The sequence below is a fragment of the Mytilus galloprovincialis genome, chromosome 10 (genome assembly GCF_965363235.1).
Source record: "Mytilus galloprovincialis chromosome 10, xbMytGall1.hap1.1, whole genome shotgun sequence".
Taxonomy (NCBI): domain Eukaryota; kingdom Metazoa; phylum Mollusca; class Bivalvia; order Mytilida; family Mytilidae; genus Mytilus; species Mytilus galloprovincialis.
In genome coordinates, this window is record NC_134847.1 from 20,093,755 (window position 1) to 20,237,933 (window position 144,179).

At 31.5% G+C, this 144,179-nt stretch overlaps 8 protein-coding genes and 1 long non-coding RNA gene across 9 annotated transcripts in view; 6 read left to right on the plus strand and 3 right to left on the minus strand.

Moving 5' to 3' along the window:
* Positions 1–1,031: 1,031 nt before the first annotated feature.
* On the minus strand, positions 1,032–19,773 carry LOC143047119 (cleavage stimulation factor subunit 2-like). Its single transcript, XM_076220073.1, has 11 exons — positions 19,652–19,773; positions 13,938–14,016; positions 12,067–12,271; positions 8,866–8,973; positions 8,045–8,164; positions 6,981–7,055; positions 6,056–6,119; positions 4,964–5,173; positions 3,275–3,432; positions 2,021–2,092; positions 1,032–1,207 (listed from the first exon to the last, which is right to left on the minus strand). Exons 1-11 carry the CDS (start codon positions 19,734–19,736, stop codon positions 1,097–1,099), a joined length of 1,287 nt encoding a protein of 428 aa, XP_076076188.1. The 5' UTR covers positions 19,737–19,773; the 3' UTR covers positions 1,032–1,096.
* A 2,302-nt stretch (positions 19,774–22,075) lies between these two features.
* LOC143047120 (putative mitochondrial pyruvate carrier 1) lies at positions 22,076–31,302 on the plus strand. The gene is made up of 4 exons (XM_076220074.1): positions 22,076–22,206; positions 22,862–22,942; positions 25,045–25,177; positions 30,962–31,302. Exons 2-4 carry the CDS (start codon positions 22,918–22,920, stop codon positions 31,167–31,169), a joined length of 366 nt encoding a protein of 121 aa, XP_076076189.1. The 5' UTR covers positions 22,076–22,206; positions 22,862–22,917; the 3' UTR covers positions 31,170–31,302.
* Positions 31,303–39,182: 7,880 nt separating this feature from the next.
* LOC143047121 (uncharacterized protein C6orf118-like) lies at positions 39,183–48,160 on the plus strand. The gene is made up of 8 exons (XM_076220075.1): positions 39,183–39,254; positions 40,470–41,223; positions 41,659–41,784; positions 42,794–42,981; positions 45,024–45,079; positions 46,010–46,200; positions 46,558–46,673; positions 47,529–48,160. Exons 2-8 carry the CDS (start codon positions 40,486–40,488, stop codon positions 47,632–47,634), a joined length of 1,521 nt encoding a protein of 506 aa, XP_076076190.1. The 5' UTR covers positions 39,183–39,254; positions 40,470–40,485; the 3' UTR covers positions 47,635–48,160.
* A 5,326-nt stretch (positions 48,161–53,486) lies between these two features.
* On the plus strand, positions 53,487–61,136 carry LOC143047122 (protein DGCR6-like). Its single transcript, XM_076220076.1, has 5 exons — positions 53,487–53,504; positions 55,244–55,398; positions 56,256–56,416; positions 57,900–58,006; positions 59,725–61,136. Exons 2-5 carry the CDS (start codon positions 55,304–55,306, stop codon positions 59,932–59,934), a joined length of 573 nt encoding a protein of 190 aa, XP_076076191.1. The 5' UTR covers positions 53,487–53,504; positions 55,244–55,303; the 3' UTR covers positions 59,935–61,136.
* An 8,819-nt stretch (positions 61,137–69,955) lies between these two features.
* LOC143048890 (glutathionyl-hydroquinone reductase YqjG-like) lies at positions 69,956–75,937 on the plus strand. Its single transcript, XM_076222759.1, is given in 7 exon segments — positions 69,956–69,959; positions 71,503–71,681; positions 72,219–72,291; positions 72,968–73,166; positions 73,602–73,695; positions 74,093–74,209; positions 75,932–75,937. Coding segments are annotated over 7 exon segments (672 nt in total).
* Positions 75,938–82,928: 6,991 nt separating this feature from the next.
* On the minus strand, positions 82,929–91,555 carry LOC143047123 (glutathionyl-hydroquinone reductase YqjG-like). Its single transcript, XM_076220077.1, has 8 exons — positions 91,398–91,555; positions 89,841–90,019; positions 88,887–88,959; positions 86,576–86,774; positions 86,151–86,244; positions 84,174–84,290; positions 83,455–83,571; positions 82,929–83,240 (listed from the first exon to the last, which is right to left on the minus strand). Exons 1-8 carry the CDS (start codon positions 91,480–91,482, stop codon positions 83,151–83,153), a joined length of 954 nt encoding a protein of 317 aa, XP_076076192.1. The 5' UTR covers positions 91,483–91,555; the 3' UTR covers positions 82,929–83,150.
* Positions 91,556–97,267: 5,712 nt separating this feature from the next.
* LOC143047124 (T-box transcription factor TBX18-like) lies at positions 97,268–110,982 on the plus strand. Its single transcript, XM_076220078.1, has 8 exons — positions 97,268–97,521; positions 98,972–99,074; positions 101,157–101,273; positions 104,352–104,508; positions 105,111–105,251; positions 106,827–106,891; positions 108,645–108,745; positions 110,510–110,982. The coding sequence occupies exons 1-8, from the start codon at positions 97,359–97,361 to the stop codon at positions 110,851–110,853; spliced, it is 1,191 nt and encodes a 396-aa protein (XP_076076193.1). The 5' UTR covers positions 97,268–97,358; the 3' UTR covers positions 110,854–110,982.
* Positions 110,983–125,022: 14,040 nt separating this feature from the next.
* Positions 125,023–130,807, minus strand: LOC143047128 (baculoviral IAP repeat-containing protein 2-like). The gene is made up of 7 exons (XM_076220080.1): positions 130,715–130,807; positions 128,985–129,825; positions 127,938–128,113; positions 127,428–127,494; positions 127,054–127,206; positions 126,259–126,387; positions 125,023–125,837 (listed from the first exon to the last, which is right to left on the minus strand). Exons 2-7 carry the CDS (start codon positions 129,802–129,804, stop codon positions 125,638–125,640), a joined length of 1,545 nt encoding a protein of 514 aa, XP_076076195.1. The 5' UTR covers positions 129,805–129,825; positions 130,715–130,807; the 3' UTR covers positions 125,023–125,637.
* Positions 130,808–132,922: 2,115 nt separating this feature from the next.
* The window catches only part of LOC143047129 (uncharacterized), a 13,065-nt gene continuing 1,808 nt past the window's right edge, over positions 132,923–144,179 (plus strand). Inside the window, exons 1-2 of the long non-coding RNA XR_012969418.1 lie at positions 132,923–133,304; positions 143,421–144,179. The exon at positions 143,421–144,179 is cut by the window's right edge and continues 1,808 nt beyond it. This is a non-coding gene — a long non-coding RNA (uncharacterized LOC143047129). The remainder of the gene's footprint in view (positions 133,305–143,420) is intronic.

A 144,179-nucleotide genomic window follows, 5' to 3' on the forward strand; every position in this document is an offset into this window, starting at 1 on the left:
TTAGTTTGATTTTAACAAAAATTGAATTCTTGGGGTTCTTTGATATGCTGAATCTAAACATGTACTTTTATTTTATGGGCCCAGTTTTCAAGTTGGTCCAAATCAGGGTCCAAAATTAAACTTTGTTTGATTCAACAAAAATTGAATATATGGGGTTCTTCAATATGCTAAATCTAACCAAGTATTTAGATTTTTAATATTTGGGCGCGGTTGTCAAATTGGTCCACATTAAGGTCTAAAGGGTCCAAAATTGAACATTATTTGATTTCATCAGAAATTGAATTCTTGGGGTTCTTTGATATGCTGAATCTAACCATGTACATTGTATTTAGATTTTGGATTTTGGAACAAAATAGGTAAATGTCCAATGTAAAATTTTTCAAGTTTAAGTTCTTAGACCACATTCAGTCTGTGTCAGAAACCTATGTCGTGTCAACTATTTAATCACAATCCAAATTCAGAGCTGTATCAAGCTTGAATGTTGTGTCCATACTTGCCCCAACTTTTTAGGGTTCAACCTCTGCATAAAGCTGTGCCCTGCAGAGCAACTGGTTCCATTTAAAAAGGGAAATAACTCCAGAATAATGAATTTTTAACTGGTACAGGACCACAGAATGCTTGTATAATTTTTTATGCTCCATTTATGGACATTATGTTTTCTAGTCTGTGTGGCCCTCTGTTCATCCTTCCGTCCGCCTGTCCCGCTAAAGTGTTTGGTCGAGGTAGTTTTTGATGAAGTTGAACATTTGTGTTGAAGTCCAATCAACTTGAAACTTAGTACACATGTTCCCTATGATATGATCTTTCTAATTTTAATACCAAATTAGAGATTTTCCACCATTTTCAGGGTCACTGAATATAGAAAATGACAGTGCTGATGGGGCATCTGTGTACTGGGACACATTCTTGTTTTATTGTAATTTTCAATACTTTCATATCATGGTATAGAAAATGACTTTGAAATAATTTTAACAACCATATTCAGTGATTTTAATCAGAAAACACATACGTACATGAAAAAATAAAATAAATTGTCTATTCAGTGATTTTAATGAGAAAACACATATGTACATGAAAAAATAAAATAAATTGTCTATTAACTTTTCGAGATCTGTTCCTTTAATATCCGTATACTCTGTTGTTGGTCTGAGGGTAACATGGCAATTTGTTGGTCTGTAAGTTGTAACACTTGCATTATTAAGGCAGCCTACAAAAGAATTTCAGAATATAGTTTGAACTTTTCTACTTGTCTACAGAATGATATAAATGTTCACATTAAAATAAAACTCCATAAAGGAATAAACAAAATTAAATGCATGTGAAATAACACAAAAATACATGCATAAATTGTAGAACATAAAATTATACTATACAATTATAGCCTTTGTATGAGGTCGATACAAGGATATATTGACTGAGGACGAAGTCCGAGTTCAAAGTATGTCCAAGGTCCATATATCTTGTATTGACCTCATACATAGGCTATAACTGTTATATTATTAATTTTCAACTATATTTGTATCAAAATTGTCATTTCAGTGATTTTGTTGGAATTATATAGCTTTCATATGGTTTCCTAGACGATATTAACAACATATTTGTTGTAATTTTATTTACTTTTTTGTTTTTGTTTTATGTATTTGAGATTATTTTTTTTTAAATAATAGATCATATATCTATATTTTTTTATGAAACTTTTAACAATATCAAGAAATTCATTTCATGATGTCATAAAGTATATAGGTTTTTAAATATTCTAAAAATAACCGTGCAATGGTTTTTGCCGTGCAATATGCTTTTTGCTATCCACCATTTTCTATCTACCTTCAAAAATATATTTTAACATGTGACTATCCCTTAACGAATCAAATTAGTTAAAATTAAAATTAATAATATAAGGTAATACAAAGGAAAAATTATTGTTTCAATATCTTAATACTTGATACATGAATAATTGTCTACAAATTAAGTCACAAGAATTATTTCACAATATGTATTCTACATGAAGAAATAAACGAACCTTTTCTTGGTCTTGTGCTGATATCTGTCCACCAGAACCAAAGTTTGAAGGTAATTGTAATCCACCAGAACCCTGATAACACAATAAAATATTGTCAGAGGTTTTAAACAATGAAATCAATTTTTATGATTTTTTTTTTATTTAAGGTAGCATTGGAATATTTATGCAACATTCACTTTTTTTCAGCATTACAGATAAATGTATATATACATTCTAACAAAAAAAGAAAATGTCATATATTTGTACTTAATTGATGTGTATCACATTTCCATGTTTAGTAAACTGTGAAATCTGGATCAAAAACACTGAACCAGTTCACTTTAATTGTTACCCTTTTTACTTCTTTTAGGATTCAATGCTTTTGAAATTTAATTAGTTTCTTGAGAATGTTTGTTTTAAATTAATTTTTATGCCCCACCTACGATAGTAGAGGGGCATTATGTTTTCTGGTCTGTGCCTCCGTCCGTCCGTCCGTCCGTCCGTCTGTGCCTCCGTTTGTCCGTCCGGTTAAAGTTTTTGGTCGAGGTAGTTTTTGATGAAGCTGAAGTCCAATCAACTTGAAACTTAATACACATGGTTCCCCATGATATGATCTTTCTAATTTTAATGCCAAATTATAGTTTTGACCCCAATTTCATGGTCCACTGAACATAGAAAATGATAGTGCAAAGTTCAGGTTAAAGTTTTTGGTCAAGGTAGTTTTTGATGAAGTTTAAGTTACATCAACTTGAAACTTAGTACACATGTTCCCTATGATATGATCTTTCTAATTTTAATTCCAAATTAAAGTTTTGACCCCAATTTCACGGTCCACTGAACATAGAAAATGATAGTGGGAGTGGGGCATCCGTGTACTATGAACACATTCTTGTTCTTCATTTGATCACCTTGGAGTTAAAAATTCTTGACCAACCAAAACCCAATAGTAAAGTTGAATTATAAATTATTGTTTATGATGGTGCATTTCTTCAGTTTTCCTCTTATTCCTGTTTTGGAGAGATTTTGTAAACTTAGATCTTAGCAAACTTTAGCATCTACAATTTGTCCACATGATGCGAAATGAGTCAAATGTTGTTAAGACTCCAAATTACACATGTAAAGTTTGGAAACAATGAGAAAAGGTTCTATGAAGTCTTGCAAATTATTTGCCTCTTAAATTTCACTTTCTGACAGCGGCTTACTGACTTAATATCCCCTTTTTAAAGCAGGGTAGCAGGGTATATAAAAAAAAATTCCCTCTTAAATATTACTTACAAGCAGACTACTTAAAGCACCTGCTGAAGCCAGTGACGGAGCAGCTGGACGTTGTGGCATCATTCCTCTGGGAGGTTGTGGCATCATTCTAGGGTCCCTCATGTCTGCTCCAGGACCTTCTGGTCTCAAAGGTCTAGGCATATTTCCCATCGGACCTCCTACAATAGTGATATTAGTACTGCATTAAAAATTTCACAAATTACTTCTTTAAAGGGAGTATAGTTCAAGTGATCAGGAGAAAAACAACAACTGATAAAACACAAAAAAAGATAATCAAAAATCATTCCGTTACACTACTAGCAATGACCTCGGAGAATTAAACAATTGGAAAAACAGGACAAATAGCTAATGTTTGAAGCCCCCTTGTCTGTTACATTTCTTCTCTAAGAAGTCTGCTTTTGTAAGAATACTGATTTCTTTAAACTAGCATCTCTAAACCAGTGAGTCAAATGTTTATTTGAATTATTCATTAAATACTTAGATTTTTTTCCTACTGTCACACTATATCATAATATGCAAGTGACATCCTGTTTGCGACTGTCCCAAGTGCCTGTAATTCTGTTGTTGTCGGTTGTTGAATAACATTCACATTCTTGTTTTATGTTTGTTGTTGGCTGTTAGTTTTCTCATTTGAATTGTTACATTTTGTTAATACCTAGTTAGAGCTATTATCTATGCAGTATGGGTATTGCTCATCATTGAAAACTGAACTGTGGCCTATAGTTGCTAATATCTAAATCTTCTATTCTCTGGAGGACAGTTGCATCATTGGCAGTCTCCTTATTATGGCCCCGCAAAGAATTGTGGTGCCATATAGTTTTACCCTTGTCTGTCATTCTGTAATTCTGTAATTCCGTCATTCCACAAACCATTATACAGAGTTTTTTCTAAACGTGTTAAGATATTGGGGTGATTTTTAGTATGTGAGTTAACCTTGATGAGTTACAGATCAAGTTATAGTTTCGTTCTGTTCCGCTAATTTTTACCGGAATTACGGGCTTTGGACTTTGATAAATTGTTGAAAAGCACAGTTATACAGACTTTTCTTCTAAACGCTTTCAGATATTGGGATGATTTTTGGCATGTGAGTTAACCAAGATAAGTTACAGATCAAGTTTAAGTTTTGTTCTGCTCGGCTAATTTTTGCCAAAATTATGAGCTATGGACTTTGATAAATTGTTGAAAAGCACAGTTATACAGACTTTTTTTCTAAATGCTTTCAGATATTGGGCTGATTTTTGGTATGTGAGCTAACCATGATGAGTTACAGATCAAGTTTAAGTTTTGGTCTCCTAATTTTTGCAAAAATTAAGGGTTTACAACTTTGAAAATTGTTGAAAATCACAGTTATACAGACTTTTTTTCTATACCAAAACAGATTTTGAGCTGATTTTTGATATGTGAGACTACCATCATGTTTGTGTCCACATGTGTTTTTGAAATTGCAGATTTTTTAACTTTTTGAGACCGGGCCATTCGTGTCGCTTTGACACATCTAGTTTTTCATATAAGTTATCAACTTTAATGTGCCCACTGTTTGACATATTCATAGACACACTCAAAACTATATTTATTTTGAGTTTAGTGATGATCAATTTTTCTATAATTTTTCACCAAAGAAGCAAACTGCATGTATTCTCTCAAAAGACATAACTGTGTTCATGGACCTACTGTATATTTTATATTTACCCATCATTGCTCTCATAGGTCCACCTAAATCGGGAGTTGGTTGAAGCCCAGGGATACCTGGCATACCGGGCATGCCTGGTAGCCCTGGTAGTCCTGGTAGACCTGGTATACCCATTCTTGATCCTAATCCTCCCATGGTTGGCTGCATCGGTTGGGACATACTCATAGCTGCAGCCATACTTTGAGGAATAGAAGTCTGTGGTCTGATTCCTATAACAAAATAAGTTTCTGCATTAACAAATCACATACATAATTATGCAAATAGTCAATCAAATTTTCACAAGAAAGCAATATACATTGATCATACTATTTTTCACAAATTGTAGGGATAATCTATAGCTAGCTCAGACATACTATTAGTACGGTCATTATTTTTCACTAGTTCATCCCTATAAAGCTAACCAATTTATGTTCTTTCATCAAGAATTGTTAATTAAACTTGGCAGAAATATTGCACTAAAAATAGTTTTTCATATCCTATTAAAAAGTTCTTTTTAATACAGAATGAAGTTTGTCAATTATTTTTTTTTAAATACATACTTGCCAACTGACCAATTTGTTTCATTATTCCTATTATAAGGGTATATACACCTTATCGCTAATCCCGGCTGACCCGGCCGCTTGAACTTTTGACGCACATAACAATCACTTTTCCATTGTGGCGTCAGATATTTTGCTTTATGACGTCAAAATTTAACGGGAACCTGTGTGATTTCCAGTAATGGGGGACAAATAGCGATAAGGTGTATTATTCATACCTGCCAACTGACCCATTTGTTTCATTATTCCTATTATATAAAGGTATATTATTCATACCTGCCAACTGACCAATTTGTTTCATTATTCCTATTATATAAAGGTATAGTATTCATACCTGCCAACTGACCAATTTGTTTCATAATTTTTTCTATATAAAGGTATATTATTCATACCCTGCCAACTGACCAATTTGTTTCATTATTCCTATTACATGTATTATTTAAGGGTATATTATTCCTACCTGCTGACTAACCAATTTGTTTCATTATTCATACTTGCCAACTGACCAATGTGTTTCATTATTCCTATTATATAAGGGTATATTATACATACCTGCCAACTGACCCATTTGGTTCATCATTCCTGCTACTCCAGCTGCTGTACTCATAGTTCCTGGCTAAAATGTAAAACAACAAAACTCAGTGGGTTTTACATAACAACTATCCAAAGTTATTGGTAAGTAAATAAATTGCATCAAATTCAACTTCTAACAAACACGGCACCCTTCATCTCTTTAGATGATGTCAAACAAAAATACACAAGTAAAAAACCCCTAATAACTATTTTTAGAAAGTAGTTTCTAATTGATTGAATGATTGATTGGTGTTTGAAGCCACTTTCAGCACCACAGTGTTAATAATTGGCAGTCAATTTTTATTGGTACCGGTAGATGAATCTTGAGTGCCCGGAGAGACCCACCTATCTTCATTTGGAAAACTAACAATCATAGTCAATTTATGTTGGAGTCAAACACACATATAAAATTTAAACCCACAACCTTAATGTTGACAGGTAAGTAACACAGTAGTTTGACTGTTTAGACCACTCTACCAACAAGGCTACTAATAGTTTCTAATGCCAAACAGAGTAAAAGGGAGAGTAAAAACAATAAAATTGATCATTAACACTTACTGTAGCATCTCTATATTTCTAACAAAATGAGCTTTTGTCATCATTCATTTTATTTTTAAATTAAAATAGCTTCAATAAGTGAAGTTGTTTTGGTGTTACTCTAAGAGGTAAAAAAAATGTATACATGTACAATTTTAAATTGAAAATTCTGTCTAAATCTTTTTAATTTGTAAAATGATATGTAAATAAAATGATGTTACATGGTATATTTAACCCATAATAACTCATCATGTGACAACTTCTGACTTACCTGAGTGGCCGATGCTGTTGCAATGTGACAACCTTACCGCTGCCTTACCTGAGTGGCGGATGCTGTTGCCATGTAACAACCTTACCTCTGACTTACCTGAGTGGCCGATGCTGTTGAAGCAGCTGCTGATGATGCTGGTGGAATCTGAGTTTGATCTCTGTGTAACATTGCCTATAATATAATCACTGATAATCAGTTTGACTTACATTCTGTAGCATACTTTATTTAAATGAATCAAAAGACCAGATAATGAAAAATATTGAATGGAATACTGAATTATTTCACATGTACTGCTTATCTTTGAAGATATCACGATAACAATAACTGCTAGTTAAGGTACATTGTAGCTAGGGTGTCTCCCTCCATTTTGGATTTTGAAATAGCAGATAACAATCTGTTCAGATCTTTAACTAAATGTGCCACATTTCAAAGAAGTATGTAATTTATTTGCAAGACTTTACATGTTAATACAGAAAATGATGTTTTTTTTCATATTTACAGCTGTATTTTACAAATAACAGATTATTTTTGTTTTACCCATTTTTTCAACTTTGTCACATGAGGGGAGATAACTCAGATTAAGTCACATTTAAAGTAGAATGTGTTGTGAATTTACCTATTTCATATTAATGTAGCAAGAAATGAGTCAAGTGACCCTATTTTTTCTTTTTCTTTTTTCAGAAACCATTTTATTAGAGTTATCTTCTCATATTTTATCTTAAAATTCTATGATGTATTTTTCCGGATATTATCTTCTGATCATAAACAAGCTTCTGTCCAAGTTTGGTACAATTCCACGATTCTTTTTATCACACAAAATTGGGTTTTCTATACATAATCTATACAAAATCTGACATTTTTACACAACCTGTTGTGTGAAAAAATCACAGTGACTCATTCTTTTATTGTATTAATAAACCAATTTTTCAAGACGTTTCAGCCATTGACCTTCTTCAGTTCTTTATTTTTCCTCTCAACTACATGGCTGCATTCTTATATCTCAATCTTACAAAAGCATGATATAAACTACATTTTGACAAATTATTAATAAATTCTATGAATTTTGACATGTTAAATTTAGAACCTTCAAATATGTTTTTTCATAATGGTCAAAAATTTTCCTATCCATTTCTATGAAAAGAATAAAGTAATTTAATTACCATGGCTACTTGTGGATCTACAATTTTCATGACTATTTGGGCCTGTAACAAAGCATAAGCTAGCTGAGGATTCTGAAGTAACATATTTCTGGCTTCTGTTGGATTATTCTGGATACACATCTATAAACAAAGAAATATAATACTTATCTATATAAAACATACAATTTTAATACTGTAAATTCAGAAATTATTGCGAGGTTTTTATTATTGCGATATATGCGACAGAAAAGTAAACGCAATAATTCAAACTTGCATTTTGAAATCTTTTATATGAATTAAACAGGATTTCTCTCAAAATTGTAAAAATTAGAATTGCATTTAAATATAAAATGACAAATCGCAATAATAAATGCACGCAATAATTTCTGAATTTACAGTATTTAATGAGTATTCAACATGGATACACATCTATAAACATACAATTCTATTATTTAATGAGCAATCATTCAACATGGAATGAAGTATTAAACCTTTTGAACATGTTTTCAATTAGTTACAGTCCATCAAAATGTATTAATTTCTACTTGCGGTTTGATATATATAGGTATACAGGCAGACACTTTTAATATAACTTGTTCTTACCATGCAGTCAGATTTATATAATGTTAATTTTCCTTCTCCTGCATTATCTCTATTTTTTTAATGAGCTTTTGCTCTGGATTAGCCAATACTGTGATTGTTGCTAAGCTATTTCTAGCAAAAGGATCTCTTAGACTCTAACAGTAACATGTATGTAAAAAAATAATCTGCAATGTTCAAACATTTTTAAAAGAAAAGAAATTGTGAGTTCCAAAAATGACATAAAATACTGTATATCCTACTTTCATCTGTTTCATAAGTTCAAACATCTGTTCTGGAGGTAGACTAGCAACAGCCTTTGATATGGCCTCAGGGGCTTTCTCCGCTTCAACTGGTTCACCATAAGGACTCTGAAAAAATTTTCATTTTGATTTTGTAAAACATTTATACATGTTAATTACTAAAATAGTTTGAGTCAATAAACCACGACAGGGAACTGTGTCAAATCATTTAATGAAAAAATTAATACAAATATCTTTTTCAACTGACCTATTTAAAATCACAAACTTTAACAAATTGTTAAATCCACTTATAACAGAAACAGTATGCTGAGGTCTTGGCCCAACAACCTCCTCAACACAATAAGAGTGTACATGCTGTAATGTTTTGCCTGCTTTACTTACCATTAATTTTATGTTGAAAGTCTTAAAGATAAAGGTTTAACTACAAGTATGACATAAACCTTTAACATTTTTAACAATCTATGACAATGAGGTCAAGGTAAGATAAATCGTCAGACAGACATATATATACACTTTACAATTTTTTTATACACCAAATACAGCTGACATATTGAAAAACAGACCAAAACATGAAAACTTAACATCGAACAATGTACCAAGAAACTGAGGTCAAGGTCACATCATACCTACCAGAAATGGACACCTTACAAATATTCTATACACCAAATACATGTATAGCAGACAAATGTTATTAGTATTAGAAAAACAGACAAAAACACAAAAACTATAACACTGACTAATGAACCATAAAAATGAGCCCAAGGCCGGATGAAACCTGACAGATTGACATGTACCCATTAAAATCATTCATTACACCTCATATAGTATTAGAGAAACAGACCTAATCATGTTACTTTAGTTTTGACCACTGATCCATGAAATGAGGTCAGGTAAAGTGAACCCTGTCTGACGGACATGAAGACCTTGAAGATTCCCATATATATCTTTTTATCCTATTACTCATAATAAGTGAGAAATTCACATGACAATAAAACTGTAGTTTCCGATCAAGCTGTTGTTGAACCATGAAAATGAGATCAAGTACGTTGAACCATGAAAATGAGGTCAAGTATGTTAAACCATGAAAACGAGGTCAAGTACAATGAACATATGAAAGACAAACACTTTGAAACATAAGGTATCTGCATACAAGTTATGATCAGGATTTAAGCTAGGATTTTGAGGGCTTAAGTCACTTTTGACGCTATTAAATTTAACCTGTTTTTGTGTAACAGCAAGGAACCAAGGATGTATATTACTAGCTTCATCTTTGACTTTGTCAGATTTTGAAGGCCTTAATAGGCATGATTGGCAGTTATTGTATAATTTGACTGTATTGGCTCTTATTATGAAAGATTCTGACTTGGAAGTATGATGGGACCGGGAAATTTAGTTCACAATTTCTCTTCAGTTAGTTCCAGGGGATCAACAAAAGTTGGATTCCATCTTTTTTAAACAAGATATCACAGCAGAAATTAACTTGTTAGATTATCTCATTGCATAATCATAATCCTTATAAAATATCTAAATCGATATTTGGATATCATTTCTATTAAGTTGGAATTGTATAAAATCCTTTTTGAAACGATTATAATGAATGTAAGGAGTAGTATACAAATCACTATCAAGAATAGTCAATAGATCATCTACTTTTTGTTTTAAAATGAAATGAAAACGGGATTGGAAGTGACACGTGCATAATATATATATTCAAAACGAGTCCAGATTCATCAGGAAATTATCATTTTTCGATTTAAATTCCTTTAGTCAGTCAGGGGTACTACTTATACAAGTTATTTTTATTTACTTGAAGAAGTAAAAAAGATATACACATATAAGTAAATAAATAATGTTTAAATAATCTTCCCTTAATTTTCTCAAAAATTTACTTGTATAAGTAAATTTTCTTACAATCCCACTAAAGTCACCAAGTTTTGAGATGTAAGTTCATGTCTTGAATGATTTTTCCCAGGTTTGCTCATTTTTTTTTATTAGAGTTCAATGTTTCATCTCATTAATTCAACAAAGAAACTGATTGCACAAAAATTACTCCTTAGGGGCATGTACATGAGCAGTGTTCTAAAGATAACAGACAAATGGGATTTTCATTGTCTATGAAATTACACTTAAATGATTGATAAAGACATTTGCAAAGGGCAGATAATTGAAAATTCCATTAGAGCAAAGAAATCATAAAAATTCAATAAAAGAAGATAGGATGACTTTTTTTACTTCTACAAGTGTATAAGTATCCTACAGATTTACTTATATAAGTATATTAATATTACTTCTTCAAGTAATTAAAAATAACTTGTAAAAGTAGTACCCCTGACTGTTAGTAAGGTATATATATATTTGTCTCTCTCGTTTAATTGATACTTAATAATTTCGTATTTTACGTTTTTGGTGTCTATAAATAGTTATAGGAATACTTTCATGCATGCGTAGCACACAGTACAGGAAGCACCTGTTTGACTCGTGAAAACATTTCTGAACGTTTTGAATAAAGTTCTATATTTTAAATGGAAATTGTCGAAAGTTTTTGATGAAAATATATATCAAATATGACGTAAATGCTTTCGAATGACTAATCTACGACAAACAAACTTGAAAATGTGATCCCTTGAGAAATATTGAAATTCAAATGCTAACTGTCTGGGGGAAAACAATTTTGATTAAATGACAAAACTATACTCCTGGATGATGAAATGCAGACTGACTGAATTTTCTGGGGAAAATAATTATGATGGTCAATAATAAGGTTCACTAATAATTAACAGATTAGTGACCCATCGGATGGCCATAAGCAAATTTGTTGTAATCACAACTTGTAACACCTGTTCAGGCTGTTGCAAATGTTTATAAATACCTGGGGGTCATAAACTTGTTAAAAATATAAAGACAGGTAAATTTATAGTATTTGAAAATATTTTTAAACTTTCAAAATTTTTAAGTGACGAAATTGATTTGAAATACTTTTGGCAATGTGAAAACCGTTTCATAAATTACGAAAGTGACAAGCGCTAGCAAAATCACTGGTTATGATTAATTAAGGTTTCTAACCTTCTAAAATATAAAGCTTGATACAAAGCTGGATAAAAATATATACCACTTTTGTTGCAGTCTAGACAAAAAAATTTGACAGCAAAACATTGACCAACAAATGCCATTTTCTTCTCAATGTTAAGACATCATACAAACCTCCATGACAGGTCCACCTATAGCATGTTGCATCCCTTTCATCTCATCTCTGTTTTGTTCCCCTGCAGCTACCCCCACCCTCAGTGGACGTCCATTAAAATCATAGTTGTTCAGATTTCTCATGGAACTTTGAGCTGTCTCAATGTCTTGATATTCACAGAACCCATATCCTTTAGGCTTGCCAGTCTCTCTATCATACACCAACCTGAAGTAAAAATTTACATTTCTTATATGAAAAAAATAATCTATACTATTAAACGAGAAGACCTCATTTTTGGTGTCGCTTCTCTCCTTTCCACAATAAATTAATCAACACGCCTCTGTGTCCTATAGGTACAGTGCATAGTCGCATTTGTCATCCATTCATATATTTATTCAGATTGAGTTATTTTGGGAGAAAAACGAGAAAAAAGGCATCCGGATATTGTCCCGTCATTGGACAAAATTTTAAGTCAGATTAGACTTCCGGTTTGCGTTTTTCTGTATACTTTGAACATAAATGTATATACAAAGAATAAAGTGTATTTTCAGAATTCTATCTGCTATCATTTTCAAGTTTACTATGCACGGCGGTTACAGAGTTTATTAAATAGAGAGGGTCTGTATACTATATCAATGACCACCATGGATCTTAGTAAACTTAAAATTGAAAGTAAATACACTATATTTATATAGTAATGAATGTTCATAATATACAGATAAGCGCTAAAAATATTCATGTGAACTTTTGATACCTTTTCTGAAATTCTTCAGTCATTAAATCTTTTACAAAATTCATTGATTACAAAAAAAAGAAGATGTGGTATGATTGCCATGTTCAGACAACTCTCCACAAGACACCAATATGACACAGAAATTAACAACTACAGGTCACCGTACGACCTTCAAAAACGAGCAAAGCCCATACCGCATACTCAGCTTCAAAAGGCCCCTAACTGACAATGTAAAACAATTCAAACCAGAAAACTAGCGGCCTTATTTATGTACAAAAAGTGAACGAAAAACAAATATGTAACACATAAACAAACGACAACCACTGAATTACAGGCTCCTTACTTAAATGTTCATAACATACTAAATGAAAAATATGTTCATATTGAAATTGATAGAAAACCAAAAATTGGGAATTTTGGAAATAAAGGAGGAGGGATAAAAAAAAAAGAAGCATTTTCCTGTCCCAAATAACCTATATATATATGACTTGTGATACTTTTGCTGAAATTCTCCAGTCATTCAATATTTTACAAAATTCTTCCAACAACACTTTACATACTTTAAACTACGCTCTGAATGCCCGCGATTTCACGGGTGTGTTCTAGTGTGATTTATTTCACATACAAATATGATGAATATATATTTATCATGTTGATAAGGATTTGCAAGAAAAAGGCATCAATCAGCACCAAAACTTTTTCTAATGAGAACAACAAACTTTATTCAATCTGACAATAGGAAGACATAGACAACCGTACTGTTGACAAATAAAACTAATTTGGGGGATCAATTATTATGAAGTCTAACAGTGAACAAGAAATATACTATATTTGAATTTGTTACAAATAAAAAAAAATTGTTTGCAAGTTGCTATAATTTCACCAAGATTTGAAAACACAAAAAAAAAACACATTTTACTTCGATCATCACTTTTAAATTGAGTACAAAGATTACTCATCAAAAATTTACTGAATGGTGCACTTTATATAATGAAGAAATAATTGCAGGATTAATGTATTCTAATAATAATTTACTGTACAGAATCAAAATTGCTTTAAAACTAAAAAACTTGCTAGGTTAGTATAAAGTTTGTGTTTACCTCACCAATGTAGATAATTTGATATTCTCAATTTTATAATTATTTATCATATTCTTACCTAAAACTAACAACAGGTCCAGCTTGAGCAAATATTTCTTTCAACTTTTCTTCTGTAGCTTCATACGGAATGTTCCCGACTGAAATTATGAACAATAATGTTGAGTTAAATCTAAATTTTTGAAGCTAAAATACATACATGTATAATTTAAAACTTCCTGTTTTGTAAAACTGAAAAAAAAAGGTAATTTATTAAACTGACAGACATGCACGAATAGTCACATCCACTTATGTGTACCTTTTACTTTGCTAAACATTTTTGTGTTTCACAGTTTCTCTTGATCATGATCTACCAAAGTTTCTCAAAAAAAATTAAATAAAAATTGGTGAAAATTAGGGCAATCATTCCTTCAATAGATCGAGCCTAAAATAAGATATTGTTTGTTTTCCCAATCCCGACCGACCCTGCAAAAATGGTGCTACTCATAAAACTTTATTGTCAAAACTAAGTCAAATATTATTTTATTCATTTCTGATTTTCAGGCTTGCTGGATCGTCCGATAATGTTCAAGCTTTTTGAAAAAATAAAATTATTTCCCTACCTACCTACCCACACCTGGATCGGGATTGGGGAAACAAACAATATATTAATCTAGGCCTCAATTAATAATTTCAGTCATGTTGTCTTACTTGTATGGATTACTTTGCAGACATATCTATCGGCTTTTTGCATAGTAAGGGTAAAGTGCTATAAGGCTTAAAATATATTATTCCATATTGATTGTGTTCCGCCATTTTCCATTCTGTTTTGCCATATTTCGTTTCGTTCTATTTCAATTTTCAATTCCGTTTCTTACTTTATCAGTACCAGTGTATCTAACATTAACAGTTGGTTGTCTATTTTGTTGGATATTTGGAAAGAAAATATTTAAATGACTTTCCAATTTTTCAAGTATTACAAAAAACAGATCTATTAGACCTTTTTTGAGCTGTTAACAGAGGTGGCATTCACTGAGTGTTTTTTGCATGGGGGCTGCTAGTCCAAAGTATAATGACCTCTTGCTATTTTTTACCCTGTGAGTTGTAGACCTAGGAAGGTGTCACAGAAAAAAATAAAATACTTAAATAGCCTAGCAAGAAGTCATATAAGTTAGTAGTCCAAATAATTATGACGTCTTGGAAGGCTATTTTAAATTTTTGCTTTGACATCTATGTCAGGCTTTATTGGACTAATACGGGGTCGAAGTCCACTATTACTGTAGAAAAATCAATAAAAAAAAAATTGGGACAATTTTCATTGCACTAATGAATGAATGCTCAAAATCGTAAATTTTTTTGTTACTATTTTTGAATCCCGCATTTGCGTAGAAATCTACTTCCTTTTTCCAGTCCTGTTGTCTTGTGACTTTGCATAAAATATATAGTAATCAGTCTAGTAAAATATAGGAAGGAACACAATACCAATTTCATTTTTAATGATTCTTTGATATGAAAAAATGTTACCCAATGATAGCGTTTCTTTGTTTACATAGAATATGACGTCATAACTTGAATAACGTCACAACTAAAATCCCTAACAACAGAATCAAATTTGAAACGTTAAAGTTTTCCGGTTTTTTTTTAACATATACATTTGTATATTTTGAAGTTAAAATACATGGTTGAATTAAAAAAAAAAAAAGGTATACAGACTTTGTCACCTTTCACTGGTAATGCCTGCCTCATATTGAATAAGGTGCCTATAAGTATCATCGTGTGATGGGTTTTCGTACTAATAAAAAATTTCACTGCTTACGATTTTCACTGTTGAGTTTTTATTGACTTGTGTACTCAGTCAGGCATATTTTTGGCATTGGATTAAAATGGCTAATCTGGTCAGTTTTATTAAATTTGTTGTCTTTTAAAGCGACTTTGAATATGTTTTAAATTTGTCAAGTTGTAGTGTTGTTGTTGTTTCAAATATTGAAACTGAAAAAACCCGCCACAATATACACGTGTGCAATCGAAACCGTTCGCGCCCAATCAAGTTCGCACCCATTCACGTTCGCATCCTATGCATTCGTCCCCAAAAGTCCGTTCGCACCCTACACATTCTGGCCCAAATTTTATTTATACTATCATTTACTATTAAATACAAATCGTACATAATGTCATTGTATTTTCATATCTTTTTTTTGCAAAAAAAATAATAATGATCGAGTCAAAGTTTTATTGGTTTTGTGTTTAATAATTTGTAAATGAGTTTTGGAAAGTGTATTGCAATAAATATTTGACCATCATATTGTCATATTGTCATACTTGTCAAAACACACATGAGATCAAAGGAGACAAGCTGTGAAAAACAATTATATTTTATGATTTTTTTAATTTAAAATCTTCAAACATTTAGTCATACCAAGCTAAATATATGCAGTTATTTACATCAAAGCAAGTTAAAAGACTTAAAACAACAATCATAATTTTTAAACACTAAAAAATAACACCAAATTAGGTAGTCCAAATAATTATGACGTCTTGAAAGGCTATGATAATTTTTTTCTTTGACGCCTTACTTCGACATCATAATGCTGAAGCCGCCATTTTCAGTTGGACTTTGAGGGCATATTTTGCTCTGAACTTTGAGACCCAATTTAGCCATCAAATTTTCATTGAAAGTAAAAAAAAATGCATATTTAAAAAATTCTACCCTTTTATGTGTTTGTTTGTGCAAAATATTTCCAATTAATCCCTACAGAAATAATAATATCAGTAACAATTCCATCCAAGGCAGGAACATGTCGACTGCATTTTTTAAAACGTTTATCTGATTTCTTTTTAGGAGATTATAAAATAATTTTTACACCAAACTCGGTAAAATTTTACAGACCCGAATTTCCAGAACCTTTGTTTTACATTATCCGGAAATTCAGGTCGGTCAAAATGTACCGTGTTTGGTTCAAAAATATATTTTATATGGGGACGAAGTCCCCAAATACGGTAGAAAAATCAATAAAAAAAAATCGGGAAAATTTTCCCGAATTTTTCAATCTACAGCTGAACTCAAAAACATTAACTTTTTTTTCAGATCTACTTCCTGTTCCGGTCTTGTTGCTTCCTATTCCGGTCTTGTTGGCATGAGACTTTGAATAAATGTATATTTATCAACATATCAACAAATATATTTTTAATAATTATTTGATATGAAAAAAACGTTAAATAATACTTAAATAACGTCACAATTAAATCCCTAACAACAGAACCAATATCGGAAACGTTACGGTATTTCCGTTTATCAACATGTTTGATTAAAAAAAAAAATAATACAGACTTCGTCCCCATTCACAGGTAATGCCTGCCTCATATTACTCCTAAAATGAAGCATCTTGAGGAGAAATCAGTTAAACGTTTAAATAAAGCAGTAAATTCCTTCTCAAAGTCCAACTGAAAATATGAGTTTGGCGTTATGACGTCGAAGTAAGGCGTCAAAGAAAAAAATTATCATAGCCTTTCAAGACGTCATAATTATTTGGACTACAAATTAGGCTGTGTATAAATACCAATAGCAGTAATCATACATAATTAACATTTAATATGGGGACGAAGTCCCCAATTACGGTAGAAAAATCAATGAAAAAAAAAAAAATCTGGAAAATTTCCCGAATTTTTCATTCTACTAATGAACTCAAAATCGTTGACTTTTTTTTCAGATCTGTTCAGGTTTTCCCCGCATTTGCGCAGAAAACTGTCTTGTTTGCATGAGACTTTGAGAAAAAAAAATTATATTCATCAGTCTAGTAAAATATAAGATTGGAACTCAATACAGTTTCATTCTTAATAATTGTTTGATTTGAAAAAAAATGTTACCTGATGGAAGCGTTTCTTTTGTTTACATTGAATATGACGTCATAACTTAAAGAACGTCACAGCTAAATCCCTAACAACAGAACCAAAATCGGGAACGTTACGGTATTTCCGTATCCTTTATTAACATGTTTGAAGTAAAAAAAATCATATATATATACAGACTTCGTCCCCATTCACAGGTTATGCCTGCCTCATATTAGTTTTAAAATCATCAAATTAAAAAAAAAAAATTGATAATTCCTCTAATTTTATTCAAGAAAATAAAATTATTAGGTGAATATACATATAAAAAATATCTAATAATTCAATGAAATTCTAATACTAAATTGGGCGCGAACCTGTAGGGTGCGAACAGACTTCGGGGGTGGACATGCGAGGTGCGAACGTGTAGGATGCAAAAGTATATTGGGTGTGAACAGACCTGATGAAATATGGATGATACCAAAACATATGACTAGACATATATTGATAACTTCATACATGTGATTCTTCCGGCGGGAGTCAAAATCTCCCGCTTTTCAGACCCTCTTCCGTCCCTCCCGTTAAAATTTGAAATCTTCCGCTTTTGAAAATGTCAACCTCGTAAAATTTTCAATACACATTTTTTGTTTACAAAATCGATAGGGACAGAGAAAAAGTCCGAGAAACTCGAAATTGATATGGGAAAAGTCCGAGAAAAACGGAAATTTCCTGTTGTGTCAAAACATAACATGAGGTCATAAAATAGGTAAAATCAGCCTAAGGTGTTTAGGATTAAACTGTTTATACAGCAATAAATTAAAGATAATAGGCAATTACCTGGTGACAACTAGCTAGTTTAAGACACAAGCCTGGTTGATTAAAAGTGAAATACTGACAAAGGATTAAATTGACTAATTGTACAAATTGTATAAACAACGATGCAATTCACTATGTGATGCTGTTGAAAACATGGAACATTTACTGAACCTCAAAGACAAATGAAATCTACTCAAATATGATATTTATGGCTAGTTCTCTATCCAAGCAAATGGAATACCTATATAAGTATAGTTGTCTTGGAAATTTTAGAATTTGACAAAATGCAAACTGTTTTTTATCACCAAATCCCAGCAGCAAATAAAAGAAGACCAAGTATCTAGCCCAATTCAACTCTGTCTTGAGATTTGATTTCAAATGGTGCAGATCCAGTACCAAGGGTCAAGACCATGCTTACTACACTTCATGCAAAGCTGACTATGATGGCCCCAATGACTTGACCACACTTATGGAGACAGCTACCAACCAGCAAGCCTACATATCTATCAATTTAACACCTTCTGTTACAAGCCAGTAGTGGTACCAAAGTTGACAATTTAGCTTTATCAGAGATACTTTTTGCCATTTATGTATGATGGCTGATCACTTTATTTTGAATTATACATAATGAATAAATTTTTGAAAACCCCTTATCTTCTATTTTTATCAAGTATCAGGTGTTGAAAGGTATGGAATTATTGTTCCTTTAACCAAAAAAAAAGGGAAGATATGCAGTTTAAACACACAAAAAAATCATTGCGTACGTCGATAAAAGGTCGATAATAAATCTCCAGTTTTGAGACCTAAACTCCAGCTGAAAATTTCCAAATCTCCAGTTGTGGCTTGACAACTCTGTCACATGTATGTAACTTGTATAAATGTATTTCACTATTTGGAAGGGGGCCAACATCTTCAAATTTATTATATTTTTCACTGGAAAAGGCACAGGCATTTGTTTTTGTCAACGGGGGATTAACTCCACACTCTGCGAAAAATTATACAAGTGTGAAAAAAACCATTGACATAAACAAGTCCTGTGCCGTGGGAAAAGGGGAGACAATCGAACATAATCGATAGATCGTCTATCTCGTTGGTGATCAGCTGCTTACATGGATATAATCTAAAAAGAATGACTTCACAAATTTAATGTTTTACCAAATACAGATCTATTAGATCTTTCTTGAGCAGTTAAAGGAGATGGCAGTATTAACCCATTATTTTGTTGCATGGGGGCCGCCATTTTCAAATTTATTCTTTAAATCGAGGTTTTTAATCATGTCTTTGAAAGATAGAAAATACATATCTGATCAATTAGTTTCTTCTTTATAAATGAATATAATGAGAGTTTTATATTGCAAAACCTTGAGTTTAATTTCATATACACAAATATATTTGATTTTTTGTTTCAGAGACTTTAAATCATTACTGCGTTTTTTTATACACAAAGATGGCTAAGGATTCAAGCGTTTAATTGTCTCAGGGTGAACAAATGTTGTGTAAATTTTGACCTCCAGTGCTCTCTTTAAAAATTGCATAAGATGGCAAGCTTATCATGGTCAAAATATTTCATGAGGTGAAAAAAAGTTCCATACCATAATAATTATGTAAAATGAAAAAAATAATAAAGTCACTTTGAGTCAAATGTTTGAGCCGAAGCGTTCTCAGACTACCTAAAGTGCTAATTATTACAACAACATTCAAGTTTCATCAAATCTGCCAAACATAGGAAATTATTCCACTCTGTTTGCAAAAAAACAGAAAAAGTCAGACTCACTGATCACAATGTTTAAAGATCTGAATACAACTTGATATCACTCTTTAGACTTTAAGAATAAAATATAGCCTTATTGATAAATAAGAAAAATCACTGACTTGTGACCAAAAATTCAAAAGCTGTTTAATACACCTTATCGCTATTCCCGGCTGACCCTGCCGCTTGAACTTTTTGACGCATACAACAATCACTTATTCATTGTGGCGTCAGCTATTTTGTTTTATGACGTCATAATTTTACGGGAACCTGTGTGATATGCAGTAATGGCGGACAAATAGCGATAAGGTGTATTAATATGAGGCAGGCATTACCTGTAAATGGGGACGAAGTCTGTATGAATTATTTTTTTGTAACTTAAACTGTTAAATATTTGCTAAAAAAAGAAAAGAAAATACCGTAACGTTTTCGATTTTGGTTCTGTTGTAAGGGATTTTAGTTGTGACGTTATTTAAGTTATGACATCATATGCAATGTAAACAAAGAAACGCTATCATCAATTTTCCTGATTTTTTTTTTTTTTTTTTATTGATTTTTCTACTGTTATTGGGGACTTCGTCCCCATATTAATCTTTAGACTGAGTTGATAAAGAAGAAAAATTCCTTACTCTGTGACCATAAACTTAAATGCTGTGCTGAATAGGGAGTAAAAAGTAACATGAGTAATGAAAGGTTTAATATTACTAAAGCAATGGGCTCAGACAATACATTTTATCTACCGAGGAGTACTCTAAAGAACTGGTACCTGAACCTTTTGGTGTAAAAGTCACTTCTTTCAACTATGGTATCTAATATATTTATGAGGGAACCGTATCAGAGCAATAGTTGCTCTTGACTCAATAAGACCAAAAAAATCATTTTTAAGATATTCCAGTTTTAGTACCTACAGGCGCATGTGAAAACAAAACAGTTTACAACCAAGAATACTAAATCCATGTACATTGTACAGTAATCAAGCATGAATCATACACATGTACAACCAAGAATAAGCCACTCACATGTACAATTAAGCATCAACAATACACGGGTACAACAAGCAAGAAACAAAATTCTCATCAGGATTTGTTGATGAATAATTTGTGTCAAAAATAGCAGGTCTAGTGCTCTCACTAAGATTATTTCAAGTGCATGTGTAAGGAGTAATACATTGTACCAGTAAAATAAAAACTGCAATATTAAACTTACACTATTTCTTATTTTCTATTTTCATATTGTTCTGTGAAATCTACACCGTTACAGTACAGTAAGTATTTATTAATCTATTTAATTAGAATATGAAAGTTATTGTGTATGGAACAGTTGTGTATGTTATTAAAGGTCATCATACAGCCTTTAACAATGAGCAAAACCCATTTTGTATATAGTATTAAAGCTGCCAAAAGCAGTGATTATGGCTTGATTTTACAACATGTGAAACAACTCAAATGAGAAAAACCAACAGCCTGATTAATGTGGAATCACATAGAGAAAACAATGACAACCATTGAGTTTCAGGAGACCAGGAACTGGCACAAAATAGGTTTACCGGTAGATTTTTCCTCTTTTTTTTTTTTTCTTTTTTTTTTTAATTTATCGAATTTCAATTATTTACTCAGTTTTACTGTCAAATATTCACTTTCTGATCTAGGTAAGTTGATCTTAATAAATAAAAATCAAGCTTTTAGAGTGGTCTTGAATTTCTGCTTTATGAAAAGTGATATAATGTTTGTAATGGTTCAATTGAAATTTCAGTTTTAAGCAATGAAACCTAATTATATAAATAAAATTGACTTCTGATATTATTTTTGTGGTTATGTCACTTATGTGTTTGGATTGATCTGTGGTAACTATTGTAAACTTTAACAATGGGCTGTGTTTTATTGTTAACACTATGTATCCTGATTATAGTACTAGTTATAGATATATGTGTCTTATTTCTTTCAGCATTTCTGGGGTCCTGGTAAGTTAATAATTAATGAATAATACAATTTTGTATTTAATACTATTTATAATATTGATACATGTTTACAACAGCAATTATTCAATAATCTTAACAATAATACTGCTTGATGCATTTCATGTTCATTGCTCTTTAGTGAGCTCACATTTCATTCTACTTGCTGTACCTGCTTGCAGACATGTGTCAGAACTGGAGATTACATGGAGTTTTGACCTCATAAGTGAAGAAATTTGACATTTAATATCCATGCCGATGGGTTTGATGTTCATTATGATAGTAAAACTAAATATTTCATATTTTTGTAAAATATAAAACTTCTGCATTTGTCAAATAGTATGTTGCATTGTTTAACTTGTTTGCCACAAACCCTCCCCTAACCTGGGGCAGTGGTGTTACAGTACAACACAAGAACAAACTATAAAAATAGGTTGAAAAGGGTTTAACTCATCAGATCGATTCAAAGCTCATTTAAACCATATATAAACATAAAAGACACAAAGTACCAATATGTGAGACTAAAAGTTAGTTCAAAGCCAATACAACTAATTAAATAAATGTGCCTAGGACTAAAATATCAATCAGTACACATCCAACATCCAAGAATATACACATGTCTATGTTAGTGTTAAATTTGTTATTTTTCTTCTATTAACAGTTGCAAATTGGGGACTTCCATTGGCAGCATTAGCAGACTTAAAGAAAGATCCAGAGATGATCAGTGGTAAAATGACTGCAGGTTTGTATAGTTGTTTATTACAACCAAAATAAAAATAGACTAGCCCAACTGATAACCAATCTATCAGTCTGTAGGACTAGGCTACATTAAAAGGAGGGTAGTATACCTTACTTAATAATGACTTCACAGTCAGGCTAGCAAGTAAACTAATTTAAGATCTTTAGCTACACACTCAATGAAATTGGCTGTAAATATTCAGGTTGCAATTCTATTATGGAATTAAGTTATTGCCTTTTAAGAATTATTTTATGAACTTACAGCATTGTCGAATATAAACTTGAAAAGTGAGAAACTGGTAAAGGAAAAAATGAAAAATAAGCAATTTAAGTTCCACTCAGTCTTTTCATTTAATTATTTTAATAGTGTGATTGTGTCATTTGTGTTTTTGGATGGTTAAATTTTGAAGAGTTCATAGATATGGATTTTATTTCTCTAATTTTACTGAAATATCAATGTTGCAATCATATAAAAATCAAACATACTGTTTTTGCTAACAAGAACTTTTCAATTTTGAAAGGATTATGAATCTTCACAAGCCACAACTATTAAAGGTCAAAGACCACATAAATGCTACACAACAAAATGCTCCTGAATAGAATAGTGAGAAAAGTCAGTTAGGTCAACTTTGCAGAGACTTCTCTAACGTTTCTCTAAAAATTAGAATAATTTTAAATTGTGGTGTATAATTTTTTTTACAGTGTCATTTTGGATTATTTTCTTTTTTAAAATGTATTCAAACAGTGTTTGAAGAGATTACTCAGATGTTTGAAAATAAAGTTAAAACTTGTTATGAGCTTGTAAACTAAGAAGAATTGTGTTTGCTTCATATTGTAATGACAACACATGATAATATTTTAACTATGTTAAATCGGGCAGAATCAATTTGCGCCAATTGCAGTTTTGAAAAGGTATTAATTGCGCCACTGTCTTTTATTTTGATGGTATTAATTGCGCCAATAAATGAAATGAAATTGCGCCAGATTTACCTGTAAATATTTTTTACCTATATCATACATGTACATGTTTTACCAATATCATACATGTATTATAATTAACCTTTCCACTGAACACTTATCAAATTTAAGAAAACTCACCAAAAAATAAATTGTTTAGTAAAAGAATATTTTTTCACGAGTCAAGATGTCTGATATGGGGTAACCATTCAAAAAGTCTGATAGAGGAAAACCGGTCATCATTGTTGAAGAACACAAATTCCGTCAGGCATTTGTAAAGAACTAATGAGTAGAGAAGTAAGCAGAAAGGAATATGTGTCTATTCTCAACTACAAATACCAGCCTTTAATTCAATGATGAACAGAGACATTTTATATGGTTTTAACTGTATATATACGGGTGAACGTTTTAATTCAGCATACATTTCGTTATCAAAATGACTTTAACTCCGCCAGTCGGTAAACTGCCGGACCCAAGCCCAAAAATAGGAGGATGGAGGTCAATCATTTAGTTGTTATATATTAATAAAAATAAACAAAATTGGCGCAATTAGATGATTATTTCATTGGCGCAAATGATACCTATAGTTTTGAAAATTATGTGGCGCAAAAGAAGTATTGGCGCAATTAAGTTGTGGCGCAAATGAGTTACTTTTTGGCGCAAAAAGATATCGCCCGTTAAATCGACTATTTATCGTCCATCATTGGACAAACATGAACACACAAAAACAGAATGAGATTCTTCTCATTCGATTTTGTGAATGTTGTCACTTGAGGAGAAATGTTTAGTTTTAGGTTTGAGCTAATAATATAAATATCCTACATGTCTACAATCTATGCTAGTGTGACAGATCTAACATACTGTGGATTCATTAATTTTCCTGAATTGCGGAAATCTTGCATTTTCGTAGATATTTGATTTTGTGCTTCTGCAAAAGTCTGGATACAACTTTATAGAAATTTGCATGTCGTTGAACATTTAGATTTGTGGTTCACCTGTACCCAAGAAACCCAAGAAAATTGGTATCCAACGAATTATAATGAATCCACAGTAATTAGAATAAAGAATAACTATATGTTATGTTTAAAGATATCAGAATATAAGTGATGATTGTAATACATGAACTTATATACCTATTTTATTTTGCAGCACTTGCAATTTATTCATCATTATTCATGAGATTTGCTATCAGAGTACAGCCTCGTAATATGTTATTGTTTGCCTGTCATATAACCAACTTTTCTGCTCAAATGATGCAAGGTGGAAGAGTTATTCATTATAAGTAAGTTTAAGTGTCCATTTACATTGTGGTATTATGGTGTTTATCTGGGTATTTAAGGAAAAGCGACACTTCACTTTCATGTCATTTTCATTTGTGTTTCCATCCTTTTTGGAATAATGAAAGTTTCAGATATGTGTGTAAAAAGATTTGTTGTTGTTAGATAGAATTTTTGACAACTGCTAAGGATAGCATCTGGGCCATTTAAAAAACAATGAGGTTTTTTACTTTTTGTGGTATATTTTTATATTAGTTAAGTTTAGAATTATAACACAGGTGTTATAAAATGCAGGATAGTCATGGCCAGCTTGCTGCCAAGTTTCATGAAGATATCTTAAACCACTTCAGAGAAATGTTTTAAAAACATGCCATTTTTGTCAGGAGTGTGACGCTTTTAGCGTGACATTTAAAAAATTAGAAATTTTCAAAGTAGTATTGAAAAAAGTGGATCGTTTTTATGCTATACTGAAATATTTCTGGTAGTTACTACATTATTAGTCTTAATATTTTTGTAATTTTGTCCAAAATTTTTTTAAAATAAGTAAACACTGACCTTTATTGTGAAGGTATGTACAAAAAATAAAGTCTTTAAAAAAATGACACTTTTAAAATTAAAGCTTCCTTGTAACCATGTTTTAAAGTCCAATAATGTCAGTATGTGAAATAAGTTTGTATTGGTATATTAGCACTATAATTAAGGGTTGGTGCTCTAAATCACATATTTTATTGTTTTAATGGACACCAAAGAGAGGCACCCAAAAATGTCAGGAGTGTGACAACTGTCTTTAAACATCTACCAAAGAATACATAGGACTTAAATATTTTCTTCTTCTTTATTTTTCAGAAGTGGCTATTCCAAAGAGAAGAAAAAAATTTATTACAACTGTGATATGTTTATATCATAGATGTGGGAGTGCATTATATATGTCAGGAGTGTGACGCTTTTTTTAAGGCATTTTCTGTCAATTAATAATTTCACAAGGACAAGTTCCACAAGTTTTTTTGTGTTAGAAATGTTAAAACCAAGTTATATTCCTATCATTTACCTCTTAAATGTTTTATTTATCATGATTGTTTTGGCACAATAAGTTTTAATTAGTCATTTTTCTATTTTTTGTGCACAGTAATGCAAATTTATCAAAGGAAATAAGTGTGTACAACTATAATATCATATAGGAAAGTGAGGAAATGAATTTTTGAGCTGTTTTTGTTCGATTCTAAGTCCTTATTCAACCCAACTTCTTTTTTATCTTTCTTCCTTTTTTCTACTGTTTCTCTGCCACTGCCTTTGTTTTTCTTTATATTGTTTATCAAATTTGGAATTCAAAGTTCTTCTTTCTTTAAGCCTTTTTTTGTTAGCTTGGTTTTATAGGTTTTTATTTTGTTAAAGATGGTCCAACTTCCTTTGATCATCTTTTAATTTCAGATTCAGCCAGTATTTGCGGGTTCTCTCTTTCCAAGTCTCTTTCTTTGATTGATTTCTTCTAGAGAATTTTGCCCTGCTTATTTCAGCAAATCTAGTAGATGTTTTAAGGAATGGAAGTTTTACCAAAAGTTTCTTCATTTTACTAGCTGTCTTTCAATTTTCTGTCCTAAAAATAAAGCTAATTTTCATATTTTTCTTAAATTGTTAAATTCATGTCAGGAGTGTGACGAATTACATCTGAATGGTTAATCCTTGAAACATCTTTAAATATACCATTTTAAATCAAAATAATTGTTCTATTTTGTACAAAATTCATTTCCTCACTTTCCTATATGATATTATAGTTGTACACACTTATTTCCTTTGATAAATTTGCATTACTGTGCACAAAAAATAGAAAAATTACTTATTAAAACTCATTGTGCCAAAACAATCATGATAAATAACACATTTAAAAGATAAATGATAGGAATATAACCTGGTTTCAACATTTCTAACACAAAGAAACTTGTGGAACTTGTCCTTGTGAAATTATGAATTGACAGAAAATGTCATAAAAAAAGCGTCACACTCCTGACATATATAATGCACTCCCACATCTATGATATAAACATATCACAGTTGTAATATTTTTTTTTCTTCTCTTTGGAATAGCCACTTCTGAAAAATAAAGAAGAAGAAAACATTTAAGTCCAATGTATTCTTTGGTAGATGTTTAAAGACAGTTGTCACACTCCTGACATTTTTGGGTGCCTCTCTTTGTATTTTTTTTAAATGGCCCTAAAAAGAAAGTCCTGTTCTATGGCAAAAGATATCAGTAATTGAAATCAATGATATAGCAATGTGTTAAGTGAATTTTTGTGAAAGTTTAAAGTATTTTTCAATCTTTGTAACATATGTCAGGAGTGTGACAAAATACTGAAAATAGAAGGCTTTTTCTACATACAATTACATAAAAACGGTACAATGAAATGACATTTTTTTTTTTGCAAATGATCACAAAAACTCAGGGCTTTCAAAGTTTACTATTTTAACTGAAATATACTAAGATCCTTTTTATTGGCAAAAACTTCAATCACTAGTTATTATTATTTTTTTCAAATTAAGCTATTCAATTTGATTGTTATTATATGATTTAGCAGAAAAGATGGAAATTTTGGTTATAACATTTTTCTTTTTCTATTGACTTTCATTTGGAAAAGGTTTGAGCAATGTTTTCTTAACTGTTTATTACCAAACTTGTTTATAAGTAGTATTATTTCTGTTCAAATTTTTTGAGATGTATGTTATTAAAATTTAAGATTATTCAATGTGTCTGTTTCATTCTGCCTGAAACTTTGGAAATATAAAATTTTAAGTATCGGTAATAGGGTAAGACAAAAAGAAATACAAAATATTGAGTTTGAAATTGGACCCCCCATGTCACACTTTTGCTTCATTGTTTTTAAAATGGCCCATCTCTGGCTGTACTTTGCTAAGTCAATAAATTCAATTTCATTATCTATATGCCATCATTTGTGATGCAGAAACTAGTTTTTATTGTCGAGCCTGCAACTTTTGTTGCAGAAAGCTCGACATAGGGATAGTGATCCGGCGGCGGCTACGGCCGCGGCGGCGGCGGCGGTGTTAGCTAACTTCTTAAAAGCTTTATATTTTAGAAGGTGGAAGACCTGGATGCTTGATACTTTGTATATAGATGCCTCATGTTACGAAGTTTCCGTCAGTAACATGTCCAATGTCCTTGACCTCATTTTCATGGTTCAGTGACTACTTGAAAAAAAAGTTCAATTTTTTTGTAATGTTGAATTCTCTCTTATTATAAGTAATAGGATAACTATATTTGATATATGCGTAACTTGCAATGTCCTCATGTCTGTCAGACAGTTTTCACTTGACCTCGACCTCATTTCATGGATCAATGAACAAGGTTAAGTTTTGGTGGTCAAGTCCATATCTCAGATACTATAAGCAATTGGGCTAGTATATTCAGTGTATGGAAGGACTGTAAGGTGTACATGTCCAACTGGCAGGTGTCATCTGACCTTGACCTCATTTTCATGGTTCAGTGGTTATAGTTAAATTTTTGTGTTTTGGTCTGTTTTTCTCATACTATATGCAATAGGTCTACTATATTTGTTGTATGGAATGATTGTAAGGTGTACATGTCTAGCGGGCAGATTTCATGTGACCTTGACCTCATTTTCATGGTTCAGTGGTCAAAGGTAAATTTTTGTGTTTTGGTCTGTTTTTCTCATACTATATGCAATAGGTCTACTATATTTGTTGTATGGAACGATTGTAAGTTGTACATGTCTTGCGGGCAAATGTCATGTGACCTTGACCTTATTTTCATGGTTCAGTGGTCAAAGTTAAGTTTTTGTCGAGCCTGCAACTTTTGTTGCAGAAAGCTCGACATAGGGATAGTGATCCGGCGGCGTCGGCGGTGTTAGCTCACTTCTTAAAATCTATATATTTTAGAAGGTGGAAGACCTGGATGCTTCATATTTTTTATATAGATGCCTCATGTTACGAAGTTTCCGTCAGTCACATGTCCAATGTCCTTGACCTCATTTTCATGGTTCAGTGACCACTTGAAAAAAAAGTTCAGAATTTTTGTAACGTTGAATTCTCTCTTATTATAAGTAATAGGATAACTATATTTGGTATGTGCGTACCTTGCAAGGTCCTCATGCCAGTCAGACAGTTTTCACTTGACCTCGACCTCATTTCATAGATCAGTGAACAAGGTTAAGTTTTGGTGGTCAAGTCTATATCTCTGATACTATAAGCAATAGGGCTAGTATATTCGTAGTATGGAAGGACTGTAAGGTGTACATGTCCAACTGGCAGGTGTCATCTGACGTTGACCTCATTTTCATGGTTCAGTGGTTATAGTTAAGTTTTTGTGTTTTGGTCTGTTTTTCTCATACTTTATGCAATAGGTCTACTATATTTGTTGTATAGAATGATTGTAAGGTGTACATGTCTAGCGGGCAGATGTCATCTGACCTTGACCTCATTTTCATGGTTCAGTGGTCAAAGTTAAGTTTTTAAGTTTTGATCTTTTTATCTAATATTATATGCCAAAGGTCAACTATATTTGGTGTATGGAAATATATTATGATCTATATGTCAGTCCCGCAGGTTTTATTTGACCATGACCTCAATTGCACAGTTCATTGGACAGTGTTAAGTTTTTGTGTTTTGGTCTATTTTTCTTAAACTATAAGTAATAGGTCAACTATATTTGTTGTATAGAAGCATTGTTAGCTGTACATGTCTGCCTGGCATGGTTCATCTGACCTTGACCTCATTTTCATGGTTAATTGGTCTTTGTTTAACTATCTTGTTTAATGGTAAGTTTATGTGACAGTTGTAATAATGCTTTATACTTAGGACTATCAACATAATATCAATGATTAGTAAAGAAGGCGAGACATTTCAGTGTGTTCACTCTTGTTTGAAATGTTTAAAGGACCAACAGAAATCTGAGCTCCCAAAAATAAAAACTGCCAAAAAATGTTCATCTTAGAATTTGATTGGTCAATGTTATAGGGGCACTAGCTGTCAAATTCATATTCACCGATTTGGCTTATATCTCATATTTGATTTATAACAATTTAAAACTTTTAATCCAAATTATTAAAAGTCTGAAACAATTAATTAACTGTTATAATGGGGAATGGGCTTGATAAAATGTAACTTTGTTACATGTGTATTTAAGTCTCCAGAAGTAAATTTTGTAAAAAAAAAAAAAAAATCTTTTGAATTTTACTTATAAATGGACTTTATTTTTCTGATATCAAGAAGTACATTTTGTATTAATATATTTCCAGTTTTTCTGTATGTGACGTATATATACTCATTTTTCTTCCAGTTCAGGCGAGACTGGGTACATGGAACCCGTATATATTTTTACAATATTTGCCATATATAAATATAGTAAAATAGACACATTAAATCACAAAAATGATCCACAAGGCAAGATTTACTAACACACCAAATTGTGCCAACAAAGTTACTAGTAGACGTCCCTCTTTGCCTGAATATTTTTTACCCTCTTATGTGTTTTGAGCAAAAATTAAAGAAGATAGATAGAAACTAAAATCACTAAATGATCTGCAATGAAAGACAAACAAAACAGAGATTTATGTCATTTACTCTTTTCTCATCTATCTACAATGTTGGAAAAAGTCCTTTGTTAAATATGCATAGATACCAATGTGAGCGGCACAGATTCTTTAGAGCCTCTAGTTATAATATGTCCATAACCACCTATTTTTTAATTTTGTGGTTTTAAAATTGCTAAATCAAAATCTTCAGGACTTAATTATTATAAGAACATTTTAATTATTCTTCAGTTATTTTACCCCAGTATCAGAGAGGAAGAAACATCATATTGAAGTTGTTGAAGAAGAAATTCACCATCATCCTGAAAGATACCCAGAGATTCATCCAATACCGTTAGATCACCTCACACAAAGTCAGGCGGAAAAAGAAGTGCAGGAATTTGACAAGAAATATTCCCTTCCTAAAGAACCAGTACCACATATAAAGCCTACATTATAAACCTTTTGACAGAAGTTTATAAAATTTGAACAGATTTTGCTTGTTGATAAACTTGATTTTAATTTTTAGGCTGATTGAAAAAAAAGGCATGATCTCTAAATACGCAGATACAATATGTTTAAAAATTGTTGTATGGTTTTAATGAAAACAAGTGAAAGTTCAAATTGATAACCAGAGAATTTTTAATTACAATGTAATATGATATATTGTTATGAAAATGTTATTGTTGTTTCAAATATATAGAGCTTTCTTGAAACTCACTTCTAAAAGTCAGAGTCTGATTTTAATATAACTTTGGAATACAATTTTTTTTTCTTGTTTAAAAGTGTACTGGTTTGAATATTTGTTTAGTTCAGTGCATAACTAGCTTCAAATTTTAGTTTAAGGTTAAAATACATGAATCTGGAAATGAGTTTCTGAAAAGGACTATAATAGTGAAATATTAAATATCTTTACATTGTAATAACCGATATTTTAAATTGTATGGCATAATGTTATATTTTTACCTGTGATATACAAACTTAAAGATTCATTTTCATAGAAAATGAAATTCCAAAACATAGTATTATAATATTCTAAAAATAAATTGGAATCTCATTTAACCTTAACTTGCCATGAACACATTAGAAGAGAAAGGTTAAGTCATATTCAGTGTCCTCTCCAGTATTTTCATATAGGTTTGAAACAGAGTTACTGGTATGTTCTTAAATTATAACACCTAATTAATCAATTGCTCAAAGGTAGCAGGGTGATTCAGGGTATTGATTTTGATAAAAATTCTAAAATTGATATTATACCATCAACAATTGGTATCACTTAAATATAAAGATAGAATTTTGGGCCATAAAAAAAATAGGTATGTTTGCCCTAACCTACCTACCCAAAATATAGCTGCCTACTCAAAATCTTTTATTGTCCTGATGAGAAAAAGTTTTTTTTTAATCAGAAAGGTATGGAGACTAAAAAACATTCGACGGTTTAATTTCTCTTTGTCGAAAAAGATAAGAAAATGCCTATATTTGAAAATTATATGTACTATCACTGGTATAGCATCTGCAAAAATACTGCAGTCGAACTACCTAAAAATACTGCAGTGGTATAACCTAAAAATAAAAATGTTCTAAATTAACTAAAGACCTATACATGCATTATACTATTATCTATATAGTTTTCCTGATAGGAAACACTATAACTTCCAAGCTGCTGATTTTTTTTTTTTTTAAATGTTAATCTATACAATGTAGCTTACACCCGAAAATAAGTAAGGAATGCCTAGTTATTTCACTTGGGTTCACACATCTGACATGTGGTAATTTGTCCTAGTATAACAATGCAAGTGCAAGCCGGTTTAATTGTTACTAATAATAGATCTAGGGGATTTCAGATAAAAAAAAAATCTATGTTTAGACAATTTAAATCTATAAGGTGACAACAGGTTTTAATCTGTGTGCTAAGGGGAGATAATCAATCCAAAAGTCTACATAGGTGGTGAACAAAATGATTGTTAAATACTGTCGGGTTTGAGGTAACAACAGGTTTTACTTTGTGTATTAGGGGGAGATAATCAATCTGAAAGACTTCATGGACAGTGAATGATAAAGATTGTTTTATGCTGTCAGGTTGGAGGTAAACTTTGTTATAGATTTTCTTTCTTTTGTTGTGTATTTTGTTCCAAGGGTATTTGTATTTTGTGTTAACTACATGTTTCTATCTACCAAACATTCAACGAGCAGTTACATTTTTGTTGATGTTTAGCAAATACTTTCAATCAAAATGCTGTCTTCAGTACCTTCGTAACTAGAAATAATATATTGAAATAGCTAAATTCAATCTATTTAAAAGTGAATTTTCGACATTAACAACAATAAAGTCAAATTATTTAACCAGGGTGATTCCTGTACATGGTTTTGTTAAATAGTATGTGTGAAAATCAAAATGCAACAAAATACACTTTTAATTGTTTCTTTTAGGATAGAAAGTGTCATGACAATAGATTATATTATTATAATTTGCTCATTGTTTTGATAAACTCCTAAAGGAGTTACCTGATTAATTAGTTTACACTTAATTGATTAATTCATTGCAATTTATCAAATACTGTTTTAAAGGATATATATACAAAGTTTAGTTAAGCCTAATTTGAATTCATAAAATGGTTCCAATATTTTGTGACACTTCAGCATACTGTCATAATAGATTTTACCCTCAGTACATGATATTTTTCCTTATGATTTCAAATTTCTATAAATTATACACCATTTATGGGCATAATGCCGTACATTGACCTATAATGGTTTACTTTTATAAATTGTTATTTGGATGGAGAGTTGTCTCATTGGCACTCGCACCACATCTTCCTGTATCTATTATGGTTTTTTTTTGGTCTGTCCATCTGTTGATTCATTTGGTCTGTCCCGCTAAAGTTTTTGGTTTAGGTAGTTTTTTTATGAAGTTGAAGTCCAATCAACTTGAAACTTAATACACATGTTCTCTATGATAGGATTTTTCTAATTTTGATGCCAAATTAGAGTTTTTAACCTATTTTCACAGAACATTGAACATAGAAAATGATAGTGCAGATTGGGCATCCGTGTCCTAAGGACACAGTTTTGTTTTTAATGTTGTTACATGTATTAATATATTTAATTATCATAGCACATTATATATAAATAGCAATAGTGATTTTTCTCTTTAGAACTGAAAAAAAATAATTCCTCTCCAAAAAAAAAGTGCTGGTAGGAATATTATCTTGTATCTTATCAGTTTGTTATTTGTCTGAATTTGTGCTTAAAAGGTTTTATTTATTGATGCAAGGTAAAATGAATTCTTAGAAAAAAAATCAAAGGTCATTCTACTGTGTAGAGTGTATGACATATGATCAGGGTGAATTTATTGTTGCTTTGTTTCACTTTTTTTATTGAGTGCTCAAATTTGGAGTTTTGTGTTATTGTGTAGCCATAATTTTATATATAGAATACATTGTTATATTTTCTGTATTATATGCAGATTGCATTATGTGATGGCATGAACAAGAAGTGAACTTTGTTACATTATAATTGTTTGTGCTGTCAAGTAATTTTGACAAAATTAAAGAACAATTGACAAAAGTGGATTTTACTTTCTTCCATAGACTTTTCCAACACAGCTGGGTTTTTTTAATATTTTCTCTGAAACTGCTAAAAAGATTGTCTGCTCCATCAGTTTGATTTCCAATATAAAGATTTTTGTTCAGGTTGATCAACCAACATGGCTGCCATGTGTGAAAATAAAACACATTGATCAAACAACAATTTTAGCTGATAACTCTAAAACCATAGCAATTATAGAAAGAAAACTGACATGGTGAAAATAGTCAGAACAACAAGTTCTAACTACCCAGAAAATCTGTGAACCAATTTTGGAGTTATTGTCCCTGAAACGGTGATTTCTATCTTTCTGAGGTATTTCCTTGCTATTGCTATATAAAAAAGATGTTGTATGATTGCCAATGAGATAACTGTCCACAAGAGACCAAAATGACACAGACATTTAAAACAACTATAGGTCACCGTACGACCTTCAAGAATGAGCAAAGCCCATACTGCATAGTCAGCTATTAAAGGCCCCTATAAGACAATGTAAAACAATTCAAAAGAAACTAACGGCCTTATTTATATTAAAAAATGAACGAAAAACAAATATGTAACACATAAAGAAACAACAACCACTGAATTACAGGCTCCTGACTTGGGACAGGCACATACTTAAATAATGTGTTGTGGTTAAACATGTTAGCAGGATCCCAACCCTCCCCTAACCTAGGACAGTGGTATATGCCTGTACATTCCAAAATTGGTTTCCATTCTCTCACTTTAGCTCTCCTCAGCCAAATGTTATGAAACCTGTACACAATGGTACAAATGGAAAATTGTTGAATTTTTGGTTTTCATTCTCTATATAAACTTCAGTTTGCCTAAACTAAATGTAATGCATTGCAACAAAACACAGATCAAGTTTGAATTTTTCTCTTTCTAAAGTTATGCCATTTACAATTTTTCTCTCTCTATTCTTTAACTTTTAAGTTTGCCTCAAACAAATGTTATTAATCTAATACCACAAAACTCAGATCAAGTTTGAATTTAGGTGGTGTCACAAGTTATGTCCCTTTGAAATGGAATTGATGAATTTTTTGTTAACCTTCTCTGACTTGAGTTTGCTTCAACAAAATGTTATGAATTTTATACAATGTTTATAACATCAAAACTCAGATCCAGTACTGATTTGGAAAATCACTTTTATGGTTCTCGAGAAAATATTTTAACATCATTAAAATTTGTCAAATTGGTTTCATGGATATTTATTTTTATCCTTACAGTGTATATTTTATGTTTTGGTTTGGGTTTTTTTTGGTTGAGGTAAATTTCTGCAGATATTTTCAGGTTTGTTTGAGACATGTGGTCAGAAGGGATCCATCAGTAGTTTCATGTTGGAAACTATCAGACCAATCTATTTGATGTTTGAGGGTTTTAGCTGTCCCCCTAATCGATTGGTGGTTTCTTTCTGAGATCCTTTATCATATTTTCAGCTTTCCTCTTCAGACTTCTTCCATATACAGTTCAGACCACCATCTGGTGTATTCTTGAACTGAGAACTCTACCAGGAATACAGCTGGACATTGAGCAGTATTGTTTTGGAATCTGTTAAAGTATGTCCGAACTGGTTTCCTGTTCATTGCCCTGGCATCTGTGCCGTGCCTGTGTGACCTTTTATCATATCTTGTATTATTTCACAATTTTATACTTTGAGGATAAGCGAATCAGGTTAGTGTTTTATTGCATAGTATTTATTCATTTTTTGAGGAAGGTTAACTTTTTGGAAGTAATTACTGTCACGGCCTGGCTGGGGAACTTGGCAGGCAAATGCTCACATTAAATCTGTGCCAATACAGTGTTAAATGTCATCCTTTACACCATAACTCATGGTGGTACTCCTAATGAAAAGAGGTTAAGTAATATACTTAAGCATGCATTTTATATGTGCTTGTATGTGTTGGTGATAATTTTTGTTAAGTTGGTCGTCTTCTTCTTCTTCCGAATACGGGAGTAGACTCCTAGGTAGGAGTGTAAAACTTCCCGGAACTTGTGTGCTATGTACATATGGACTTAATTTAAAAATAATATGACAAAGAAAAATCGTTATCAATAACATATATACATTATGTACAGTGGCTTTAAAGTTTAATAAGTTGCTGTGGATCCTTCAAGTGTTAGAGTGGATATGCCACTTTTGAAGGATTCCAGGGTGTCAGACATACCTATTGCTTCAGGTAGTGAGTTCCAGTCCGAAATAGTGCGAGGATAAAATGAAAATTTATAGAAATCTTTATTTGTGGATATTTGCCTAAATTTATGTTTCCCCCTAGTGCGTCTATCAGAAATTGTTAAGTTGTCCTTAGGAACTTCTACTAACCCCCAATTTATTTTATACAGCATAGTTAATCTAGCCTTTTTCCTTCTTAATTCTAAATTTTCCCATTCCAATGATTTTATTAAATTTGAAACTGCTCCAGGTGATCTGTCTTTATAATCATTGAAGACAAACCTGGCTGCCTTACGCTGTACCTGCTCAACCTGAGTGATGTGTTGTTTTTTGTACGGATCCCAGACAGGGGAAGAGTATTCGACGACCGGACGGACAAGTGATGTGTACGTAAGGTTTAACCTTACGTGTGCAGTTTTTTAAGTTCCTACGAAGAAAACCTAAGGTTTTATTTGCCTTACAAGTAATATTGTTAATATGCGTTCCCCAATCAAGATCATGGCTTATAGTTACGCCTAAATATTTACTGTCTTTTACTGCTTCTAAAATATGATTATGTAATATATAATCAAAAGTGGAAGGTTTACTTTTTTTAGAAATATGAATTACATAACACTTCTCAGGATTAAAATTCATTTGCCAATCCTCTTCCCATTTTACTAAACTAGACAAATCTTTTTGAAGTAATTGTGCATCAGAACTATTATTTACATTTCTATATAATAAACAGTCATCTGCAAAAAGTCTTGCATTGCAAGTTACATGTTCGGGTAGGTCATTTATAAAGAGTAAAAATAATGTTGGGCCTAAAACTGTTCCCTGAGGGACACCAGAATCAACTGCTAATTTTGAAGATTTTACACCGTTTAGTAGTACTTGCTGTTGCCTGTCAGCTAAAAAGTCATTTATCCAATTTAAATTTTGATTTCTAATACCATAAAATTCTAATTTCTGGGCTAATCTTTTATGGGGGACTTTATCGAAAGCTTTGGAAAAATCTAAAAGTATGACATCTATTTGGTTACCATATCCCAATGATTTAGCAAGATCTTGTATGCTGATGATAAGTTGGGTCTCACAAGACCTTTTGCTTCTAAACCCATGCTGACTATCATTTAATATGTTATTAGTTGTAAGGTGTTTCCTTATGTTGCTTGTTAAAATATGTTCTAAAATTTTGCAACATATTGCAGTTAATGAAACTGGTCTATAATTAATAGCGTTATGCTTGTCACCTTTTTTAAATATAGGTACAACATTAGCCTGCTTCCAATCATTTGGGATTTTACCAGTATCAATAGATTTTTGGAAAAAGAATGTCAAAAATGGAGACAATTCTTCTGCAAAATTATGTAAAAAATATGCTGGCAGATTATCAGGGCCAGTGGCTTTATGTGGATTTAAGTTTTTAAGTAACTTTAATAAGCCATTATTACTAATAAATATGTCTGGCATAGTGGGGTGGGGACTTGTACCTTTATTTGGCATAGAGGATGTATCTTCGGTAGTAAAAGCCTTTTTAAATTGTTCGTTTAGGATGTTAGCTTGTGTATTCGGCTCACTATACAATAAGCCATCCTTTCCTCTTAATGGTGACACTCCAGATGTTTCTGTTTTTTTGCTTTTAATAAATTGCCAGAAAGATTTAGGTTTTTCTTCTAACTGGGGGCTAATTATTTCTTGCATATATGTGCTCTGGGCTCTTCTTATTTCTCTTTGAGCAGTATAACTTTTAACTTTTTATATTTATCTTTATGTTCTTGTTTACCAGTTTTTTTAGCTTTGTTGTAAGCTTTACGTTGTTTTTTACATAAATGGTCTATATCCCTATTTGCCCAAGGGTTGGTGTACTTAGATTTAGTGATTTTGCTTGGTACATTATCATCTATTATTTTATTACTACCTTCTTTGAATTTATTCCATAATTGGTCAATATTTAAATTTTCATTAGTCTGAGATATAAGTTCAGATATAAAATGAGATGTTACGTCTTTTATCTTTTTAATATCTACCTTTTTCCATAAATAAATTTTATGTTGTGATTGTTTAGATCTTTGGGGCTTGCAGATTGCATCCACTAAAACAATATCATGGTCAGATATACCTGGTATAGATTTTATTTTTGTTATTAATGCAGGTTGGTTTGTGCAGAAAAGGTCAAGTATATTATCTTTCCTAGTTGGAAAATCAACCATTTGTTCAATGCCTAAGTTGTTCAGCATATCTATAAATGCTTCATTCAGCTCCTTAGAATACATTGAGCCAGATATATTTTGCTCAGGCCATTTTATGTCTGGAAGGTTAAAGTCACCACCAAGCCAGAAGGTGGAATTTTTAAATTTTAACTTAAGTTCATTAATTTCAATGATCATTTGTTTGAGATAGTCTATATCATTTTTATTTGGTGGTCTATATGCAGAAATAATAACTAAGGATTTAGTATCAGTTATATTAATTTGGGCAGCAATAAGTTCTACATTTTTGCTTTTATATACTTCTTGGCAAATAATACCTTTTTTAATGGCGATTAATACACCTCCACCTTCTTTTCCGACCCTGTCGTTTCGGAATACATCTTCGTGGTTTAAAGAAGAGAAAATAAGAAAGGACTGACGTGACAAAAATTAAAAAAAGGACTGACAAACGAGGAACACTAAGTGTCTGTTACTGGGTCATTACACCAGGTGAGCAAAAAAATACAACAGCGATTATGTCCCCTGATTTTAGCTCTTCAATGTCGTCATAACAACTTCAAACAAGATGGCTGACTTTACGTGACTTGCCATCGTAATATTTTTAAATGATACCTTCTTTGTTATTTTATAGTATCAGCGGATGACTATTTTACTTTTTGGGGGAAGGCTTGGATGCTTTTATGCAGATAGAATATTTAGTTCGCTCGAAAGCCACCGAAGATAACATGATCTGATCAAAATAAAATGAGTCGATGAACTTTGAAACACTCTCAAAAAGCAACATCCAAAAAATCTACTGCATAGCAAAATTTCCAACGCTATAATTGGTAACAAATCAAAACAACATCTCGTAAATAACCAAATGAAAAGCAGATAAACAAGAAAAACAAACCATATATAAAAAAAAGGAAAATCCCAAGTATACAAAACAATACCAATTTAGGCAATTCAGATTGAAAACAAGACCTAGAAAATTCCAAGCCAAGGTCCAGCTGAGATAACTGTAGTAGAAAAATAGTATTTCAACATGGAGTTTAACAATATGAGAAAGTTTCATGGGTCATTCTGCCAAACCTGTTTATATGAGGATTGAATTTCGTGTTTCATTTACACAATTTAAAAAAAAAATGAAAACAAGACATTCAGTATATATCATGATAACATTTGCCCTGATTCGTGTTCTCCTTGGTACCTGTTTGCCCAGAGTCCATTTGCCCTAATTTTTTTTTTTGCATTGTTGTTTAATTGCAGAAAGTTCAATATTTGAACAGAGTTCGATAAAAAAAAGATCGCCAAATATTTGTATTGCTGCAACCAAATAATTAATTTCCTTTGATCTACATAGTAGAATACAAGAATGACAATGTATTTATGACTATATTTTTTAACAATTTTGATTAGTCTAGTCAGTCAATTTATCCAGTATAATAATAAATGAACGTCTGAATCCTTTCCATGTTTTAAAATTTGTACATGATTGTTTTTTTACTCAATCCAGGCTTACTAGTTTATCAACATTTATATTATTATTGAACTTTAATAACGGTAATCTCTTAACTGTACTATTAATATTTTTTGATAAAAGTAAGCAGAGTGAATCTAGGGCGAACAGACCTGATACCCATGAATAATCACTATTTTGATCAGCATCTAAGCAATATGAATTTGAAAAAGAATGTAACTAAACTAGGTAATACGATAAATATGATAAAAATCATTTCTTTATTATATCTTTTTAATATGGTAATTGCATTCAGCACTTGTGGAACTTTAAAAAATTTTAATCATTTGTACTTTTATTTTGCAGAAAGTATTTTAAAAAGATGGCAGCATATAAATTTACATCCCACAGACAACTCAGAGGTTTGCTAAATGATGCAGAGGTTAAACAGAAAAACGATATTGCACAATTTGCTGGGGGACATTTGAATGAATCTCTATTATATAAGCCTCCTTCTGAGTGGGCTAGTGCAAAATGGACAGCTGGCAAAGATACCACAAGTTCTAGTCCAAGGTCAGCTGTTTCTAAAGAAACAAATAACACTGAGGGAAAGAAGATGAAGAATGTTTTAAATGTTCTTTATGACTTTAGTGTTGGTACCTCAGGAAGTCTTCCAATACCTAGCAAAAAGTCCTCACCAAACAAAAAAGAGTACACAAAAGAATATCATGACTCTAGACCTGTTTCTACTAGAAAGGATATAAGTCCTGTATCTCGTAAATCTATTTATAGTGAGTTAAATGATGGTGTGCTAGTGGAAGAGCTTAAAGCAGAAGAAATGATGTTACCCCACCCTTTTATGGCTCCACTAACAAAGAAAAGTCCTCCTCCTGCAGACTATGATGTGATGGAAGAGTTAACAGAAAGACTTGATAATGATGGATATCTGACATTTAGACATACATTTTTACCTACACACCACACAGGTGTAACAAAGAAAGATCAATTTCAGAAAATGAAGCAGTTTGAAAGTGGTGTGCTGAGGAAACAAGATTCATCTGAGCAAAATGTGTTAACTGGAGTGAAAGCAGTGGAGCATCTAGAAAAAAAGTTGAAACTGGTATATATTCTTTATATACTTATATAAGTGTTTATAATATGCATTATAATAATAGAAAAGTCTTGTTTTTTCAACATGAATAATATACATTGTAAAACAACAAGTTGCTATAGCTATATATATAATTATATTACATTTCACAAGGTTAGAAATGCTTCTCTAAGATTTATTTTATTATAATTGTATAAATAAACCAATTGTTCAGACGTTTAAATTGACATTTTTTACTTCCCTGGTAAGCTGAATGATATCTAGGTTTTAACTTTTAAATGGCTTATATTGCAATTGTGTATTACTTATATAGGAATAGGAATTATGACGTCTCCTTTTAAAGTTTTATTCTAAAAATAATATATCAGGAAATTTTACATGTATTTAACTCACAAGAATTTTTACATGTATTTAACTCACAAGAATTTTTACTTATATTTTCAGGAATTAGACAATTTAAATATATTTGATACAGGACCTAATTTTCATAAATTACAAGTGTATAGTAATATATATGAAGATCTCTTGCTAGAATCAGCTACCTTTGCTTATGTTCTGAGATGTATTAAGGTAAGTAAACATAATTTCTGTTCTTACATGTAAATATATCATCATGTAGGAAGTAAAACATCAAGGAGTCAGTATGTACCACAGATCCTGTGGATTTATTTATTTTCATGGGTACCAATTTTCGTGAAAAAGAGAAATCTTGATAGTTTGTGGACATTTATTTTCAAGATTTTGCAAATGTATGCATACAAGCCTTTGGAAAATTTGTTTTTCATTGAACATTTTAATAAGTGGTTCACCTGTACCCACGAAATCCACCAAAAATGGTATCCAAAGAATAACTATGAATCCACAGTAATACTAACTTGAAAGGAAAAAGACATAATATGTTAACTTAAATGTTACATGTACATGTAGCTCTATTATTAAAAAACTTGCATCACAAGACACATACAGGAACCGCAAAAATATTGGGTTGAAATGTTTTTAATTCATGTAGTTTAGACATATAATCAAACAATGTAGTTAATTATCTTGCTGATTCTACCATATTGTAGTCTGTGCTGGCAATTCAAATGAAAATCAACCCAAATCTAAATGAAAAACACAAAACAATATGATTTCAGACAACATTTCCTTTGAACTTGCTATAATGTTTGTTAGAAAGAAATCCATTCCAAGAATGATTATCAATGATATATTTACGGGTCACTATTAAATATTATCAAAAATAAAGATAAGTCATGTCTGTCAGAGTTAATGTTAACCGTACGTATGATATATTTAAAACAATCAGGTGAAAATCAAAGAGTTGTCAATATTTTTAAAATTCATGCAGGACCATTGTGATTTATTAAACAATCACAAAAAAAAACAAATTTGTTTAACAGCTGAAATCTTTTTTTCCATGCTGGACCATTATGATTTACTGAAGGACGCCTCCGGGTGCGGGAGTTTCCCGCTACATTGAAGACTCAATGGTGGCCTTCGGCTGTTGTCTTCTCTATGTTCAGGTTGTTCGCTTTGACATATTCCCCATTTCCTTTCTCAATTTTATTATGTATTTCAGACGGAATATGACAACTATATTTCTAGACTGTTGGATAAACAAACACCACAAAATAGTAGGATGCTTCGGGATCAAGTCCAGCAGATGACCAGTAGAGGAACATCAAGACCTAAAGATTTAAGTGATGCCAAACAAAAAGTTGTGACTTTAGAGGAAAAAGCAACATTATGCTTGGAAGAAAATGAACGGTAAGAAGTTTTTTCAAGGATAATGAGATAGAGCAATAGACTACAGTTGTGATTTGACAATTCTAGAAAAAAAGTAAAATAACAACAACAAAAACAAACTCACAAGGAAAGTCCTTAATCTAATGGCAAAATTAGAATATCAAACAAATGGAAAACAACTGTCATATACCTGCCTTGGTACAGGCATTTCCAAATATAAAAAATAGTGGATTTATCCTGGTTGTAATCCTGGTTGTATGGCTATCAAAACCTCTCACTTGTATAAAAAAGTTATTTTTTATGAATTTTAACAAGACATAATGAAGTTAAAAAAACCTGAAGTTGTATCTTAACTAAGAGTATGTGTGTCTTAGTATTTGTGATAATGTCGATTCAATTCCAGGATATATGTTAAATCATTCTTTTAATATAAAAGCATTAACCTGACATTCATAAATATGTTGTATTGCATTGCCTAAATTTTGTAGATGTACCTAGTAAAAACATTTGTCATGTTTTTTAATTGTAATTTGATTATAATTGACAAAAAAATGGCGTTGGGCTATAAAAACGATAACAGTTTTGAACGATGGCCGAAGACAATTTAACGATGGCGCGGGTCATTTGATGATGGCCCAAGACATTTGAACGATGGCGGGGCGCAATTGTTAAACAGGCCATGGAGATCCCTGATCCTTTTGAGAAACACTATCATGATTTATGTAATAATTAGGGATGGCAACAAGTACTCAAGTACTGGGGTAATACTACTTAAAAATTATTAACAACCTAAATACGCTTATCCTGAGACTTCTATTTGTTACTTGTATAAAGTACTCTATTCCTTCCATGGGGAACTTTTCAGGTGCACTACTTGTAACAAAAAATAGAAAGTCAAACAGTCTTTCATCTGAAGTTGTTGACCAGATCATATTTCTAAACAGTAACAAAATAAAAGTGCCTTGCGGTGAACTCTACTTATTAGAGACATTTTTTATGGTGTACACGGATCAACACGTTCAAAGATTAATAACTCATCACAAGGCTTAAACTTACCTTTGTTTATTAATCAAGACTTCTATGTAAACATTATTGGTATGAGATGTACATTTAAATAAATTGTAATTACTCTTTATTTGAAACTTAATTATTTTTTAATTTACAATTAAAAGAGAGGCTACAGATTAGAGAGTGACATTCAAACCCATAAGTTAAAAATAAACTGACAACGCCATAGTTAAAATAAGAGGGAAAAATTCAAAATGATAGTGAAAAAAAAAACTTAAGACTGAGCAACTAGAACAAGCACAAGTTATTTGAAGTCCAATATTGTTGTTGACAAATTAATGGACAAGTTTTAATATGTAAAATACCACCTCAACAGGAACAGATGATACATAATGTCTACTTCTTCAGACTTTATATGCAAATATTTACGGTTTATTGGCATTTTTCTAATTTGGTTCATGAATGGGTACAAAGACAATTTAATTGCTATTATGATAGGTTATTTGTAGAAATGGCGGTCAGTAATTAATTGTTTAATTGACACAAAAAATAAAGGACTGATACACGTAACAAAGGATCAAGTTATTTTGTAGTACGTTTGTCTTTCGTTAATATGTTTATGAAAGGTAATTACAAAAACATTGCATCTGACCTAAAATCTAAACTTTTCAATAGTGAATAGACGTTTAAGATTTATCCGAGTACTGGAGTACTTGCTAGTATCATGACCGAGTATCAGAGTATTAAATTTCAGATTTTTTAGCATTCCTTGTAATAATAAATCCAAAATGAAGATAAATCAAAGGAGTACATCACACTGTTAAGTTTCTACAATTGAGATGTGGTTATCCATCAGATTTTAGTTTCTACATTTCTGATATGGTGCTGTGGCAGCTTTAAATTTCAACGTTTCAGATACGATTCTATAGCGCCTTCAATTTTTTCTACATTTCAGATGTCGTTCTATGGCAGATTTAAGTTTCTACATGTTCAATGTGGTTCTTTGGTAGTTGTTTGACTGCACTTTCATCTTAATTAAATATTATGTTTTACAGACTAAGAAAGAAGCTAAATGAAGAAAAGATATGGTTAGAAAATGTTTCAGAACCAGGTAAGTGGTTTGTTTATTGTTGATGCAATTTTATAAAAAAAAATACTAGTGCTTTGTTATTGTTAATACTTGTTTTATAACCTAAACTTTGATTGACTGGTTCATGACTTCTATCAGGGGCAGATCTAACCATTTTTTAAAGGGGGGTTCAAACCCACCTCTAGATCTGCTACTGCCACTGTCTATTTCTTTTACTTTTATGAGTTTAAATCAAAACATCCTAAACATAGGACTATTAAGTGGTGGTATTGTTTTTTTTTGCTGTGTCTATATGGAAACTAAAAAACGGGAAAGTGTAAGGGACACATTGGTACTAAAAATCAGAATTTGTGTGTACTATCTTAAAAAAAAACATAAATAGGCATATTTTAATAAATTAAACATTTTTTTTTCTGTCAGCTGTTTTCACAAAGTTGTGATATATCATTTTTGAACTGACACAATGTTAAGCAATAGTTAATATCCCAATGACTGTGTTTAGTAGCTGAAGCAATAACCTTTTATAGAGGTCAATTTGAAATGGTTTTATTTTAATTGAAATAAGCAATAAAAAAAACTTTCTAACTAATTAAAGTATGAAATGGTCAAACTGAAATGATTAATTGTTCTATTTTTGCTAAGAACAATTGGTGTACAAGTACAGTACATTTTGTTTGTGGATATGAACAAAAAGTGATGTGAATATAAAAAGAAGATGTGGTATAATTGCCAATGAGACAACTCTCCACAAGAGACCAAATGACCGAAATTAACAACTATAGTATAGGTCACCATACAGCCTTTAACAATGAGCAAGCTTACTTTAATAAGATATCATTTCTCATACAAACGAAAACTAAAAATGATCATTTGACTTTTTTTAACGAAGATACATGTATGGATGATATTTATAGATTTACTCATTACTGTACATTAATGATAATTTTTCAGAACCTCGGCCAGCTATTTCCAGTGTATATAAGGAAGAACCACCTCCAGAATTATGTGATGAAATAGAGCATGTTAAATCTCAGATCTTAGAAAAACTGGATGATTTACAGGATTTACGAACAAAACTAAGAGCTGATTATGTTCCGTTAACTGTGTGCTCTCACCTAGAACAGTGCATCAAAGAAACTGAGGTAAAAAAGTTCAGCTTTCCTTTGAAGGCTTATGGTTGTGAAATTTAACTTGATATAATAAAAAAAATACATGAATTGAGGATGACATATAATCTTTCTTGTGTCAAAATGTGACAAGTCAAAGTCTGGTAAGATCTAAATTTTTAACAACAGATTTGTATCTGCATTCAACTATCTAATTTCATTGTACACAATCCAAAACAAAATTGCAAATAAAGCTTAATTTAATTTTTATTCCTAACTGTTTAAAGAAGCAGTGAATTTTATGGAGTGAAAAAAAAAAAAATTGATGGGGGGGGGGGGGGGAGGGATTTTTTCTTAAATATGATTATTTCCATGTTTAATATTTTTTTCTAGATTGAAGTTCAAAAGTTGTTAAAACAGAATGAGTATTTAGAAAAGACAATAGGAGATATGGAAAGTGAACTAAAAGATGCTATACAAGATGCTGACACTAGTGAGAGAGATGCTAGGTATGTTATCTCACCTTTATCTAGCAGACAAGAGTAAATTGTCTCCCCTTTATTTAGAACACAAGAGTAAATTATCTGCCCTTTAGTTTGAAATCTGAGAGCTAAATGTATGTTTACCCTTCCTTATAATGCTTGGACAATAAACAGAGTGCTGATACTTGTGATGAGGATGCTAGTCAGATCCAAAATACATTAAGGAAACAAATATGCTAGTAATCTCCCCTTTATTCAGATGCTAATATTAACGAAAGAGCTGTAAGATAAATATTGTTTTAGTTCCAACCAATGTATTTAAAACCAGACCAAATTTGCTCTATGATGCTTACATTGAATATTTGATTTCACACTTTTTGGGTCAGATGCAGATGACCTTATAAATTTCAGTTAAAACATAATTCTTAGGTATAGATGATATTTGCAATTAACATTTTTTTGAAATACATGTTAACTGAGCAAGAATACCTTAGAATGTTTCTATTTGAGGGAAATTTTGTCAACTTAACTCTAAAAAGTTATTACATTTTGAAATGGAAAAAATCTGAAAAAATAGAAGAATTAAAGGAATGTAAAAAAAGTTTCTAAGGTTTGAATAGTAAGTCTAAAAGATTCTTTTCTAAAATTGTCATGTTATAATTGGGGAAATAGACAAAAAGTTGAAGACTTTGAATATAATGTAATTGAATGAGCCAACTATATGGTATGGGTTTTTCTCATTGTTGAAGGCTGAATCTATTATTGTATTTATCCACTTATTGAACTCTGATGGATAGTTTTGCACATCTCATTTTTTTATGCTTTGAAAATACTGTGTTTAACTCTTGATCATCACTTTAATTTTTATTGACTTTATCATAGGCGTATTTGGAGGAAAGTAAATTCAAGACGAGGTTTGCCAGGATCAACTGGGGAAGAAGATGACGATGATGATGATGAAAGTAAATGGAACTGGTATATCTCATAAACATTGTTGGCAGTGAAACCAGTCTGTGATAAAAACTGTGATAATCTCTAATCTCTGGATAATCTCTAATCTATGGAGTGATAGACAAAATGTATGTGATAAAACTGAGATAATTTCTAATCTATGGAATGAAAGACAAAATGTATGTTAGAATGTGAAAGAGAGTGTGGAAAAATAAGTATCTATAGAACAGAATTTGTGTATTGAATGCTAGGTGTTTTACCAATACTGTTTTGCATGAAGAAAGTTCTATCTATTGATTTTTCAGAATCAACCAGAAAGGTGATCAGTCTGTGATATACATAGTATGAAAAGGTGCTACAAAAGTGTGTTTACATAATCATGAAAGTACACAAATTAATTAAAGTATGTTGCATCCTCTGCAAATTTATTTTTAAGGGATTTTTTCTTCTCATATCAATAATAAAAAACTTGGAATCATGAGAAATTATTATTAAAGATTAAAGAATTAAATTTTGAAATGATAAAATGATTTTGAACCAAAAATTATTCAGTTTTTTTGCTTGGAATATTGCAGCAACAGAAAATTTCTTATCTTACCAAAAAAACACTTAATGTAAACCTAAATTTTACCAAGACCAACTTGCCTTTAGAATATAAGATAATTAATAAATTAATTCTATGTATGTAGGAATGCTAGTTGTAGCTTTGTTTATTTAACAATGTGTGTGGTGTTTCTGTGCTAGAGAGAGAGAGAGAGAGAGAGAGAGAGAAAGTGTGTTTTTTTTATTGTGCAGAATAGCTTGTATGATGCAAGAAAAACAGTGAACTAATATGTGTTTGTTGCTAAAATATGAAATAAAAAGTTGTTTTACTGTATATTTTATTTGTCATTTAATGTTATTCGTTTTAAATATATGGTATTGTAATGAGGAATGATGAATAGTTGTTCAATGTCCAGCAAGAAATCTTGAAACCATATATAGGACAAGCCTTCAACAATGAGAAAAATCTATATAATAAAGTTGGCTCGATCTGGTAAATGATCTGAATATATGGTACAGTGATAAAAGTAAAGTTAGCCCACACGTTTTGCTAAACAAACTAACTGATTCTGTATAAACTTTATGAGAAATTATATACTGTAAACTGAATAAAGATAGGCAATACTATCAGGTTTAAACAAAAGGGAAATACAAGTAAAAACATTTACATAGAAAGGTGTTCGGGAAGAGCAGACAAATATGTCATTTATCCATTTCATAAATGAGGTCTATAAATCCTAATTTACTGAAAGATTGTCTTTGTAAAAAGTGTCTCTGTTATGTAACGGCTGCTTCTCTGCTAGGCATGCAGCATTGAGGATTAAGAGAAAAGCCTGATTGCCTCTGAGTCAGAATAATGGGGTTTGGTATTGGGATATTTTTTTCGGTCAGATTGTTACCTTTTATGAATAAGTAATGTTCAAAATCTGCATCAGATTGTCAGTCTAGTAGAAAGTAGGATTTATATAATATTTTCAGTTTCTTGTCCAAAAATGCATATTATACTTGCCATCTGACATTAAATATCAATCCATATTTACATCATGCTGTTAAGCCACAGTAATATACTGGCCATCATACCCAGTAGTATTGAATCTAAAGAAGCTACTTAGTTGGTACTGCGTTAAGGGGTTGACACTCCAGAACCTTAATCTTTTCACAAGGAAGTTAATTTTAATAGAGCTTATTGATGCTTTATACTTTGTATACAGATGCCTTATGTTATGAAGTTTCTACCTGTCATGTTCATTGTCCTTGGTTTAGTGACTACTGAATATATTTTTGTTTGTTTGTAATGTTAACTTCTCTCTTGTTATTAGTAAAAGGATAACTACATTTGGTATGATCAAAGATCTTTATGCCTGTCAGACAGTTTACACTTCACCTCAACATCCTTTTATGGATCAGTAGACAAGGTTAAGTTTTCATTTTCAAGTACATACGCATCTGAGATAATATAAGCAATAGCTCTACTAATTTTAGTGTAAGCAATAATTGTAAGGTGTACATGTCCATCTAGCAGATGTCATCTGACCTTGACCTCATTTTCATGGTACAGTGAGTCAGAATGTTAATTTCTTTTGTAAGGGCTTGGTGTATTGGTCTTATGAAAGGGCAGTTTTCTTTTTTCTCTTGTTTAGTTTTTTTTTTTTTTATTCTGAAGTTACTGCTGTCTTAAAATTAACAAGTTGACAGCCATTCTTGTTACTGATTATGTGCTGCTTTCATATAAACACTGTAGCACTGCTCAGTTACTAGATAGGGCTGTACCTTTTCATCAGTTAAACAGCATCATGTTATATATAGATATGTGCAGTGTTTTCGACTTTTATGAATGTTTCTTCATTCTGAGAAATCAATTTTTGCCTTCCAGTCTTTTTGAATGTATGCTCAGTATTATAAATAACTTTCTTTGTCTTAATTCTTCTTTGAGCATGCTGTCAAGTAGTTATTCGTTCTCATCATATGGGTTATATATCAGTCTTGAAATGTTGGTGTTTTGTTTTACAGTTATCTCATGGTCAACTTTTAATGGTGAAATTGGGTCTCAGTTTATCTATTTATAACAAGGAGAATACAAATTGGGTCATTAAGACATTCCATTGACATACATCAAGGTATACTCAAGCCTCTTTAAAACAGCCTTTGTGGTCATGTAGTGGTGTGTCCTCCTCTTTGAAAAGTAAAATCACAAAATACTGAAAACCGTGGGAAATTCAAAAAGGAAAGTCCCTAATTATCAAATGGCAATATCAAAAGCTCAAATACATCAAAGAATGTATAACAACTGTCATAATATTGACTTGGTATAGGATTTTTTTTTATGTAGAATACGGTGGATGGAATCTGATTTATAGCTATATAAGCCTCTCACTTGTATGACAGTCGCATCAAATTCCATTATATTTACAACGATGTGTGAACAGAACAATCAGACAATAGGTGAAATGTCAAAAATATGTGTACAGCAGTCAACATTGTGTTACAATCTCTGTGAATAAACTCATCAAAGATACCAGGACTAAATTTTATAGGCACTGGCTACGGTTACATGGAAATGTAACAATAATAAAAATATTATTGTTACATTGGAGAGTAAATGCCGGAATGCATGGTTGGGTAAGGACCTGTTTAATTACGAATGTAACAATAATTATTGAGGCTACGGTTACATTGCGTTATTGTTACATGAAAAACAGCAATGTATGATGGGACTAGTAATATGTACTGAATAATAAAAGTTGAAGACATTTATTTTATATTTACAATGCATACATTTATTACATACAATTTATTTACTGTAATGTTTTATTTACAATGACAATTTCTACAAATCCAGTAAGTGGTTTTTAAAGTCCGACACATTTTTGATGAACGAAATTACGTCCTCCACGGATACGTGTACATACAGAAGTTCTTAGTATTTAAGTTACAGTTAGCAAACTTTGTTTTTGATGTATCAATTTGCGTCAAGTTGTATAGCTGTATGAAATTTATGTCTTGATATTGTTTCAGTTTTGTTTAAAACGCATCCCAAGTTTTCATTTTTTCACCCTAAACAAAATTGGTTCAAAGTTAAATACTTTAAAAAAAGTGAAACCATTGAACTATATTTTTCGCCTTTCACACTCCTAATCTTGAGATGTATCTTTAAGAACATCAAAACCATTAATACGTAAAACTATTCAAGTTATACACCATTTGTTGAATAATGATATTTATTATTTATCAGTATTACAAGTATTGTTTAGTACGTATGAAAGAATTAAGCAATTATACAACTATAAAAGGTTTAAGTTTAATAAATCTAGCATAAATTGCTGTTTCCATGTAACAATAACGTAATGTAACCGTAGCCTCAGTAATTATTGTTACATTCGTAATTAATCGGTTCCTCGCCCAACTTTGCATTCCGGCAATTAGTCTCCAATGTAACAATAATAGTTTTATTATTGTTACATTTCCATGTAACCGTAGCCAGTGCCAATTTTATATATACGCCAGACGCGCGTTTCGTCTTCAAAAGACTCATCAGTGACGCTCGAATCCAAAAAAGTTAAAAATGCCAAATAAAGTACGAAGTTGAAGAGCATTGAGATTAACGGTGTTTAAACAGTAAAGGCCAGCATTCCCAGCCTTTCAAACTGGTATATGCTAATTGAGTCTTCTATGCTAAGCTCGTTGTTAAAAGAAATTAACCTCAAAGACTGGTCGGCTTATGACCAGAATAGGTAGGATGAACTGCAGACCCTGTGATCTAGCATGTTAGAGCAAACATTGATATAAAGATTTAATTGAAAGTAAGTAAGTCTGATAGTGTCCTGTGAACATCATGCATGTTTTTTGACGAATTTATAATTAAAAAAAATCCGAATTCAAAGAACTAAGAAAATCGCCTAATATCATATAAATACTCTCCTTTGGTTCAAAATGATTAATTTAGTTGATTTTCGACACGTATAGTGTTTTTTTTCAAATTGATACTGGTGGAAATGTTAACTAGCAGGGCCTAATCTAGGATTTTGGAGAGGGAAAGTGACTTCTCCTTCCACGCGAGAGTAGGAAGTTAAAAGTGGTCAATTGCAATTTCTTTGAGAAGTGTGAATCAATTACCGTTTCGGTTACAAAGTGTTTTCGTGCTTATCACTAGGTAATGAACGAATAACCTGTATTTTTACATACATTGTTATACATAATGCATTTATTGAAAATCTTAATAAAAAGGTTTAGATTAGTATATGTATGACAGATGCACCCCTTAGTGAAGACTGCAAACGAGTAAGCAGATGTACTATTAATATGCTTTGATTTAAAACTGTTAAACTTAAAGGCTTCCTGCAAAAATGACACAATTTAATCTGACCAGTGCCAAATGTGCAAGACATATGTTCTCCATAATTTGTTCCGTTGCATAAGTTAACGAATTGATTTAAGCAACAAAAAAAAATGTTGTTTTAACAGTCTGTTCACGATTTATATGCCAACATGTCTTTTAGTGGCTTATATGTTCTATCAGATTCATTAATAAGATCCAAGTCTTCGGGAAAGATATACTAAAATTATCAAACAAATTATGTTGTCTAGAATTATGTTTGCTGTAATAACTTGGGAGAAAGAAGCATTGTCATATCAAGTTACAGTATATCGTCTAATTGTAAAAGAATTTAATTACATTTTCAGATACAATTAGCACAATAATCGTGTACTTATTTTTTTCAGGCAGAATAATAAAATGGAAATGTCCTCCAGGACTTTCCATACTAGTAAAGAAAGTCCCTGTGTCCCCTTTTGTTGTTGCCTAGCTTCTCTTTGGATGGAAGACATGGAAAACTGACTTTAGACAAAATTTTGACCTTATTTTCATCATTGTTCCTCCAATGCTTTCGTCCCGAAATATGCAGAAATATTTAGAAAAACATAGACTGTCAAAATCAGTGGTCAAAATAAAAACTTGAAAATATATCTTACTTTGTTCAGAGGGTAAATGAGAGCAGAACGATACCCTTCGAAAAAAAAATTGTCAACCTAAGGCTTCGGACAATGTTTTCTTTTGTTGGTAACCGTTTGAATGATCATGCACTTTCACCCTCTCAGATATGCGTATTTTATATATTGACACAGAGAAAGATCAGATAAGTTCTAAAAAGTTAACATGGTAATATTCAGGTATTTGGAAAAATATTAGTCCTATATCATATGACCTCGGGGCAATATTTACATAAATATGTCCCAGGTTATAAATGTAAAATTGTATGAAAATTTGGGTTTGCGTTAGTTTTTCAACAATTACCGTTTTCCGGATTTTATTCATTTCCATAACGGGTATGTGTTAAAGGGGAGATAACATGTGCATCAACAAAAAATGTAATCTATTTCATATTTTTAATTGTGGTCTTTTTATCAATAGTATTCCTTTGTCATGTGTAGGTCATTGAAAGGAATTTAACCATACATAAAAGGGACAGATAAATAAAACCTTTCAAAAAAAGAGTTCATAAGAAGAAAATATTCCTTGTAGAACAACCCCCCCTCTTTTTGGGTGCTCTCGAATTAAGCTTTCAAATCTTATTAGAATTAAAACCTTGCTCTCTAACCGATCTATTCATGTACTTGACCGGCAACTGGAAAATACACATGAATGCACAGGAGTTTGAATTCCTAGCAATACCACTAACAGGGTAAAAATATTGATATGCAAAACTCGACTATCCCAGTAAGTAGCGCATCTCTCATATATGCCAAACTCAACTTGAAGCTCTACTTTGTCTAGTTTGGCATATTCTTACCCCGTTATTGCTAGGATTTCAAACTCCTATGATGCATGTTGAATATACATGATATAGTTTCTTTCTTTTATGGCTGAGACTCGAAAAGAACGAAAGAAAGAACCCCCAATGAGACCTCCTTAATTCATGCATCATGTGGTTTTTACCTTGTGGAACTTAAATTAGAATACATTTTATACTGTATATATACCTTAAAATTAAACAAGGTACTCAACTCTCTATTTTGAGAAATTAATCAGGTTGTATACTTCAAATTCAATTATATCTTACTTAACATCTTATTCAAACCTGGTATATCATATATCAACCGACGAATGTAGGACAGAAAGTCACAGGACAAAAAGTCACCGACAAAAAGTCACAGGACAAGAAGTCGCAATTCATTTTTTCTGATTATTTTCTTTGAATAAAAAACACTTATTTCTACAAACATATATTTGTATTTTTCTTGAACTATTGTATATAAACCAACTTTGTAAGCAAAATTTATCTAAAAAGTATCAAAGATGATCAAATAATTGTTAAAAAAAACTAAATGTCAAAGTGGCATGGCACTTAAATTGCTTCCTGGTGCCAAGAAATCTTTCTTTTGCAGGATTAAAATTAAACAAATCTTCATTTTTCAAGTATAATGACACATTCCCTAAACTTTAACATGAATATATGTATTAAAAAGTAAATATTTCAAGATATTTCTCTTATAATATATTCAAACAATTGTCAACAGAACATTTGTGACTTTGTCCTGTGACTTTCTGTCCTACATTTGTCGGTTGATATATGATATACCAGGTTTGAATAAGATGTTAAGTAAGATATAATTGAATTTGAAGTATACAACATCCTGTCCGTTAACCTCAACCGATAGGCCAAAATTGTCATTTCACTACACGAGAAGACTAAATAATTCACAAATGACCTACTTTGAAGGCCTGCTATGAATGATTTCCACAGCAGATATAAATTAAGCGTGTTATACACAACTTTTTAGATAATTTAATGTACATGTATATGACACAATGTATGAAATAAATAACAGTTTCATTGAGACAAAATATGAGATAAACAACCACATAATTGAAATATTAACAGAAGTTCATAACCTAGTCAAAATACATTTATTAACATGATCAAATAACAAAGAAGATGACTTTAGAAAACTGACATGACTGAAAGAGAAAGGAAAGCAAATAGGTTTTCAACAAATTTTACAATGTTGATGAAATACATTATAATCAAACTACAAAGTATCTTTTTTCTTTTGTTTTACACACATATATTAATGTCATGATATGATTGTTCACTCTTATGTTGTAGATGTTACATGTAGATTCACATGCAGATTTTTCAAATCGTGAAACTAGCTAGAAAGATAGTATGGCAGAAAATGAAAGAGCAAGAAGAGAGTTACAACAAAAACAGCATTATTTTTTACAAAGTGAATTACAATCATTGTCACGAGATCTGCCAGGGTAAAAATAACTTTTAGATACTGTAAATTCAGAAGTTATTGCGAGGTTTTTATTATTGCAAAAAAAGCGACAAAGTTGTAAACGCAATGATTTAACCTCGCATTTTAAAATATTTTATATGAATTAAACAGGGTTTTTCTTAAAATCGTAAAAATTAAAATCGCATTCAAGTCATCACTGACAAAATCGCAATAATAAATGCACACATTAATTTGTGTATTTACAGTAATATTAATAATAGATTGAATTTGTTTTGAAAACAAGAGGAAGTGTCTCGGCTATATATAGTATTGCATCAAAGAATGATTGTCCTTTGGCTTAGATGAGAAGAAGCTGGGAAAATATCTGGAGTTTTTAAACATGAAACAATACGATATTCATGTTGCTGTTAAGATACCACATTTTTAAAGACTACATCCTGCAAACAAATGTACCTCTGAATTTAAAGAGGAAGATTTAGGTGAATTATGCCAAATAAAAATATGTGTGGTTCCAGTTAACCTACCTATCCTACTTTTAAAGTCCTAATAATAGCCTACCCTAAAGTTTTTTTGTCATTTAACATTAAGCACTGTTCAAGTCCCAATGTTGCTCCCATAGACACAATGTTAAAAAAAAAACATGAAATAAAAATAATTCCCTGCATACCTACCTATCTTAACTTTTTTTTTTATATAACTGGAACCACACATACTCACTGTTTTATTTGGCCTTATGATTATTTTGAAATTAGGATATCAAGCCCAAGCTTTGGCTAATTTACAAACACTTATAAATGTTAAATATGTCATAAATAAATACATTTGAAAGCATACTTCAAAATATGTCTGTGTCTAATTTTTCTTTATCTTTTATAGAAAATTTCAGCAGAGACTTCCATATGATTTGCTATCAAGTTTAGCTAATGCTTTACTTGATGGTACTGTCTTTGAAATTGTGCGTAGTCTACAAGAAGTACAACATTTAGAGGAGAAACATTTGTCTTCTCAGAGAATGAAACTGATAAATGATCACAAAGGTAAGTTTAACAATGAACCAGAAATTGTTATGATATAAGTGTTAATGTTAATTAATGTAAATTCAGAAATTATTGCAATTTTTTTATTTTTGCGAAAAATGCAACATGGTTATAATCACAATAATTCAAACTTGCATTTTGAAAATTTATATGATTTTTTTCAATTTCGCAAAAATTAAATCGCATTTTAGTCTTAAATGACAAAATGGCAATAATTTTTGAATTTACAGTATGAGTTTTAGCAAATATAGGTTAACCAGAAATGTTCATGAACCTAATGTAAATGTCCTTATAAATAATGGCAATGACAATTTAAACTAGTCAATCAGAATTGATCATAGATACAGATAGAACTATTAAACTAGAAACAAGTTAAGTTGTATGTGCAGTTGTGGTACAATGTATTATTGATTTTGTCACCTGACATTTTTTTGTCAAAAATTAATTAGGACATATAAGATCATCAGTCAGGGGCATTACTTAAACATGTATTTTTTTTAGTTACTTATATAGGTACCGGTATATTTTTTTTAGTTACTTATATAGGTAATTTTTGTTTTAGAAAATTATAAAATTACTCAATAGAGTTATTTTAAATTTCAATAGAAGTGTGGACTAAATGTAGTTTTCATGAATTTTTACAGCATTGTATATCATAAAATGAAGAATTTATTAGATCTAGGAGGAGTATAGAGATGAAGGGTTACTTTAAAATAAGTTATTTTATACATCTTTGAAAGAATTAGTAATAAGACTTATTTAAGGAACATATGTAATTGTTTTGGGTTACAAATTATAAATAACACCAAGTCTTAATTAATTCACAAGTTTCTATCTATTTATATCTGTCTACCTTCAAGATTTTTGAAGAAAATGATATTTTAATAGTCACAAGAGACCAATCTTTGACCCAAAAGCGTTGATATGAAAGATAAGTGCGTCAGAAAGGCAATTAGTGTTTCAGAAAGATTAGATTTTATATTTCATGGGAAAAATAACGAGATGACCGTGAAAATTTGCTAAAGCTATTAAACCCTGTATAGTTGGACACCTATAAAAATAATATTTATAAAAGTTACTTATATAAGTAATATTTAAAATAGCCTCGTTTTCAACATTACATGTATAGGTAACTTTAAATGTTACTTGTTTAAGTAATGCTCCTGACTGATCATGGAACTAAAGTATTTAAGAGAGAAAATACAGGGCCTGAGTTTTGCTTACAATTATAAACGAAAAACAATTATGACATGCAGCAACCAATAAATGCTGGATTACAGGTTCCTGGGACATGTTGAGGAAATCCGTGGAATTAAACATTTTTGTGAGCATCAAACCTTCCCTAAGTTTAGTTTTACCTGAACAAATGTTCCCATTTATTTCTAATACAGCTTTATGATACAATGATCTGAAATAAATTGTCATTTGACACTTGCAGCAAAAACAGCTGATTAACAAAATTTATTTATTTTACCTTATATAGCACAAAGACATGAATTACAGAAACGTCACAAAGAACTTCTTCAAGCTTGCCAGACCAAACCCCACAATCTTCCTATAGTAGAGGTCCAGATTGAAAGAGAAAAAGAGGTATATAAATATTCTATAAAACTATGATTCATTATTAATTTTGAGAAATGTACAGTCTTTTAAGGGCATACGATATAGTTACAGGGAAGGTTATGACGTTGCTAACGTAAATTGTTATTTTCGCGACGTCAAACTGACTTATCGGGAAAAGATTCAGTTTTCGACTGATTTTTATCACTCAAACTTATTTAACTTGAAAACAAATTCAGGGACCCCTCTTTTTTAAAATGCCATTTGGTTTGATTACGTAAAAAGATTATGTGTGCCAATTTTCATGAAAACGTAAATAGTGCATTTTTTTTAGATTTGATGAATATACATAAAAAAATTATGGGTTTTTCCTACATTCGTGATAAATATGAGTTATTTGAAAAAATAAATTGCACAAATTTAAAGGACTTTTATATTAAACAGAATTTACAAATAAGTTATCAAAAACAGCTGGTGTTATCTTTTAAAACAAAAAAGCTATTTATTTCTGTCGAAAGGAAAAATACGTCCACTAAACCGAATTTTGAGCCAATATCTAAAATTTCGACCTCATTTTACTAAAAGAAAAAATAGCACATGAAGGTATATTTTTTATTACATACTTGATTTAATCAGGTAAAAATTGCCTTTATATGCAAATTTTCAGCAAAATTCCAGTATGGGATCAAAACTGTATTGTATGCCCTTCTAAAGTTCTGTACTGCATGGTCAGCACATAGTCATAACCATTTAAAATAATGTCATCATTTACAAATTGTTGACACATAGTTCTCAATGAGCAACATTTCCTAAATAACTTCAAATAATAGACAGGAAGTCAAGTTAGAAAATATGTTATACTGTAAATTCAGAATTTATTACAAGGTTTTTATTATTGCAAAAATTGTGACATGGTTATAATCACAATAATTTAAACTCACATTTTGATTTTGTTTATATTAATTAAACTTGAATTTTCTTAATATCACACTAATTTAAATCACATTTTAGTCTAAAATCACAAAATTGCAATGATAAATGCACACAATAATTTCTGAATTTACAGTACTTAATGTTAGACTCTTTGGATTCTACTAACCGTCTATTGATCTAGAGGGGTTCAGTAGCAGACCATATAACTTATAATGTAGCAGATAGTTTACATGGACATCTGTTTGATTCTCTGCCACCATCACTATCACACAATATTTTACAGGATACTTTAATAGGATTTGAGATGTAGGAGTGTCATGAATGAATGATCAGTTTAGATAAATTCAAAGGGCACTCATTAGATATAGATAGGAAGATGTGGTATGCGTGCCAATGAGACAACTCTCCATCCAAGTTACAATTTATAAAAGTAAACCATCATTATAGGTCAAGGTACGGCCTTCAACACGGAGCCTTGTCTCACACCAAACACCAAGCTATAAAGGGCCCCAAAAATTACAAGTGTAAAACCATTTAAACAGAAAACAAACAGTCTAATCTATATAAAAACAAGAAACGAGAAACATTTATGAACCACATAAACAGACAACAACCAACATTAATTCTTTGTTAAATGTAAACAAGTAACATTTCTACACTATTGTAGACCATGTAAACAAGTAACATTTCTACACTATTGTAGACCATGTAAACAAGTAACATTTCTACACTATTGTAGACCATGTAAACAAGTAACATTTCTACACTATTGTACTAAGACCATGTAAACAAGTAACATTTCTACACTATTGTAGACCATGGAAAAAAGATTGGAGGATGAAGTCAAGAAAAGAGACATGAAAATTATTATGGACCTGGACCAAAAAGTAATGGACCAACAAGTAATGCTAGAGAGGGCTGGGGTACCTGGCTTCTTTGTTACGAACAATAGACAAGACATCCGCTTACAAATGTACTTACTTGAGTTTATGAATAGACTAAGATTTTTAGATTTGCCAAGTTGATGTTAAGATTATGTAGTTTTGTTATTTACTAATTTATTTTTACTACATTGTATTTAGTATTTAACTAGAATCTCAATGGAATTTAAAACTCATTTACAGAATAGGTCACATGACATAATTGCCAATACTTATTATTGTCCTTAACTTTAATACTTTAGTACAACTGGACTAGTCAGAATTAAATTTGACCACAAGTAATATTTATAATTTGTGTTATTTCTAGGTGTAGTCCTACATTCCTGCCAATCAACAGGCTGCTCCGATAAACATGGTTTCTCACCCATATTTCTTAAAATAATTGATATATTTCCGTATTGTCGCAGTTATAAATATATAAATTGTTTCTTTATGATCATGATTTTGGTTACATTTTTTTAACAATAATTCTTCCAAATTTTACAAATCCTTGATCTATACAAGTCAATGAAATATAAATATTTTGTCTTCTATTTCATCAACTTTAACTCACCTTGCTCAGAAATCTAAGGTGAATTACTTGCTTCACATGTAGCAATCATTTTTGTTGTCAGTATCAGTCAATTTTTTAAAACATTCTCTGAAACTAATAGGTCAATATCTTTGTCATTTTGATTCTGGTGGAGAGTTGTATCATTGGCAATCATACCACATCTTCTTATTTTTAAAATTAAAAATAATCCTGAAAATGAGTCAAATTATGGTAATGATGAACTGGTATGGCCACAGCAACTATAGATAGAGTTAGTGTTTTCATTAAGGCTTTTTATGACTCCTGGATTCCTGAAAATATGTCTGCACTCATCCTATGCCCAAAGATTCATCAAGATTGTAAATTGTTTTATCAATTGAGCATACATTTTATAGCAAAACAGACTTGTTGTTTTCATTTAGGTTAGTTTATGACTCCTGGACTCATGAAAATATGTCTGCACTCATCCTATGCCCAAAGATTCATCAAGATTGTAAATTGTTTTATCAATTGAGCATACATATCATCATTTGATAGCAAAATATTAAAAATAATCTATGTTGGTTTCATTTACTTGTACTATTTTTAAAAGGTTCACATGTAGTTTCAATTCTTTTTACTTTATTATTGTTCCATTTGCAATTATTTCTATTTCTTTTCATCATGTATCCATTTTCATTTATTTAAATGTTCAGCAAGCCTCAAAAATTTATACACTTTGACATTTTGAGTGGAAAAATATTGTGTTTTCACTTTATACAGTTGTGATTAATGTATGCATTAATAAACTAAAATTCAGTATATGACAAGGCATTTACGTTTTTGTTTGTAATTTTATTTAAAAATGTCATTTTGTGATTATTTATGGAATGTAATACAAGATTTGATGAAATTTCAGAATAATAAAAATAATTGTATTATTTATTGAATCTTACCTAAACAAATGAAAATGAAAGGATTTGATATGGATGAAACATTATCATTAATTTTTATACTTTTTGGGGGGATATAATGCTATCATGTTGTCTGCATCATTGTCAGAAGATGCATGGTTTCCAGATAACAACTTCAATATAAGTAAATAGAAACCAACAAAAATGTTTATAACCACAAAAGGAAGATTAGGATTAATTTTGAGGGTTATGGTCCCAAAGGTTTATGAATAAGAGGCCATCAAAGGGCCCAAATAAGTATTGTTGTAGTTTCCAGTCAATAACTTGTGTTTAAGTATATAAATCTCTCAAATTAAACCACAAGTTTCTTTACTACAAAGAGATGGTTATGATGGTTAAGGGTCAAATTATTTCGCTATTAGGGGCATCTGGTTTAGGTAATATATATATATATATATTTATACGAGTCTAAATTGAAAACTACGTTCAAACCTATGATTGCATTGGATAAAAACCGCAATTTTTATACGTGTGCATGTCAAACAAATTTCGTTGTAGAAGGGTCTAAAAACAGCACAAACAACATTTTCCAAAAAAGTGAAAAAGTATATTTAAACAATATATATATATATGATTCATTGTTATTTGTGGGATACCAATTTTCTTGGGTGCAGGTGGTTTAAATGTTTAACATAGTACACATTTTCTATAAGCTTGGTGGCAGAATTGTGTAAAACCACGAACTCAAATATCCATGAAAATACCAATTGCAACAAAATGGTGTTAAAAGAAAGTCCAAGTGTGACAGAATTGTACAGAACTACATACCATCTGTAATAAAATGTTACTAAAATGTCATGTTTATGAAAAACGATTAGAAAGTAATACCACATGACTTGTTACAAAACAATACAAAATTAAAAACCTTTAGTGTCAATATGATACAGATGAAATATCTTATGTTGCAAAATTATATGTGCAAGAACAATACCACATGTGAAAAAAATGGTATAGCAACAAGGACCACTCCACAGTGAGTGTTGAGACATCATTGCACTCTTCTTTTAAAGTCTTCACTCTAATAGTTGTAAGTAATAATGAACTTGAGCCATATATATGTCAATAGATCTCTATGAAATTTAAACACAAGGTTTGGAACCACAAAAAAAAGATTGCGATGGATGTTAGGGGTTATGATTCCCACAGTTTAGGAACAAGGGGCCCAAAAGGGGTCAAAATAAGTAATTTTCTAAGTTTCCAGACAATAACTTGTGTGTAAGTGTATGACAGGGGTTATGTTCTTCTCATATATAATACTAAACCCTTAACAGGAGGGATTGTACCTGGTATTCATATGATGAAGACATAATCTTTCAATCAGTTTAATTGAGATTTGGAGCTGGCATGTCAGTAACTGCTAGTAGTCTGTTGTTATTCATGTATTATTGTCATTTTGTTTCATATTCTGACATCAGACTCAGACTTCTCTTAAACTGAGTTTTACTGTGGGTATTGTTGTGCATTTGTTTTTCATCATTGGCTAGAGGTATGGCCCAAACTGTTTAGGAATGAGAGGCCAAAAATTTGTCCACATGAGGTCCAAAGGAACAGGCACTCGTCTCAAAAAAAAGTTTTCCTATATATCTTTATATAAAGGTATATAGGATTTTGTTTTCTGAGAAGAGTGCGTGTGTTCAATGGGTCAAAAATTAAACTTTGTTTGATTTCATCAAAAATTGGATTATTGGGTTTCTTTGATATGCTGAATATAAAAATGTATTTAGATTTTTGATTATGGGCCCAGTTTTCAAGTTGGTCCAAGTTGGGGTTCAAAATTTAACTTCGTTTGATTTCAACAAAAAAATGAATGTATGTAATACTTTGATATGCAGAATCTAACCTGTTACCATGTATTTAGATTTTTAATTTTTGAACCCTGTTATCAAATTGGTCCACATTGAGGTCAAAAGTGTCCAAAATTAAACTTGGTTTGATTTCATCAAAAATTGAATTTTTGTGATTCTTTGATACGCTGGGTCAGTATTTAGATTTTGGATATTTGACCATAATAGAAAGAAAAAAAATGGTGATTTGACCACATTCATTCTGTGTCAGAAACCTATTATGTGTCAAATATTTAATCATAATCCAAGTTCAGAGCTGTATCAAGCTTGGATGTTGTGTCAATACTGGCCCCAATTATTCAGAGTTCGACCTCTGCGGTAGTATCAAGGTGCGCCCTGCAGAGCATTTTATTCAGAAATAATAGAACAAAGAAACAAATAGGAAATACTTAAGAATTGAATGCTTCTTTTTGTAAATTTATTGGGGTGTAAAAGCGTTGACCGAAGTACATTTTGTATGAAGCGCTTCATTCTAAAAATGTACGCAGGGTCAACGCTTTTAAAACCCTATAAAGTTACAAAAAGAAGCATTCAATACTTATAATTATTTTTTTTAGCTAGGATCATGAAAACACGATTTTTATCCAGTTTTATTTAATTCACCTGTGCACTTTATTGTGGGACCTCGTGTCATCATGAATGATAAATTGTATTGTCTAATGCAATTGCTTACAGAATAACATGTGATGTGCAGTTAGCCAATCAGAATAACGTATTATAATGAAACATTCTAATGTAATTATAAGGTATGGAGAGTTGCAGATTTGTATAGAAAATAAGTTGCAATAATAATAGAGAAACAAACAGATACAATGTTTCAAACAGTTTATTTTATGTGACTGTCATACCAATGAGAGGTTTAGCTAGCCATAAACAAGGTTTAACCCACATGTTTCTACATTGGGAAATGCCTGTACCAAGTCCGGAATATTGTGGTTGTTTTCCATTCATTTGATGGGTTTGAACTTTTGATTTTGCCATTTGATAAGGGATTTTCCGATTTAAATTTTCTTTGGAGTTTGGCATTTTTGTTATTTTACAGACATACTTTTGACAGAAGAGCAAACTTTTAAATATTCAGGTCAAAGCTGCTAAATAGATTGTTAATATGAAATTAATTTATAAGTTGCAATTTGGTGTTTCTGGGTGATAATATTTGAGGTTGTTTATAAGACATCTACTAACGGTAGATGTTATGACAGGACAAAGACTGCTGATATTGCTGTGATGTTGATAAGTCAAAGATTAGGTCAGAGTTAAAAAAAATATATAGACAGCTATAAATGGTAAGAACATTTTTAAATCTTGGTTTCTGGATAAAACAATAGTTCCGTAGGTGAAAATAGACGTTTTTCGCGATAGAATATCCGTCGCACTGGCCACATGTATCATAGTAGATCACATTAACGCGTTAAATTCAACACAATAACGTTGCTACGAGTAACGATACATTATTTAAACGCGTTAAAACATCTCTTAACGCGTTAAAACATCAATTAACGCGTTAAAACATCAATTAACGCGTTAAAATATGATTTAACGCGTTAAAATATCATTTAACGCGTTAAAACAGCGTTTCACGCGATAAAACATCGTTGGTTGGAGTTATGAAATAATGTTGCTAACGAATACTATGATCTGGTCGCATTTTTTGGAGTAGCGTGTTGTCCTGGCCTTGCGGTCATAAATCTTTCGAGTCATTTTTTTGTACTCGTACTCGAAAATCAACATATTAAAATGCTAGATTTCATGTTTCGAACACGATTTTTGTGCTCCTAGTTCTGAGCAAAGTTTTATGACTTCAACCCCAGGACATTTCAGACAGGGAGGATAATGAAGATATTACATTTCGTCTATCTCTCACGATTTAACCATTCTCCTTAACAAACCAGATTTCAAAATAGGAAACACGGTTTGTTAACTGAAAACCATACAAGTTCTAATGTCCTATTTGTAACAGGTCACTTGAACAATATACTATCAAAAACAAGTGCTGCAAGTGAAAACATACCACCAAAATCACAAGAAGATCACATTAATGAAGACGATAACATTTAAGCACACTCGGGAATAAATTACAGCCTTCACTGTGTAGTCTTGTCTCACACTGAACAGCAAGGTACAAAGGGCCGTAAAAAAGACTAGTGTAAAATCATTCAAACAGGAAAGCCAACGGTCTAATCTATAAAAACAAATAAACACTTATGAAGCACATCAAAAAACGACAACTAAGGTAACAGGTACCTGACTTAGGACAAGTGCAAACAAATGCAGTGGGTTTAAACATTTTTAAAATAGGCACTAGCACATATACAACTTGAAACAATAGTGTAATATCACAACGCAGAAAGACACACTTTAAAATGTCGAATGAAATGGTTTTACTCAATCAAATGACATATTAAAAAAAAATAATGAAGATACACTGAACGAATAAATGTGATCTATGACTCAATGTAAATACAAAATAAAACAAAGGGGTTAGAGTCAAACAATATCAGAAAGAAAATCATAACCTTTAACAAAATTTAGGACTGATAACAGACGGACAGAGAGGCAGTGTCTTTCAGCTTTACAGGTAGGGCATTGATAATAGCGCCCATTTTAGGGGGGGGGGATAAATAATATGTTCTCCGTACACGCCATATTACAAAAAAACGCAGTATTTAGAGGTAAAAATGTCGAAAATGAATGATTGCGCGGCGAAAAAAAACCCGACTTAGTAAGTAGTAAAAATAAAGAATTACATCCTCCTTCCCCAATGGATATCAAATGGTCATCCTCTTTCTTTTGGCACATATTCATTTCCTTATTGGGTATGGTTTACTTGATGCTCGATGCACGCTCTTAAGGGCATCTTGTTTTTTTACATGTTCACACACGATTGCTAGCTGATAAATTTATAATAGATACCAGGATTGAAATTTTGTATTTGCGCTTAACGAACGACATACATAAGACTCATCACTGGTGCTCGAATGACAAAAATAAATATAAAAAGCCTCGGTTATCTGACTGATAGCCGTGTAACAATATCCGATTGTAATGTTTAACTGAGGCATGGTCGATAGATATAGTAAAGATATGTCATGTTTTCACCATCTACAGAAAAACCTTCACATGTAGAGACTCATGTAAGTATACGTCAAACTAGCAGTTTATGGTAAACCATAATGTTAGACACAGACATCACATAATGCAAAAAGACCAAGTAAAATATCTGAAAAACCTGACATATAAACAAAATTTATTCAAGACAAAGCGTAAAGACAGGTTGACAAATGTAAATCTAAATAGCCTTTTAATTAACATGATCAGTCAATATATATACATATGAAAAGTAAGCTTTAATTAAATCAAACGTTGCTTTAAATACGTAACAGTAGCTTTTAACGCTGTAAAATTGCAGTTTACGCGTTAAAGTTACATTTAACGCGTTAAAGTTGCGTTAAAAGTGCATTTAACGCGTTTAATTAAGTTTATCATATAAGGATAAACTGTTTTAATAAAAGTTTAACTCCATTTTCCGGAATCAATCCTAATTGATTCTTAATTTAATCACATCAATAATACGTCATTTCGTGACGTCATTCATGCGTTATCATTCAAGTGCAAAACTGCCAACATAGCTAACGAAAATTCCTACCTCCCTCCCCATCCACCACCAAAAAATAAAGATAAGGAAAATTCTGCTGCTGTGTTTTGTATTGTTTCAGGTTTTGTTGTGAAAGATGCAGCTATGCAGAGGAGCTGTGCTAAGGATATACTTGCCACTGGACTATAATCAGCTCAGCTTGAAAAGACAGTGCCTTATTATCCGTGGATGAGAAACCAGTTTATCCGCATAGAATACTTGTTTGATGGACTTATTTACAAGATTATAAACATTTGATATTTAACTATTTCTACAAGACATTAACTTTTAATTCAGTATTTTATCATTTAAAATTTATTGTTAGTCGTTACAGTATAGCTGGCGGGATATGGCAAGATGAAAATGGAACATGTCCCCACATTGTACGTTAGCTTTTATTTGGGGTTATTTTCTTCTGTGTTCCCACAGAGATTAGATTAGGTCTTCTTTGAATGTACCAAAGAGACCGGTTCCTGAATTGGTCCCAGTTTGGAACTTAAGGTGTTCTCTTTGAATTTAATAATTAATAAGCTGAAATGGAAACCAAAGAGTTCTTGGGGGGGAATATTTTCTTCGTATCGGGGTTCATTTTTCATACGATCTCCCTATTTAGCATTTAACGTAGAGGATTGTAGCTTTCATTGCCTACCAGTGAAGCACAGGCTTGCCAAAAATAATGGTTCGGCGGTTTGTACGTTCATCTTGCCTTATCTTGTCTGCGCAAAAAAATTAATACTGTAGCCATATCATTCCACATTCTTTGTTGATTATTATATTTATCTTTGAAAACAAAAGGAGCCGGTTTTACATTTCACACATACTACTATGGTAAAGAAAGGGTTTGATTGCACATGAGACATAATTAAGAAGAAAACAAAAAATTGGTTGATCGCCCATGAGACATGTATATATATATAATATGAAGCAGTTCGGATCTTTGATTAAGTTGCATTTAACGCTTTACAGTTGCATTTAACGCGTTAAAATTGCATTTAACGCGTTAAAGTTGCTTTTAACGCGTTAAAGTTGCATTTAACGCGTTTCAGTGGCATTTAACGCGTTACAGTTACATTTAACGCGTTGAAGTTACATTCAACGCGTTAAAGTTGTATTTAACGCGTTAAAGTTGTATTTTACGCGTTAAAAGTGCATTTAACACGTTAAAGAAGCATCTACGTAATGTGCTGCTCATCTCAACATTACCGCGTTAATTGACAAAGATATGACACATCCGGCCATTTCATTTATTAGGTTTCGAGTAAAATCTGACGTCTTAAAACTTAGTTAAGGCGAAAGAAGAAATTTTTTCTGTCATTTTTTGTAGTGAATTGCTTAACGCGTTAAAAATTGTTTTAACACGTTTAAACTACATTTATCGCGTTAAATGTGGTTTTATCGCGTCAAATGTTAACGCGTTACTTTATCGGGTTTTTGACATGATCGGCCTTTCATAAAGGTCCACCGGCAGAGTAAAAAAATAGTAGAAAGGTAAATTTACATTTCAGAAGCTAGAAGACCTATATGCTGTATACCTGGAATGCAGATACCTTATGTTACGAAGTTTCCGTCTGTCATATGTCCATTGTCCTTGACCTCATTTTAATGGTCCATTGACTGCTTGACTGAAAAAAACTATTTTATCTTAAGTGAAAAATGATCTTATTATGAGTAATAGGATAACTATATTTAATATATTACTATCTTGTAGGGTCTACATGTTCATCGTACAGAATCCACTCGTGACCTCTACCTCATTTCATGCATCAGTTATCAAAGTTAAAGTTACGGGGTCCGTGTCTCAGATACTTTGAGCAGTTGGTAACCTATATTTGGTGTATATATTCAACTGAAAGGTTTCATCTGACCTTAACCTCCATTTCATGGTTCATTGGACAATGTTAATATTTTGTGTTTTGGTCTGATTCCCAGTTATTATCAGCTATAGGATCGCCATATTTGGTGTATTGAATAATAACACGAAGGAATTTTTTTCTGAGACAAGTGTCTGTGTTCATCTGACCGTGATTTCATTTTCATCGATCTTTGATACGTGATACTTGTAATAAAACCTTCACCATTTTAAAGACTTTCAACATAATTTGATCATAAATCAAGCAGGCGAGACATTTCAGCGTGTACACTCTTGTTTTCAGGAACATTTCCATAAGATATGTGCATTTTGATGGATTGGTTCAGGGAAAGTGTAACATTATAAAGTCCCCGGAGAAAGCATTTACATATGTTACAATTTTTGTTTCTTTGCTACTATGTTTTATATTTTATGCCCCACCTAGGAGCATTATGTTTTCTGTCTGCGCGTCCGTTCGTTAGCTCGGCCGTCCGTTCGTCTGTCCCGCTTCAGATTGAAGTTTTTTGTCAAAGTAGTTTTTGATGATTCAGAAGATGAAGTCTAATCAACTTGAAACGTCGTACACATGTTCCCTATGATATGATATGATATGATCTTTCGTATTTTAAGGCCAACTTAGAGTTTGGATCCCAAGTTCATGGTCCATTGCACATAGTAAATGATAGTGCGAGAGGGCCTGCATCCGTGTACTATAATGTACATATTGTTGTTGATAAATATAATTAAATTCTTGTTAAGTGTATCGGACCATTTATCAATGTGAGATGCGGGGGACGTGGTCTTGGCATGGATTTTCTACCTATACTTATTTGTTTGTTTGTTTTTGTTATTTTTCAGAGTACATAGTGGTTTTAATAATTATTGAATACACAAGTTACATAGATATGCCAGTCTTATTTTGATAATTTTTTTTATCAGAAATTAGATTAAAAATGATGGAAGAAAAGAAAATAAACTTAGTAGACCTATTACTAGAAAAACAATCGATTTCACAGTGGCGGATGCAGGAATTTTCGAAAGGGGGGGTGCTAGCCCAGGGCAAAGGGGGGGGGGGTGCAGGGGGGGTGCAAACATATGTCCCGATTCAAATGCATTGATCGGCCAAAATAAAGGGGGGGTGCGGACCCCCGGAACCCCCCCTCTGGATCCGCCACTGATTTCAATTCATTTAAAGGTATATTTATATAAATATGCTTTTTCATGTTGTTTAAACTGAGCATAATTATATCACATCTATTCATTTATAGTATGTATCTAAAATAATTGACTGAGATGGGTCCATAAATAATAAGTATACAAAGAAGCTTTTTTTAGAGTATGTAAGGTATACAAAAAAGAGAAAAACATAAGCTCTAGTAATGAGCTTTTCACCGACATAATCTCTCATACAGAATACTTAATACATAATAGATGTTATTTCAAAGGAAAACAATCAATTTGTCTCCCTTGGTATAATATAACACACGTTTATGTTCTAAATAATGACTTAAAATGACCATACAGAATTTTAAAGATCTTTAAGGTTCATGTGGACCCTATGGCTAAAATGGACGTATTTTCACCTCAAAATTTTCTCTGAGTACAGGCAAACCTGTGCATCTGGAAAAGTTTTTAAGGCATAGCATGCCCTAGATAAATAGAATTCAAATGCATTGTATGATTTAGAAAATTTATTAATTAACTGGATTTTGCTGTACACTTTTTTTTCGTCTCTGCAGAAGATGATAAAATTAACAAACAGTTGAGTTTACCTTGAAATGGTCCACTCAGGTACACAGTTTAAAAAAAACAATTATTGTCAGGTATCTATTGTCCATCTAATGTCCATGTCAATTAAAAATGCTCACTTTAACTTTTACCTGAGGGGAAGTTCTCAAACCTGTTTCCCAACTTAGTTTATTTTGGCACCTCCTGGAGGAATAAAAAAAGTGCACAGCAAAATCCTGGTAAGTTTTTATTTTTCTAAAAGATAAAACATACTTAAAATTCATTCATCTAGGGCATGCTATGCCTGAATTGTTTTACAGATGCGCAGGTTTGTCTGTACTCAGAGTAAATTTTGAGGTGAAAATACGGCCATTTTAGCAATAGGGTCCACATGAACCTTAAATAGATCTCTAGAGAAAAAAGAACTTTAATTGCTACATTTTGCAAATAATTGCAGCAAAAGAAAACGCGAGTTGGAAATCATCAATTAATGATACTGGAGAATATGTTAGAAAGCAGTCAAAATTTAGGAACTTTATTACAGATAAAATAAAATAAATTCATATATTTTTAAATAGCTTTATACTAGTTTCCTTTTTTTTATCACGTATAGCCAGTTTTGTTTTTATAACTTGGCGTCCAACGTCCGTCGACAACCTTGGCCACCATCATCATTGGGCTATCTAGATTAACATGTGTGTCCGGTGACCCTGCCAATGAATCAAGATGGTCGCCATGGCTAAAAATAGAACATAGTGGTAAAATGTAGATTTTGGCTTATATCTCTGACACCAAAGCATTTCTAGCAAATCTTTCATAGTGTAAAATTGTTTATCAGGTCGAGATCTATCTGCCCTGAAATTTTCCGATGAATCGGATAACCCGTTTTGGGGTTGCTGACCCTGCATTTGTAATTATAAGGACATTTTGCCGTTTTTGATTATTTTATTATCTTGAATATTATTATAGATAGAGATAAACTGTAAACAGCAATAATGTTAAAAATATTTTCCACGGTAACTACTGGGCCAAGTTCAACATCTAACCTTATCCTTAACTCTCTCGTTTACAGTAATCTATATATAAATCCTGGCAATCCTTGTCATTTTCAGCTGATGGATCTTCCGGATTTCCAGCCGAGGCTAATCGTTACCACCTCTACGTATCATTGGCATGTCCATGGGCACATCGTACGCTCATTGTACGGAAACTAAAAGGATAAGATGATATCATTTCATGTACAGTTGTTGATTGGCTACTTACAGAAAAAGGATGGAGTTTTACTGATCAGGTACTACCGTATAGATTGTCGTAAAATTACCAAGCTGTTACTGTGCTGAATGTGTGCATATTTGTACGGTGTCTTCTATATAAATCAAGACATTAAATTAATCTCCTTGAACTCGTTTTATCAACAAATTGTGCGTGATCTCCATTATATTTTGAATAAAACAAAACAAATAGATTCTATAGTCAGCAATATAATATATCCCAAGAATTAATGCAGGTTGTCCTACGTGGGCATTGTTTGTGGCTCTTGGTTTCAAACAAATATGTTGTTTAACATAATCTAATGCTTTTAGTGTTTACATTCAGCCGTGTAATGTCAAACAAAAAGTATGTGTGTTAAATGTCACATGCTGAAAAAAAACAGGGTAGGAAGGTATGCATTTTTTTTTTATTATATTATTTTACATTGAATCTATGGAAGCAACATTGTGACTTTAACAATGCTTGATAAAAAATTACCAAAAACATCTTAGGGTAGGTAGTGGTACAGTAAACATACATACTTTTTTTTGGGCCTAATTTATGTTTTCTTTTTCAGAAACCTCATTGTACCAAAGACACCATAAATAACCAGACTTATCTTCGAGAAGTGTATGAAATTGTAGATCCTAGTAAGTTGTGCACTCTCGTCTTATTGTTCAATTAGCACAGTTTAATAGCAATTATGAACCCATTACCCTTTAATTTGTTTTTACTTTCTCGTGACTGCTAGAAATTTACCATCATGGCCGAGTGTACAGCATGGAGGCTTCAAATTGAGATCTAAATGCCTGAAGGTATGATTTGTTGGTAATGGCTTATATAGTTTAGTGTTCCCTGCTGGATGTGTTGCGGTGGACACAGGAATATCGGGCGCATGTCCGTCCGGTCTTGTTAGTGTTCTCGCGTATACAATTCTTGACAGATTTTTATCGAATTTATTTCAAAGGTTTATATCAACACTGTCTCGGACAAATCCGAAAAGCAGTTGCAATCACCAATTTTCAAAAGAGTTATTTTACTTGGAAATATTGTAAGTGCTACCAAATCTTTATTTCTCTTAAGGTATTTATAAAAAGTTTTTTTTAATTATTGCTCTTGGACGGCTAGATATGAGCAAGGACGGAGACATTGGAATTCTGTTCTTTTATTGTATTACAAATATCAGCGAAAGGTTTGGACATTTTGGATTTTGAAAATTTCTTTATAATTACCACAATGAGACCACGATAAGCTTGAAAATGAGATATATTTTATTATTATTTTTTATTTTTATAAAAAATGACATATTTATTGTGATAATGACAGATTATGATGCAGTTGTATCCGTACCAGTTTTATGGGATAAGGTCCAAGGAGTAATTGTAAATAATGAATCGAGTGAAATAATCAGAATGCTCAATTCAGAATTCAATAAATTTTGTTCAACAGAACAGCAGAAATCGTTAGATTTATATCCTGCAGAACTTCGCTCCAAAACTGATGAACTCAACAACTGGATTTATCCGTAAGGTTTTATAAACTATATACAAAATAGAAAACACACTGTTTTTTAATAATCAAGAGGTTTGGAATTGATATTCAATTCAGTTTTGAAAAAATGTTAATTGATATAACTTTATATATATAGCATTACAGATTTGGTACACTGGCCATACAAAATATTATATGATAAAAATTCAGACATAGGAGTTGTATTAACAGACCTAACATTAGGGATGCAAAAGATCTAGAGACGAAAAATACCAGAGTACAGTGTTTGTGTCGATGTTCACGTCTCCATATCACAGACTTACACTTGTAATTTTGGAGTTAAAATGTTTTTTTTTATGGTAACAGGTCTTTTGATTGGTAATAGGTTGCCTAACGTCCAGTGGTAAATATTTCATGCATTTTTAGGACGATACACTTTAAAGTAATTTTATTCTTTCTTACTTTTCAGGGAAATTAATAATGGTGTTTACAAATCAGGTTTTGCGACCAAACAGGATGCATACAACACATCTGTAACGGCTTTATTCAAAGCTCTTGATCGAGTAGGTATATGTTGTATATGTAGTAATTGGCAATCATTTCTCCTTATTTTTCATTGAAGTTACAGCTCTTCTATTAAAACATGCAAATAAAAATATAGCCGAGATGAACTAATGAAGATGCGGATAAAAGTCATTGAGACAGCAAGCAAAAACACAAATATCAATCGATCAATACGCAATTACGCATGCAGTCTGTGACAATGTTCACAAAAATATGGGCATCTTTAATTTGTAAAAGATATTTTTGATTTTTAGAAATTTCAAATTCTAAGCAGCTCTTTTTTAGTTGTATTACATATATTTCTGAAATGTCATTTAAAGATTTATTGGAAATCTTGCTTTATTTAGTTTAAATTTTGATAGTCTTAACATAATTTACAAACCAGTGTATTAACAGGTTGAAGAAATACTATCCAAGAATAGATTTTTAACTGGAGACCGTCTTACTGAAGCAGACATTCGCCTTTTTACAACACTTATCAGATTGGACATGGTTTATGTTGGACACTTCAAAGTATGTTGTAATTCAATATTGATTCAATTATTTTCTTTTCTTGAAAAAAAGGAAATGGGTATAAAAACAAACCTGTGAAAGTAATGGAAAGTAGTGGTTTGTTTTAGATATGAACGATTGTTTTTATAATCACAATAGATTTTTTTCTCTGTTTTATTCGAGATGTAAAGAAATATCAGGACACCATCTTGGTCAATATCCATAATGCGCCTCGAAAAGATGTGTGTAAATAAACAATCTTTAATTGTGTAGTGATATTGAACATGTTTCTATTTTTTTTACAAATGATTGAGCTTAACCATTTGTGGTGATTAGGAAAGAAGAGAAACATAGTTTAAATCTATGTTGTGTCATGTGTACTATTGTTTGTCCTTTTTTTTTTTTTTTTAGCTATGGCGTTGTCAGTTAATTTTCGATTTTTGAGTTTGACTGTCCCTGTGGTATCTTTCGTCCCTCTTTTATGGTATACGGATACACAAGACATTGTTTGACAAATAGATTTTTGAAATGAAATGCTATGCTAGTTGACCGAGTTTCAGGGTCATAGGATATATATAAAAGACAATATGGCTATTTTTATGTTGAAACTTTGGGTGTTTATTTTTCTATTATTAAATGGAACAATATCAAGATAATCCCGATTTTTGTTGTATATTACTGCGTCTCAAAAGAATGTCCGAGACACTAATTTATTATTGTATTTTTGAAATAAGCATAATATGAACTAAATTAAAAAAAAATAATCTATAGTTTATAATTAAGACCCCCCCCCCCCCCAATCTACCTCAATAAAGACTATATTTGTTATTAGAGATGACAAAATTCATGTATATATTTCGTAAACAGTACTGACAGTTAGTAAACTTAAACCTGTCAATAGATGTAAAATAAATATTACTGACATTTGAAATCGGCGGTTATTTATGGAGAAGTAAAAACAAAGCGCATAAATAAACGAATGTGTGCAATATGTATAGTGAAAGTAAATTTTATGTTCGTCATTTCAAAGTAAAAGGGAAGAAATGAAATGAAACAAAACATTTCAATTGGGTTAAAGTTATAATAATATTTCTTTAAAAATAAAACTCTATGTTTTTGCTTTATTAATGATATTTCCACACATTGCTGGTGGTGAAATTTTGACAGAATATTTTGAACTCTTTAAATCGAAGGATATGCATATATAGCCCTAGTACTAGTTTGGCTTTATAACTATTTTGATCTGAGCGTCATTGGTGAGTCTTATTCAGACGAAACGCGCGTCTGGTGTATTAAATTATAATCCATGTACCTTTGATAACTATATAGATAAACATGGTATATCTCTATATCTAAAACAAAGCTAAGAAATGAGTGTATGATGTACAAATTATAAGATTGTTTTTTGATGAGTTTTTTTGGCTAATTGGTGATTTCTGTATTACTCATTGTGAAAGTCGTTAAGATTTTTTTTATAAATCATTCTTTCATTGAATTCTTCGAAGTCACTGTAAACGTGTGATTATCGAGCCAACTTAGATAATATACTCTCTAAAAGAAGATACCAACGAAACATTACCAGAAACAATTTTTTTAAAGGGTAAACTAAACACTAGTGGTCCGACTTACGAAAAATGAAATCGATGTAAAAAAAATAATCATAATTGATAATTAAGAGTGTGTTTTTAAAAGGAATACTTAATTAAGATGACAAAAAAAACTATGTTTGCATTTTTTCCCTAGATTTGAATTTCCTAACATTGGCTGCTTTGAAGGTTCACACCGAAGCAGGCACCTTTGTAGAAACGTGTGCTGTCTCTGCTGCTATGACGTTTTTAAAGGAGATCGGTATTGTTGTTATTACGGGCCCACCTGGTGCAGGTAAATCAAGGATTGCCATGGAACTATTGCATCAGTTTTCAAAACAAGAAAAGAGATATCAAGTTATGCAGCTGCCAGACATTTCTGAATGGCAAGAAGTTATTGATCCAAATGAAGACTTTATTGTTCTCTGTGATGATATTTTTGGAAGGATAAATTGTGACTTGGATGAAAACATTCATTCAAAACTTATTGATATGATTATAACGTATGTAACAAACGGTCATGTGAAAGTAATAATGACAATACGAGAACGTGTTAAACGCATACGCAATTGTTTGTTCACAAGGCGTAGGTCACTTCTATGCGAGTGTATCATAGATTTATCTTCTAAAAGTTTTCAAATGAATGACAAAGAAAAAAGGGAATGTTTGGTCAATTATTTTCATAGATATGGAATTGAGGAAACATGTGACACTCATCAAGAAAACTTTTCAGAAATATCGCAACAATTAACAGGAACTGTATTTTTCCATACAAGCACTGTTCGAGCAATAATTCAAGCTGAACGATGTTTAGCTTTGGATTTTCCACAAACATGTGTCTTGTTTACATCTAACTGGAAATTTATTAAACAGGGAGAACTGTTTTTTAAACATGCAAACGAAATGCTTTGTCAAGAAATCTTTGATATCAAAAGGAAAGGGGAAACGGACATTGATTCGTTGATAGATTTTACAATATTGACATTTATTGCAACTAATGGGTGCAGCATAGACAAAGGCGATATTAACATTCAAGATATAAACGAAGTTTCGTCTAGCATTTTTCCGCAGCGCAAACTTATTACACGGTACAATGTTATCGAAAGTGTGGAACGGCTGAACGGTACTTTCCTTCGTGAGACATCTAATAAAATATATACCTTCCAGCATCCAGCCATACTTGAATCCGTGTTGATGTCGTGTCATTATATTATAAAAGAAACAAATTTAATTAAGGCAATGGATTTTGATTTTATCATTGAAATGACACGCCCGGATGATTTTATTGAAGAAGACGGAAGAGTAATATTCAAAATATCATCGGAAAACTATAGTTATTTAGCCAAAGAGCTACTCAATCGTTTAACCGATATGTATCTAGGTGATCCGTATCTATTCACAAAGTTAGTTTGCGAATCCCCTATTGTTGTGTATACTGGAAAACAAATTATAAAACATTTATGTGTTCTATTTAGAAAGAAAAGACTATACGAGTATTTTAGAAACAAGAGTTTTTATTTGGTGCGATTTTCAAGCCGGGAAATAAAAGATGCTTTCGATTTGACAGTTGCCATTCTGATATATTGCAACAACGATTGCAAGGTATTGGAATACCTCCAGGGCGCTATCATGAAAAATTTATCTTCAAAATCTGTAGAAAACTGCAAAACAACATTAATAATTGCTTTTTTTACTCTCTGTAAAACTCTTGATTATCAAAAACTTTTCTTGATTCTGGAGATTTTTAAACTCAACTCCATCGAACTGAATGGACGTCAGGAGGTAATTGATGGTTGTGTTGCAATTTCTAAAGAAGTATCATCTCTAGAGTTTTTTTGCGATATTGTTGCTGATGACAATTTATTTGATGTCAATTGCTTCGTGACTTGTCTATTAATTGACGATTTCAGTCTCGAAAAATTGCATGTTTTGCTAAGTAAATTTGACAGACATTCATTTTCGATACCTTTATGGATAGGAACTGTATGCATGTCAAAAAGGTCAGAATATGTACGTGAACTTCTACTATGGTTTGATGTAAACTTTTCTGATGTCCAGAGTGCTTTATCTGAAGCCTGCGTTAATGAAAATTTAGAACTGGTCTATTTTTTTATTACCAAAACACCTGAATACAATATACTAGACATGGAAGCAATTTTGCATGAAACATGCGAGTTTAGCAGCTTAGAGTTTTTAGTGAAATTACTACAGAAATTGGATACTCACACTTTACTGAATATAACGCCGATGCTGATCTGGGCTTGTAAAAGCGATAATATAGAATTAATACACGTTTTAATTGAGAACATGAATCACAATATGTTTGATTTGAATACTGTCATGGAATGGGCATGCGAGAATAGAAACGATGAATTGGTGATATATCTGTTAGAAAAGATCGAGCACAATTTTTTCGATATGACATCACCTATTAGTTTTGCATTTCAGATGGGTAACCGAAAAATAACAGAATTTTTAACACATATTCTACTGTCAGACAAATTCAATTTTCATTCAGTTTTGATCACGGCTTTTAGAAATGACAACATCTGGATGATAAAGTTCCTTCTTCAGAAGTTTGATTTGCAATCATCTGATTTGAACTTAATTATCAATTATGCTTTTGAAAGACTAAATAATGATTTATTATTGTATTTACTAGAAGTAGTCAATCCTTGCAAATGTGATATACGCGCAGTAATGAAACATGCGTGCGACCAAAACGAGGTCAAGTTAGTAGCTTATTTGATTAGAAAAGTAGACCCAAATTTGTTTGATGTGAAATTGGTAATGAACTGGGCATGTACAAGGGGTAGTCTTGATGTGGTTCGGTGTTTATTACAATTAAATCATAGTTTATTAGGAATTGAGTGTGCAATAAACAGTGCTTGTGCAAATGGTCACTGCGATATTGTAATGTGTCTCATGGACACAGTAGAATATAATTTGGTTAATTTTAAATCTGCAATAGAAAATGCGTGTTCAAATAATCATGAAAAAATTTTGATATACATTTTGGACAAATGTGAAAATAGCGTTATTGATTTAGAATCGATATGGAAAAATGCTTGTAGAACTGGAATGATTAAATTGATAAAGTTTATGCTTAAAAAGTATAAACATAGATCGTTTGATTTACGATCCGCAATAACTGATGCAAGAGCTGCTGGTAATGTCGATTTAATGAAAGTTCTAAATAAGGAAAAAAGCGATTGCTCTATTTCCTAAATGTTATTTTCTGAAAATACGACTCATGATGAACACATCATGTTCATTGATATTTGTATTGTTTTTGTTTTCATTTCTTAAACTCTGAACGTATATTATCTAAGAAAGTGCCAATTTATGAAGTCAAATTAACATGTAACATAGTGTAATTTTTTTTAATTTCAATTAAAGTATCATATTAGTGATGTAGCTCTTACTACAAAAAGTACATTACAATGTAGTATTTTCCAATACAGAACAATTCGTACATCGAGATTAAATACTGCTTTTAAATTGTAGACAACTATTAATAACAGTATATAAAATGTTTGAGTACATGTTTTATTTTTCAAGTAAATACTATTTGAAACAGTCGTTTCTTTTCCTTATTTGAAACAGTCGTTTCTTTTCCTTCCTTCAATTACTGGCTACTTTAAAAAAAAAAATATCCAATTTATCATGGCAGTATATGTAAGTACTAAGCAGAAAGACTGACAACATGGAAATCTCTTGTTTATAAACATCTTATAAAGTTTATAAGTAACACTAAACAATGAGAGACTCTATTTCTTGTTCTATCATTTCCGGTTGATAAATTTTATAGATTTTTTTACTTATGAGTTTGAATGTCCCTTTGGTATCTTTCGCCCCTCTTTAACTTTCAGGTGACATCATTGGGTTAAAAAATAATTCATAATTGGTGTATATATATATTATATGTACAGTTACAAAGTTATGTGATATGCTTACAAATATCCCCTAAAGTACAACATCCCGAGTGTAGAAATTCAGTACTCAGCCTCCCCCTTTTTTGTATCCTCCACATATGTGTTCATGTGTCCTGTGTGCACTATAGTCCTTCCCCTATAATGCTATATTTTATCTGTAGGACCATAAGCATGTGAAGAAACAAGACTGACAGAAAAACAAGTAAATTCTCATAATTACCTGTGCCTTCCGTCTCTTCTCCTGAAATATTTTGGTAGAAGTCCTTTCCTTTTGACGATCAGCTACACCAAGGCCAGGTTTTACTAAGGTTGGAACTGCTCCAGGCTTCAGTGTGAGTCTTCCAGATTTAAACCCCAGGGATTCAGCCATCAGATTCCTTTCAAAACAATCTTTTTCAAAATGTTCCTCACAAACAACTCTGCCTTTACTCCACACAAAAGTTTCGATTTTCAGTTTATCGTTGCGCAAATGATCTATCCAAAGTTTGCAGAGTTTACGTTTCTCGCTAGATTTTAACGGATCTGGAATTTCAAAAAAGCTCTTCCCACACTTTCCTCTTTCATTTACACAATTGATAGCTTGACAAGACGGCATAATATCGTATTGTTGAAAGAAAAATTTGATGAATATGGTTGCTTCTGGTTAGACCGGAACAGTAGGGATGACGTGGCAAATTTCAACTTCTGTACTCTCCAATACAGAAGAGCTCCTCAAAATGTCGATATCCAGTAATTGGCGGGAAATTTAAAAATTTTATATTTAAACTAACGGGTTTGACATTTCTGAGCATAATTTTGAATAACTTTAAACAGTAAACCTTATTATTAACAATAATTCTTTCAACTGAGCTAAAAAAAAAATTTGGGTTTCCTTCTCCTTTAATATAAAATCTACATCATTATACTAAACGCTTCATTCATACTATAATAATATCCTATATTGCTTATATTTTACTTTATGTCTTTGCATATTTTTTAATAACTATTGTATTATGATATTTATGTATATAGCCTGACAAGATTTTATGATTGGTATATAAAAAAAATGTATCAAATTGCACAAAACTCCATTGTTTTATCTAACAGCAAAGTTATATATTTCCATGACGAAGCTGTTCGGTGAGTTGGAGGAGATATTGTCTGGTGGGTTGATTGAGGCGTCATAGCAGATAAAACAAACTTGAAGTAGTCGTCTGCGTATTGTGCTATATTCATAACTGAGTACATGTAATTTCACGGTAAAAGAAGGTCGAATGATGAAATTATTATAAGCAGACTATTCGTCTGCACACTGGTTGATTACAAAATTCATAGAATTAATTCTTTTTTTAGAGGTTTTCTTACTGTAGAACCGGTTTTGTCGGGGCTACCCGTATTCAACTTATTTAAAATTCAAATATCAAAGTTGTGAGTATCGTTCATATAATAAAAGAATCTCAATTTTTTTCTCTTTCCATTGAAAAAACAAAATAGGTCAGAAACAATCAACCAGAACACACTGACGATATTGCAGGTTCATGACTGAATTAAAGTAGCTATGCCATATTTGCCGCTACCGGTGGACGTTTCGTCCCCTAGGGTATCACCTGCCCAGTAGTCATCACTTCGGTGTTGACATGAATATCAATTACTAGTATATGGTCATTTTTGTAAATTTCCTGTTACTATGTAATTTTTCGAAAAACTAAGGATTTTCTTATCTCAGGAATAGAAATACCTTAGCCGTATTTAGCACAACTTTTTGGAATTTTCTATCCTCAATGCTCTTCAACTTTGTACTTGTTTGGCTTTATAACTAATTAGATCTGAGCGTCACTGATGTGTCTTATGTAGACGAAACGCGCGTCTGGCGTATCAAATTATAACCCCGGTACCGTTGGTAACTATTTATCCTGGATTTTAGTATTCGTATTATTATTTGATTAAAAAAAGTCATGTTGATAATAAGGTGCAGTTTACTCTGCTTTCAAATTCTTTCTGTTTGAACCAGTCCTGGTTTTCTTACTATAATAAACTAACTATTTTAACAAACTAAATTAATGTTTTAACTAATTAACCAAAATTAATAGTGGTATTGAGGTAGAAGAAAACAGACTTTTTAAATAGAGTACTTTATAGTAACATAAACGTAAGACAATTGCTTGAAGAATTTTAGGTTCTACTAATAGAGGAGGGATGTACAGAGTATACCAGTAGCAGGTAACTACAACCGGAAACTTCACATACTATTGGTAGCGGTATCGGATTCGACCCGGAGCTTATTAATTTTTGGTTATACAGTGCAACCTGTGTAATCAGACACACTTGGGGACCAAAAAATAATGTCGGGTCAGTGTGTCGGAATACGCAGGTTTTTCTGCAAGGATAGGCATATATTGGGACCATGTACATATATCTGGTAAAGCAGGATGTTGGAATACTCAGGTGTCGGATTAGACAGGTTACACTGTATTGATTATGCGAAAAAATAAAAGGGCCTGGAATTATGTCTTTTTTAAACAACACCATTGTTCTATATTAGTTATATATAAAGATGAATTATTTGATTCGTCGTTTTACGTCATTCCGGCTAACAAATTGTACCTCGTTATTTTGGTAGTATAGCTATATTATAATGACGGTAGTCATCCTATCCAAGCACTTGCAAGACTTTGGCTGTTGAGAGTTTGTCGATGGGTTGTCAAAGACTGCAATGTTAAAATTCAAATTGTGTTTGTTTATACCATGTGATGTAAATAGAACTGTAAATTACTGTAAGAGAAATTTTGGCTTACATTGTTCCAAAAAGTGAAAATAAACTAAATGACATTAAGTATGCCGTCAAGATTCATATTTGGTGAAAAAAATCTTACGATGCATCGTGAGGAGTGTCATTTTAGAATGGCCTTCTGTGGTATTGTACGTGACAGTGTTTGAAGTGAAGGTAGTTGTGTTACCAAACAGGTTTGCTTCACAGGCACATGATGCATGGACCCCCCTCTTTAATTGTTTTTTTGTAAATATTACAATAGTAAAAGATTGTAAATTAAAAAAAATATCGTACATATTGCACATTTAAGCCACAATTTCCATTCTTCAGGAAGGTTAAGATAAATTTTCTTTGTACTGTGATAAATGGCAATTTAATGTTAACTGTAAAAAGGCAGGCTAATAACATAGTCTTTGTTGTCTTCATAAAAAGACACAAACTACAATAAATGATTACAAGCACTTTAATAAATCTTTAATGATGTATGATGCTAGAACAAACTTAAATTCAAAAACTTACAAATATGAAGTGAAACATGATTGAAAATAAAAGTAATTACAGGGTAAGTCTCAGAAAGTTAAATGGTTTTAAATATAAATAATATTGCATCGTTTCAGTCTTCCATTAATTGTCTTCTCATGTTTTTATAAAATATTAACAAATGTTTATGATCTATCTGATTGCTTAACTCTTCATCTTTTCTCTCTTCCGTGTGGTTCGTTGAAATCAAGGTCTGGACCAATAGAGACTATTCTGTAGGGGTTGATACTCTCATGGCTATACTGAAATTGTAAAAATAAATAAAATTATTTTATTGGTTAAATTGAAATCACAAATTTAAATGACAATCAACTCACCATATAATGCCACGTGATGTGATGCATATCGACCGTTTGGGACACTCAACTCACCATATAATGACACGTAATGTGATGCATATCGACCGTTTGGGACACACCTTTTGTCTGGTATTTGTTTAAATGACAATCAACTCACCATATAATGCCACGTGATGTGATGCATATCGACCGTTGGTGATACACCACGTGTCTGGTATATATCTCTTGTATACTTCCACATATTTGGGTAGTCGATTATTCTTTTCTTGTTACACTACAATAAACATCATATCAGTTGCATAACACATCTTTAAAAAAAAAGCATTCACTCAACACATATCTTGTCGAAAAAATGGAAACAAGATACAACAGAAGTTCATTTATGAGGAGCAAAATTATTAGAAATTTGTTCACATAGTATACAATGTTATATATTCATACACGTGACTATATATTAACACTCTGAAAAGTATCTAACTCGATATCATATAATATCTTAACTCCTAAACAGTTCTAGGAATTCCATTGGTTAAAAGCAAACACGTGGAGACTCTGTATATTAAATATGGGATTAGTGGGCGATATTGCAAAGTGACAAAAGACCTCCCATTTTACAATGTTTCGATTATTTCTATAATATTGTGGTACATATCTGTTTTCAATTCTACTATATCTGCATTGTTACAAATAAATAATACATGATATTCATCACCAATATCCTATTTGCAAAGAATACATTTTCTTTCTAATTTTGGTATATTGCACCATCTACCAGTTTCTATAGGCAATTATAACATTTATATATGTAAATACTATTGACAGCTATATATATTATACTTGATGTCCAAAAGCCTATATTAGTTGGTCTAAACATACCTTGAAATGACCGTGATAAACAGCATCAAACCTAACTAAAGTAGGAAATAATCGTATATCTGCCTCCGTTAACTGGTCACCAACTAAATACCGGCTCTTCGAAAGTATCTCTTCAACCTACGTTAAGAACATGATAAATGCTTATCAAGATTTATATTGACATAATACAAATCTGAAAAAATAAGCTGTTAAAGTGGAGAAACCGGCCTCATAAAATTCCCCTGAGTTTGTGTCCGCCATATTGGGATGATCGTAATTGAAGTTACGATCATCACGTAGACACCAGTGATAAATAAAATAATTGCTGTCCTTGAATAACAGGGATCATGCAGGAGAAATCAAATTAAACTTTGTTTTCAGACTGATAGTCAAAATGTTGAAATTATCAAACAAACAAAAAAAAAAATACCATGACTCCTACAGTATATATAAGTTAAATCTATTTTTATGATATTATCTGTAGTATTAATATTAATCTATTGTTACTTGATAAAAACTATAATATATAAATATAGACTCTCTGGGAAAAAATCCAGATAAAGTTTTTCCTAAATAAGCCAGATAAGAGGGGGGCAGGACCTTTTTCGGGACTTCGGGAGCGGGTATTTTTAAGCTCGGGATTTCGGGATTGACCCTTTCGGAATCCGTGGTTTCTTTTTTCGAATTTCGGGATGTCGGGATTGATTTGAGATCAAGTATTTTTGGACTAATCCTCACAATTTGTAAACACGTATAAACATTGTAACCCCATATTGTTTTCATGTAATAGTGTTTCTGTCGTTTGTCACTGATCAATGTAGCGCTTTCTTGGAAATGTTGTTCTGTGTTGTTATTCCACTATAAAAAAAAAAGAAGATATGGTATGAGACAACTCTTCACAAGAGACCAAATGACACAGAAATTAAAAGCAATATGTCACAGTTCGGCCTTCAACGATTAAGAAAGCCCATACCGCATAATCAGCTATAACAGGCCCGAAATCACAAATGTAAAACAGTTCAACCGAGACAACAAAACGGTCTAATTAAATTACAAAAAAATGAACGAAAAACAAATATGTACCACAGAAAAAACCGACAACCACTGAATAAAAGGCTCCTGACTTGGGACTAGTCGAGATAATAAAGAAAGACTGAGTTTATATCAGATGTATGCGATGATTCTTTCTAAATTTTGTCGTTTTGTCGTACTAGGTGTTGCTGTTAGACCTCTAATATACATTCACAATTTGTATAGACTTGGTGACAATTAAGAGCGTTTGATTTGGTATGGGCGCATGTATATCACCGAAAATTTGTTATTTGACCTTTTGGTCATTTTTTAAGGGTCTTTTTTAATTGCAGATCACTTAATTACAATTCTCAAAGAAAATCTGAAGATTTGACAGAGAAAAAAAAAGCAAGACAATTTTTGCAAAAGTCAAAATATGGCATGTATAGCCTAAGATTATGTAAAACAAGCAGTCATCAATTTGACTATTAGGTAGAACTTATGTTACCTAACACGCAATTTATTAATACTTTTTACATTTTGTTACAAAAACTAATTGTATACTTTGGTATCTTTCGCCTCTCTTATGCATTCTTAACACTGCAAATCAATATAATTACATTAAATGTATGTTTCACTATAATACGTTATTCTGATTGGCTAACTGTACATCACGTGTTATTCCTTAAGCAGTTGTATCACACAATAAAACTTTTCATTCATGTTGACACGAGGTCCCACAATAAAGTGCACAGGTAAATGAAATAAAAACTTGATAAAAGGCGTGTTTTCATGATACTATAGGTAAAAATGTAATTATAAGTATTGAATGCTTCTTTTTGTAACTTTATAGGGGTGTAAAAGCGTTGATCGTCCGCACATTTTTAGTATGAAGCGCTTGCGCGCTTCATTCAAAATGTACTTCGGTCAACGCTTTTACACCCCAAAAAATTTACAAAAAAGAGCATTCAGTTCTTAAATACTCACTCGATCTAACGATTTAAATAGAGCTGTGACAGCGATATCATATGCCTCCTGAGTTCGGGCAAATCCTGATTTATATACGCCATTGTTTATTTCTCTGAAATTAAAATATGCTAAATTCGACAATGCTGTCATTTTTAGATAATAAATTAAAACAGAGAATAACCTTAAAAAATCATATTATCGAGCAAAACTTCAGATTCTATTGAATATAGAAAAGAAGATGAGGTATGATTGCCAATGAAACAACTCTTCACAAGAGACCAAATGACACAGAAATTAACAACTATAGGTCACCGTACGGCCTTCGACAATGAGCAAAGCCTATACTGCATAGTCAGCTATAAAAGGCCCCAAAATATAATTATAAATAGAAATTTTGAAGTAGTTTAATTAATACTCCATAATTGAAATCATTTAAAACTTACGTATAAATCCATGAATTAACGTCATCAATTTGTGACCGTAGTTTCTGTGGATACAAGTCAATAGACGATTGCTCTTTCGTTGGACAGAATGTATTAAATTCAGAATTTAACATTCGTATGATTTCGCTGGATTCGTTGTTAACAACTGTTTTCTTTGTTTTATCCCAAAGCAGAGGTACTGTTGTCCGTCCATCGTAATCTATGACAAAAATGAAACTTTGTTAACATAAATGATTTACTTTACTGAAATTTTTATTAACAAATTTGACCTACACGTATTTAATTAAACATTAAAAGTATCGTATTTTTTGCGTTGGATTTCAGTGATTCTAAACTTTCCTGAAATCACTTATTCATATACTGTATTAAAATATTTTGACATCTTGGTTTTCTTTTGAATTTGAATAAAAAAAAGTGTCGATATCTCATCAGTCCTTTACAAAAAATAAAAGCCAAAATATATACTGTCGATGAGTGTTTACTACATCATTCAAATAAATATACCAAATCACTTAAAATTATATAAAAGTTGAAAAACAAAGAGAAATATTCCAAGGTCAACTTACTTTACAATTAAGAATTGTTTCTAATTACTTGATATTTTTAAGCTACCCTACCAAAGGTCAATCGGAAAACGCCGAACACTGCAAACAATGTAGGAAAACTCAAACCTTTAACATGTTGAGACGAAATTGCTAGTGTCCCACGACTTACGGCGTGCGCACCATATTTTTAGTAGAATATTAAATATATACTAGAGCACACCCGTGATATCGCGGGTCTGTGGCTGAATTAAAGAATATAACTATGCGTTAGCCTTATTTTAGTATTGGTATTGTCATCTGATAAAGTCATGCCGATTATATTAAGATGCACAGTTTTCTCTGCTTTCAACATCTTTCTGTTTGAACCTGTCGACCTAGAACTTATCAATTATTGGTGTTATTAATTTTATTTGGAAAACAAAAGTCCCTGGAAAGGAGCATTGTCCTTAATGAGTTATAATTAAAGTTTTACGTCATTCCGGCTAACAAATTGAAAACTGTACATGCATGCTGTACCTATACGCCTTATTTTAAGTCCAGAATTATATTATTCGTATTGTCATCTTAGAAAGTCATACTGATTAAAATACTTCAATCCGGAACAATGTAACAATGATTAAATTTAGTAGTGTCAACCCTGTGATTACGACCCGTATAGCAAAATCCTAAATACAGCGTTTGGTGGTGCGCCTGTCACATGCGGAACGTACAGATAAGGTAATAGGTAACAGGTGAATATACTATTGGTATCGGTATCGGATTCGATCCGGAACTTCTTAATTATTGGCAATATTAATTATGTGGGAAACAATGGGGTCTGGAGTGGTGTAATTTTTAATCAACAGCATTGTACTATATTAGTTAGATATAAAGTTGAATTCTTTGATTCATCGTTTTTACGTGATGACGGCTGATAAATTGGACCTCGTAATTTTAGTATTATAGATATACATATATATATACGTCTGAGTCAGTGACAACTCTACAACAGATGTATCCATCGGATCGCCATCAATGATGGTGATACATGGCTGTGTACATAATGTATATACAACTCGTCTAAACATCAACCCAACAATGTTAGATCTGTAAATTTGCTTTCGCAAATTTTTGGTTCTTCCCTCGCCGGGATTCGAACCCATGCTACTGTGATATCGTGACACCAAATCGCCTGCACTGCAGCCGTCCCGCTAGACCACACGACCACCTGGGCTCTCAAAAAAAAGAGCTTTCGCTGGCCGTGTGTTACCTTTCCTCGTCAGTTTTAATCTAGCGGCGTACTACAGTACATGATATATAAGGCATGAAGATGTTATTGTTACAGATCAGCTAAATTATCTATAGTAAAGGATCCTACAAATTAATGTAATATACAGTCACAGAAAATAATTATATTTATAAGTACGTCTGAGTCAGTGACAACTCTACAACAGATATATCCATATATATATATATATATATATATATATATATATATATATATATATATATATATATATATATATATATATATATATATATATATATATATATATATATATATATATATATATAATTTGAAGTACAGCTATATCATTTGCTCTTTTTAAAGCGCAGTAATGAGTCCGCTTTAAATTCAGTTATAGCGCTAGCTCCGCCTATGAAAATCTAAGAATATCTTATACGTTTATCTACCGTTTCAAAAATGAATCAACAGTGAACTATTACTAGACTGACAGATAAAAAGAAAAGATGAAATACAAACATATGAACCATAGAGGACTTACTGGGATCAGCTATTTCATAAACCTGTCGGAGATATTCTTTTCCATTCACAGTATCTAAAGTACATTTGTCCTTCTGAAAGATATAACAACATGTCATTTAAATAAGAAATGCACTTTAAGGAATATTCAACTGATACATCAAATAATCTATAGAGATTGGTAAAAAACCCTATTTCCATCTTCCAATCAAAATTGTTTTGTCCATATGTTGGAACGGTGGTTTGGTGATCCTTGCCATAACCGTCACATCGATTCTCGACTTTTTTTTTTTTTTTTTTTTTTTTTTTTTTTTTTACATCGAACGACTGTGGGGGCATTCCGGTGTATTATAAGAGATTGAGTATCCCACCCTTTTCCTATATTTTGAATAACACTGCAGCATGCATATTAATCCACGCAACTCTCGATTTCTAGTAGAGTTCTTTCGGGATAAACTAGTTTCTCCATATTTCAAGTATTTGTTTATGTTCCAGGGAAGTGGAATGCGTAGAAATCGAAAATATGTATACATTCATCTACCATCAAGGAATGGTCAATTGAATGGAAAAATATGTAAAAAGAGATGATTTAATGCCAAAATATGAGTTACAAACTGAATATTAATGAAAAGTTTACATTTATATTATACTTTCCCAAAGAGTTTAGCATATAATATAAACATGCCCAACGCCGACTTTAAATTCTGACAACATCAATGATATGCATTATAATACTATCGCTATATTTAAATTCTTACGATGGAAAATACATGTTTTTATTGAATTATGGCATGAAAATATTTTGTATGTTTTGGATTTTTTCATCCAAGTCAAAGTTCGTACAATAGAGTTAAAGATCTTTTTTCTCTTTAACAATTCTTTCATTTAAATAAAAAAAAAATAAGGACAGACACCTAAAAAATAACCATAGGACCAGGTTATTGTTGTTCCCTATACAGCATCTTATAAGAACTACCTTGTCAGTAAAGTTCCATCCTTTATCTGTCATGAACCAATCAACAACTGTACAGGAGATGATATCTTCTAATCCTTTAATACTCCGTACAATCAGTGCACGGTGTGCCCATGGGCAGGCCAGTGATACGTATAAGTGATAACGATTAGCTTCTGCTGGAAATCCAGAGGATCCGTCCGCTTCAAACAAAAATAATGGAAAGCTAAATACAGCTTAAAATACTCCCAAACCATCACGTTATGTTGTGTGTTGAAAAAAAGGGGGGTACACATGAAAAGATACTGATGGTGAATTAAGCATCATTAACCGAAGATAGACGGAACAACAAACTTACCATAACCCACGTCCTTGTCCTCGATACAAATCATTATTTCGAATCTGTAAGTATAACCTCTGAATCAGATGCAGATCCAGGATTTTGAAAAAAAAGAGGGAAAGGGCCGAAACTAAGCAACGTTCCGGGAGCGCGACATGTATGTATTGATCATAAAAAGAAAAAGATAAAAATATTTATTTCAAATTAAGGGGCCCATGAAGAGCAATATAATTCATTACAATATTTTTTTTATAACCGAGAGTAAATAAAAATCGGAATATAATCAACTTCATTTTAAGTCAGCTGGAAGAAGGTAAAGAATGATAATGTTTTACAATCTACCAAAGAATAAAGATTACAGAATAAAATTATACAAAACATAAAATTTGCACTTACAGAGTAACAATAGACGATATATAATATATAAAAACGGATTAAAGTCACTTTTGTGCAATGGACAAGAACCGATAACACGGATATTGAAAAAAAAATCTCTATACATAAACAACGCGACGCTTTAAAAAACATATTATGATTTGTGGCCATGTCCCAAACAAAAAAAATGTTAAAAAAAATACAGGAAGTTTTGCAAAAATCTAAATCAAATGTTGTCCTAAGATAAGATATGTCAGCGGCTAGGGTAAATTTGCATAATCCTGTAAAAGGTTTGTTCCACACATTTTAAAGAACGATATAAAAAAAATATTGCGACTTAATTCTAAATAAAATAAAATTCAGAAATGTATTCAACTGATACAATGACTATTGAATTCTAAATTAAAATGTAAGAAATATTGAAACATACAATATAGAAAATATCTTAAATAAATAATTTGCAAATATCCGAAGTCAGAAAAAAATATAGATCTGAATTTTTCTATTCATACCACAAAACGTATCTTTGTATACTAATATATGAACCTTGCATTGCAGGACAAACATTCTTCAATCAAAATATTATCAAATTGAAAACATTCGCATCCTTGAATGTGAGATCCTTATTTTCATTTCAACAAAAGGTGCATACTAAAAATAATTTTGGAAAAATATGTGTGATGTTCTCCTCGTCATTTAAAAATGATAACTTGAGTGATTGTATTAATTGACATGCATATGCACAATAGAGAGATAACTGATTTCCGCACACAAATACATAGTATAAACGAGTGGACCGTATCAAATAGTCAGACGAAAGTAAACATAGCCTAGTTTTTCAACCTTACCATGCTTACCATGCTTACCTGTTATGAAATTCCGGAATTTTGATTCGTTCCTAACAAAAGCTCCTTTTGGATTCACCACAGATTGAAGAAATTTTTTAGACATCTCTAGTGTTCAATCACTTTACGACTACAACGCTAAATGCACCCCAATCTTTACGACTACAACGCTAAATGCACCCCAATCTTTATATATAACTAGAATAACACGCATTAATTAACGTTCTAAATTCTGGCATTCATTTGTTTATTTTTTTTGCAGTGTAACGACGATTCAATTGAGACTTTATTGGGAATGAGTATACAAAGGGAAATAACTGCAACAATTTTGTGTAACAGAACAATAATAAGAATATAAACATGATAAAGTACTTAATGTTGGCCCCATTACTGGTAATGCTATTTTTAGCAAAAATCTCCTAAAACAGCGTTTTTAATAAACTATAATATTTCTGGAAAAAACATGCTGTTGTCCAATTTGAGCTCTATTTGTGATTTTACCGCACGTATTTAGAATCTATTTAGTATTTATATATATATATATATATATATATTGTTATATTTTAACATGTTTAATGTTTTGTAAAGATTGACCTCTGGTTATCTGGCCTTTGTAACTGTGTACAGGCTAGTTTTATTATCTGCAGAAAGTTGAACAGTCAGATATAATTAAGACAAGTAATGATGTCTTAGGGTGTAGGGTAAGATAATTAATTATGCCTATTTGTTTTGTCTTGAGTGAAATTTATGAAATTTTCTGATTAAGTTAACATGGTTAAGTTGGTCAATGCAAGATACTGGCAGATTGTGTATCAGCTGTGAAACTCTAAAGGATGTGACTTTTCTTGAAGTCTTGAATCAGTAAAAATTCTAGAGGATTATATGCATGTGTATAAACTGTGAAGCTGACTGTATCAATAAGTCTGAAGTAGTGTTCATTTGTGAATAATGTACAATTTGCCGTCAGAGTATTGAATACGAATTCCATTTCATCTTAGTGTGTCCGAAATATAAGGAACTTAGAGAAAATTCATTAAGAAATACTACTGGTCTAGACCAAGTGTGTTTGAATTTATTGAACTTTTAAGTTTAAAGAACATCAAACAGTTAACCAATTTAGGAAAATACATTTTTACTGCATTTAAAATCAGAGACAATTTTACATGAACATTCTCTGTCTGTTTACTTATTTACTATGGATATTTGTATTGACACCGATGAACTGTAAAGTTCAAGGTTATAAAGAATTTGAATAAACTTGTAAAATATATATCGTATTATTTGGTTCATGGAATTTACTACATAATTACATTTTTCTGTCAGAGTATGGCTATGTCCGTCCGTCCGTCCGTCTGTATCGTTGTCGATCTCATTCGGCCACGTTACAATATGGTCCCATGGCTTTTCTTGGTGAATTTTTAGTTTTTTTACCATTCCTTACGTACGATTTCGCAGAATTTTTTTCAAAATTTTCATCAAAATAAAAAAAACCACATCTCCGGCTATTAATCATATACATTTGAGGACTAATGTGTGCTTGCCTGAAACTTCAGTCATAATGCTTACCAAGAGAAAAACATATAAATGATATAAAAATCAATCACAGATAGCCAGCTATTTTCATATCACTATGTCATGTTCACGAATGGCTATAATAAGATGTGGTATGATTGCTAACGAGACAACTCTCAACAAAAGACCAAATGCATATAAGTTTACAAATATATAGTAGGTCGTACGGACTTTAACAATGCGCAAAACCTACACCGCAAAGTCAGTTATAAATGACCCCGATTTGCTAATTTGAATGAAATCTAGACCTTATATATAAGAAAGGAAGAATCCACAAGAGATCAGTTCTCCGTTATTTACAATCCAAGATGGCAAAAGAAACCACAATGCTTTATAATGTCGTGTCAATTCGTGTGGATGAATTAGAAGAGGGACACATATAAATAAGTTCCTGTGTGTTCATCTCACAATATATGCATAGTATATACACCAACACTTAAAATGCATATAACTGCCAGTGATCCCTTAAAGTCATATGAAACCTCGAATTAAAAAAAAAAAGATGCATATGTTTTTTTATAACTAAATGGACAGAAAATTGTCATAAAACGTGTTTGTCAAGTTACGATAAAACAAAATAATAATATATAAAAACAGCTATGTCAACCACTAACGATACCCCCGAAATATTGGGAGAAGATCTGAACTATGTTTGCATTTAATAACAACTTAGTAACATTGCAGTGGAATTCGAAGAAAACATGCATGATGATTTCCATATTCAATATATATTTGTATATATATTGTGTCAAAATTGTCTGTTTAAAGTGTCATAACTTTATGGAACGACAGACTATAAGATTTTCAAATTCAACGCAAATCTAATTCGACAATACCAACATCAGTTTAAAGTAAGCAGTAAATCCAAGATGAGACACACGAATGAAAAGAAGCTCCCCAGTTCAATTAGATTACCATTACAAATTTTCAATAAAAAAACCACTCGATTTACATGTGTTTTCGTCTAATTTTGAACTAAAAATATTGCCCTTTTAAGAAATATGTTGTTTTGATGATTTGAAATCGCTATGTATGTTAAAAGTTCAAATGTACTTTGTAAACACCACTGCATGAATGTATTAAAAATGCGTCTTGTCAAAAAGAACTACCGTATATGGACGAACCAGCATAAAGCTACACAGAATCGAATATACAATTTTAAGAATTTGCTACCGTTTTGCACAGAATGTTCATGTTATGTGGGTTACGGGACTCCTGCTCCTGGAGAAATTTATTCCCCCCTCCCCGTTCCGCGTATTCTTAAGATGAGCAATTTTATGATGCACATTCTGATCGTGAATTAGTATAGTCAGTGTTGGTTCTGAGCAAAATCTTAACCAGTTCTTTTCGATTGTTATTCAAGAAAATGCAAACTATCCCCACTGTCGTCTTTGTTTACATGTTTATAACAACAACCAGCACCTATCAGGACCAAACCACCAGTCCAGAACATTTTCACGCACAGTGATACGTGTGATACAAATTGTACAAATTCACGCAAATTGAAAGACAGGTATAAGCACTGACTTTGTTTAAATAGTAGGTTTACAAAGTTATTTCCAATTTAATTGTCCATTAAGATGTAATTGATAATCTTGTACAACTAATACTCTGACAACGACAACGTTTGAACGTTGTTATGTGTATCATTTGTTATTTTTCCACCCGTTTTACTGACATTTCTGTCAACACGAGCTTCGACTGCTTGTACCAATTAACTGGTGGTTATCAAACTGATTACTCGGATCTCCTTGATGTTTTACTTCATATGATACGGTAAAGTAATAACATATTAGACAAATTCCATAGCATGTGCAATAAAACCTGAGAAATTCCTTCCTTAACAAGAGTGGTATCCACTTTAATAGAAAATGTTTCACCTCTGGCGTATGTTGTTTACACCAAGCAACATATACATGCTGATAGGAGGATTAAAAGAATTAAAAGTGGTGTCAACTGATTGCACGGTTTTAACTCTAGAGTAAATATTGTTGCTACCCATGTTATACACAGATACTTACACAGCGTAAAAGTATCTAATCTTTGATGAAATAAAAAAAAATCTCGTTAAGTGTTAATAAAAGTAGCTAAATTAAAACAAACTTACACTGAAAAGAAAATGTGAACATTTCATTAATATTAAGCGTTGTCACGATTAAAATATTTGGAAAAATTTAACTTGTATAATATTCTAGTGAAAAACTTATTCAGTCTAGATTATGTTTAGTGACGTGAATTAAATTATAATTTTTTTTTAATATTTCCCACTTTTCACTAATTGTTACAACATGCTTTTAGATAACATGGATATCACCATATTATGTTGAATTGTAAAACACTAATAATGTATGCAGGACAGGAATGTTATACCCAAAATTAATAAGTTAATATTGACCAAATAAAACCGTTGTGTATAGTTGTATCAGCAACACAGCAATCTAATAATGCATGATACGCTGCACTAGAAGCATTTTTTAAAATAAACATTATCAAGCGTAGATCTAAACGTTTGCTAAGACACATATAAAATAAATAGTGAGTAAAAATAAATAAAATGCTCTCTTTACATTTAAACAAATTAAAATAAAGTATCGACATTTCACATAACTATCAAGCAACTATTATTTCGAATAGTTTGAAAATTTAACACAAAATCCCAGGGTACAAACTTAAATCGTCTTTCAAAGAGATTCATTGCTGATAATAAAAATTGAGAGATATGCAATGATTATAAACTATATAATAAAAGTTGCGTGATAACAAAATGTGATACAATTTGAATAAGAAACCAGTGACCTTATTTTAGCTATAGCTAATTATTAAAGAAAACAACAACAAAAATAAGACGGCCACCAACCATAACGACAACAACTGCATGACTATATTCAGTCTCCTGGCCTGTGACATAATGAGGCTTGGTTTAACATTTTTTTAATACTCAATCCTACCATAAACAATCTCATGCAGTGTTGCAACAGTACAACATTAGAACAAACTAAATATCAAATGTCTCATCTGATTGGCACTAAGTACAAGGAAAATCTAACGCAATGATCCTAGAGCATCGCAAAAACTGAGAGCTATTTCAAACAACGTTTCAACTTATAAATAAACCAGACAAGCATGTCAACTTCCAATGAGATTTTGTGTAAAGACGTAATAAGTAGTCTTGGAAAAGCATGCATCCCCTGTGCAACACCAACATACAATAAGTATCGACGGATTGCAGGGTAATAATTGTTAATAACTAGATCACCATATACTAATAAAGTAGTATACAACTTTGGATTAAAGGGAAATATCAACACCGATACACATGTATTAGAAGATCGTACTACAATTTTAAATTGCAAACATTTAAGCATAAGCTTATTAAAAGAACAGCAAGTTAACATGAATTTAATGCCAGAGTTTGCTAAAATAATTCTCGCAGATCTAAAACAAGATTTCTTAGTCAATTATTTGACCAGAATAGAAAAAGATCTTTGAAAATAGTTGTAAAATGGAATATTAATAGGTTCACATACAATATGCATATATATATATATTTGTTATATTTATTCTCACTTCAAAATTGGTGAAAAAGAAATACAAAAGAAAATTAGATTGACAGACTCTCGAATTAAGTTCAAACACACTAGGTGCTGCATTCGATGCATATATCTCTTGATTTTTCTAATACTAGCTAGATTAATAGCCAACTGTTGAGACAACCAGATATACACTTATACAGTGAGAGCTATAGAACAAAAGGTCCCTTTTTTGGCCATCAGAAACATGCCAAAACTATGAATGGTCATCTTAAAAGGAAGGCCAACAACATAAATTGACATCTGTTTGATGTAATGAGAATAACCCAAAACACAGATGGTCATCTTTGACCTAGGAAATTACATTCTTACATTTTAAAATTTGACTTTGCTATGGCTATTTTTATAAGTTTTTAGTTGTGATCTGTGAAAGCATATGGAAAAGCGATCATTTTACAAAAAGCAGTTCATTTTAGGTTAGGTAAAGAATAAAACGAGATATGGCGTGATTTGTTAAAAAAAAACTTGGCAAAGTACCTACATTTGCATATATCTTTTTTTATCTACTGCTATAATGTTTATTCTGTTTTGTCTAGCGCCAGTATGTCCTATCTGGGGTGTGGGTTATCTGAGGTGACAGTGAAGTCTAGTGATGAAAAGCTCGCAGTGGGATGTCCTATCGTGGTCCTGTAACCATTGAAACAATGATAGCTTCTTTATCTGTTTACACTGATAGTCAAACCTGATACGTCCTTTGATACTGTCTAATAAATCTATACTTTTCTCACCAATGGATCACTCTTCATCTTGTTCAGTCACCTCAGACATGTAATACATAAATATATATACGTTGATACAATCGCAAAAAGTCGATAGAAAAATGTTCAGTGAAAATGCAAAAGCATTTTGCATTGAAAATCTTCTAGGCCTAGATTTGCGAAACTGTAAGCAAAATACTAATTCTTGTGACGGGGTTGGAGAAATCTGTCCAGTCCCAGGCCAGGGGACTCAGTGTGTTCATAATTCTACACAGATCGTTCATGGTAAGTACATTGTTTGTCAATAAATTAAATGTATATCTATATAAACGTCTCAGTGAACGATGATAAGTTGTTAGAATGTATTTTGCATTTACTTTGGAACTATTGCACAATAATTCAAAAAAAAAAAAAAAAAATAAATTAAAAAATAAATAAAGATTTTTTTTTATTTTTAACGTTATAATTTAATTCAATAATTTATTATTATAACATTAAAGTTATATGGTGTTAAATCACTTTAAATATTTAAAGATGTGTTTTTAATAATATAAATAAGAAAATCTGGAAGGAATTGTTATTAAAATTAGCGATATGGAAAAAAACGGAAAGAATAAAAAAAAAACAGTATTGAATTAAGAAATGAGACAAATTCCCATGTTACCATTAAAAATTATATTAAGATTAACATTAAAAATTTATATGAGCTTATTTGAATAATAGTATATCAAAAATGAAATCGTCGAATATCTCAATTAACATTTTTTCTGACTTAATAATAATAAAAAAAAAACACAAAAAAAACCACACTGTGTAAGTCATAAAACAAGTTGTCGATAGTTTACATGCAGTCATTACCAACCTTGACAATAATATTTCGTAATAATTACTTACCTAAAACTAAAGACTATTATACAGTTAAGTAATGATAATACCAACTCTTCCAAATGACCAACTTATGAGTAAATATTTTTACAATATGTACAGTTTTTTTTGGTATTAATAAAAATCTCCAGTGTGATTGGATTGCAAGTTGGAAATATTCCTTTCGATTTTTCCTGTCGACAATAATATCAATTCGGTGTATATTTTCAGCATTCATTCGAATTTGTTTTGTGCCTATCAGAATCAAACATAGCTGTGCCTTCTATAAATTTATTTCCTTATATCGATTAATCCTATATATCAGGGTTATTTTTATTCAACATTAATGGGGAGTTTAAGATTGTGATAATTACATGTATCATTGAATTTTATTTGTTTAATGACCAAGATTGTATATATCTTTCTGTATAATGCTTGTGTTTTCTAAATACTATAGTATATAATTCAAATGATTCAAAAAATTAAAACTTACTTCTTATATTGTTAAGGAAATAATAAATTTTGAATTACGAAGGACTATCACATTTACTGTTTGAAATTAGAACCCATTTTCACATTCAATTACTTTTCTCCTTAATTGTCGCTTCTTAATTTTCTTAATTTTTTAAATAAGTTACGTTGTCAATTTTTTCTTTAGTGTGCAATACATTAAAATGCTTCATATAACTGTTGTAGTGTTTTCGCGGGTGTAACCTTAAAAGTTCTGAGTTGAGCAAACCCTTCTATAAATGAATACTGGCGAGGTTTAAGATTTTAGAGCATCGAAATATAACGACTGAACTATATGTCTTGGAGTTGAGCACGTTTGTTATTTCTTTTAATTTTAATTATTACTAATAATATATTTCAGATGATACCCATTCAAAAAACATTTCGATAGAGCTTTGTCAGAGTGACTTGTGGCATTCATTTCACGCTCTTGGAACAGAGATGATAATTACCAAGTCTGGAAGGTAAAGAGAAACAGAATTGATAGAATAATTACTTTTAGGAATTTTGGTCCTTAATGTTCTTCGTACTTTATTTGGCTTTTTTTATTTTTTTTTTTTAACATTTTTTGGATTCGAACGTCACTGATGAGTCTATTGTAGACGAAACGCGCGTCTGGCGTAAGTACAAAATTTAATTCTGGTATCTATGATGAGTTTATATATATATATATATACAGAATGTATAGGAGATTAAATTGTTAACAGGAATTTTAAAATTTTATATATGATATATATATATATGTATTCTAAGAACATATATTTCAAAAAATGATATTCAAAATAATATAGATCATTAAAGCAATTGATTTCATTGACGGTACCAATTGCATTGCTACAGGTGCGCATTTCGAACTCTTCCATGATAATCGAAACCAAATTATTTGAAAGTCCAAAACTTTAAACAAAATTGGAGTGATATATCGAACGTTCAGCTGTTTTGATACAACAAAAACAGTGTAACGAAACAGGTAGTAATGTTAAAAAGTCATTTAAAAAAAAACAGTAAAAAAACTGACTAAAGGAAACAACCAATTAAAATAAGGGATACAATTACCAAAACTTGTTAACATTGATGATACTCTTCTATTTGTCCTTATACTGTCGAAATTAAACAGTTTCAGCACATGCAAATAAATTCTCTGTTAAAGTTTATAGCAATGTTTTTGTTAAGTTTCAGACGCGTAAACTATATATTTGTTTTATGTTAATTGACCTTTTAATTTGTTTGGTCATTACGTTATAATCTGTTCTGTTAAATGTTTTCAAGTGCTGTTTTTTTTTGTAAAAAAGATGTAGTATCAAACATAGTTTTTTCGTGTTCTCGACCATTGTTATATTATACGCAGCAACTTCAGATGTTACAACAAATCCGAAAATATCATTTTGTTGAAATTAAAATTGAAACTTAAACATAGTAAAAACAAATGGTTAAAGGGGATGGTTATTCAAATTTTACACCATTGAGGGAACCTGTAGTTTAAATATTTTTTTTCTTAAAGTTGTCATGATAATATTATATTCAATTTAGAATTGTTATTACTAAATATGTAAAAGAAATTTTTATATAACAAAGCACCGTGTATGAATCAATCCCGATTAATACTTTTGAAATGGAGTCAGCAAGCCTAGATTTAAAAGGAATAAATAAATGAACATTCAATCTGACTAAATAGAGGAGACCATGCATTGTATGTGCAACATAAGAAAGGACATTAAATTGTTCTTAGGTGTTTAAAATATTTTTTGATAAATCGTTTTTTATCGAAAAATAAATTTTCCGTCCATATTTTAACCTGAAAGATATTGAATTCAATATTGAAATGAACAGAAAAATCGAAAATTCCTGGAACAAGATGAGACCAGTGTACTCAAAAGCTTTATAACAGCTGTTTCAGAAAATACGCATCATAAAGAATGATAGGCTATTAAGAACATTTCGAAATTAAATGAGTAATATTAAAATTTTGTTTTCAATCCATAATAATAATAATCTCCTATTCGTAAGCAATACAACTTATAGAATATAAATATTACAAATATTCAATTACATCAGTGAAATATATATATAATACATTTAAACAATCCGTCAAATAATCATATAAGTAAGTATACCCATATAACAGTACAGCAGAGTATGATAGAATATAACACATATTAAGCACTTATTAATGATTTTAATTACGTGCCTTCTCGGCCAGAAATAAATACTTCCCTAAATTGTTAAGTTACTTTACATTTTGAACAGATAGCAATTGTACGAGTTTAAAATTCGAAGGTTTTCTCCAATAATATGGTATAATAAATTTGTTTCGAATAATTTATAAAACTAATTTATTAATTTCACACTGTATTTTTGTTTACGAATATATATATATATGATTAGTTTTTGTTTTTTAGTTTAACAACAAACTTATGCTCAATAGAGAATAGTTGGTTTGAAAAAAAACTGAATGTCAATTTCAATATAGATAATACAAAACTATTGACTTTTTACTTGAATCACAAGAACAGTTGCTATTTATATTCTTGTCATATTTTTTCCAGACGAATGTTTCCTGCAGTCCGGTGCAAAGTTCATGGTTTAGATTCCAAATCCAAGTACAGAGTATATATTGACTTTGTTCAGCTAGATAGACACAAGTACCGATACGTGTATCACAGGTTTGTGTCAATTTATTGAAGGTTCAATTGACGACAGTTTAAAGTTGGAGTGATGTTTTTAATTCTGAATTAGAACTTTGCTGCAACTGAAAACAGCAAGAATCGTTACAAATGTCTACACAAGTCTTTTATATAGGGCGATGTTATATTTTATTGTCAAAATTCGCTCTGTTTAATTGGCAAAGTCGAGCTTTGACCAGAAAAGGTATTTTAGTCATTTTAAGGAAGTTTAAGGAAGTTGCTTAGATTGTTCATGAAAAAACACATTTTTAGCTCACCTGGCCCGAAGGCCAAGTGAGCTTTTATCATCACTTGGCGTCCGTCGTCCGTCGTCGTCGTTGTCCAGCGTCGTCTGTTAACTTATACAAAAATCTTCTCCAATGAAACAACTGGGCCAAATTTAACCAAACTTGGCCAAAATCATCATTGGGGTATCCAGTTCAAGAAATGTGTCCGGTGACCCCGCCAGCCAACCAAGATGGCCGATTGCTAAAAATAGAACATACGGGTAAATGGTAGATTTTGACTTATAACTCTGAAACCAAAGCATTTATAGCAAATTTGACGTGTGGTAATATTGTTTATTAAGTCAAGATCTATCTGCCTTGAAATTTTTAGATGAATCGGACAACCTGTTGTTCGGTTGCTGCCCCTGAATTGGTAATTTTAAGGAAATTTTGCTGTTTTGGGTTATAATCTTGAATATTATTATAGATAGAGATAAACTGTAAACATCATTATGTTCAGCAAAGTAAGACCAACAAATAAGACAACATGACCAAAATGGCCAATTGACCCCTTAAGGAGTTATTGCTCTTTATAGTCAATTTTACCATTTTTTCTTAAATTTTTGTAATCTGAAACTACTGTGCCAAATTTAACAAAACTTTGTCAAAATCATCATTGGGATATCTAGTTTAAAAAATGTGTCCGGTGACCCCACTTGCCAACCAAGATGGCCGCCATGGCTAAAAATAGAACATAGGGATAAAATGTAGATTTTGGCTTATAACTCTGAAACCAAAGTATTTAGTGCAAATATGACATGGGTTATAATTTTTTATGAAGTCAAGATCTATCTGCCCTGAAATTTACGGATGAATCGGACAACCCGTTGTTCGTTTGCTGTCCCTGAATTGGTATCTTTTTTAGAGAATTTTTCCTGTTTTTGGTTATTATCTTGAATATTATTATAGATAGAGATAAACTGTAAACGGCAATAATGTAGAGCAAAGTAGGACCTACAAATAAGTCATGATGATCAAAATTTTTAGGAGCAATTGCCCTTTTAGTCAATTTTCAATAATTTTCATAAATTTTGTAAATTTTGGTAAATATTTACAAAATGTTTTTCTCTGTAACTACAAGGCAAAGTGCATTATAGATAGATATATTGCAAGAGTGTTTAGTAAAGTAATATGGCGTCACAGGGGTGAGTCAATATCTACGAACACATCACCATCACCAAAACACAATTTTGTCATGAATCCATCTGTGTCCTTTGTTAGACATGCACATAGACCAATGTGAGCGTCAAAGGCTCTTTAGAGCCTATAGTTGTGCCATGCAATGAAAACTATGAGGCATAATTTTGAAATGAAATATGATTTAATATATATATATTAAATTTCTTATATAAAGGTCTGCTCGTTTCTGATTAAGATTGAATACAGAAAGTTTAAACACTACATTTATGAAGTGTTATTTTCATTTTAAAACCATTTATATAATTGACAAATTAGAATATAAAAAAACCAAAAGCAACCTTACATTTCAAAAAGGACGCATATCCTTTTATTCATGATTACCCTATCAGGTTGTGTTATAGGATCACGGGGGGTCAACTTCCTATTATTGGGTATACGGGGATGTGCCAAAAATATGGGTCATAATTTTGCGAGATTTTATATAAAAATGACCCTCCTTTTTAATGACATCCTATATTAAAATGCATTTACGTTTGATAACTATATATTGTTGCGGGGTATGATCTACATATCATATATAAATATGCTATTGAGAATCATACATTATTAATGGTCAATTATTATATTAAATTAAATCAATTCATTTGAAAGTTCACCTTTCAAACAAAGTGCTTTCAAATAAGTTCCCAAATGAACCCCGGTGAGTTAGTGCTTATATAAGCAGTGCTTATATAAGCATGGCTCATATTTTACTGAATATTGTATATAAGTATAGGTCATTCTTTCTTAAATATTTATATAACTATAGGTACTGAATTTCAGTGAATGTTATATTAAAATGGGTACGTTTTTTGAGGCAAAAATGGCACACCCCTACCAAGAAAATATCGAAGTTACCCCCCCCCCCCGTGTATAGGATGCACTTTGTAAATACAATTGATTCATAAAACACGCCTCTTTTATGGAGATATTTAATATTCATAGACATTTGGTTTTGTTTATTTACCGGTTTCATGATAAAATCTCCATGTTTCATCTCATTGAAACACAACTTGGAAATTTTAGCAGTATGTATGTCGTGTACAAGTTGCTATACATTAAGTACAGTAATATTGTGCATAGTTATCAAAGGTACCAGGATTATAATTTAGTACGCCAGACGCGCGTTTCGTCTACATAAGACTCATCAGTGACGCTCAAATCAAAAATATTTATAAACCCAAACTTGTACAAAGTTGAAGAGCATTGAGGATCCAAAATTCCAAAAAGTTGTGCCAAATACGGCTAAGGTAATCTATGCCTGGGATAAGAAAATCCTTAGTTTTTCAAAAAGTTCAAAGTTTTTTATACGGGAAATTTATAAAAATGACCACATTATTGATATTCATGTCAACACCGAAGTGTTGACTACTGGGCATGTTATAACATTTACAATACAAAAATACGAGTTGTAACATGTGCTAAAGTACCTCGTACATGTTATAACATGTACAAAATAATGTTTAAAATGATTGTAGACAACACATATTGATTGTACTGTTGGTTAGTTGACTAATTCTATTCTCAGGAAGACTTGAGTAAAAGTAGGGATAGTACAGAATCTTTGTGTAAGTTTATCATGTATTTGTAATATAATTATGGTATATTGTAGTTCCAAATGGATGGTATCCGGTACTGGTGATAACATGTTTAAACCACAGAAATACTCACACCCAGATTGTCCCATGGACGGCAATCTCCTAAACTCACAGATCATATCTTTTGAAAGGTTAAAACTAACTAACAACGAGAGATCAAGAAATGGTCAGGTAAAACACAATAGAAATATACGTTGTTCTTGTTATTTCCTCATATTAGTTTCATGTATCGACTGTTACATTAATGTTATTATAGTCAACAGGAGATTTGAAAATGTATAAAATCTGTAATTAATATTATGATATTCCCAAATCCAAAGCACAAGGACCAATTCGCTTCCGTCATCATAGACAACAAAAGAGTAGAAAACAGCCGAAGGCCATTAATGGGTCTTCAAAACATCGAGAAATCCAAAATCCGTTGTTGGGCTTCAGCTAGTCCCCTAAAAATGTATACTAGTTCAGCGAAAATGGACGTCACATTCAACTCCGAAACATATAAAGAACCAAAATTAGAACATCATACAAGACTAAGTAGAGGAAAGACACAAAAATGCGGCTAATTGTATTCATTTTACGTGTCTGTTTGCATATAATATCTAACTCTTACTTAGATTGACCAAAATGATTACTATTACTAGTTCCATATGTGTTTATTTTAGTTTTTGTTTGTGACCCGGAATTTGGTTTCGCTCAAACGATAAAGACTATTGAACAGCGGTAAACTACTGTTGCCTTTATTGTTTTTTATCCACCCTGTATGTTTTATACAGGTTTCGTTATTGTCAATGCAGAGATTTCTTCCTAGAGTGCACGTTGAGCGACTATCTATAGAAAACATTCCCGAGGAACATTTTGTCACATCCTTTCCGCAGACATCTTTTATGGCTGTTACTGCCTATCAAAATCAAGAGGTAAATCATCGTAGCAATGATAAATTATATCATCGTTTTAAATATTATGTTCGCCTAAAAGGTAAAAATGACACAAACACAACATCCCAAAACTTCTAAATATACCTTTTTCTCTTTGAATAATATAGAGGTTCTAAACCCTAACTACAAATGCCTTTAACAAGTAAACTTGCTTTGAAATCTTATATCAACCTACTCGGAATTACTGCCTGGTTACCATATAAGTAACTTCTCCTGTACAGTATCCAGCTTCCAATCCCCCGAAGGCACTATTTGATTTTTTATGTGAAAATACATATTTGGCCCGAATCAAATTAATGCATAACGTATACGCCCTTTATTGATGTTGGATGGGCTATTTATTGAGTAGCATATTTTGTTGAATTTTGGCAAGAAAGAAGGAGCTATGTATAAAAAAAAGTCGTGTAAATATATGAACATTTCTTTTTCTTTCACGATATATTGAACAGACGACAACTGTTCCTATATTCTAGCATTATCTGTTTGACTGAGCTTTTGATTTTGCCATTTGATTAGAGACTTTTTGTTTTGAATTTTCCTCGGAGTTCTTTTTTTTAGTAATTTACTTTATACTTTGTATATTATTTCAAAGTTAATATAATTATTATCAATACTTTTTGTAAGTAAAGAGACTTTAGTCATTCCAATTGTGTACACATCAAATTAATCAAAACATCAAAAGAGTGGCGAAAGACACTGAATTGAGGGACATTCAAACGCATTAGTTGAAATCAAACTTACAATGCCATGAAAATAAGTATCTTGCCTTGATAACATTTCAGTAAGACTGCGGGTAATGTTTATTCTATTCCCTATGAGGACATGTCGTTTATATCACTTTTGACACTCTATCAAGTCTAAGTGTTGATATCAATTCAACTATCAGTATACCCCGGATGTAAGGATAGGTTCAAATTCCCACTGAGTTATACCAAACGATGTCAAAGTACTTCAAATGACAAGTTTCAAACAAAAATATATCTATTTGACAAAAGTTGAAGCCTTTTGTTTGAATAATACCATATTTTATCTCATTCATTATCATCAATGGCCGTTAACGTACGCGATTATGATAGGTATATCAGTTTTGTTTATGATAATATTTGTTTAGATTCATTAGATGTAAAGACTTATCGCACGATTGATGATATAAACACCTGATTAGAAAACTTAATAATTACAACCTAAAATTGCTCACCTTAAGCAATAACCGATCTAGTTTGAAGAAGCGCTAACTTTTTTTAACGTCCCCTGTGTGTTTTCGCACAAGTCTTGCTCATTTTATTCAATTTTTAAGAGACGACATTACCCAATTTTTTTTTTATCATAGGGAAAGTTATTGTTTATGTCACGATACATGTGTAATACAATTTCATAATAGCCCTTTATTATCAAAATTTAGATGTTTACTTGGTGTCTTTATAACTAAATTAAAAGTGACGACTTTTTCAAGAGTGTGGTAGATTCCCACGACTACTGCCTGGCAGGTGTTAATACATTATAACTCTAATCCTAACATATTTGTTTATTCACGCCGTATATTTGTTTACACAGATAACTCGTTTGAAGATAGCCAGAAACCCGTTTGCCAAAGGTTTTAGAGAGTCCGGGAAAAACAGGTATGTGCTAGCAGACGTGTCATTGATGGTGAAAGACATGTTTCATTATGACTTAATTGCTTATTCTCATCTTATATTTATAAAATAAACAGAACATTTAACTCATAATCAACTAAATTAACCTTGATTATTCTTCTTTTATTTATTATAATTAAACCGATATAATCAGTTAAGACAGTTCTGTAACATCAGCCAATTTCATTCCAAAAGTTTGAAAAAACCCAAACATTTTCCAATAAAAAGCTTCGGACACATTAAAAATTCATACGAATAGAGATTTGAGGTATACGCCAACGTTATATCAATAATAAAACAAAAATAAACACAATGCTACAACAATAGATAGGTGTCAGTATGTTATTTTTTTGTAGCACAAGATCTAGAGATTTAGTTTATGCCGGTATCATCTAGATAAATATAGAATAACCATACATTGTCTCGAAATATCAATGTTATTTGCACAAGGCTTAGAAACAGGTAGAAAGCGAGGCTGTGCCGAGCATTTCTACCTGTTTCGAGCCGAGTACAAATAACAGATTGATATTTCGAGACAATGTATGGTTATTCTTAATATACTGCAACTCATATAAATGTTGAAAATGAAGTACTTAGGGTAAAAACCGTTATTCTTTAATTGTGAGCGGACAACGTAAAATTGCCGCGAACCTGTATGTTTTGTTGACGTCATAAATAAAACTCTACGGAAGCACATTGTCAACGTCATAAACAAGGTGATATACGGTCAGTGACTGTATATTACATATGAATATACGGTCAATGCAATTTGACTGCTCAAATAGCACAGCTGCAGTATATTAGTAATTAGCTATGTCGTATGGTTTATAACATACCGAGTCGCAAGACATAGTTGACGTTAGACGATTTTGGATTTATAACACAAATTACTACGATCAATATTTATGATGGTGAACTGTCGGTCCACACGGGATTTCAAGAGCGAAAATCTTAATACTTTCATTGGTACTGACCTCCAAATACGGTTGTCCTTTATTGAAATCTGCTGTTGAAACAACATTGAAATTGGCAAATTCGGAAATTGTATAATTTATATTTTACTCCGATTTTGATATCCAGTTTTTGCAAAACTTAAAGTTCTTTTGCATTATATCAGCAATTTCGTTTCTTTAAAATTTTTGCCTCAAAAATGTTTAAACGTGAGCAGCCACCGGGAGTTGTTAATTGCCGAAATGCTCATTTGGTGAAGTAACATTTGTATTGTTTAATGTGGCTATGATTGTATTTGTTTCAATAAATTTCTGTATTTATACATCACAATTTCTGTCAATGTGATATCACAAAAATTGCAATGTCTATTCTTATGATTATCAAAGGTACCAGGCTTATAATATTAGATACGCCATACGCGCGTTTCATTTAAATAAGATGCATCAGTGACGCTCACATCAAAATAGTTAGAAAGCCAAACAAGTATAAAAAAAATTATAAAAAGTAAAAACTCTAAGCATACACACTCTAAGCATACAAACTCCAAACCATTATTCTAATATAAAAAATGTATGCGATTTTATAAAATTGTTTGCTGGATTATGTGCACTGGCAGAAGGAGATATGCAGACGAACGTATAGATGACAAACAGACACATAATTTCCACGGACACCCACTTATGGGCTATGTAAATGCAAACCTGACATCAAATGATAAGTTCGAATCTAAGATAAGATAGAGGAATTATCGTACAAATTCATGAATTTTTCCTTTACTTTTATATAGGAGCTCGCTGGAAGCCATGATTGAGTGCTATGGATTACAGTTTGCGGAGAATGAAATAAACCGTAGTTGTCCCAAAAATGAGAGCAAACTAGTAGAACAAGGTTAGTAACGAATTGAAACATTATTTGAAACAGAGAATTGAACTTGGATGTAGATGGCATTTAATGTTTTTCAAATCAATCTAGCATCACTTAGGGATAGAAATACATGAGCATTTTGATTATGCAGACAGCTTAATATTATGCTTTAATTTTATTCACGCTTTGTTGTTTAGCACAACAAAAATCCCTTTTATTCAGATAGAAAATTGGTTGAACATAGCAATTCTGATAAATAGTACTCTCCCGAACTCTTTTATTTCATACACAACTATTTGTAGACTGACTGGAAAATATTTTAAGAAGTTCTTTTTAACTAATCAGCATGTATAGATTTTGAACAAGACACGCATTCCTAGTTGAAATTTAACGATAAGAATAATTAAGAAAAGACAGACGAAAAATACATAGTACATAATAATTTTAGTTTCTTGTGTACAATTTGGAAATTAGTATGGCGTTCATTATCACTGAACTAGTATATATTTGTTTAGGGACCAGTTGAAGGACGCCTCCGGGTGCGGGAATTTCTCGCTACATTGAAGACCTGTTGGTGACCTTCTGCTGTTGTTTTTTTTTCTATGGTCGGGTTGTTGTCTCTTTGGCACATTCCCCATTTCCATTCTCAATTTTATTAGAAACACTTACATGAATGTTTCATCAACTATGTCGTTATTTCTTGGGTACTGACACAAGTATATGACGTTATTTTGTATAAAATTCTACGCTGATTAATTAATAATTTGTCAAGAAATTAAAGCCCCTCTGGAAAAATTGACTTTAGTTGGATTTGACTGATATCACCTGACGTGGTGTCATCCTTCAAGTTTCTATATTTAATGAGTAGCTTTTGAATGTTAATACAGGGAAGCGCTTCGGACATTTGAAATTTTCTAAGTGATAAATTCATCTACTATTGTAGCTTTCAAATGTTAAAATGAAGAAGTGCAAGATGTATTGTTAAGTCCTCAGTGTGTAAAATAGACAAACTGACTAGATGTTTTGAAATTTATACAATTATGAACTCAGGAACACAAATGTTTCATAAACACATACTTATACGATATTATATTTAAAAACAATAAATATGCTGCACAGAATATTAATATTTTAGTGTTTAAGATGAGATAATCTGTAAGTAGCGTTCTCAAGATTACAAAACCCGAACAAATACAAGTTTAAAAAAAAGACGGAAATTATTATGTATTTTTATTTTTTGTTTACAATTTTATTCGATTCGACTGTCATACAAGTGAGAGGTTAAGCTAGCTCTAAACCAGACTCTATTGATCATTTTCTACATAAGAAAATTCAAATACTAAGTCAGAAATATGTGTTTGAGCTTTGGAGTTTGCCATTTAATTATGGACTTTCCGTTTTTGAATTTTCGTAGTTCAGTATTTTTGTGATTTTTGTTTGTAGGAAGGGGCAATCAAAAATCCTAAACTAAAACCACTAATATAAGTATTAACATTGCCAAAAATCAAACTGATTGAACGATAGTTTACAAAACAGTATACAGAAAATTACTAAAAAGATTGAGCATAATAAACCTAATAAACAGGTTTTCTACTTCGCAATCGTATTAATCCTTTTAAGTAAAATTCAGTATGCGTCACAGTTAAACTAGACAGTCGCAAAATATAGAGCTAAGTACGAGTTAGATGTTCATAAACTTTTTAATGATCTTTTAATTTGTTTAGAGCAAATTCCGTGTAAACATTATCATTATGAAATAACATATAATTTGTATCCTCTTTTTTTCAGGATATCCGAGCCCAATATTTACTGTATCGTCACTAAGTGATGAATTACCAACAGACGTTTTATTGAAAAATAGACTGACTACAGACAATGTTGGGAGAACTTTTTCGCCAGACTTTGGTATCAAACCTACTTTCAATACATTTTTCAGTCAGGAGATTCCAAGAGTTACTTACGATTTCTGTGGTAAAAGTGCAAGTGCTTTAAAAAAGGAGAATGGCCATTCGATTGCAGACACAGACAGTTTCATTCACCATAATGTACGTTATTCCCCGTACTCTGACACTTCATATTACAGCCATTCAGTCAAACCGAGACTTAAAGTTTTCCATTACGATGTCTGTTGATATATTTTGTTAGATGCATTGTAGTATGTTTTTTTATATCATTGCATTGAATTTTTTTTTTATGTTAAGACGACAGCATAATATTGATGTTACTGTTTAAACTTTTTAGCAGCACTTTTTATGTTCAAACGTGTTAAGAACCGATATATTGGGAATTAATACAGTCAGATAAATTTGGTATGCAGTTTTTTGCGCATCTGAATTCCTTACAGAATATTTACTTTGAAACTTTTATTCATATACAATTTTTTCGGCAGACGTACAGGAATGACTATAGCTTGATAACCTAGTTAACCTTCAAGGTTTAGGAATATCGAACACTTCGATGCAAGCTATAAACCTCTTAAAAAGAGCTTATTCCAATGTTCTCTGAAGTGTTTGCATACCTTAGTTTTGTCTTTAGCAACTGCTTTGGTGAGTGTTTAGGGGGCTTTCGGGTATAAACCTTCTTTTTTTTTAATTTAGGATTTCGTTTTTTTTAATGAACTTTATGAAATAAAAAAATGGGGTCACCGTTCAATTGAGCTCACAATCTGCCTTTGAAAGAAGTATACATTTTTGTAAAGGTACTTTTTTTCTGTTGAACAAATAGGAGAAATAGAGGTATTATCGAAATAAAAAAAGAACTAAATTACAGAAATCGCTTAAATTTTACAACAGTTTAGTTTAACTACAGATTATTTGAAAAAATATAATAACAAACATAGGTCACCGAGGAATTAAAATAGATATTTCAATTTTAAAGCAAAAAATGGCATTTTTTGCAACAACGGGAGATAATTTGGCGACATTTTGTACATTTTAAAAGTCATCAGGGGCCAAAACGAATTGATTTTTTGATTGATTTGTGTACCATATGATAAAGTAACAACCAATAAAGTAATAATTAAAAATTGTAATGAAAACAAAAGTTTAAATGTTTGCGGAAATTTTTGTGTCCTCGAGCCTCCTTATCTAAAACATTTCGTAACCCTTAAACAATTTACAAAATGTTTGATGGCCGACATTCCGTATTCGTACACTTATTTCATTTTAGGTACTACCTGCTGTAAATTCCATATTTTGATTCTTTCTATCTGGGTCATCCATATATTAATTTATATTCTTCTCTTAAATCATAATGATAGGAATAGTATGTTTGATTTGACAATTATTTTCCCTTATGATTCGCGTTCTCACATTATCATTTTGACTCATTACAGAGTATGATAAAATAACAATCATGTAAAGAGTAAATATTGATTGAAATGTTTTCAGCTGTGAATATTGGTTACGCATTTGGAATAGAACTATTTTCTATATTTGGCATTTTATTTAACAGAATTTCATTTTGTCTTAATTATTTGATAAAAAATTATGATTATGCAGATGTAAATGATTTTCTATGTTGTGCATAAGAGCGTTGTCTTATTGTTTGTACATCATTTGTATGTTTGTTCTTGTCAAATACATGCACTAGTAAATTGGAAATGGAAATGGGGAATGTGTCAAAGAGACAACAACCCAACCAAGAACAGAAAACAACCGAAGGCCACCAATGAGTCTTAGATACAGCGAGGGAATACCGCAACCGGAGGCGTCCCTCATCTGGCCCTTAAACAAAAATGTGTACTAGTGATAATTGACATCATACCGGACTCAAAAATTTATAAATGAACTAAAATTAAAAATCATATAAAACTAATAAAGACCAGCGGCTCCTGACTGGGGGTAAGCGCAGAAATGCGGTGGGGTTAAACATGTTTTTGATATCTCAACCCTCCCTCTTATACCTCCATCCAATGTAAAAAAAAAAACAAAAACAAAAACACACTAGTACGCACAATAAAACTCCGCGTCAGATGTCAGAATAGATAACTAAAGAAACTAAACTAAATTACAATGATACATAAATTAACAAAGGACTACTAGCATTTAGACATGCCAGCTCCAGACTTCAGTTAAACTGATTGAAAGATTATGTCTTTATCATATGAATATGAAGCCCAATTCCTGTCGTTATAGGTTAAGTATCATACCCCTAATGATCTTAACCAATAAGCCGTATGTTTAATTGATTTTTATAAGCAACGTTTCTTGTATCTTTTTTCACTGTTCTTTGATACCTATTCCTACGAGTTAACCCTCCTAGAAATAAATTCTTTGATTCCAGAACCGCATCAGAAAAAAAAGTAAAATCACAAAAATACTGAACTCGCGTGTCTGACGTCAGAAAATTTATACACATAGGAAGAAATTTTGTCGTTCAATGTTTACACAAAACAATTTTATAATTTCACATGGGGAATGTTGGTATACAGGGTTAAAAAATCAAAAGTATGTTAGAATTAATTTCAGAAATAGACCGAGATTTAAAATTATCCAGAAGTTCTGTAGAATTTCTAAGAATCCACAAATGGTTAATACCACTCCTCGATTAAAATGATTTTGTCGTTTGTCGTTCAAAGTATTTTCTAATTTATAATAGAACTATAACATAATGACAAATAATAGAAGAATGACCGCAGAAAATTTAAATGATGGTCGATAGGAGATTAAAATTGAAATGAGGGAAAATAAAAAAAAGATGGTTGAATCTTAGTCCTTCAAATTAACAAGTTGTCAAAACAGGAGATTTTTGTCAAAATGTATCTTTGATATTTTGGCAGTTGAAAAACTCTAACTACTGAGTAGGTAAAGCCCTTCATCAACAGTATCTACAAATATCCATTTGCTAAAAATATTAACTGGGCACTCTCGTGAAATGACCCGATTCAATTCATTCGAAGCATACATACTTATGAAAAAAAGGGAAGTTCAAAGTGTTAAAACAATATACATTTGAGTTGTAAATAAAAGAATTATGAACTGTAGTTCTTTTCATTTTCTGAACTTGCCATAGCTTAACAGGAATTATATAGACATTTGCATTTTACCTAACCGCTAGGATCAATTTTGATAAAGTTGTTCACACAATAGTGTTTAAAAATGTCTGTGTTGGTTATATCTTATGCGGAAATTTGTCAACGCAAAAAAGCATGAAATTGAAATGAACACAGGTGAGACATTAACATCAATTATCTGTAATAATAGACCAAATATGAAAAATTTTGGCCAGATTTTTTTTTTTCGATTACTTTTTTTAAGTTAAAATGGTCCAAACTAACAGTTAAATTAAAAAAAAATCAATAAAAAAAATCTGTATAGTCTGGTTGCCATGGAAACAACATGACATCATATGTATATATTAGTATAGCAAGGAGAAATGGCTAACATCGTATTTTATGGTAAAAATGAGATAAAGCATAACATTTTTTGTTATTTTCATGGGTATAAGAGAGGAATTCAATCATTTAAACTGCTAACTGACAAATTTTTCGAATAAAAACAGTTTTTTGGTTCAAAAGGGGGTCCACCTAACACAAAAATCGGCATGATTTTTTCCTATTTTTGTCATTTTTTACATCTGATTTTAGCGAAAACGCAGAAATCCTCACATAAAGGACTATAAAATATAAAATTATGGATGTTTTGTCAACAAATTGCTGCAAAAACATTCTTGCGTAAATGTTGCAGAAAGTTGTTAAAAAGAGGAATACTAGTCATTGTAATTTACCCTGAATTTCCCCTTTTTAGTTCTATTTGTAAATAAATATTTTTCATATGAATATTTTCATGATAAAATAGTCCTTTCTATTTTTAGATGTATTGAGGGTAAAAATATCATATAACATATTCCAGCAATTGAAAATTTCATGCTCAAACTAATTTGGATGTAATTTCGAAAAACGAGTTATTTCCCCTTTTTGAAAATCTTCGTCCGTCGTCGTTAACTTTTACAAAAATCTTCTCCTCTGAAACTACTTGGCCAAACTAAACCAAACTTGGCAACAATCATTACTGGGGTATCTAGTTTAAAAAATGTGTCCGATAACCCGGCCAACCAACCAAGATGGCCGCCATGGCGAAAAATAGAACAAAGGGGTAAAATGCAGTTTTTGGCTCATAACACAAAAACCAAAGCATTTAGAGCAACTCTGACAGGGGTAAAATTGTTTATCAGGTCAAGATCTATCTGCCATGAAATTTTCAGATGAATCGGACAACCCGTTGTTGGGTTGATGCCCCTGAATTGGTAATTTTAAGGAAATTTTTCTGTTTTTGGTTATTATCTTGCATATTATTATAGATAGAGATAAATTGTAAACAGCAATAATGTTCAGCAAAGAAAGATTTACAAATAAGTCAACATAACCGAAATGGTCAGTTGACCCCTTTAGGAGTTATTGCCCTTTATAGTCAATTTTTAACATATGTTCGTAAATCGTCTCCTCTGAAACTGCTAGCCAAAATTAATCTAAACTTGGCCACAATCATCTTTGAAGTATTTAGTTTACAAAATGTGTCCGGTGACACGCCATCTAACTAAGATGACCGCCACGGATAAAAATTAAACATAAAATGCAGATTTTGGCTTATAACTCAAAAACCAAAGCATTTAGAGCAAATCTGACATGGGATAAAATTGTTTATCAAGTCAAGATCTATCTGCCTTGAAATTTTCAGATGAATCGGACAACCCGTTGTTGGGTTGCTGCCCCTGAATAGGTAATTTTAAGGTAATTGTCCTTTATAGTCAATTTTTAACAATTTTCATAAAATTTGTAAATTTTTACTAACATTTTCCACTGAAACTACTGGGCCAAGTTCATTATAGATAGAAATAATTGTAAGCAGTAAGAATGTTTAGTAAAGTAAGATGTACAAACACATCACCATCGATTTAAATGTATACTTTATTATAATTTGACCTCTTGTACACGTTTGTGTATGAGGAAATAAAATATTTTGTCTTGTCTTGCCATCATCAAAAAACAATTTTGTCATGAATCAATCTGTTTCCTTTGTTTAATATTCACATAGACCAAGGTGAGCGACACAGGCTCTTTAGAAACTCTAGTTCTGAAACAATAGCATAACATCACAACATAGAAAAGTTATACTTCTTAAAATTAGCATCTGCCTAAAGTACACTTCATTCCAAAATTACGGTTTTTCAACAAAGATGTAGTATTTTGTCCTCTAACCTTTACTTTAATTTGAATTGAAGAAAACAATTACCAAGTTATATGTTCAGTTTTGATTCAAAAGAGTGTTTACTTAATTACTCAAAGTAAACCCTGTAAAATAAATTGATTTTCAAAATCCCCAATTTTTAACATAAAACCCAAATTTTCCATAAATATAATGAACCTAGTGATGAACCCATTTTGTTTATCTCTGTATTTAAAGAAAATCATTTGCAGTATCCATCCCAAAATTCTTTGATTTTAGTGCCTCTTTATTTTTAAATTTTTTGTGCAAAAAAAAAAATGTTGTCCCTACCCCCCCCCCCCTCTTTTTTTAAGGTTTGCATTAAGGTTTTTTGTTGTCAACCATGTGTCAGTCATTTGAATAAACATATTCAACACAAACACCAACATAAATATAACATGTTAGTTGGTTTATATGGTGGAAATGGTCTGGTATGATAGCAAACATATAAAAAAATTGACCTACATGAACAGTTTACACCCCTAATATGACCCAATTTGAATTATCCGCCATTGATTTAAAATATGTTTACCCAGAGATATTTTTTCTTTAATGATTAGCTAAATACCTAATCTTTAAGTGTAGTGAGTCATGTGTTGGCTATATTTCTGCAAAAAAAACATTTAAGGGACCAAATTTGGTCGAATTTGACTCTTTTTGCTTAAGATCCACAGTACCTAAAATAGCTATTAGCTCTGACATTCTATACTGTATTTCACCGTATATGATTTACTTTAATAAATATATCTTTATAAGGCATATTCTGTTGTTCATTTAATGGTAAACTATTAAAAGCTATCTGACATAATAAATGAGCTGTTCATAATTGAAATTTGGTCATTTTAAGGTAAATTTTTCCTTGGTTGCTAAGGAAAATTATGTTCCTTAGCAACCGACAATAAAGACTGGGATGATTTTAATGTGATTTTTATGAATAATGCAACTAACTTTGATGTTAGAGGTAGTTTTTCTATCACATTATTTTTTTTATGTGGCCAGCTGTTGGTTGATGCATACAGAGAATTGATGTTAATGTTTCCTGCATATCAGTATCATTGGGATTTTTTGTAGATTTTTTTATTCTGTGTCAGACAGGATGATATATTATTTTATCGAATACAAACGTCGATTTCCAAAGAATGTGTAACCCTTTCTTTTTTTTCATTAAGTATATTATTCTAAATGTTCTTTTTGCCGACTTCTCATAATTCTGTTTTTCAGGGAAAAATTTAACATTGATAAAGTCATTGTGTATTCTGCTTTAAGGCATTAAGTTGAGAATATAACTTTTGACTTTAGGTTCGTGTTGGAAAAATTGCTAAATAGAATTTAATACCAATTTTCATTTCATATAATGAAGCTTTTATTCTTAAAAAGTAAAATCACAAAAATACTGAACTTGGAGGAAAATCAATTCGGAAAGTCCATACTCACATGGCAAAATCAAATAACAAAACGCATAAAAAACGAATGGACAAGAACTGTCATATGCCTGACTTGGTACAGGCATTTTCAAATGTAGAAAATGGTGGATATCAAAGTTTACTATTTTTTATATTTTATTTTAAATTTGTATGTCTATAAATAATATTGTACGTATAATCTAAGGCATGAGCATCGCCAACTATTGAAGGTCTTAATGTTATTGCTTAAAAGTAAAACATACTTGTTTTATTACCCTTTGATGTCTATTTCTTACTAGATATTCCTTATGATATTCATTTTGCTGCAGTAGTTTTAAAAGAATGGGATGTTTGCATGCCTCATATCTTGACTTACATCTAGAAATTGACAATGCGGATCGATTGAAAAAAAACCTTTACGACAAAAGAGATGATTTTAGCTTCCCAATTGAGAGCTTTCCATTTATATGCAGTAGCGCCTGCATACGGAATATATATTATCCCAATTGATACGATATTCCCTGGCTTGTATTTCCTATCATGATATCCTTGATAGAGGGTTGCTGCTCTCAAGGAAGCTATAAAATCAAGAGTTCCAAATGATAAGTAGAAATCATCACTTCGTAAATTTTACGGACGACACCGCGAATTGGTTGACCGTCATATGGAATAACCGTTTCACAGATGATATCAGATATGTTGCTTATGTCGTAACTACAATTTACTTCCCTTTTCAACACGAATATGACCTACCGAATAAGAATATTTACCAGGTGTGAAATAAAATGAGCAACACGACGGTTGTGGAGCAGGATCTTCCTACCCTTCCGGAGCACCTGATATCGACCCCAGTTTTTGGTGGGGTTCAGTTTGCTTAGTCTTTAGTGTTCTATGATGTGTCTGGTGTACTATTATTTGTCTGTTTTGTCTTTTTATTTTACCATAGCGTTGTCAGTTCATTTTCTATCTTCGAGTTTGACTGTCCCTCTGATATCTTGCCTATGTTGCTAGTTAAATAGCAACTATTAGACATTCATATCATTAGGTTAATCGACATCCCTTATAAAATATATGTAACAATCGAAAAGATGTTTAGTTTCAGTTTGTTTTGCTGTCTCGGATGGGTTATTAAACAACTATCAAAGAGTGGTAATGAAAATATAAAAAAATCTCCTGTCAAACATTGATAAAATAATTGCGTAACAATATGTCTAATTATGTATATATAGAGAAATAGTACATATGCACTAAGCCACTTACTCAACAAGCTGTCAATAAGGTTATTTAGTGTATACTATTGCGAAATCACTAAACTAAATACATGTAGCACACCTATACATATGTGTTATCAAATGTATTAGGTAATTTCCAATCATAGGCGAAACATAAATACTTTGAAGGGAATTTTGAATATATATTTATATCATTGAATTTACATTTAATGTAGGATGATTTTGAATCCGTTATTTTGATCGGCAGACAATACCATGACAACATTGAAACAACACATATACAGGAAAACTAACGAAATATTGAAATTAATAGTAATTTTGGTGTTGTAGCATTATAATCAATCAAATCAAATCAGATAATTTACTTAACAGTTTGTTATCAACATGTATTAACACAAAACATATATACATGTACATACATATCAAACATACACAATAAAAATGAAATAAGAAATGAATGCTTAATTCCCAGTTTTCTTTTCATAATTAATATTATTGTAGAAACAATGACCGTGTGCAAATTTTGAGTATGAAGTTAGACGCTTTCACAACTTACCTATCTAAAATGCCTAATAATCAGGTATCCTTAGAAAATCAGTATAAGATCAGAAAATCTAAGGTGTAAATTTAGAATAGAACATTAACATACAACTGTTTATAAATACGGTAATAAGAAGAACAACGATAGTAGCATTCATTCAATAAAAATAAGGTGCATTATGTCTACATGGGCCAATTGAATACAATATACAACAAAAATCACACAAATGTCACATCTTTCAATACAGTTTAATACATAACATTATAAGAATTCAAAACAACATTGTGTATTTAATAAAATAAAAACAATCTGTCCTGTTATAAGTCACTGATGAGTCTTATGTAGACGAAACGCGCGTCTGGCTTACTAAATTATAATCCTGGTACCTTTGATAACTAATTATAAAGAAGAAATTTTCAATACATAATCACACATTATCTCATGGTGTTGTCATTGTTTTATCCGCATTCCATGTTGATTGACGCCGAATGCATATGATTTTTCCATAGCCGGGTCGAAATTCATCGATTTGTAAGTGGTTTATTACTATAATGTTGACCAGTAAGATATGTCTGTGTCTTAACTTAATAGTAGCGAAATGTTTCATGGTCTAAGATCTAGTCACCTGATCTGTAACTTTACTGTGTGTATCAAACTCCCGGCTATGAAATTGTGGCTGAGTGTAGATTCATATGACGAACGGTGCTTGCATTAGCAAGGAACACTAACCATGTCGACGCAACCGGTTTCTATCCATGACGGTCATACAAGTGAAAGGTTTAGCTAGCTATAAAACAAGGTGCAATCCACTATTTTCTGCATAAGAAAATGCCTGTGCCAAGTCAGGAATATGACAGTTGTTATCCATTCGTTTGATGAGTTTGGGCTTCGGATTTTGCCATTTGATAAGGGACATTCTGTTTTGAATTTTCCTCGGATTTCAGCAGTTTTGTGATTTTATTCTTTTTTTTGGTTCTTGATAAAACTTTAGTTTTGTTGGTAACCTTAATTGTATCTTCTAAATCCATTTTTTTTATTTGAATATGGAGTGTTATTTTCTCTTAATTTTCGTTTTTGATTTGTAACTGGAAATAAGCTAATATAAACTTTAAGACAATGTATCATGTCGATATTTTCGTAATAATCCGAACATGAATATGACTCAATTGTGCCAGCCTGAGATTTCTATTTGATATGACAGATGTTAATGTTATATTAGAAATTGCACATGCAATATCTGTGGAAGTCAGTCCCTGAGACATGGCTTCTTGAAGTTTTGAAGTATAACTTTCGAACCAGGTACAAAGTAAATATTTGTATTTAGTGGTGTTATATTACCTAAGATAAATTTTTCATCGCAACGAACAAAAAGAAATCCAGAGGATAAAAAGAAACATCTCAATTGACAACGTAGATATATTGTATCTCCTCCATCCAAATCACATTTTTTTTTTAAAGTAAACTATTATAGGTCAAATTAAGTACGGCCTATAACACGGAGTCTTGGTTCACACCGGTCAGCAAGCTATAAAGGACACCAAAAATGACTAGCGTGAAACCATTCAAACATGAAATCCAACTAATTAGTCTATATAAACAAGAGTGCACACACTGAAATGTCTCGCCTTCTTTACTAATCATTGATATTATGTTGATAGTCCTAAGTATAAAGCTTGATTACAACTGTCACATAAACTTAACATTAACCAAGATAGCTAAACAAAGACCAATGAACCATGAAAATGAGGTCAAGGTCAGATCAGACATGTACAGCTAACAAAGCTTCCATACAACAAATATAGTTGACCTATTACTTATAGTTTAAGAAAAATAGGCCAAATCACAAAAACTTAACACTGTGCAACGAACCGTGCAATTGAGGTCATGGTCAAATAAAACCTGCGGGACTGACATATAGATCATAATATATTTCCATACACCAAATATAGTTGACCTTTGGCATATAATATTAGATAACAAGACCAAAACTTAAAAACTAAACTTTGACCACTGAACCATGAAAATGAGGTCAAGGTCAGATGACACCTGCCAGTTGGACATGTACACCTTCCAGTCCTTCCATACACCAAATATACTAGCCCTATTACTTATAGTATCTGAGATATGGACTTGACCACCAAAACTTAACCTTGTTCACTGATCCATGAAATGAGGTCGAGGTCAAGTGAGGACCTTGCAAGGTACGCACATACCAAATATAGTTATCCTATTACTTATAATAAGAGAGAATTCAACATTACAAAAATTTTGAACTTTTTTTTCAAGTGGTCACTGAACCATGAAAATGAGGTCAAGGACATTGGACATGTGACTGACGGAAAGTTCGTAACATGAGGCATCTATATACAAAGTATGAAGCATCCGGGTCTTTCACCTTTTAAAATATAAACCTTGTAAGAAGTTAGCTAACACCGCCGTCGTAGCCCGGCGCCGCCGGATCACTTTCCCTATGTCGAGCTTTCTGCAACAAAAGTTGCAGGCTCGACAAAAACGGGAAACGAGAAACACTTTCGAACCACAACAACAAACAACAACCACAGAACAACAGGTTATGATTCGAGAGTGTTATGCAGTATATATGCAGATTAAATCTTTAAAGTGACTATGAAATGAAATATTGATAGATGTGTTTTACGAAAATAATATTGATTGATGGATTATTACTGGTTCAACGTTAAGTGTCAAATATTCCATCTATATTTAAAAAAAAAATTGAATAAGGCTTAATTTTGCTTTGCAACATATCAGAGTTCTTTAACAATGTGTGGAGAAAGTGGCATTGCCACTACACGAGCAACTACATATATGGTATCGTATATAAAGTCCCTACATGACGTGGCTGATTATTCAAACATCCACCAGAGCCAAGTAATCGCCCGGTTTCGATTGGATAGGGTTCGGTTTCCATTATCTTATTTCTATACCAAAGTAAAGGAAATCCATGTGCACTTCATCAAGAACACAAATAATAACATTAACGGTACCAATTTTCCTGCACCAGATGCGAATTTCGACTATACATGTCTCTTCAGTGAGCTCGTGGCCAAAATATTTGAAATCCAAAGCTTATATAAAAGATGAAGAGCTTTAATCCAAAAGGTCCAAATCTGTGAAAGGAATGAGAGCTTTGCATGAGGGAGATACATTCGTTAATTTATAATAATTTCTAACATTTTGTAACAGCAAATTTTAATAACACAAAAAAATCCGTATTTTCATGCCAGTACCGAAGTACAACTGTATATAGATGCGATTACAGAATCATTAAACTAAGCAAAACTCCGTACATGAAAGATATCATGTGCACTCGGTAATTTCCATTCCTGAGTGATATATTAATATCTGAAGGGGAAGGCTGTATATAATCTTTCAGACTCATATATATACGTCTGAGTCAGTGACAACCCTACAACAGATGTATCCATCGGATCGTCATCAATGATGGAGATACATGGCTGTGTACATAATGTATGTACAACTCGTCTAAACATCAACCCAACAATGTGTTAGATCTGTAAATTTGCTTTCGCAAATATATATCAAGCGTAGTAATTGATGGTCACGAGACTTTATGGTGTTATCTATAAATAGAAGTTCGAAAAATACATTAAATAACATTAATTGGAAAACCAGTAATAAATTTTAAAAAATATCAATAATAGTGGAACAACATGTGAAGTACTGGTACATTTAAAAAAACAAACTTCCCATGCTCTAAATGAAATACAATATCTCATATTATAGAGTAAAAATTTGGGAATGTAATAATACATTTTTCACTGCTTCAATTTTCTTAAGATTGCATATTCATAAAAAAAAATATCATTTACAACTAATCTAAATGTTATTATTCACTTAAAAGGGGTCGAAAGATACGACCGAGAAGGACAGTCTATCTCATAGATCGAAAACAAACTGACAACACCATGGCTAAAAATGAAAGACAAATAATAGTACACATTATTATCCATACGTTTGATGTGTTTGAACACCACCTGTTACTTGAAAACACCCTTGTAAGTGCTATGTGCTTGATTTTGCATTACCACCCCATTTAGGTATAATGAACTGATTCAGACTAGTAATCACCTCAAGACAGTCAAATGCTGTCAATCTCCATTCCCTATTGGAGTAATACAATCCAATAAGAAAGTCACGTCTAAATCAGCTTTTCTTTACCCACTATCTGGGATGTCAACGATCCGTGACTTACAACTTTTGATGATAGAAACCAATCCAACGTTGTACAGTCTACATTGTGGTCTATGTAAATACCAACGTCAGTATATACTCCAAACCCCGTTATGGGTGGGGAGTGTTATACCGACTGATGTCCGCTGGCCTGTATCCTATGTGTTAGATAATGGATCGCATTTTTTCTGTCTCTCGACTTTGGTCCTGATAATCCTTCATGTCAACGTTACGACCGAGACTCATCGACAAGTAATTCATCATCGTGGTTAGCGGTTAGCATGGATGTGCATTGAATGGTTAGTGCAAAATTTATTGTAATGTTGTGCTCAGTTGCACATTTAATTATGCATTGCGAACGAGGTATTTTACCTTGCATTTCGATGCATGTGCGTTGTGTATTCTATTAAAGGTGTGTTAATTGATATAAATGGGACAACTGCATGATGGTGATACAATATTCAGTTAAGCACTTGAAATTCCGATTATTCATATATGGATCGATTGATCTCCCATTACTTACTACAGTAGCAATTTGAAAACTGTAATAGAACCATGAAATGTGGGTTTGACCTTCTTTTGGCCCCTCTCTGTTGCGGAAATAAGCTGATCAACTGTAATTGGTGTGTTGTTCATTAATAATTTGAGGCAATACTCGAATATTTGTTTGTTTTTCTGTTAAGTATGATTTGAGCATTACACAGGGTTGTGTCTTCCTGCAATGATAAAATGTTTATGACCTTGGTACATGAAATCTTCTGTAAGTATATCACCTATATTAGAGTGTTGAGTGGTATGAATTCCAATCAAATTTGCACGTTTCTTGACATTGCTTTTACTAACTGGGAGTAATCTTATAGATTACCTTAGCCGTATTTGGCACGGCGTTTTGGAATTTTGGGTCATCAATATTCTTTGGCTTTGTACTTGTTTGACTTTACAACTGTTTTGGTCTGGGCGTCGCTGGTGAGTCTTGTGTAGACGGGGCGTGCGTCTGGCGTGTTAAATTGTAATACTGGTACCTTTGATAACTTATAAGGTATACTTATATCGTTTACTATATTTCTGTTTTTTGTGATAATTTCAATTAACATTTATTTATCAAAAGGTTTTTTACCCTGTATTGCTTTTAACATATGTTTTTTTATGTATGTCTTGTTGTTCCACTGATAAATATTAAAAAAGTGAGGGTTGAGACAAAAACACTTATTTGACCTTAACATAATTATCATGTGGCTTTCAGATTTCTGTACATTGTTGTCTTATGCCATATTTGTTGTATATCATGTCTTTATGGTCTTTGTAGTATACCATAACTTTATTTTTTTTTATATTTGGAGAATTTGTTGTTGATGTTTTTCTTTTTGATTTATTAACAATTATAAACTTTGGAGTGAACCTATTGTTTGGACTGTACATTGCCCTTTTGATGTCTTCTGGCTGGTTATGTCATGGTACCTGTTCCAATACGTTGAGTTATAATCTGATAATATGCAAAATATATGTAGGTCTAAGTTAGAATTGTATTAACTTTGGTAATACATATATCATTTAATCACCCCTTTTTTTCCCTATGTTTCTGAATTTTCTGCCTACATAGAAATAAGAATAGAGTTCTAAATATATTTTAGATAATTTATCTGTTTCTTAACAATTATATTCAATTAAATAAACAAAACAATGCAGAATACAATAAACAAGTCAAATAATCTACTTATTGTTCATTTAATAAATATAATCACATTTATAAGTTTTCTATCACAATGAATACACACTGTCAAATAAGAAAGAATAAGCAATATAAAATATTTACAATAATTTATTAATTTATTACACATTCCCTATGCTTAATTAACAACTGCTTAATAAAACCAGTTAAGTATTTTTTATATGAGATCCAATATATTTAAGTTCTGTTCACTATTATTTATGATCATTTATAGGCATACATATTATAATTAGAATATTACATATTTTATAATAAAAATAGTTTTCTTTTATTACTTTGAAGCAAGGGAGTCATTAAAGATAACGAATCAACAAATTACACACACAGATTTATAGTATCAAAGGAGGACTCTATTTACATTTTTCAATTATTTATGTAAAGTATATATTACATTTGAAATGCCCATATAAAAACATGCGAAACACAAAATGGACAGTAGATATATGATATCTCACTGTTCTTAATGGTCTATGCACCCAGTTTACTTTATTGTAAATCATTTTAATTTTAAAAGGTTAATAAAAGTAATAATATGATGAATTTCATAACGTTATTTATTTTATTTTATTCTTTTAAAAGTTAAAAGCCTTCTTCTCATCGAAGACTTACTTTAACTGTGCCTTTAATTTCTTTTCTACACACTGCACATGATGAACATGCAGGTGCACATTGAGCACAACAAACCAAGTGTCCACATGGTAGAAAGGTAATCGATCTCTCATTCTCACAACATATAACACAAGATATCTTCTCTTTATATTCTCTATTCTGTTCTTCAAGTTTACGTTTAGCTTCTGCAAAACAAATAACAAATCATTTTAAGTTTAAACTTTTAGGAAATATGGTATTAAGCTGTTACATGTACATGTAATGCTTTACTTCTATTTTTATTTAGTCCTTATATAACACTAATTAATAATCCTTAGTTGTGTTTGTTCTTAAGGGCAAAGCAATTGTCTGCCTTTTTAGTTATTTTCTCCTTTTTCAATGTCTTGCCCTAAAACGTCTTTTATAACTGTAGTTCCCAGCCGGTTTTAGTCAGCCACATACATGTAGAAACTCTTTCTTCTGAGTCAGTTTTCAGCTCTGCTTTGCCGTTTCTTAGATTGTTCTTTACTTTGTAAAACAAATTAGAAATAATTTATATATATGGATATTTAAGCATTATTCATTCAATGTTTCCACTGCTTTTGTTATTTTCCTCCCCCTTTTTACCTTCATTTATCTTTGATTTGTCCATGTTAGGTTCAGAAACTTGTTGTGTTGGTATCATTACTTTTTCTCCTTTTGCCTCCATATCCATAACTAAATTTGCAATTCTATGTCCAGTTAAACCACTCAAACCTTTAAAGTAATAAAAATATCCTTGGTAAAAAAATCTCATATTTTTGCAATTGCGCTTTGAACACTCAATAATTTTTTTTAATCTAAATAGCAAATTTGTTTCGATGGTTTGGCTGTTACTAGAATTCTTATTACAAATAGGACATCACATCCTATTGTTTACAGTGATGTTGTTTATAGAGCCTTAACTTGCGATACAATCAATGTAAACTGAGAAATCCTTTAAATTTTTCAAGGTTATCAGTTTGACTTTCACAATGAGATGAGACATTTAAAAAATGCTTTTACCAGTACTAAAATTGATTTTGTTATAATAAGTTAAAACATATGTATTGCTATTGAGTTATGAAAAGTTATTATCTAGTATCCTGTGGATGCTGTATACTTGTATTGCACAAGGTTAAGCTTTTCTCAATAAACTGTACACGTCCGCTTTATACATGTTATACTAAATCCATTTATCGTGTACTGATTTATATTATAATGATTTTTCTTTCGTTGTTAATGGATTTGAACTGTGAATACTCTTAGATGGGGAGGTCATCTCTCTTGTTTTTGTGTTACTTATTTTTTGTGCTTCATGCCAATCTGATGACTTGAGGCATTTTCAAACTCATTTTATCGTTGTTTTATAGTATAGAAGCCCAATCATTATATAATAATTACCATGTTCTTTTATAATGTTATCTACAGCTCTCTTTACAATGCGTGGTAAGTATCCCATTTCTATAACACTCTGGGCAGCACTAGATAGAAGTGGGTTCTTCTGTAAAACAGAGGCTGGATAAGATTCAATGTTTTCTCCGTCTTCTGCTATATCTGAAATTATAAAAAATATTTTTTTTCAATTCAATAAAAAAGTCTTTTATATATTTTATTCAGTTTCAATTCAATAATAAAAAGTCTTTTATATATTCTATTTTCAACTTAATATAACATGTATAATAAGGCATTTAAATATTTCTTTTAACACAGGTTTAAAATATAATACATTTTATTTAAGTTTATATTGGATAGAAAATCATGTGATATAAACTGACCTGAATATGTAACAGTTCCGTCTGCTTGAGCACCATCTCTCGTGTCTGACTGACCAAGAGCTTCTTCCTGAAATCACATATACATTGTATATAAACAAAGGTTTCTAAACTGTACATTGTCAATGTTTGTAACAGTTATTTTACTTAATAAGTCACAGGAAATATAAACATATCTAATTCTAAAAGATTTCGTCAAAACGTTTTCATGTTAAACTTAATGAACGGATACTGTTTGGCAGCAGCCCGCCGTCCATCCTCAAATCAATAACCTATTTTTCCTTAAAAATCCCCGTTTATAAAATCACTAATGATTATTAGTTTTATATTAAATGTTAGCACATACTAGTACTTTCACCAGCACTGATGTAAGTTGAGAAATTATTACTTTGTATGCCAGGAGTAATTAAGAACAGTGAAAACGACAACGATTGGTGCTTCGACGGAATAGAATTTTTTCATAGATTATAGCAATGGAGAATAAATAAATTTTTCAGCACTATATATACATACCAACTGGACTTTCCTTACAGCCTCCTGTACAGCATCAATAAAAGCTTGTCCTTTCTTTAATTTCATATACTGACAATTAGGAGACCATCGACAGTGTTCCACGTAAGGGTCGTCATCATCCTCCCAATTCCTCAAACCAATACCACAGTGAAAACAACGTACAAAATCTTGGTTACCTAGCAACATAGACATAGATTATTTAGTTGTAATTTGCATACAAAAAAAAAAATGAAAAATAAAGAACATTGAATATATTTAAAAATAGAGAAAAATGTGCATGTTCTCATAATGACATTCTCAATATGCACGAAATATTTGCTTCTGGGTATTGCGCAAACAACAATCAATGCAAACTAAACACAGCCATATTTCATTAAGTTGAAATTTAAAGAAAGATAACGAATATCCTTGACAAAGTTATCTTTTGTTGATAAAAAGTATAATGCATGCATTTCTCTCAGGCTCTCTCAATTTCATCCGCATGCATTATTATATTGATCCCTATGTAGCCCTGTTAAACAACGCCCTCAATTGGCACTTGCAACATGTTTAATCATGATAATGCAACTTTTTTTGTATCTGGAAAAAAAAGTTGTGTTGATAAAAATAATCTTAGTTTTTCTTTCGATTTCCTGTTTTGGTTTTCCCGTTAATTTAAATATATTTGGGATTTCCAAGTGATTCTGTTAACAATACATTTATGAGAAATCAATACAACAGTAAAGTTTCATTTGACATTAACAAACAAAAATAGCTATTGGGTAAACGTTAAGGAGACAGCAACTCAGAAATAACCAAACTATGTATCTACAAATTGCTTCCAGTCTTAAACAAGACAGGCAAGTCATACAATATCACAAGCCTTATATCATCAAACTAAATAAATTCACCAGAAAAATCACTATCAGATGATTAGGTCGGTTTTTTTTTTAACCGATTTCAGACTTTTTCGTAAATATTGTCAAATGTCCCACACCTGTGCTTTGTGGCACCTGATTCGTTAAAGCCACTTACAGAAAGTATTCTATGAAGTTACATTACACTTACTTATTGCAAAAAATCCAGCATCACTCATGGTCTGAGGACTCCTCACAGGAGCTGTTGAATATGCATATGACTGAATTCTCTGAGCCTCGTTCCTATAATTAGCGTATTTTGAGTTTTCTAGTTTAATCTGTGCATGTTGTTGGTTGTGTCTGGTATTCACGTGAGATTGGGGTCTGTTAAACACAAAACTTGAATCCGATTCATTCATTGAAAGATTACTTATTTCAGGCACTGAAGTTTCGCTATTTTGAAAAATATTATGTCCATTACTAGAATTATTAGAATGCAAAATTGACTGATTATTTTGACTATTCGTTCTGTCATTTTCGTTTCTGTGTGAAAAATTATATCCAGAATTATCAGTGTCTCTCGCATTAGGTCGATATGAAAAATTATATCCATCACTTTCATTGTCACTGGTGTTATTGCGATGCGAAAAATTATATCCACAATCATTGGCTCCCACGTTATGTCGATGCGAAAAATTATATCCAGAATTTGTATCATTGTTGCTAGAAGTTTGTCTAAACGAAAGATTATATCCAGGACTAGAATTAGCTGTCACATTTATTGAATTTCGATATATACCGTGAGCACTTCCATTGGTTCCAGTAAATGTAGTTCTTTCACTTAGTCTTGAACTATCACTTGGATGAGACACTTGTCTAGATTCATCTCCACTAAAGGCAAAGTTATCTCTTGAAAGACCATCAGGAAATATTGAACGCTGTGGATAACTTCTCTGATTAGAATGATACGAACCACTAAAGTCATTCAGTTGGCTACCCGGAGGTAGACTGTCTATTTCTATGTCTGACATGTTCTTATATTATTTTTGAAACTGAAAAAAACAACCAAAAACAGCGTGAATTGCATGTTTCCTATTTCATTTACAGTAAATAATGTGTTTAAATTCAAATGAGGTTCTTTCAGTTATAAATTAAGTATGAACGTAATTTTATTATTTATTATTATTTTTACTTTGACATTAATTACAATCTCAATTGTCACAGAGCCGTATTTTATATAATATCGTTCCTATTAGGCCTAAAGGCATTCATACAGCCTGTCAAATTGATGATCACCGAATTGACTTACACCAAGGATTTATACAATAAGACCATACTATACAAATCATTGCTTATTTGAACGTATAGTCCAAAGTAGAAAAAAGTTAAACAAAAAACATTGATATTTCATATATATATATAGAATATTGTTTACACTTAAAGCATTGTAACATTTGTATTCGCACTTAACGATGACCCTATTCATATCCAAAAGAATTAATAATAAAAACCCAATTAGTAATTTCTCTCTTTAATATCATGCCTTAAAATTCAATAACTCTTTTATATATGTCAAATCTAAATCTATAAATAGGCACTTGACAATATATTCAAAATGGCGTACATTTGATTAAGAAAGCTTTCAAGTCGTAACAAGCCACTCTAAATAATTCGCAAGCAATTGATTACTTGAAAAAACTAGGTATAAATTAACAAACTTTTTCAATACGAAGAAACAAAAAAAACAAAAAAATACAACAGGACATAATTCTTCCTTAGTCAGTGCGCGATCAGATTACAAATATGTGCCTTTCAAAATGACTGTACAGTACTGAAATGTGACGTAATACACTTTTAAATGCTACATATATTTTCATTTTTATCATGAACTCCTTAATAATCTTTGAATAACATATTTTTCTAAAATAAATTTATACTTACAACTTATAATTCCTCCCTCTTACAACTGTATTACAGATGTGTAACTGGCGTTGTTTGTCTGCCCTTCGGGGACGTTGCGTGAATTGTAATCTAATAATAGATTTGGAAATTATTAAGTTAAATATAGAAAAATTAATGGAAAATCCCTGTTATAAATAGATAATACACGTTTTTGAAAATTTATATGAATAGTAAAAATATATCAGTGGTAAGAGGTTGAATCATGTTTATTGTTATTAGAGCCTTTTTATTGTACATATATGTCTACTGTAAATAAAATTTACTTTCTCACTCACAATATGATATGAATGTTAATTTTGCAGGTTGTAGATTTATTTTTGATGTTTGGGACAAGGGTACTTATCTATGTACGTAAGCAGCGACATTCATCGTGGGGAGTGTTTTAAATATGATTCTCAATGTTGTGATAAAAATTCCCTTATAGTTTAACAAATGAAAAATAGTTACCATTGAAAATTAACAGCAAAATTAATACGAAATTACGACACTGAAAATTCAAAATAAATTCTTGATCCAGCCTATCGATGTGTTTTTTACGTTTTTTTTTCCCGGTTTCATATACATATTAAAACTCAAAATGATTTGTTTCTCTCAAAGGAAAAAAACTGTCATGCTCAACAAAAAAGATGATGCTTTTAGAACTAAGAAAAGCAAAGCATTAAAAAGATCAGTGTGATCAAGGTTAGGATTTGTATAATTCTTTGACAATGAACACCGTGTATCATCAGTACACCGGATATAGGTACTAACCAAGCGGGCATGATCGATTTTGACCTTACACGGTTACGAAAATCTTTGTTTTGCTTTATCAATATTCAATGTACATTTCTCAACATTTGAAATTCCTGCTCCCAAATAATTTTCGCATCGATTTTTTCCTATTCATAAAACAACTTTGATATTCTAATAAGAACAATTAACTTGTACATGCGCAAATAGTTGTGAATGTCAACACCAACTTTCAATTTCGAAACAGTTGTTGAGACATTTACATGTTTTATCTGAAAGAAACCTAATACAGGGCAAAAGTAATAGTTACCAATCATAAACCTACCTGTGATTACTTATTCCTTGAAACTTTTTGGGTAATAAACGAGTGTGAAAATAAAGTTTTTGTGTACGGTGTACAACAACTTAACTATGCACCGTACATACGGATTTATGTGGTCATCTAAACACCGTACACAACGCTTCTTCAGGGATAAAATATCGGAAAATAAAATAGGTATGAAAGATTTCAATGCCAATTATTGAAACAGCTATACTTATTACACAAACACATTGACCTTCTATCAGAAAAAGAGTTGCAATGAATATAGAATTATATCGGATGAGACGAGGTCCAACTTCTTTGAAAAGTATTTGCACATGCTTGTACAATGTTTTAGTAATCCCTCTTGTTTTGGGAAAATAATGAGACATCTCTTATCATCAACCTAAGACCAAATCATTTCTCAAATCAACAATTATGCTTAGATTGAAGAAAACATTGATATTATGTGAACAAAACAAAGATTTTCGTTACCGTGTAAGATCAAAATCGCTCACGCCCGCTTGGTTAGTACCTATATCCGCTGTACGATGATACACGGTGATGAAAATCTTGAGTTTATAATGTTAAATGTGTATGACCTTTGTAAGTCCATGATTAGGGGAAATCTTCATTTTGTGAGTAAAGCTGGAGAGGCAAGTATAGTTTTAGACTCGAAACTCGTATACATGAACTTTTAAAATTAGATATCAAATACACATGAAATGACTCGTTGATAATTATATTACGTTTGTTATAGTGACGATCCTAGCTTTCATTTCATGGTGGGGTTATATATTAACAATTTCTACATGAGGATTCTTTTAAATCATATATAATATATGTAAACTGTTCATGGCTTTTCTTGAATTAATTTTTATTTCATATTTTATATGCTTGCAATCTTTCCCGTCCGTCAAATCTAAAAAGTTTTAACCAAATGAAATGAACTTACCTAGTTACGACAATACTTTAATAATATTTGTGCAGTTTACTGTTATACTTTAAATACTGTAAATTAAAATTGTGGATTTCCAATGTCATAAATGTACTATATATACTTCTTTTTTATATAGTTATTTTTAGAACTGACACAATTATACATGTTATAAGAAAACAACTAGTAAACAAATGTCAATCATGTTAAAAAAGAAAAGCAAATGACTAAAGAAGGTGAATCCTTTAAATGAGCAGTAAGGGACCATGTGGACATGCAAGTTATACAAAACCAATGAGATGTTAACTATTATACCAAGCGCAGTGTCAAGCATTAGAACAGAAGTTTCAATTTTATTATCTATTGAATTGAGTCAGATGTCATGAACTTTATTGACGAAGCCGAGGGAAATTTAAAACTAGGTAATACAATAGAAATAGATGTTGGTAAACGAACTGATATAAATGAGGCTGAGAACGAAACTAATTTAATTGGTGACGATAATGAAGACATCAGTCCTACAAATAACACAACTTTAGACCAAAACGGAACTTCTCCAGGCGTAAAACAAGATTTTTCCACAGAATCCAGATTCATTGACGGTAAGTAGTATATTCACTATTTATCTTAAAACATCCTAAATGATATATGAAAATGAGAAATCTCGAGGAACCATCGCACATGGCAATATAAGCATTGATTGTAGCTAAATATAAAACAATGTTAGTGAAGAGGAATTATTCATAACTAAAATTAAATAATAAATCTCGGAGTATATATATTGCATCATTCTTGTTGTATAAAAATAACCGATTTGCGTGAATATAGTTTAACCATAGATTCGGTAGAAAATATACTATTAGACACAGAAACTCGGTTAGAAGATTAAATTTTGTTTATCAATCTCTTTCAAATTTTTTTCATATTTCCTGTCCATTTGTATTATACGTTCGTTGGCATAAATGTTTTTTTTTTTATTTCTAACAATGTGCGACCATTTTCATATCATATAATGAACACCATACTAAACTACAAATTATACACAAGAAGCTAAAGTTGAAGATATACAAGACTAACAAAGGCCAGAGGCCCCTGACTTGGGACAGGCGCAAAAATGTGGCGGGTTAATAGTGTAGGGGAAGTGGTACTATTTATTCTGCCATATGCGACAATACTTACATTTTCTTAATTTACTACTTTTAATAATAAAAACCTGGATAAAACAGTTATGAGTGGTATTAGTACTTTATTATTCTGTTTTAAAAATTTAAGCCACATAGTAGTATCATGACCAACGCCCAACGGCGCTTCTTATTTCTGTTATCAATGTGCCCTTTGTCATTTTACACCAAATTTATGAAATTTCGGAAGTCTTTTCGAATGAATCTCTGGAAAATATTTCAATAGGTTTTAAAATTTATATTGTAAATATACACACTGCAGTTACTGGCAAACATTTCAATATCATAGACGAAAACGGAGATAACAGTACAAAAGAAAAAATGTACTCCAACCCCTAAAATTGAAATCGTGTTCCAATGTCCAGACATTGTTTCTCTTTTGAAGGTATATCATAGGGGCTCTAATTTAAAGACGATGGAATTTTTTCAATAATCTTCCAAAATGTAGTTTATACCAAGCCGTTTTTTTTAAATTTTACTTTATTAAAGCACAAGTTACACCCATAAGAGGGCCAAAGGCATGACAATTACATGTAATAACAACAATATAATGATGACATTAAAAACATAAAAAATAAAAATAAACCAAAACATTAAACATTAAACACAACAAATGACCTCAAGTGCCCCCTGTCCTCAGTTCCATAGACTGTTTAATAAAGGAGCCTAAAGATTTCACTTGCTGACTAGTGGTTGGATTTAGCATATATGTTGTGTACAAGTTATCATTTTGTACAAATTATAATTTGTACAAAAAAATTGTACAAATTATAATTTGTACAAATTGTAATTTGTACAAGCACTTTTTGTACAAATTATAATTTGTACAATTTTTTTGTACAAATTACAAGCACTTTTTGTACAAATTATAATTTGTACAATTTTTTTGTACAAATTATAATTTGTACAAAAAGTGCTTGTACAAATTACAATTTGTACAAAATACGGCGTAATTTCACTTAAAACTTGTACAATAATGATAAAAAATAAAAAATTACATGTATACCAAATCCTGGAATTTTAATTGATTGATTGTTGGTTGCTTAACTTCCAGTAGCAAATCTTTCATGCATGTTCATGACGATGTATCACATTATACTATGCAGTATAATTACATACAGAAGATTGCTGTCACTATGGCCGCACATCAACCTAAAATCGTAACTATATGATCACAGTTAATAAGGGTGTACAAGTATTATTTAAAGAGCTTCGTGTTGAAGGCCGTACATTGACCTATAATGGTTTACCTTTTTTTAAATTGTTATTTGGATGGAGAGTTGTCTCATTGGCACTCACACCACATCTTCCTATATCTATTAGGTCACAAAACAGAAGACCATATGAACTTAACTGTTTCACAGATCATTAGCCGGATAGCAATACGCATATTTACAACCAACTGTGAACAATGTATCTTGAAACGAAAACGTACTGACATATCAAAACTTGTTGTTAAACCTATAATTTCTGCTGACTTCAACTGTAAAGGTTGACTTGTAGACCTGCAATCTGCCCCCGACCATGAATTTAAATGGATAATGCACTATCAAGATCATCTTACCAAAAGCGTGTTTAGAGCTCTGAAATATAAGAGAGCTGCTGAAGTCGCTTATAAATAACTTGACATTTTTCTTCTCTTTGGTTTGGAAGTAGGAAATTTTGGCTATGGTGTAAGGACAATAGCTGGTAATTTATCAGGAGTCTTAAGCATGCAAAAATCAACTAGAATCAATCAGTGACTCTTCTTTGTCCGTTACACAAATTCCAGATTTAAACTTTTAAAGATTCGTAATTAAAATGGAAATGATTTTTTATCAATTAATTTGAAACTTGTTCTATGTAAAATATTGTACAAGTTATAAGTGAAATTAAGCCTTATTTTGTACAAATTATAATGTGTGCAGGCATTTTTTGTACAAATTACAAAGTCAAAATACAAATTATAATTTGTACAATTATTTTGTACAAAATGATAACTTGTACACAACATATATAAAAGATGTAACGAACAAAGGGACACGGTGATCAAAATACACAATATGCAATATATTTTGTATTGATAATTATACAAAAAAATAAAATCTGAATTAAAGCTCCAATTAATAGCGTATTATATAATGTTTGTAATTATACTGAAATGCAGTCGACTTTAGCGTTTGATAGTTCATTGATAACATTCTGGCGGATCACAAACAAACAATTTGTTACGTCTCATTTCATTGGCCGAAAGATTTAAATACAACAATAATGTAGTCAGTGTGCACGTGAATTGACACAGGTGACCGACAATGGAATTTACTATGTTACTATGAACGTAAAAACAATGATTTTTATAGTTTACAAACCTTTGGTCAAAATAAATAAATAAATGTTTTGTTAACTTCAAATAGTGGGGTCGAAATATTATACTGATATTTTGTTTTAAGTAATATTCTAATTAAGTTCTTTGCATGCAGCAACTCAATTATTTTGTACCCGGCATGATGAGAAATATAGACAAGGATAAAATAAAATACATGTGCCGCTTTTATACGGATGAATATATGAACCACTTTTAATTTCTTTCATACTGACGATAGGTTATAATCCTAACAATGTCGTAGTTACTTATAATAAGTATCTCATAACACTGATCCATTACAATAATTAATCAGGGTTGCACTGACATTCCTCTTTTATTATTTTCATGCTATAAAACATACCCACAGTACAAAAATGTAGCTATAAGCGTACCATAAACGGAGTAAATTGTCCCCAAAAGATAGAAACAAAATAACTTTAATCGTATCATTGGTGCACCTGAATGAATTCAGTGAAGGCAGGTTGTTGTAATAAATTGAAATGTTACATCGGCGAAGATTATTTCTTATGCATGTGTGGAACTAAATGATAAATTAATACTTGTGAGAAATCGTAGTTTATAAGGAACAATTCTCTTGTTTGAATTCGGGGCCTGTTATAGATGACTATGCGGTATGGGCTTTGCTCATTATTGAAAGCCGTACGGTGACCTATAGTTGTTAATTTCTGTGTCATGTTGGTCTCTTGTGGAGAGTTGTCTCATTGGCAAGCATACCACATCTTCTTTTTTAAATACAAATATACTGTTTTCGATTTTAAATGGATGAACATTTATCTTTCAATTTTATACTGTAAGAATAGAGCTGCATAACATTGTTGGACTATACGCTAAAGTATATGTAGCATGTATTCGTATTTAAAATGAAATACAAAACGAAACGTGTATGGTAAGGCAGCAACCATTTGATTTTCTGGGGGGGGGGGGGGGGGGGGCTATGGTTTTTTTTGGAAAAAAAAGTTTGTTTCCAGTTTTTGGAGAAAAAAATAATTTGTTTTTGATTCTGAGAAAAAAAAATTGTTTGTTTCACCCTCAGCTGCCACTATATGTAATGCTAAAATTGAAAGAAAAAAATTGTTTTCGACTTGTCGCGAAAAAAATAGATTGTTTTTCGCCATAGGCGAAAAAAAAAAATTTGTCCAGAAAAAAAAACCATAGCCCCCCCCCCCCCCAGAAAATCAAATGGTTGCTGCCTAAACTGATAAACAAAATATCAAGAAATTAAGGATGACTAAATGCACATGTACAAGAAGACACTCACCTTTTTATCGATACATTTAAATGATTTAATGAATAAACACTTTTTTAAAAACTGTTTGTTTCTATTTACATAGATATAGGAAGATGTGGTGTGAGTGCCAATGAGACAACTCCCCATCCAAATAACAATTTATAAAAGTAAACCATCATAGGTCAATTTACGGCCTTCAACACGGAGCCACTGAACAACAAGCTATAAAGGTCCCCAAAATTACTCATGAGTGTAAAACCATCTAAACGGGAAACTCAACGGTCTTTAAATACTTACAATATATAATTTACGTTCGTTTTTCAACCGAGAATAGCAAAACCTAAGTATATCGTTGGAGTTTATAAACTACATTTAATCATCCCCTGTGCCATGATTGGCCATCTACGTTTTTTCTTAACAAAGCAAGGTTGGTTACATGTTATGAATTTACTTACAATTTCGGGATTTTTTTTCTTCAAGTAAACGGAATCAGAAAAAAAATCGCTATCCTATGTCGAATACATAAAACTTGGAAAAGAATATGAAGTGTTTGTAGTAAAGTACGGTTTCATTTTTCAAGTACAACGTTAATCCATCGAGTCCATTAAGTAAAAGAAAATGCAGGATAAGCAACTTGGGGGGAGGGGGGGGAGGGGGGGGGAGTAAATGAAAACAATATGTGAATTGATTTTTTTTTTTATCCTACATTGAACTTTTGATGTCGTCCCTTGATCTAGAGGAGACATTTAAATTATTTTAATATTAATATTTAGATGTAAAAACTGTTAAGATTTTAAAGTTTAAACTTTACTACCAATTGCAGAAAACTATAAAACCAATGAATTTCACATGCACATTTATAAAAGCTAGAATTGTGATTGGAATCATGTATGAGAATACGTCGATGGAAGCTTTAAACGACCTTGACCAGATACGTGAATATTAATCAGTCCATTCAACGTTATAGTATGTGTGTTCTATTTTAGAAGGTGTGAAGTCGAAGGTTTGAATTGACCAATGGAAACGATCGTTCCTTAGAGAGTTAATCTAATAAAGTTTGTTTGACTGATTACGTCGCACTACCTTTCGCTAAGCTTTGCCGCATATGAGTGTATGTTGGTCTTGTACATTTGTCTGTCTGATGTTCGAAAAAAGTACTTCCAGGAAACTGAAATAAAAAACATGGTGACTGTACTTGTTTCTTGGGAAAAAAATCCCCAAATATGTAAATTAACAATATACATTCATTTGGAATTCAGTTATTCAAGTTATATCTCTTTATATTGCTGATCCAAACACCAATTTGAATCAAAAACAAAATTTATTGTGTAGTTGCAAAACAGTCGTTTTTATTAAGACAAATTACACAATTTTTTCGTTTCTGTCCTCTAACTTAAGTTTTATTTACTCAACTGAATTTTATGAAACCTATGCACAAAACTTATTACCACAAAACTCAGATCAAGCACAGATGTGGGTAATGCCATTTTTACCGTTCTACAGTAATGTCCCTTTATATCTTTATATGATATGCAAGGGTCATCAGTGTCCCTTTGACACATTCGCAATTTAATTGTACGCTAATCCCCCAAGTCGTTAGTTTTCTCGTTTGAATTTAATTTATTTTACATTTGTCATTTAATTACGTGGTATTTTATAACTGACTATGCAGTATAGGTTTTGCTTATTGATGGCCGGAGTCCGTACGACCTACTACATATATGTTAAAACTTCTATGTCATTTTGGTCTCTTTTTTGGAGGGTTGTCTCATCAGCAATCATACATCATCTTATTATGGGTTACAATATTATACTGAATAACGTTACATGGGCGCAGCTATTCGTGAAGGGAACATGCCTGGCATAGAAATGAAAATAGATGGCTATCTTTGAATGTCATTTATATATTTTTCTCCTAGAAACCAGTAAAAGAGAGCCGTGGTGTAGTGGTTAGCGCATCGGACTACTATCACAAAAGTTCCTGGTTCGATCCCTGTTCCTGGAAGAAAATATCAGGGACTTATTTTTCGGCTCTCCCTTGACAACATTTCCGAGTATGGTCTTGAGGAAACGATGATAGTCTGTCTGAAAGGGACGATAAATGGCTGACCCGTGTTAAGAGAGAGTCATATCTCTTGCTCGCAAAAGACACCCTTGTAGATTTCGAAAAAGAGCAGGCAAAGCCGGTACAAGGCAGCACTCATACCCGCAAAGTGATAAATATAAGTTGCAATAACTTGTTTCCTAATCCACTATAAATAATTATGTTTAAACCAGAGACGTATAATACAATTATATATATGTAAAATAGAGAAAAATTATAATAGCAAACATGACCGAAACCGTCATGCAGACTCAATTTGGAGTTCATGCATGCTCTTTAATGACGGGTTTTACCAATTTTTATGCGTTTTTTTTAAATCGTAAAAGATAGATCATTGACATTTCAAAAGGCAAACATGAACAGCACGACAAGATTTAGTCAAATTTCGTGAAAATCGTTATTAGACTCTTTACTCTGGCGAAGGCTGGAGCAGGATCTGCTTACCCTTCCGTGCACCCGAGATCACCCTATTGAGTGTGAGTTTTTGACAGTCGTAGACATGTGGAATACACATATTCTTAATTACTTAACTAGATGTACATGTTATCAAAAATTGATAGGATTATTATCACTATGTAATGTAAAAAAAATTAAAATCCATCACTGTTTGTTAGTAAACTTATAAACATTTTATTAATTGATCTTACTAATAATGTATTTCTTTTTTTGTTTTTCGCACCATTTTTTGTATATGTTGTGTAAAAGTTACGTCGTCTTAAATAGCCATATTGAATAGGCATACGCTTGCTATGTTTGCCGCTGTACGGATAGCACTCATTTGTATTTGAAACCTAAGAAATACCATCCTACTTGTCATAATGATTTATCTTGAAATATCTTTGCGTTTCTAGGTTCAACGAATGCATGAATCTTATAACTGTCCATTTTTATTGAATGTGTCAAAGAAACAATAACCAGACAAAAAACAGCCTAAGGCCACCAATGGGTCTTCAATACAGCGAGAAAATCCCGCATCCGGAGGCGTGCTTCAGCTGTTCCCTAAACAAAAATGTTTACTAGGTCAGATTCCAAATCACGCAAGACTAACAAAGACAGAGGCTCCTAACTCGGGACAGGCACAAACATGCGGCGGGGTAAAACATGTTTTTTCTTAGATCCCAACCATCTCCCTATACCTCTAGCCAATGTAGAAAAAAAAAACACAGAGCAATACGCACAATAAAACTCAGTTTAAAAGACGTCCGAGTCCGATGTCAGAAAAGGTAACAAAAGAAACTAAACCAAATGACAATGAGAAATAAAATTAATTATTTCCGACACAAAGACCCTATAAGTGAATCAATACTAAAGCCAAAATATGACATCTTTAATGACCTGACAACAGTATCGTAACTTATCCCTTCTAAGTTTGTTTAAAGGTTTTGTATGCTTTTAACTGTAGCATATTTACCTGACGATATCAGGATATTGGTATTTAGTCAAATCTTAACCGGAATTTGTGACAAAATTAGAATTCTAAAAATAAAACGTAAACAACAAGTCGAAATATTTAGGCTTGAAATAAATATATTTTTGGATAAGTTAATGCAAGCACACGAGGTGTATAGTGTCTTATACGATTACAGGTTTGTTATGTTTAACAACCATATCATATCAGTGTGTTAACACGTTACTATGAGCTTTGAAAGTCAAGTAGTTCGAGCCGATTTTTCTGAGTAAGTGTTAAAAAATTTCAAACAAATATTCTTAACTGTGGTTAGCATTCATTAGTCGTCAGTATCTATAGATTAACAACTTGTGGTTATATTGATAATTTAGAATCTTCCTTGAAGGTGGCGCACAAATTCGCAGCTAAATAATTCGATTGATGTGTCATTTGTATACAAGAGTTATATTCCTTTGAACTATGAGTCTATGTTCAATTTCATAAAGTCAATATGTTGATTGTCTACCTTGAACAGGGTTATAATTTTATCTTATATACATGTAGTTTTTTTTTTATTGAATTTAAAATCGTTACAAAATTTGTAATGTACTACATACTCGCATTTTCATTAGTTTATCAAAGACATTTATGTATATCTATAATTTCTTTTATTTGTTTTGAAATGTTTAAAATTAATATATACCAATATAAAGAATTATTTTGTTATCTTATAAATATGCTTTTGTTATCTCATTGTATTTATACCGTACACGTCAAATTTAAGCAAGATCAAATCTGCCTTCATCATCACTAACTTTCTTAGAGCGATGAGACAAACTGCTCTAAATCACAGATCACAGGCACTCGTTCAAAATAAAAAAAATCCTTTATTTATCAATTGAATGCTTCTTTTTGTAACTTCATTGGGGTGTAAAAGCGTTGACCAAAGAATATTTTGTATAAAGCGCGGAAGCGCTTCATTCTAAAAATGTGCGCACGGTCAACGCTTTTACAACCCTATGAAGTTACAAAATTAAGCATTCGATACTTATAATTACATTTTTTAGCTATGATCATGAAAACACGAATTTTATATTATTTTTATTTAATTCACCTGTGCACTTTATTGTGGGACCACGTGTTATCATGAATGGTAAGTTTTATTGAGTAATGCAATTGCTTAAGGAATAACACGTGATGTGCAGTTAGCCAATCAGAATAAAGTATTATAATGAAACATAAATTGTTATTTGGATGGAGAGTTGTCTCATTGGCACTCACACCACATCTTCCTATATCTATCTAATGTAATTATTATACCTTAATATACCATTAAGGTAAATAGGGGGAAATATTCTGAAACAAGTGACTATGTCACAGAAAAAGCATCTTCCAAGTATTCATGAAATTGCTCTCTATTAAAGCCATATCCTGGAAATATTAAAAAAAACACACTTTTTTCCTACTTTTAATTTGAGGTACAATATGCCGGTGAAAAACATTAATTGTGCTGTCAAGAATACAATGTTTCAACGGTTGTGGTATGCATAAAAAAATGCGCAACAGCATTCGTCCTTCTACTCGTAAAGGCATTTGTTTCTAAGATCGATATGGTGTATACCATTATGCCAGAACTCAAATGAAGCAGAAAGCTGATGTAACTTATCTGCTTTACTCGATCCCTTAAGACAAATACATGAAAGAAGTATAATAACGCCTAACACAAACACACATACGCACAAACACAAAACAGTACACCATAGCCACCACTTTATTTCAGAAGCTTCTAACTGATGCCGAATGCTAGAGTGTAAAATTGTAATTGAGACCTACCCAAAACAATTAGAACTTTTCTGAAAAAGACTATAAATGAAAACAGAACTATATCATCTTCCCATAATGATTGAATGTTAGGAAAATTGACTAGAGTTATCTTACTTTAATCACAGAGAGGAGAGAGCAAACAATTTTTAATTTAAGCCTAATTAACATTAAAACAATTTTCCATTAACAAATAAAGTTACCTTATTGAAATATAAGGACTTTGTTATAGCTAAATCTTAATTTTCATTAGATATTATGAATTTTTATGACAATAGAGAAACATGCTATTTTAAGGTGAATGCCGACATTTTTGTGCTTTGTAAAGAATATAACCATAAAAGATTGGATGTGAAATACCTGAACGTTTAAGATGTCGATCTGCATGTTGATTTATATATACGAATGATGTCCTTGTACCGATGATAAATTTAAGTAAATATTTTGACTAGTGTGTGATATCGAAATACCTGGTGTTATAATTTTTCAGTAATAGATTTTTTTCGCTAAAAGAATATTCAATTTTTACAAACAGATTCAGAATTTGAATATATATGCTATGTAAAGAGTATATTTGCTTACCAAGGCTAACTAAAAACTACAAAATATTATTTTTATTTTTTTTTTCACAGAAAAGAGTTGCACAATAACAAGATCGAAATGGAATTTAAAATCAGCACTGATAGGGGTGACTGTTTTGATTGTTCTTGGAGCCGCTTGTTATCATATACAACAATCATTGACAAGACGTAATCTCGATAGTCTGCTACGTGGTTTGGGTCACTTAGGACAGTTCCCGGATGTAAATACTCTGGACAATAAGGTGTCATACGCCATTTACAAACATGAGGCCAAATGTTCCTGGAAAGTAGAAGTATGCGAATCGAAACATGTTCAGTACAACAACAGCATTTGTACATTTAAAATTGACTATCATGGTATTCTTTTCGGTCAATTAAACATGCAACATACAAGGATTTTTTGTATCAAAATTCATCACAGCAAAAATCACGGTAAAGCAAAAGAATTTTGTCAGAAAATATCGGACAAGCTAAGGATCCCAGTGTCTCTATTTTTTATTTCTGCAATAAGTGGAAAACAAACTATTGATATTCCTCGCGACAAATTGGAACCAAGTGACACTGATAATGATGCAAATTATTTATCATTGATAACATTGCCAGAAGGAACTGAATATGCACTAGGTAGATATAAACTTAACATAAAAGAAACATTTAGTTCTGGATATTTGAACGGAAGGCTTTCGTGGCGACTGGATGGTCGTAATCATAGAACTTTTCCTTGGGCGTATAATAAAACATCGCATACTTTTATGGTACATCGAGAGGGCATTTATTTAGTTTTACTTACACTCCATTCTTACATTTATA

Bases quoted from the DNA above. Each gene is read 5' to 3' on its own strand.
- LOC143047123 (XM_076220077.1), bottom strand. From the start codon at position 91,482: ATGTCTAAAAAATTTCTTCAATCTGTGGTGAATCCAAAAGGAGCTTTT. The intron at 88,960-89,840 runs GTAGTTCTTATA...TATATCTTTCAG, and splicing joins GATGGAACTTTACTGACAAG to AAGGACAAATGTACTTTAGA. The intron at 83,572-84,173 runs GTATGTTTAGAC...TGTTTATTGTAG, and splicing joins TTTATCACGGTCATTTCAAG to TGTAACAAGAAAAGAATAAT.
- LOC143047121 (XM_076220075.1), top strand. From the start codon at position 40,486: ATGGCAGCATATAAATTTACATCCCACAGACAACTCAGAGGTTTGCTA. The intron at 41,785-42,793 runs GTAAGTAAACAT...TATGTATTTCAG, and splicing joins ATGTTCTGAGATGTATTAAG to ACGGAATATGACAACTATAT. The intron at 42,982-45,023 runs GTAAGAAGTTTT...TATGTTTTACAG, and splicing joins TGCTTGGAAGAAAATGAACG to ACTAAGAAAGAAGCTAAATG.
- LOC143047122 (XM_076220076.1), top strand. From the start codon at position 55,304: ATGGCAGAAAATGAAAGAGCAAGAAGAGAGTTACAACAAAAACAGCAT. The intron at 55,399-56,255 runs GTAAAAATAACT...TATCTTTTATAG, and splicing joins TTGTCACGAGATCTGCCAGG to AAAATTTCAGCAGAGACTTC. The intron at 58,007-59,724 runs GTATATAAATAT...ACACTATTGTAG, and splicing joins AGATTGAAAGAGAAAAAGAG to ACCATGGAAAAAAGATTGGA.
- LOC143047120 (XM_076220074.1), top strand. From the start codon at position 22,918: ATGATCAGTGGTAAAATGACTGCAG. The intron at 22,943-25,044 runs GTTTGTATAGTT...TTTATTTTGCAG, and splicing joins CAGTGGTAAAATGACTGCAG to CACTTGCAATTTATTCATCA. The intron at 25,178-30,961 runs GTAAGTTTAAGT...ATTATTCTTCAG, and splicing joins GGAAGAGTTATTCATTATAA to TTATTTTACCCCAGTATCAG.
- LOC143047119 (XM_076220073.1), bottom strand. From the start codon at position 19,736: ATGGCGGCCCCCATGCAACAAAATAATGGGTTAATACTGCCATCTCCT. The intron at 14,017-19,651 runs GTAAAACATTAA...TCATAATTTCAG, and splicing joins ATCTAATAGATCTGTATTTG to TCGGGAACATTCCGTATGAA. The intron at 1,208-2,020 runs GTTCGTTTATTT...ATTCTTTTGTAG, and splicing joins CAGCACAAGACCAAGAAAAG to GCTGCCTTAATAATGCAAGT.
- LOC143047128 (XM_076220080.1), bottom strand. From the start codon at position 129,804: ATGTCAGACATAGAAATAGACAGTCTACCTCCGGGTAGCCAACTGAAT. The intron at 128,114-128,984 runs GTAAGTGTAATG...CTATGTTGCTAG, and splicing joins TGCTGGATTTTTTGCAATAA to GTAACCAAGATTTTGTACGT. The intron at 127,495-127,937 runs GTATGTATATAT...ATGTGATTTCAG, and splicing joins CTGTAAGGAAAGTCCAGTTG to GAAGAAGCTCTTGGTCAGTC.
- LOC143047124 (XM_076220078.1), top strand. From the start codon at position 97,359: ATGTTCAGTGAAAATGCAAAAGCATTTTGCATTGAAAATCTTCTAGGC. The intron at 97,522-98,971 runs GTAAGTACATTG...AATATATTTCAG, and splicing joins TTCTACACAGATCGTTCATG to ATGATACCCATTCAAAAAAC. The intron at 108,746-110,509 runs GTTAGTAACGAA...TCTTTTTTTCAG, and splicing joins GAGCAAACTAGTAGAACAAG to GATATCCGAGCCCAATATTT.